At 41.1% G+C, this 129,676-nt stretch overlaps 4 protein-coding genes and 1 long non-coding RNA gene across 7 annotated transcripts; 2 read left to right on the plus strand and 3 right to left on the minus strand.

Moving 5' to 3' along the window:
- Positions 1-3,593: 3,593 nt before the first annotated feature.
- On the minus strand, positions 3,594-65,715 carry insrb (insulin receptor b). The gene is made up of 23 exons (XM_079349911.1): positions 65,456-65,715; positions 46,771-47,319; positions 21,301-21,509; positions 21,066-21,199; positions 15,038-15,177; positions 14,686-14,830; positions 14,361-14,575; positions 13,620-13,746; positions 12,548-12,798; positions 11,998-12,165; positions 11,695-11,893; positions 10,302-10,443; positions 9,898-10,051; positions 9,514-9,662; positions 8,483-8,639; positions 8,285-8,381; positions 8,032-8,099; positions 7,654-7,883; positions 6,379-6,489; positions 6,123-6,285; positions 5,907-6,036; positions 5,695-5,829; positions 3,594-5,075 (listed from the first exon to the last, which is right to left on the minus strand). The coding sequence occupies exons 1-23, from the start codon at positions 65,547-65,549 to the stop codon at positions 4,721-4,723; spliced, it is 4,122 nt and encodes a 1,373-aa protein (XP_079206037.1). The 5' UTR covers positions 65,550-65,715; the 3' UTR covers positions 3,594-4,720.
- On the plus strand, positions 40,161-41,931 carry LOC306827842. The gene is made up of 2 exons (XR_013779679.1): positions 40,161-41,712; positions 41,765-41,931. It is a non-coding gene; the product is annotated as an uncharacterized lncRNA (long non-coding RNA).
- A 19,102-nt stretch (positions 65,716-84,817) lies between the features above and the next one.
- On the minus strand, positions 84,818-90,507 carry use1 (unconventional SNARE in the ER 1 homolog). Its single transcript, XM_079350884.1, has 8 exons — positions 90,391-90,507; positions 89,038-89,087; positions 88,739-88,817; positions 87,618-87,770; positions 87,510-87,525; positions 87,360-87,390; positions 86,910-87,075; positions 84,818-86,675 (listed from the first exon to the last, which is right to left on the minus strand). The coding sequence occupies exons 1-8, from the start codon at positions 90,487-90,489 to the stop codon at positions 86,493-86,495; spliced, it is 777 nt and encodes a 258-aa protein (XP_079207010.1). The 5' UTR covers positions 90,490-90,507; the 3' UTR covers positions 84,818-86,492.
- Positions 90,508-91,302: 795 nt separating this feature from the next.
- Positions 91,303-98,672, minus strand: usf1 (upstream transcription factor 1). 3 transcript variants are annotated; one of them, XM_079349610.1, is made up of 11 exons: positions 98,613-98,672; positions 97,922-97,983; positions 97,710-97,759; positions 96,783-96,895; positions 96,556-96,669; positions 95,871-96,024; positions 94,521-94,608; positions 94,324-94,382; positions 94,142-94,236; positions 92,589-92,732; positions 91,303-92,112 (listed from the first exon to the last, which is right to left on the minus strand). In XM_079349610.1, the coding sequence occupies exons 2-11, from the start codon at positions 97,927-97,929 to the stop codon at positions 92,023-92,025; spliced, it is 915 nt and encodes a 304-aa protein (XP_079205736.1). In that variant the 5' UTR covers positions 97,930-97,983; positions 98,613-98,672; the 3' UTR covers positions 91,303-92,022. The 3 variants fall into 3 exon arrangements, with proteins under 3 accessions (XP_079205736.1, XP_079205737.1, XP_079205738.1); XM_079349611.1 differs by lacking the exon at positions 98,613-98,672 and adding an exon at positions 98,421-98,606; XM_079349612.1 differs by lacking the exon at positions 98,613-98,672 and having other exon boundaries at positions 92,589-92,717; positions 97,922-98,190.
- Positions 98,673-103,732: 5,060 nt separating this feature from the next.
- On the plus strand, positions 103,733-116,020 carry gna15.1 (guanine nucleotide binding protein (G protein), alpha 15 (Gq class), tandem duplicate 1). The gene is made up of 8 exons (XM_079350374.1): positions 103,733-104,057; positions 104,372-104,535; positions 106,109-106,293; positions 106,627-106,781; positions 107,991-108,119; positions 108,933-109,062; positions 111,108-111,261; positions 113,149-116,020. The coding sequence occupies exons 2-8, from the start codon at positions 104,385-104,387 to the stop codon at positions 113,352-113,354; spliced, it is 1,110 nt and encodes a 369-aa protein (XP_079206500.1). The 5' UTR covers positions 103,733-104,057; positions 104,372-104,384; the 3' UTR covers positions 113,355-116,020.
- The last annotated feature ends 13,656 nt before the right edge of the window (positions 116,021-129,676 follow it).

The following is a 129,676-nucleotide window of genomic DNA, read 5'->3' on the forward strand; positions in this document are numbered from 1 at the left end:
GAGAGAGAGAGAGAGGAGGGCTGTTAGTCTGAGCGAGCGAGAGATAGAGAAAGAGAGAGAGAGATAGATAGAGAGAGAGTCTGATCAGCCAAAACAGAACCAACCCATGGCATTGACAGAAAATAAAAGTCATCTCTTGATATTCACAGTAGAAGAAATACATTTTCAAAACAAAAATCAGAACAGAGAAACAGACAACTAAACCAACAAGGACTGGAGGAGAAGTGGGAATTGAATGCTAACTGTTTAGAAGAGGAGTCATGCTTTCTGCAAGACAACAGGTGTTAGTTCTGATGTGATTTAGAGGGTCCGGGGTTGAACTTGGTGATCACAGATATGAAATGAAGTTACACCGCTAGACTTTAAGCACAATTGTGTTTTTGGACAAAGGGGAATCCAAAGCATGAAGCTGCTTCCAGTGCCCAGGGGAAGCCTCCTGCGAGTCATTTCATAAACAATATAAATATACTTGGCAGAGGAAGTCTATTTACTACCTCATTTCTCTGCTTATGTATAATCATTATTATTATTATTGTTATTATAAGGGCAAGGGCTAAAAAGCTATAAGGTTAGAGGTTGTCTTTATTATCCCTGATAGAGGGCACTTTGTCTTGGAGTCAGCAGTAGAAACGTCCAACCAACCTACAATCAAAACAAACCAGATGAGAGGGATAATGATTGTCCTGAAAGCTTGCTCTGAATCCGGTCACAACTGACACGAAATGAGCTTTAAAAAAATCTGAACATTAAAAACAGAAGAGGACCGAATTTGAAGTTTTGCTCCAAATAATTGCCACTTCTTTCAGGACTCGTCGAAAGCTTCCCTCTGGGGCAAAAGAAGAAGAAGAAGAAGAAAAAGAAAAGAAAGAAATGAGCTAGAAGGAGAAGTTTAGATGATACCACAGGTGAAAGGAATTGATCAGCAGTGTTGGTAATGTTTGATAAACGTGATATTTGTCATGATGGGATATTAAGTGACTGCCTGGGGAATATTTAGGCTCCTTAGACTGATTCCTCCATATGCACTGAGGTAGACTCTGGCCAAACACAAAGACAACAACATAGAATAACTAAGAAATGAACAAACTAGCACTCCTGCTGCTCACCAAACCAGCTACTACACCTGTTCAAGAACAAACGTTTACATCGCTTCACTCTCAAAACACCTTAAAAATGTGTGACTAAAAAGCTAACTGTGTTCTTGTTATACAATGACAATGATCATAATAAAATAAATATCTGGTATTTCAAAGATATGGGCACCATCTTAATTAAAAATTGCATATGCGTGTGAAGACCACCACGAGATAAGCAACCAAGGTCAAGGTGGAGACGAGAGCTGTGTCCTATTTCCATACTAAATACTGAGTCTTAGTTGATACGTAGTGTGTTTTACTGGAAGATTAAAGACGTACTAAAACAGTGTACTTTTAAGATAAGAATTGAGACCAAGTATACCGTATGAAAGTTTGACACAGCTAAGTTAAACCATTTCTCTGTCATGTATGCAAACTGGCGGGCATCGCCTTTTTTTTTTTTCTTTTTCTTTTTTATAAATCTTTTATTTTCCAAACTTTGTCACAGATTATTTACAAAGTACAAAAGCCCAAGATTGTAACTCCTTGGAATAATTAGCTGAAATCTACATCATAAACCTCAGGCTGCCTCGAAGTGCCAACAGCTCAGACTCCGCCCTCTCCACAGCGTCACCGCAAGAGCACGAGGAGAACGTAAGCGTTCAAACCTTACACTGGCAACAAGCCCAGATTAAAAAAAATAAAAAAAAGTTGAAGAAGAAAAATAAACCAATACAGCCCTTGTGATGACTTTTCTTACAGCAAGGGACACAGGTGTAACCCCACAAACACAAATGCAGATGCAGCTTGGGTTTTTTTTTGTCTCATGCTTTGTGACAAAAAAAAAAAAAAAAAAAAAAATCAAATACAGAGAGAGCATAGAGGCCTGTCTATGTTCTGTGTGTGCGTGTGTTTTACTAGCTAATGCAGCTAGTCTGGACGTGGCTCTGGTTTTGAGAAGGCACTGTTAAAGAATGGAGGCAGCTTCTCTGCTTTCTCTGATTCTGTGGATTATCCTTGTTGACAGGAAGCTGCCGACACTTTGGCTAAACTATACATGCTGAGCGCTGCTCGGACAGATTGGGAACCACACGGGTCTGTTTGTCCAGAAATGACAACAAGAAAAAAGGCCCAGCTCTACACATCTGCAGTATTTCACTTCCCACGTCACTGAATGCTGTGGTTAGACAGGGAGAGGTGAATATCTGCTGTGTGACTCTGACAACCTTTCAGCTCTGAATGAAGGACCTTTATAATCTGAAAAATAAGATCGAGGACAACGAGTAAGGGTACTGATAACAGGAATGTTTCTCATTCCCAGAGGGAGGGACACTTAAGATTTAAGAAGGAAAAAAAAAAACAAAGCCTTTTGTGTGTTTATTCTGACTCTAATGGTGTGTGTTGATGGCATCAGCTTTACGAGCAGTCGGGCAAAAACTGAGGAAATGAAGGAACAAGGAGTTCCAACATTACCCTGTAATGTCAGACCTGAGTGAAATAGCTGCTGCACACTGTGTCCTGACTGCATGAGATGGCAGAGAAAATAATAGGATTAACGATCGCTCACCCTCTCTCTCAGATGTTCTGAAAGATAGACAAACACAGAGAGAGTATGTCCCCCTTTCTCTCTCGCTTCACTATTTTGCTGTGGACTGAACACAGTTGGAACTTTCCATATATTTCTCCAGCCCTTTCTACATTTCTCCACCCCTCGACCACAAAATGGGGAAATTTCCAGCAGCCTGATTTTGAGCAGTGAGCTCAGCAGCCAATGGGAAGAGTTGAGTAAGGAGAGTGTGTGTGTGGTGAGGAGGAAACCAAACAGGGAGCGGAGAGCATTATGTTTAAAATGAAAGAAAACCATCTTAAAGGCAGATTTCAGGTCAGATGGGAAGGGAATGCTACTGCTCTCTGATTTCAATTCCACTCCACTCCAATCCACTGCACCTGCACTTAAGCTTAGGGCTGGTGTTCATTTCCCCCACCCTGCTCTGACCCAAGCAGCCCCCCCCTCCCAAAAATCCCCCCCCCAAAAAACAAAACACAAATGATAAGCCATAACTGTTACACTAACACACTAAAGTACATTCACCAGGCCAGGACAAAGCTTTCCACACTCTCTCACCTCTCAGAGAGTTCACAACAATCACGTGAAAGACGCAATAAACCAGCAATAACAGACACATAACCTCAGCTCCCGCGTGACCCGACCAAAGTGAGCGAGCGAGGGGGTGGGGGGAGAGAGGGAGAGAGAGAGAGGGAGAGAGAGAGAGCAGACATGGAGACTAACACACATCAGGTGCACTTCTACCTAGAAAGACCTCATTCCCATTTTATATAAAGCTTTTTTTTTGGTTATTCCATTTTTATACTTCCCGTCAATGTTGTAGTTAAGGTGCCTCCAAATACTGAAAGCCCTCAGTGGGGCCGAGGTTTATAAAAAATGATGCAGTCAGTTGACAATATCTGAGGGCTTTGGAGGCCTAAGACACAGAGAGCACTGATGGTAGATTAGCGTGATTGTTGGGGCTATAAAATTACGAAAATTTAAAAAAAAACAGAAAAAAAAACTGGCAAAACAAAATACCTGCAAAGCTTCTGATGAAAAATATTACAAATATGGCCAACACGGAGGAAATATTTACAAAACATCAATATGTCATATATTATATATCAAATATTGGTACATTTATACCAATATTCCATATATACTATATATATTATATTTATTTATATATTCTATACCCACTAAAATATATCAAAGCAGCAGCTATTGGTCAGTCTGAGGAACTCCTTTGTCCAATTCTTAACTGTTTAAATATCCTTCAGCCATATAGTGAGGACACAGAAATAAAACTGAGAAAAAAGAGAATAAAAGAGAAAACAAGAATAAAAGCAAATAAATTAAAAACTATTCACCAAACACCCGATGAATCTGTGTATAGTTTGGAATTCTGCAGAACAAAAAAAAAAGGAAAAAAGAAAACATTCCTCAAGGAATAGATGTTTGTTCTAGGATCAAGTCTTTGCAAGTTATCCCACCGTTCCAAACTGATTAAGTCATTGTTCAGACAAAAAAAAAAAAGGAAATTAGTATAAGCGCAGTAGACACTTGTCTTTGTTTATAGGCCACGTACAAAAAGGCCACTGTCTGAGTAACAAAGTTTCACTTGGAGAAACAAACACAAAGCACAGAGATGTGGAAATGCAGATTGATGGGAGAGAGAGAGGGGACAAGTCTTGAGGTTGAGCGTAAGCAGCCATCTTGGTTGTCTAAGGTTTGTTGTGTTCACAGTTTTTTTTTTTCTTTTAATGTTTCCCTCACAAGGAGTCCTGGAAACGTGGCAATAGTGAAAAAAACAATAGATTGGTAATATTGTAATAGGAAATCCAATGTGTTGTGGAGGAAATAAAAAAAAAAAGTGTTACACCATGTTTGCATCCCTTGCTTGCCAGTGTTTCGGCAGCTTTGAGAACAAAAACAAAAAGTCCTGAGATCTGTGTCTATATTTTTGAAGGGTTCTCTAAGAATAATCGATCATTAGAAAATGAAGGATACAGAAAAAAAAGGAACTGGAAGAGAAAGAAGGATGGGAAGTGAAAGGGGATACGTTTAAACAAGTTCTTCTAGGAAACAGGAAATGTTAGGAAGGGCTGGATCTGGGCAACGATAAGATTCGTCCGTTTTTCTTGCCACCGTTCATGTGTGTGTAGGGGACATGTTCCTCATAGTTCCCCCTTAGGGCCACTGAGGGCCCGCTGTCCCTGCCTAAGCTCTCCTCTCTCTGCGAGTAAGACGACGGGTCCAGAGGGATGCTCTCCATGTTGTCCAGGTCTAGGTCAAACTCCTCTGTCTCTGGGACTTTGTTCTCCTCGCTGTAGAAGAAGGAGACCTCCTGGAAAGACGGGTGCAGGTCCTCCCGTAGCATCTCGATGATCTCATGGAACATCGGCCGCATCTTAGGGTTGTACTGCCAGCACATCTGCATCAGGCTGTGCCTGAGAGAGGGAAGAACAAACACAAGACCTCAACATGTGGAAAATTCCCAAGTCTCTAGAGTTCTATCTTCTTATCTCTTTTTTTTTCTCAGGAAAGTACTTGAATCCCTGCTTTTCCACGAATTTCAATGTAAGTCATCAAAAGGATTTTTCCACGTGACACATGTGACATGTGGGCGGCAAACAAACCTTTAAAAATACCCAAATGATCAGGTGTTTGTTAATATTATTTTAAGGGTAATCATAATTTAAGCTGTGAATATTCAAGTTAGTAACATTATAAAGACCGATGCTTTTATTTTGAAAGAGTAATGCTAATATTTCATCTTATTGAAGTACTTGGTACTTTCGCACCAATACAATAGACATTCCTCGTACATGTACAAATGTACTATAAAACTGGTTCTGATTCGAAGTGAAAAGATCATACTGTGCTTCTTGTTTTTGTTGTACCTGACTACTGAGGGCAAGAGGTTTGCAAATCCTTTGTTGTGGTAATTTAAAACCTAAAATCAATCAAGATTTTGTGAACCATCACACTCAGACCATCTGGGGACTCTTTGTGCTCCACGGTACTTAGAGTAAAATACTCCCGAACTTGGTTTCTGCATTGACTCACATCCTCTCGGGGCAGTTCTCCGGCCTGTCCAGGTATCCTCCATCCATCACGAACTTCAGAACCTGTTCGTTGGATAAACCCTGGTAAGGCTGCTCTGCTAGTGTACTGATCTCCCACAGCACAACGCCAAACGACCTGCACACACATGAGCAAGCCCACGTTATTAAATGCACTAGTGATGTAATGCAGCCTTGCAAGAAAGAGAGACTTACCAGCAGTCAGAGTGGGCAGTGAAGACTCCGTCCTTCAGAGACTCTGGAGCCATCCACCTGACTGGGAGCAGACCCTTCCCTCCTTTACGGTAGTAATCCGTCTCATAGATGTCTCGGGTCATACCAAAGTCTTTTTCAAAAAGAAAAAAGAGTCAATCTTAACTGCTAGGAAAGAGTCTAACTTAATAAAACTTAAAACAACATTCAGTACAGTACCTCCAATCTTGACGGTATAGTCTTCTCCCACCATGCAGTTCCTGGCTGCCAGGTCTCTGTGCACAAACTTCTTGGCATTGAGGTACGCCATGCCGTCTGCAATCTCTGCTGCCATCTGGATCATGTCCTTCAAAGTAGGAGGAGGACGGCCTGTGGGGTTGTTCTGCAACAAAAAGATTTAAAAAAAAATACAGAATTCAGATTGGTGGTAATGATGACGTCCACTCAGGTGGATTTTTAGCATGTAGAGACTTACCTCAGAGTCAGGTCTGAGACCACGCAGGTAGCTCTTTAGGTCACCGTGGGTCATCAGCTCCATCACTACCAGGGTGGGCTGACCTTTGGACACCACACCTAGCAGACGCACCTACAGGAAGAAAAGACAAGGATACATAATGCACTTTGTACTGGCTGGCAAGGGAAGACAGCAAACACATTCTAAATGATTCTAAATGAATGTTTGTTGAAATTGTCACATTAATATAGGTGGGACCAAAAGGAGGATAATCTCCAGGCTGTTAGTAACGAATAAATACAGGTGAAGGTTTCAAAATGTAGATCATTTCACGGTTTCACTTCGGTGTGGTTAAGTTCAGCATGGCTCAGGTAATCCCCATCCCTTTTAAAAGGTACAGTATGTAAAATTAAATGTTTACATGAAAATATCTAACTTAAATTAAAAATGGACTAAACCCATATACAGTATATATATTTATATATTTTTTAAATTGAGTACTTACGTCACCTCAAATATTTCTAAAAGCCAGAATAATCTGTAATTTTATATTGTAATGGGACATGTCTCGCAGGTGGCCGCCATGATAGACACAAAATGTTGATCGTTGTCATGGAAACAACGAATGTTACGTCAAAGACTGCTGAATAAGCTTGAGCTAGCTGCTAATGAGAGCTGCCTTTCTGTTGCTGTATGTGCTGCTGTGATAAAAAAAAAACATCCTTTATAATATACTTGGATAAATGGCCAGTACACATGTTGTCTTTCTCAGGTTGGTTTCGCCCGTTCACATTGATCAACAGAGTTTGTTCGTTTTTATTCACATGAACTGTTTTACCCCGCAAGCCTCGACTTTATCTGTTGTTATTGCTTTAATTGAGAGCCCCCTATTGGTGGATTTTAACTACTGTACTTATAAGAACACTCTTACTGTTAGCCATGCAGCCAAGACGACATATTTAGAAAAGTTCTCTCTCTCTTCTTTTTGTTGTTTAACTAATAAAGAGAGCCCACGCTGTGATTTCTAAACATGACAGCAAGACACATGGCAGATTAATTGGTGCTCAGTAGGATGTTGCATAAGATGTAATTGAGTTAAAAAAAAATGTTCCCCAAGTCAAACTGTGTCTCAATGTGGCAGCCCCAACACATTAATCGCGCTACTAATTCATGAGTCACATGTTCATGCTGGGTTCGACTACATGATGGGAAGCTGTGATGCACTGCCATTCACAAGCTGGTATTTGTGAGTCAGTAATGAAGCTGTTTAAAAAACTGTTTGGTGGTTTGTCGTACCACATGGTGACAGCTGAAAGCCTTCATCACAGAGGCTTCGTTGAGGAACTCGATCCTCTCACGCAGGCTGGCTGATTCATTGACCGTCTTAACGGCTACATATGTGTCCGGGTCTCCTTTGACGATGTCCTTGGCGATTCCCTCGTACACCATTCCAAAGGTGCCCTGGCCCAGCTCTCTGAGCACCGTGATCTTCTCTCGGGGGACCTCCCACTCGTCAGGAACGTACACTACACAAATGAAGTCACCGTTATCATCACGACTATTTTCACACATTTCTCTTTTCTTCTAAGTATCGTTCAAACATATACAGTAAAAGCACAACGTCTTGTTTTTCCTAAATGTGGCTAGTTTTTTTTTTCATGATACTCTTCTTACCATCATTCGCACTGAGGTACTCAGGGTTTGAGGAGGCGATGAGGGGTCCCGTCGGGCCTTCTGTTTGCCTTTAAACAACCAAAGATTTACATTACTGAACCGTCTCCTGTTAGTTTAAACCTCACTGTCAAAGTCTACAAAATAAACATCCTCTACTTCAAATCCAACTTCTACTTCCTAATCAAAGACACCTTTCCCTCACTGGTGTCATACATCATGACATGCAATGTTTTTAGCCTACTAAATATCTTACTTCTTCTTTAAGATCACAAAGACTCCTCCTCCCACGAACAGCAGCAGGATGAAGCAGATGACTGGGCCAATGACGATCCAAATCAAACCTGGGTCAGCTGAAATAAAACACAGAGGTCACAGGTCAGTACTCTTGAAAGAAGCAGAGTGTGGACGATACATCTGTCTTACAGAATCCTATGAGTAAAACAAGTCTCACGGTTAGGCATGAAGAAGTAAGTGGTTTCTGTAAAGGAGCCGTTTCCTGCCAAAGAGGTGGCGCGGACCCTCACGCTGTAGTTTCCAGGCTGCACGAGTGAAAGCTTGGTGCCACCTGACTTAAGGTAGGCTGGCCGGGACACACAAGCTGTGTGAACCTGTGAAGAAACAGAAAGAAATATGAAGTAGAAATTATTTTCCACCAATACATGATTCTACTATAAACCCTTCACACTTTGAGTGCAAACTTCACGCAGAGATTTGTTCCCCAAAGAACCTCAGGGAATAAGATGTACCACCAGGAAAAATAAAGACTCACAGATAAACCCAGACGGAGGTTTATGAATCTACTGCCCCAGTGAAGTATTAACCAGTATCAGAAGGTTGAGTCAGAAACAAAAGATTGATCATGCTCAGTTAGAATCTATACAAACTATGAACTTGACCTTCTTAAACACTGTAATCATCATCTTAAATAAAGCCTGACAGTGGTGTGTTGTGCTGTGTTAGTACACCGGAGATTCCAGTCCATTCCTGCCACTGCATTCTACTCTTCCTTCCTACCTCTGTCTCTATGGTAACAGAGCTGCTACTGGCTCCTGGGGTCAGGCAGTGCAGCAATGAATAACAATGAGAGATGAATTCTCATTTACAACAAGTAAACAACAACAACAACAACAACAACAACAACAACAACAACAACACACTTACATTCACATGAAAGCTATAACATGCAAACCCACGTGGCAGAAAACGTCAACATACAAGAGAGTGGGAGCACAAAGGGGCTTTGTAACTTTCTTCCCCTCTTTTTATAAAGAAGAGACTAGATTTAAGTGTGACACAGACCTTTTTGCTTTCTTTCCTTGCCTCAATTCGCCAGAGTTTCTCCACTTATCCCGTATCAAGATCTTTTCTGCTTGGTCTTTCCCTTCCTCAGCTCTCAGTGTAGGTAAACATGAAGCTTCATTCCCCTCCCCCTCCTTCCTCTAACTTTTGTTTTTCTAACACTCAGTGTTACTCCTCACTGACCTCTGAGTCCCCGACCCTCCTGTAGAACACCTCGTACAGGATGATAAGGCCGTTAGGTGAGCTCGGTGTGTTCCATTTAATCAACACGTAGGGAGGCTCCGCCGTCACTATCTCATGGGTTACAGGGCCTGGGATGTCATCTGCTTTCTCTGTGGGGAAAAAGACAGAAAGAAATCCACTTAGAACATCTGGATTATTTGGCCACCTTTGTCTGTGACTGCCTTCCATGAATGCCTGATGGGCCAATGCCTTACTTTGAGCTAAATATTCTTTATGTGAAGGCATGATTATATGAGTGCTTGACATAACTTTAAATTTGATTGCTGCATTTCAAACTGATAAAAAGAAACTCTTTGTTAATAAAAGCTTTGTTGTTTTTCTTACCCTCTGGCATCGTCCGAGCACTGACGTAAGTAGCCATGCTGCAGCGTTTGAAGTCCGTCGGGTGGTTACAGGCCATGATCTCTATCTTATAGCTGGTGAAGTGGTGCAGGTTGGAGATGACCGTCGTCTCCTTTGAGGACACTTTCAGCTCCACCTGAGCAGAGAAGGAAAGAGATTAAATGACTCGCACAGCAAGAGCCAGATAAAAGGTATATATACATATATAAATATATATATATAAGGGAAATGTTCTGTTTAATACAAAAGATAGGCTTTGTGCTACCTGTCAACATCTAACGGTATTCACATATTCTTCCTTTTGCTCCAAGTTTAAAATAACTAGTAGCAACTCAGAAGAAGAAGAACGGAATCCATGTTTGCAAATAAATGTAAACGTTTGAGACCTTTGATCCCTCCTCTTCTTGGTTGTCGTCTTCAGGACTGGCTGTGCTGGAGTCGAACGATGGCAGACTAGGGGCTGTGGTAAGGAAGAGAGAGTTTTGGGTGGCGTTCGCAACTCCAACCGAGCGTCTCCGACGAGATGGCCTGTAGAAACAAGGTTAAAAGCAACGCAGTTAGTCTGAAGTCAGACGGGTTTAGTGTGAACTACACACTGACACACGGCATATAAAGTGTATCCTAATACCTAACGTTAATAGAGTAAATCAAGTCTGACTGCAGGACATTTCTCTTCAATATCAGCTGCTGTCATACTGGCAGAGCTACCGGACCTCACCACTGGGTGGTGCCAACGAGCAAGTCCGCTTCAGTAGCAGTGATGAGAAGTGAGAGCGCACAACAAAGGATATGAGCTTTAACTAATGAAGACAAAGAAGATCTGCAGTGCACCTCTGTGTGAGGACAGAGAGAATCAAAGTCTATAAATAAGAAAACCCTTCCTTACAAGATGATCACATTAAGTGCCCTTGAGAAGTAATGCCCTTTACCCTGAGCTGCTGCAGTGAGGCCTCTTCTTGTCTGTCACTAAGCGGAGCACTGAGTGAACATTGAACCAGCGCTTGTTCAGGTAGGAGAAACACAACAACACTTCCTGCGTCCCTTCGCGTGACGGAAAAAGAGAGAGCGCGAGGAGTTCTCCCTGTACCTCAGTATGCACAGCTGACCTTGGTCCATGGGTTCAAAAATGCAGCTGGGGTTTGTGAGAGTTTGAGTGTTTGTGTGCGTCCAAATGGCAGTGTGCATGACTGCACCCCTGACTGGCATGAATGATAATGGGCACAGTAATCACTCCCCTAGGGAACCAGAGGGAGAGAGTGTTTGTGAGTGTGTACGTGGGTGCGTGCATGTCCTTGTGTACGGTAGAGTGTAGGGGGCACCAGGGTCTAGACAATCAGAACCTCCCACCTTAAGTCCCCCCCCCCCTTCCACAGTTGTGTTCTGGAGAAAAACAAGGGTTGGCATGAACACCACACACAGCGGTGGCCGACAGGGATGAACGAGAAAGAGTTGGCACAGGGCTGAGTTTAGACGCACATCTTATTGTGTGGAACAAAAGGTGAGGGATCTAGTCCGGTTGGACGGAGGGGCTCGAGGGTGACTGCTACACATGAAGCTCCCCTCAGGGTTTGCTTGGCTCCAGTTAACTCCTGAAGGTTATATGCTGGTTATTGTTGTGTGCAGTGTCTGACTACAACACAAACTTGTAGAATCACTAAGAAGTTCTAATGGGTGAGCGATCTCCAGAACATTTAAAAATTGACAGACGGCAAAACAGCGCGCATCTGTTGAGAACACAGAAACATTGCACTTCCTCTAAATTTGTGCTGGGATGTGTACCTGCTCTCAAAGACTTCATTGTGGAGGTAGTTCTCAAAGGTCTTCCGGTACTCTATCTCCTCCTGCTCTTTCTTTAGCTGAATTTCCGTCTTGGGGCAAGCGCAGCAGCCACCCCCTGAGGTGGGCTCATCTGTGTGGTTCCACTTCTGCTCATCCTCGCTGTCCAGGTGGGTCGGCGTGCGCGAAGGCAGCTTCATTCCTGAGCGATGGGAATAGGTGTGAGGCAAAGTCAGATAATCAAATGTGCAGAGAGGAGCAGCTGGTTTGGATGCATCAAACTGAAGCGATGCATCCTGTGGATACCTTGGAGACAGTAGTCGAACTTGTAGAGGTCGCTGTCCTCTGGCTGTTTACGGCAGATGACCCGGTAGTGGGTGATGTTGCCATTGGGGCTGGTAGGAGGCTTCCACTTCAGGATGATTTGAGAGGAGGAGTTTGAGGAGGAGCTGGGTTCCAGAGGCACAGAGGGCTCTGAGAAGGACAAAGAAAGAGAGCAAGACATTGGTAAGAGTTTTATTGGTCCTCTGACATTGGACCAAAGCTAAAGTCAAACTAAAGTACAACGTTGTAAAAATATGAATGAATGAGCCTTTGCATAAAAAGAGGGTTGAAACTAATGGAATTAAACAACTTTTGCCATTTTCTCAAATGTATTAGTGTATATTTCATCCAGCTAGAACTCTGTGCAGCCTACTGTATTTACACGCCAGTGTATACAGAACAGAACTCTGTCACCTGTTTGCACGGTCAATGTTGCAACAAACACGAAAATAATGATGGTTTTCTAGACATACGAGACACTCCCTAAGTATCTTAGATAAATCTGTGTTTTTCCTGAAGTGGCTGAACTCACTTGAGGCGTTGGTGCGGACATAGATGATCTCACTCTTGGCGCCGTGAACCTGGTGCTCGTCAGACGCAGACAGTTGGGTTTTCACCATGATGGCGTACTGAGTCCAGGGGTTCAAAGAGCGGATCAGATGCCCAGGCTCGTCCGCCTTTTTGCCGTCCGTGGGACGGGGTGGAGGGTCAACGTCAGCGATCGCCCAGCTGTTAGAGCCACAGGCGTCCTGTCCATCGAACTCTGTTACATTCCTGTACGGGCTGCAGCACGTGGACGGAAAGAGGTTTGGATCTATCAATCATCAGGTTCAATTGTTGAATTAACGTTGAGCAGCATCAATGGTGCTAATTTAATAAGGAAATGACTTGTGTAAAGGTATGCTCAAAATGCTAAACATTATAATGCTTAAAGAAACAAGTGACTTTTTTTCTGTCTTTTTAAAACCTTGGTGCAGATCTTTTGGGGGACAAACAAAAAAGTGACGTCAGATTCTATGAAAGAAAATACAACGTATTACTTCTAAGTAACTAAAGGCTGCGGGCAGCTTATTTTTAATGAGCAAGTTAGAAATATACAGGGGAGTCACTTAATTGATTGGCTTTCAAAGTGATACGTCTCTGAATCACACTGGGAGTCACTGAAGGGTTTGAGGAAGTGGAGTGTTGTTCTTTGTGTATGTGCGTGTGGCCCTATCGACGTCTCCTCTTCATTCAGCTGTAAAAGACTTCTTGCTGTAAGTAGTGGGTATTTAGAAGCTTGTTGAACCTACTTTAACTGTACCAAGATCATAAGAAGTGAGTGGGCTGTTGTCACCATGACTGAGGTGAGAAATAGTACAAAGTGAAAGGTCAAAGAATTGACCCTTGGAGAACCTCGAGAAGAAAAGACTGATTGAAGCAGGTTAGAACAGGACCCATGAAAACGACTACATCTGAATCTCTTGATTAAATGACACATTATTCTAGTAGTTAGCTAGAGCAAGGTACATTTTGGTTGGTGCATGCTGTGACTTGTTTCAAACAGTCTGTATGTCAATGAACTTAGATGTTTTCTTTTAAAAGTCAGATGAATAGACACTTACGCTTCTTTGTAGAGGACCATAAAGCCCAGCAGGTCTCTGAAGTCTAAGGGCCAGAAAGCCTCCCACCGCAACATGATCATATTCGACGAGGTTTTTATGACGGTGAAGTTCAGAAGCTTGGTCTCACCTGATGGATTAAACAGACAGAGGAAGCGGTGTCATACTCTGAGAGGGATGACATCACACACATCAGGAAAAAAGTAAAATGACTTATACATCACATTGACTGAGGAGGATGTCTTTATGTGTTTTTTTTATGGCCTTTTCCTACTCAATCTGATTTGAGTCTTCTGATGTTGAATCCTTGTGGTATCAGGCTTGTTGTGATATGTACTCGTTCATTTATCTTTAGTCAAAGCAGCTGCACTCCGTGTATTTGAATTCAAGAGGGAAGGAGGAACAGTAAAATGTAGGCGTGTGAAGCAGCTCGAAAGGTTTTGTACATTTATGCAGGACATCTCTTGGAAAGTTTTCTACCTGGGAACGCTTGCAAGTGTTGGTTGTCTATATAGAAACAGAATTATTTCCATCAACAACTGGCTGCAATCACTTTAAAGCTCCTCTGCGGAGTATTCACAAAACACACTTTACATTTTGTTCCAGTGTTAACATTCAGGATTTAGTGATGCTTGTGAGGCATTAACTATGAACCGAAGAAGTTACTATGTGAAATGTGTTAATGAACTAATGAGTTGGCAGAGGAATCTTTTTAAGTCACTTGAAGATTCAAAGTGAACTTACAGGAGGCTTGGTCCCCGTTGTTGCGCACGGCGATATCGTTCTTTTGGTTGCGGTCTTTAGTTCCCGTCACCTGCTCCATCTTCCGGATTTCAGACATGCAAAGTTTGGAGTTGTAGTGGAAGAACATTCGACCATGCTGGATGGTCAGATTGTGCTTGGACCAGTCCCAGAGCTCACGCAGGTTTTGGTTGTCCAGTGCGTAGAAGGCGTAGACACTGACAGAGACGATGGCAAGACGGAATCAAACACACACAGTAAAATACACTATTGATGCACGTTTATAAAGCAGGAGCGCAGCAGGAAATAAAAGAGAAAGAGGATTTACTCTGACTCTAGATGCTCCCCCCTGATGATGCGTAGCTTGCGGAGGAAGGAGAGGGAGACCAGAGCGTAGGCTCTTCGAACGGTGAGGAAGCCTGTAATCTCCTCAAGCTGGCCCAAGCTAGCCTCCAGCTCAGCTGCAATGTTATCTGCAAGGATACACACATTTAATCTGACAGCTACGTGGACATATAAACACCTACAGTGCAATGAATGTTTTCACCGGTCAGACACAGTGGTAATGAAGTGTAAAACATACATTGAAGAAGCTGAGAGACAGATAGAGAAGGACATAGTATGAGACACAGAGCCAGGACAGGAGGCCCAGCAGGTGGGTGTCGTGTTGTTGTACTCACTTCCTCCTCGAATCTTGATGATCATGTTGCCGTGGAGAACAGTGCAGCCTCTCAAAGCCTGCGCTGAAGTGACCGAGTCAATCGTCTTATTTCCAGCACACAGTTTGGGACACAGGCCTGCACACGGTGAACACGTCAAGCTGCACAGAGAGACATACACGCGCAGATCAGGGGCTGTCCGCGTCTTTATGAATGTGGTGAAGGTGTGCGTCAGTGATTTGTTTATAGAGCTGTTACAGGCCCAACCCGGAGGGCACAGAACCGTACTGATGCATATCAAGACAGACAAACAACATTCGATGCGTTTAATCAGAATGAGATTATCGTGTGTGACACACTCCAGAGTTGCCAAACAGCAGAGGCTGCGATGTGCACGAGCGCTATCGGTGGATATCGCCACATCTCTGACGCTGCGGGTGAAACTGACAGGATTCTGCGAGACGTCACGGTGAGACAACAGAGGGAGCCTTTAGGTGGAAGAGCAAACAAAGCTGTTTTGAACCGGAGAACAGAAAATACCTTGAATGTTTGTGTGCAGATATCAGAAAACTGGAATGACGCACGATTGAATGGTATGAGGCGGGAATGCTCAGTGACGTGCTGGAGTGCCGTGGGCAGGGGCCGGAGATGACATAGCAGATTATTAAACAAGGCTGTATCTGTCAAGAGGAAATCAACTGGCACACATTCCTGCTACTAACGGGAGTCCTTTCTGTTTATAACATACGAGAAGCTTCTGGCCTTACATCGACTCGAGGGATAATCTTATATCCTCTCACTCTGTTCTCTGCCTTCTATATGAAGAACAGGATTTTAATGTTCTTGTTTCTGAGGACATCCAATATTTTCTCTCTCCATTTTCCTAAAATGAATCCATAGGCTTTTAGGAGGAATTAGATTAGGTAACCTCTCATTCATATCTGAGCCCCTTTGTTTTATTAGCATTCTGGGATAGAGCCGAGAGAGCCGTCTTATCCTGCGCTTCAATTACTTCTGGCGTACATACAACACACACATGCATCAATGCACGCAGGGAGCACAATCATAGACAACAAAAACAACTCAACTAAAACACCAGCTGCAGTTCCCAACAGGCATTCCTCTGTTTCTTCCTCTCAGCGCAATGAGTGGCGTCCTCTCTCCCTGCAAACAAGTGCTTGGGCAAGTAATCACATACACACACACACACACACACACACTCACACTACTTGTACACACAGCGATGAGGCCTTTGATAGTGCAGCCTTTCAGGAAATTCATTCACAAAGGGCAGGCCTTGTCTAGTGAGCAGCCGTGTGCCCGCCACACAGAGACAAGAGACCTGAAGCTTCATTCACAAATGAGCACGTTTTTTCTCTCTCGTTTTTTTCCCCTAAAGCCTTCTCAAAGGAACATAATCCCTGTCTTTAATACCACCTCTAGTCCTAACATCCCTAACATTAAAGAGGTACCTTAGACTTAAACCTGAAGGCTGCTTTTAAACGGTGGTTTGCTCCGTCCACTGAATAAAAGTATTCCCCTTCCACCATTTCCTGTCTGAGAGAAGCAAAACATTTCGTTTATGATTTTTCACATGAGAATTAATTAAATGGATTTGGAAATGAAAAAAAATCAATGTGGGTTTGAAAGCTCAAAGTGGGGAAGACAATGATATATTTTTTTAAGGCAGCCCAGACTCACAGGGAGCAGTTAACAAAGGATGCTGTTGTTGACAGTGGCACTGGGGACCATGCAAGCTCTGCATGACCCGCTATTTGCAAGCTCACCCTTATTTAATTCTATGTTTATGCAGCTTTTATAATAATCCCCCTCACCAGGAAGCACAAAAACACACAGTCTTTCTCAAATCAGGCCCCTTCTTTCCCCTGAAGCAGCACAACGGTGCTATACCCACGATTCACCATAGTGACATGACACTGATTCTCAGGGCTGCCTCTTTTTGGTCCTTGTTGGTCTGTTCTTATCCACACTGAGAGTGCCAAACAACCCATCACACATCTGACGTCTTCTCGTTTGCATCTTATCAAGCTCTTAATAGAACAGAGGTCAAATTATTGTTGCCCCTCGATGTCTCTGAGTTAGTGGAAACACACTGTAATGATCTCTCTGTAGTTTATGTCTGTCTCCCACATGGAAAATCGTACATTCAGCCTCCAAAAGTAATGCTCTAGTTGCAGTTTAGAAAGGGAGAATGTTTTGGGACGTTGTACTGAAAAACACAGACACACAGGCAGACAGGCTGGGTCCAGCGGCAGCTCTTAAAGGGACAGTGTTTATCTGTCCGGCTGAACCCAGTGACTCCGGCTCCATGGTCTGCTAGAAGCATCTAGAAAAGAGGCCGCAGCTGACGCTCGGGTTTGGTGTTGGGCCTCGTCCTGGGCTGAACAAGACCCAGTGCACTCGCACACACACGCACGCTCACACCCTCTCACACTCAAACATGCTGTATTACTGGGCTGCCACAGAGTCCAGGAAAGATGAGCATACTGCTTAAAGTAGATTTAGGTGGCAAGAAAATATCAGGGAGCAAAGCTACCTGGAGGAAGGGACAGACAAATATTTTAGCTTCCATGTTGGGACTCAGGGATTTTTTTTAAATCCTTTCTTTGTTGATGGTGTGTTTCCAAAAAAGACACAATACCTGTTATTTTAACGATGGAAAATGCAACAATCTAATTCTTCAAAAAACTTCAGATCATCTCTCATATTTTCAACCAACACTGCTCTCTGTGAGAAAAAGAGACAAAGAGGAAAGAGGGGGGGGGCTCCTTCATAATAAAAGCATTAAAAAAAAAAAAATAGGAAGGGACTTTTATGGAGTGTATTTACAGTTGTATTCATTTAATTGCCTTTTTATGCCTTAAGTAGAGAGACAGGATAGTGGAGAAAACGGGATATGGAGAAAAGATAATGGGGAATGATGTGCAGGAAAAGGGCAGGATTCAAACCTGGGCCGCCTGCTCCAAGGACTATAGTCTTTGTACATGGGATGTTTGAACTATCCCACTAGGCCCCCAAAATGTGTTTTTAAACCAGTGATAAATAATACTGTGACAAAAAGTTCACGTCATGAAGGAGCGTAAAACTAATGCTGGTTTTAATATCGCTTTACCGGCCAGCTGTAGTTGTGATCTGCATCCTGATGAAGTTGAAGTTATTTTTGTATCCTCGATAATATTTAATATCAAGAATTGCATTTTACTACTCAAGGACACTACATGAAGGTCGGATTCAAACAGGTGGTAGTTTATATTGGCATCACAACATGTTTTGTAATGTCTGCCTGACTGTCTGGCTTCTGCAGACAAAGCTGCAGTGAAGAAGACAGGCATGATCTCCATAATAAATTCTGTTGCAGCAGAAGAAACACACAGCGTCCCTGATGTTGCAAAGTGTAATTTATCAAAATGTGTGCACAAATACACGATTAAGTAAACACACACACACACACACACACACACACACACACACACACACACACACACACACACACACACACACACACACACACACACACACACACACACACACACACACACACACACACACACACACACACACACAGAGAAAGGATGCATTTCTGTCGTATGCCTCAAGGTGTATAACTGAGATATAAAGCAATTTTTCGGTCTAAGTACCTGATAATCCCTGCAGGCTGGAAACATGCGAGAGAATGTGAAGCTCGCTACAACGCACACGCGCACGCACAAAACAGCATAAATCATCCAGCCACCTGCAGCTTCAGACCACATCTCGAGTACACAACCTGCTCTTATAGGAACAAGTCCAGAGAAGTACGCCTGTTCTGCTATTCATTTCCAAATTTGTTTCTTTTAGATTAGGCTCTAAAAGATTAGGTTTGTTTCTGCTGACATGTGGGCATTTAAATATTGGTGTAAATTGAACTTTCAGGATTTTCGCAGCAAGCCTCAAGTGGACACCTGCCGTAGGCTACAGTCCTTCTGCAATGGTTTCATTTTTCACACACCAGAAGTGGCTGCTTCTTTATACCCACACAAAACGGTCCCATACTTGGTTAAGACTACTGACATGGCACTACTGAACACTTTCTAGAATATAACCTGGCATATGACAATCACTTTTAATAACAGATGCTTGGGAATCAATTTTTAATTCTGGGATTCAGATATTTGTTTTTTCTTTTGAGGTACCTGATATTCCTATCCTCACAGCGGTCAGTGAACGCCACACTGCAGTTCACCACGGCCGTTAAAGGGAAGACAAAAATGCAGAGGACTTCAGCTGTGTGGGAACACTTCCAATTAAGTGAAGACAAGACAAAGATGACATTTGAAACTGGCCGAGCTCTGTGGCACAACAAGCAGGAAAAGTCACCTGAACGCTCTAAGTAGTAACGTTATAGAGACTTATGGACTGAAAAGACTCAACGTCACGCTGTCTGTGCTGTTCTCTGATGCACAGACGCAGACTTGACAGCGCGTCCCTTTATCAAATGTTTTTCATGAATCTGTGTTGTAAACTGACCATGCTTCATAATAACATAACTCATGCATTTGTTGTGTTACGATGTTACGTATCAGAGGGCACGGTTAGTCCTGGTGCAGCGGGACTACTCGCTGTTCATAAGTACCAAATATCCCAAGCCCAAAAAATGGTATTCGGGACAGCCGTAAAAGTTGCCAGCTTGTCACTTCTCACTGCAAAACGTTTGATCCTTATATTCCAAACGTGTTTATGTGTTTTGAAAGCATCCAAACAGGAGCAGTTTCAAAACGCATACTTGGCTTAAAAAGAGTGCAAAGATGCATTTGTTGCTAAATATTTTTCATTTAGCAACAGCTCCTGGCGCTAAATGAGGAAGCCAGCTGTGTTTCTCTACTCCCTTACAGTTCACGCTGTGTGTGGAGCAGGAGCAGGTGAAGGACAGGCAGTTTTTTTAAAAGCCTTTCATATTGTAGGCTCCAGGCTGACACGCTAAACGGGCTATTTTATAGACAGATAAAAGGCTGAGTGTATGTAGGGACAAATGTCTCTAAAAAAATATTGACCTTTAAATATTGTAAGTGACCTCTTCATATTACTGTTTAACACTTTCATTTCAAATAAAATAAGGTTATTGGACCAGTAAATAACAAGACATAATTCACTGGTCCTTCACGTGCAGCAGACTTATCACTCTTTGTAAAGTTCAAGATGATTGTCTATTAAGAACATGAATAAACAGGCCTGTTCTCAACTGCAGTGCACCATTGAACGCTGATGCAAAAAACAATCAGCACTTGAGAATAATTAGCGACTTGGCTGCATGATGACACGAGGTCTTTTTTTTTTTGTACGTAACAAAAAGTTGTGGGTTTGTTATGGCTTTGAAGAGATGCAGCTGGGTAATCACTGAGAACAGAATGGGTGTGAAAACAAGGCCGTGAAAACACCGGCGACCTATTTACAGCAAACGTTATGAGAGGACTTATTTGCATGTGAAGTAATGTAGTATCAAGTCGAACACGAAAACATTGTGTTTGAGGCTACTTCTCATTCAAATACCGACTTCCAAGTTATGATCATTAGCTTTTTCTATGGAATCATTCGATGAGTCAGAAAATAAACTGACGCATATTTTGTTCCAGGTCCTGGCCTTCTCTGCTCGTCATGTGTTATTTGTTAACCTGCATGATTTCACAGCTCACAGCAAACAGAGACTCAGGTGATGTTTTGCCCTTTTTCTTTGCTCCTCTACAACATCATGTTCTTTGGCTGCTTCTCCACAGAGGACAGGAGTCTTTCCATAGTGGCAAAAAGATTTCTGCCTCCCTTTGTTTGATCGTCTTCCAAACACCATCTTCCCCATGCGTGCAAATGTTATTCAATGTGTTGAGTGACTACTTCTTGTATTGCACTCACAACAGGGTGGTTTGTTATGTGTGACAGCAACGTCTCTGATAATGTGATGATGACCCTCATCAACCACAGGGCAGTGTTTATGGTGGCATGAAGTGTGTGTGTGCGTGGGTGTGTGTGTGTGTGCGTGGGTGTCTTCTGGACGTACGTAGTAGAGTTGATGGTGGTGTATCCAGAAGGACACTCTGGAATACAGGCTCCGTTGTGAATGACGTATTCATAGCAACCCGACTCCCGGTCCTGCATGAACTTCTTGGTCTTCTTACACTGGTTGTGGAGATCCTACGTTAAAAAAAAAACAAAAAAAAAACACAAGCCACATATTAAAACACATTTTAAAAGTCTATATTTCAGTTAGCCTTAAGATTTCAGTGGTGACCAACCTGGCAGAAGGAGAAGCTGACGCAGCGCCAGCCCTTGAAGACGTAGTATCCAGGGGGACACTTCTCTACGCAGGTGTTCATATGCTGGAGGTTCCTGCAGGCCACGCAGCTACTTGCGTTACCAGGCTCAGAACAGCCGCCCAGGCACTGGTCATGGCAGCACCTGCCCTTAAGGCTACAGGCTCCATGCTTGCAGTTGTCCAAGCACACTGAAGAAAGACAGAAGAGGGGAAGAAAAAAAAAAAGAGAGATGGTTAATATCAATTTGTGATCAATGTCCACGTGATCAAAAAATAAATGAGAATACACTGCCATCAGAGGGGGACACCAGCCTATCATTTGACCCCTCACTATTTTAGCACATACACACATGATCAGACAAACGCTAATGAACACACAATCACACCACCTCCAGCTCGACGGCTGTGACTCCCATGCTACGATGCATTTGGAAGACGACTAAATGCCTCACCTGGCATCCACCAGGGAGTCAGTGTCCACAATCTAAGCCTGACGGCCAACAGCAGCCGTCTGCAGCGCCATGGAAACAACCCTTAATTGCTAATAGGGTGGACATTATATGTCATTGGCTCATGTCAGGATTCATTTGACCCTTAATGGGAAACAACATTTGGTGAAAGCAGCCGAGTGTCAACTGTGATTGGATTAGCAGACAGGTTTGACCAGTGCCCTGTAATGATCTAATAAAGCAGCTGTTACTGCCTGGTCTGAGGCGAGTGGAGACTCATTAGATCTAGGCCCCTGTAAGGGGTTGGTGAGAGGTAACTGATGCTGGAGGTTCGTCTTTAGTCGAGCATCCAATGAGGAGGGTAAAACATCTGTCGCTGAAAAAACAGCAGGTAAAATGAGAAAAAGATTAGGACGCCATTTGTATCTTAACTAAACAACAAACGCTTCTTGTGCTGCAGAACTCATCAGTAAACCACAAAAAAAAGCTTTAAAAAAAAAAGAAAAATCAGTTCACAGAAAGTCTTTACTTTTTATTTCTTGAATTAATTAGAGAAACCAGGAACATATCTAGCCTTTGCACTAAACCGTGTGTTCATCACCGTCACACGATACTAAGCAGGTGTAGCTTCATTTCAAGCTCCAAATGTTGAAAGGAATATTTTGCGATGTTTATTTCTTCATCAGTCAACATTAACTTTAACAGTAAAAAGAAGGATTCCACATCGTGGTGTACTTGGATGTCCTCCCATGACAGTCAAGTCATTTAACTTTATTTATATAGTATATTTATGAAAGCCAAGGCGGAGCAAAGTGCTGCATGTTAAGTTCAGCAAAATAAATGTCATCCAAACATCATAAAGTCACGATGTTCAAGTTATCCTGAATATAGATAAACTTAAATAACAATGATGGATGTTGTCATCGTGGATCTTGAGCTGCAACAAAAAAAAAAAGAGGAAGAAAGGAGGTTTTACACTATTAGCTTAGAGGCACTGTATGACAGGCTTCTGTGGATGCCCCCTCTGTGAGGACATCACGTGAGCTCTCACTGCCATGAATACAGCTAGGACCCCTTTACAGGAGGGCTGTCCATTGTTTTGCCTGGGTAAAAAAGTAGAGGGGAGGAAAGATGGGGTTGTAGCAATGATGTGAGGGACAGGGGTTCAAAAGCACAGAGGAAGAGTAAGATGAGCAGCAGAGAAAAACATGATCTCACCCCTCCTGGGCTTGTTCATGTAGATCTCGTCCTGATATATCTTCTACACTAAATGCTTGTAAACCCAATGCTGCACACAGTCATCTCTGAGAGATGACTCCCAGAGAGAAAAATGCATAGCTCTTCTGCAGCCCTCCCCCTGTCATCTGTCTGCTCTGTGTGTGTACATGTTGTGACCAAGGCGTCACATAACAGTGCAGACACAGCTTCGCAGATCCAGCTCCGGGAAATCCATGCCGGATTGCAGCTCCAGCCCCCAGATCCACCCTCAGCTTCAGCCAATGTGTTAGCCGACTGAGGGAGGCAGCCATTCAATGGCCTCTTCCATGTCGGGGAGGAGAGACGCTCACGGTTAACCCTGGCCTTGCTGGGGCAGACAGGGGGCAGACGCAGCCAAGTAGCAAGCATGCCAGGGGACTTGAATCTGCTGCTGCTTTGGGCGAATTAGGCGAGCTTAAGACGAGAGCTCAGTGGAAGAAAAAGATAGATGAAGCCTTTAAAGCAGCTCACATAATGTAATACAAGAAATCAATGCACTACCCTTATGTTTTGTTCCGCGTTTCAGACATTTTCTTTATGAATGCAACGTTCGCTTCTCTCTCTCTCTGTCTATTGTTCGGATCAAAGTAGAGAGGAGCCCTACAGGAGGATAGCAACATTATTGCATCAGCATTATTCCCCATTCTTCACACAGACACACACACACACACACACACACAGACACACACACACACACACACCAGAGCTGTGCTACACGGACGAGCTGCTATGTCAAACATACTCCAGTCAGCTCCCTCATTCATTCATCTCCTCCTCTCTATCTGCCACAGCCTCACCCTACCCTGCACCACTATCTCTCCCTCTATCTGCCTGCCTGCCTGCCTTTCTAGGCCACGCGGCCCCTCCTACTTTCATTCATACAACGCCTTGTTTTGTTTTTATGCCGACTGGATTGGGGGGGGGGGGGGGGGGGGGAGTAGGAGGAGCAGGCAGTGCCATCCTGGAGAGCTTATCTCTCATTAAGCTAAACACACACACGTAAACCTCACTATGTCATTCAATAATTTGCTTGGCACTTCCCTCCACACACACACACACACACAAAAGACACACACAGAGTTCCAGTAAGGGTTTTTAAAACGCAGAGCCTGATCAAAGGTGTGCTGTGTTTACCTTTCATTTGGCCATGGCAGTAAAGAGCCCTGGCTGCTCCGTCCCCGGGGAAGGAACATGGGAGAAGCTGGGGCAGCCAATAGCGTGCAGCCACACACGGCAACACTTCCTGCTCTTAACACATAAAACCTTAAAAACCTCCCCTTTAATTGCCTATGTTGTCTACAGGCGAAGTGCTGGGAACAATAACAAACACGTTTTTACCCCAGAGCCATTTACTCAGGAGAACACACACACACACATACACACACACACACACACACACACAGCTTCTGGATTCACATTTACTATATTTGGCCACAGTGGGAGTCCTAAGCTTCAAAAGCTTTGCTATAAATGCTCAGAGTGATCTGATGTAAGACATTCGCCCTAAGAGAGTAGAGGAGAGAGACAGGGGGAGGGGAAGGAGTGTAAACAAAAACAAACCATCAGAAACATCAACATACATGCATAAACATGAGACAGAGCACGCACCAACACCAACACAAAAACAGTCAGAAAAAAGAAGGATGGGGGGGGGGGCTGAGCGAGGGTTGGGTAACACTTGAGAAGTGTTAGCCAAACCAAGTTCATGTATGTACAGCTCTAAATAGATCCATCCCATAATAATAATAATAATAATAATGATAACCCCTGACCCATTCTACACTACACTATGTATTGGCAAGAGGTAAATGTAGCACAAAGTTTAAATAAGCAAATAAAGAGGATTGAGGGTCACAATAAGAAGAAGAAGAAGAAGTTACACTTTATTAATCCCACGAGGGGAAATTCGGTTTTTTACACTCTGTCTAATGACACACACATAGGCCGAGATACACACTCATGCACAAACAGGGTTCCAGTGACATGCATTAATGGAGAGGTCTCAGAGTGAGGGGGCTGCCCACAGCGAGCGCTCCAGAGCAGTTTTGGGGTTCGGTGCCTTGCTCAGGGGCACCTCGGCAGTGCTCAGGAAATGGACTGGCACCTCTCCAGCTACCAGACCAATTTCCGGACTTGGTCCGTGCCGGGACTTGAACCGGCGACCCTCCGGTTCCCAACCCAAGTCCCTACAGACTGAGCTACTGCCGCCCCATGACAGAGTCCTTTTAAACCTCACTGTTTTTTTCCCATCATCTCTCCTTTCTGATCAAAAATGTTTTCGTTGACCTTTTGGCGGTGTAGCTCCCGTCTTCTACAGCCTCCACGCATTGTTGTTAAGGGTACAGTTTGGCCACAACGACGGGATGTTCCGTGTCACGACAGCAAAAACAAACAAAAACAAACAGGTTCTGGAGAAGTGGCGCTGACGAGTGCTCCCTCAGAAGTCGCCTCTCCGTCACTTCCAATGAATGAAGTGAATCCAGAAACAAGAGCCAGGAATCATATTCTGAAAGGAGTACCATCACATCTCCTCCCATTATATCATCTCTATTTATACAATCCTGTAAAGCTGTCACCAAGACAATGACAGCCATGACACTGTGTGGTGTCAATTTACGGCGCGTGTATGACTCACACGCTGTTGACTGAATCCGCGACGGTAAACGTTTAGGAGAAGACGCTGATGTGTCCGATGGAATCACGCTTTGTTTTTGTTTGTGTGGGGGGGGGGGGGGAACTGATCTTGACAAAACAAAAGGCTAATGATCTCTAAGCAAAGAGGTGAGCTCACTGACAAACGCACGGCGCTCTCGTTCACTTTACTGGGTCGCGGTAGATTTATGGACGGTAGAGTGGGAGCGCAGGTAGGAACACAAAGACGCAGGCAGGTGAACCACAGCGTCACGATCAGAGGCAGAGCACTCTGACCACACATTAGTGCTCCTTTTAAACCGTCCGTGCCTGTCTCCAGGTGACCTAAAATAACCTCGACTGAATTGCGTTACTGATGACCTGATTCGGCTAAAAACAGAACAGGTCTCGCCTCAGTCACACGTGAACAAACAGTTCATGTAAACAGTCTCTTTAAAGTGTTGCTCCTTTTAAGCTCGAGCTTGCAAACCCCCTTCTTTACCTGAACAATGGAGGACCTTCCCTTTTAAAGGCTGGTCATGGACAATGGCATATTTATGAACACATGGCAAATGATTGGGCCTGAGCTTGTTTTGTTTCAAGGTTTTATATGTCACCATTTATAGCATCAATTGATCAAGATATGGAGCACGACTTCTCTCTCTGTCACACATCTCACCTTCCACATATCTGCACACTTGCCTGGACGTGTCTACTTCTCCCTTACACAAACAGAGGCATTCTTTCATTCTCTTTGCATTGGTAATGAGAAAGCAAGGCTGTGCCGTTAGAGTCGCATGAAACCAGCAACATTTAGATCACAAAACATCCGTGAGTGTTTGCTGCAGCCGCGTCCGGTCATCTGTCCAAATAAATGCAGGGGGGGAAAAAAACAAATAAGAACATATATTCATGTAGCTTAGCTCTCTGTTGACAGCTGCTTCTCCCATGAATATTCGGAGTGGGGTCACACTGAGAGCAGCGACTTCTAAACGAATGGACACAGACATGCAGACTAACAAAATAAAAGCCCGAATCGGGCTTAATGAGCATGGTTTTCCTCCCTCCTTTTGTCTGGCCGTTCATTGATTTCCTTGTCTGTGTCTTCCTGTGTGCCGGCTGGCCCTGCTGGCCCATCTTGTTACCATGGAGATGATTCCAGACAGAGGCTGTCTGTAGTAATTAGCCGCATGCTCCCAAAAGGCATTTTCTTAGGTTCTCCTTTAGTCATCATTGTGTCTTGATAACATAAAGCAACACTCTCTCCATCTCGCCGTGCTTTGAAGACTTGCACTCTAACCACCCGCTCTCTGACTTATTCCCCTCTGTTGTCTCTGCCGCCTTTACTCGTTACCTCTGCCCCCCCCCCCCCCCTCTCTCTCTCTCCACCTGTCCCACCCAGTCAAGTTGTCTCACTCCAGGTGACAAATCTGCTTCTCAAGCCACTGTATCTCATTACAGATGCTGAAGTGGGAGCTACAATCAATAAGTCCCCACTGATGGTCCTTCTCGCCACTCCCTTATTCTTCTCTCCTCCGACAAATCTGTCCTCACCACCCTCTCATGCGTCCCCCCTCCTCGCTCGCTGCCACATTTCATCCCCTCCGCCGCCAAATCCTTCTTTTCTCCCCTCCTTTGCACCATCGCGTCTTTAATTCTGTCACACTGCCACCAGCCTCATAATCTGCTGATGGCTGCACTTTTCGTGACATCTAGTCGCAAAAATGAAACACACACACAAACACACACGACTGCAGTCAACAGACATTCTCTCTCCTTCTCTCTGTCACACACAAAAAAACAAAAGTAGATCAAAACAACCGTAGACATAACTGAGATCAACGCCTCGTCTCTCTCTCTCTCTCTCTCATTCACACAGAGAGTCCAGCATGTTGTGCTGACTAAGCGTTTCAGTGACAGAGGGAAGGTGATGGAGAGAGGCAGAGGGTGAGCATCCATCTAAAAGCGAGACACCTGCATCGTAAGCCTCATGACTTCCCTTCACATCACCACCAACAAAAAGCGCACGCACGCACGCACGCACGCACGCACGCACGCACGCACGCACGCACGCCCTACCTGAGAGAAAATAAATGAAAAGAAACAATTGGACATTTGGCCAATGAGAAGTATGATTTAGCTTAAACGTTTACAAAGGCAAAGAGGAAATGAAGTGGCTGAAGCATCATTGAACGCTGAACACTGTTTTCAGTGTCTGCAGCATGAACACAAACACTACTCACAATAAGTGAGGCATATTGTTATTTACGCGAGTGCTTTTCCTATTTGGTCTGAATTTTAATGAAATAAGCAATAGTTCCCTTTGATATTACTATCAATTAACAAGAAGAAGCACCATTTTCATTATTGCAGTATTGATTACCCCAACAATTTAGACAATAACAAAGACAGCCCGAAACAACCAACACAGAAAAAGTCAGTGGCTGCAATGACAGCGACGTCTCATGCTCCTAACTCGCCCCGTGATTTTACTCTGAGGCAATGCCTTCAACTCCTCCGCAAGTGCTACACACAGCTCTGCCGGGTCACGTGGGGGTGAGGTACGAGCATCCAGTCGCTGCTTCAGCTGGTCCCAGACGTGCTCCATGGGGTTCAGGTCAGAGGACATTGCTGGCTATACCATGTGAGGCACTCTGGCACGATGTGGTGGAGCATTATCATCCATGAACAGGATGCTGGGGGGTGTGCTGGTAGAATCGGTGATGATGGGTTCTATCTCTGAGGTAAGAACGTGCAGTGACTGAGACATCTACAATCATCAAATCTGTTTTTTTTTGTGCTGACTGCTCACGCCTGCTCAGACTGTTGCTCCTCCTCCACCAAAGTGAACCCTGGGGACCATGTTGACCTCGGTGTATCGCTCACCTTGCCTTCTCCAGCAACACTAATGACCATCATTTCTGGTCAAGGTGACCCGACACTCATCAGTGAACTGGACGGTAGACCACTGCTGTATTGTCTTGGTCACATGGTCTTGTGTCCACTGCAAAGGTGGCGGTGGAGTCGGTTGCGAATGGTTTGTCCATAGTACCCCTCACTTCTCTTGTCTTTTTGGTTTTTTTTGGTATTGGCTCCAACATGTACGGCTCACAGTACACAGTGAGAACATGACGTGGGAAACACAAAATGAGGTGCGTCTATCACCCTAATACCATTGCCTCCCTATCCCAAAAATCACTAAAAACTATGTATGAAACCCGGTGAGGACCTCACTATATGCCTAACTTATTGTGAGTAGTGTATATACAGCCACTAAGAGCTGCAGACAGTGATTTGACAACTTGAACTGTGGTCTCCTGAGTGCACTTTTATGGATTGTATTTGTGTGTTCATAAATACCCCTTCATCGCGCCGGTAATTTAATCAGCATGGTGAGTGGCGGTCCAGTCATGACTGGGGTGTTTTTAAACCCTCCCTTTCTGCCTCACTGGCCCATTATCTCCTCATATGAGCCACGGGAAGAGAGGTGGTGAGACAGGAAAGGAGGACAAATCTCTCTCTCCATCTATGCACTTGCTCCGTCTTCATTTGGCACAGAATGAACCATTTTTCTCTCTCTCTGGTTTTCTTACTTCATCTCCCCCCCCCCCTCCTCCTTCTGGTTCCCCTTCAGTCTTTCACGTTTCTCATGTTTCGGGGGCTTTGAGTTCAGGTCGCCACTGCACCTGAGACAAGGACTACTCAGTCAACACTTTAACCTGGGAGTGTCACTAAAGCATGCGTTCACTCGGATTAGTTTGTAAAAAGAAAAAAAAAACAAAGATAAAGGATATTCTTTGAAATGCTTTACTACTTGGGGATAGTTAATAGATGGTTAATCCATAAAAACAAGAAACATAATGAGAGGATTTGTTGTTTTGAATGCAATTCTAAAAAAAAGATTCTCCTACATGGAGTTTCTTTTCATTTTTATAGATTTGTATTTTTTGGCTGTTTTTTTCTTTTTGGGTTGAGACAGCTGTAGAAAGACAGGAAATGTCTAAAAAAGAGAGAGTGGAGGACGAACTGCAGCAAAGGAACAAGGTGAGATTTGAACTCGCGGCTGCTGCAACAAGGACGATAGCCTCTGCACACAGGGCTATCCTGCTGATCTTCTTTTCATTTTGACTAACTACAGTATAAACAAAACGAGCTCCACAGATGAAGCTGCAGCAACATGTCAGATTCTTCATTTTTGTCCAGGTAAATCCTGGAGAGAACAAACCTAATCCAAATTTAAGAAACTCAAGAAGAGAAAACCGGGCAAATATAAACTGAAAGTGTAAAGTGTTCCCCTCTTCGACACACAAGCTCTGTGCTCATGTGTTGGTGCAGGCCAGCTGCACTGAGCGTTGGGCACAGTGCGGAGGCCAGGGAGGGATGGCTGCAGTGCAGATGCCCTATTTCATATTCAAAGCATAGCACGAAGCAGAGCTCCGGTACACAGGAAGGCACACACAAACACTCACATGCGCGCACACACACGCTCATGTTCAAAGAGCGCAGGGGCGGCAAAAAATAAATAAATAAATAATAATAATAATCCTACAAATTATTGGATATTAAGCAAAAAATAAAAATAAAAAAAAATCAGATGGCAACAAAATATTTTCCTACAGAGAAAAAGAAGGAAAAAATATCACACGGCCAATTAAATTAGAGATATCTAATCAGAACCTGAATTCTGTTCCTGCTAACAAATATAGCTATTTGCCCAGATGTCATTTTCTGTGCCTCCACTGTCCTTCCAATCAGACCAGTACTAGCCCTCCCTCCCACCTCCTCCCTCCATTCTTATCCACCGAGGCCTCAGGAAGGCGTTGAACTCTGGAAGGAAGGAGGGAAACTCTCCATCATTACCCGGAGAAACAGGAATGTCACAAAAAGTCTCAACATTTTTCTTAATCGCGTGTCCAAAAGACTCTCGAAAACAAAACTACAGTAACCAGGTCACATGTCGAACACACGTGAAGCTCGAGTATCTTTCTTTTCTTCGAGGACAAGTGGCCCACCCTTCCTGCCCCTCGACCTCTGACCCTTAGACTTGATAACAACAAAAGAGGTGTTACTATGGCCTAGTTGAATTATATAACAGAGTATGAAGATATGTAAAGCTCATGACATCACTAAGTAGTCTATGACAAATTAGAATACTTTTCATCGGCATGAATCTTCTGAAAGATAAAAAACATCTAAAACATGGAGGATATTTTTCGTTTTACTGATTGAGCTCCGTTCATCTTGATCTCAAGTTGTCAAAGCCTTCGTTGGACCCTGCTGAAAGCCGTCTTTCCATCGGCAGAGTGAGCGGCCAAGAAAAACAGGCAAGAAAACCTGCCAGGGGTCTCCTGAGCCAGCGTGCAGGGACTGATTATGGGGAGTGTTAGTCATATGCAAAACAGTGTAAAGTCAGATTCAGGCTCAAATGGGTCAAAGGAATTTCTGGGGGAACATTTGGCGATCTCTTCGCTCCTGTTCGGTCCTCTTTTTAGATCATCCATCGATCTGAACCTGTTCCTTTAACATTTGTCCTGCGCTGGAACCCCAAACTGGGTTCGGCTGGTTCGATGGAGAACAGGTCTGAAACTCTATGAATCGAAGAGAGCCCCGTTCTTAATGTACACTCTTTTTTTTATAGGAACAAATAACACCATTTAAAAAGGAGCTGGTGTGAAACATTAGAACACTTCTCACCAACATGAGGTTTAAACGTAGCTGTGTGATCGGCTCCTTGGAAAGTGCTTTTTTCTTTTATGTTTCCTAAAAATTGAGGAAGAGAGACGGCAGAAAAAAAAAAAAGATTTTTGAAAAAAAAAAAAAAAGAAGGAGGAATTATCATCTTATCTTTAACCTAATTAAAATCTTACTTCCAATAACTACCAGATCAAATAGATTTTCCACGAGACACTATTAACTGCCGAGCATGCGTATGTGTACATGTGTCCTCTTTATGGGTCAGTGTAATAAATGGAGGCTTAGGCCGATGAATGGCCCAAATTATACATGCAGCAGAAGTTATGAGGAGCTGGACGAATCACAAACACCCTGGTCACAGCTTCCAACACCCTGGTCATATACTGTGTCCTTACATATCTACAGTGGAGATGGGAGGGAGGAAGTGCAGCGAGGACAGATGTTGAACGTGACAGCAGAGCACTACTAAACGTAACTCTACAGATGTGCAGTGAGCAGCGGAGGGAGGGAAGCTGGGGGCCGGGCATAATGGTGAACCTGGAAGCGAGGGACGAAGCTGAAAGTGGGAGAGCCAGAAGGAAAAAGGCTCAACACCAAGGATGACACAAGAGCAGAGAGAGAGAGAGAAAAAACAAAAACAATGTTAAGGTGCAGCCACATGGCCCAAAGGAGGGAAGAAATCGGCAAACAAAAACACAATTCAAACAGCATGTTCTTGACACGACTGTCCAGGGGAAAGAGCCAACCCCCCCCCCCCCCCCCCCCCCCCCCCCCCGCGGCTTGTTTTTCTCTCCTGGTAGAGGAATTCATGGAGCGTCTCCTCAAAAACAAGATGAAACAGTGGACACATCAGATACCTAAGCAGAGCCATGAAGAGAGGAGCTAAGACTCAGTATCACTCACACAGACAATTTTTAACGTATTCCTGGACAGTGAGTGGAAAGTAGCTACTTAGCAGCTTTTAAATAAAAAGTGGAATTCAATTCATGAAACTGTAATCCTTACTTGTGTTATTATAAGGATATTAAAGTGAAACGCTTTGCTAAGAAACGTCATTTTAGTGCCATGCATGTTTTGGAGGTTTCATTTTACAGCACACAGATGTGAAAGTCAAGCTTCGACACCTCACCTCTGTTGCAAGAACAACGGAGCTGTGACGCAAATAATCCGACCTCAGTTGGATCTGACGAGACTAAAACGTACAGCGGCGCAGTATCTGTGTGTGGATGACAGACCACCCTGCATGAATTGAATCATAAGCGCTCAAAGAGAATATGAGCTTTTTTTTTTTTTTTTTGGTCGGTTTAACTCTATATTAGCGCCAACCACCATTTCTCACTTCTCCGTCTCTCACTGCTTGTTTCTGTCTGCAGAGCTGTAAAGTGTGAGACTGTGAGTAAGAAGGAGGAGCTGCTTCTCCACCCTGGGGCCCCCCCGAGGATACGAAGAGAAGAGAGCCTCTGATAAGGCACCTTGTATTTTATTGTGTTAAAGATTTCACATTAAAGGCTTCTCGGTCCTGTTGAGAGACTCTGTCCTGACTCAATTCAGTTCTTCGAAAGTGGAGATGCATTTGGCTGAACACCATCCACAGGTAAATCTGTTTTAAAGAAGAAGAGGAAAGATACAGTTTTGCTTTAAAAATGGAGTAAGTGGGTTGGTACTTCCGAATTGAAATATCTGATGATCTAAATCAGTATGAGATTCCTGCTGCACCACACACGAGCACTCTTTAGATCTCGCGAGGATTCAAACCAAACTACTCCAACAATAAAAGATTTCTCTCTCAGCTTTACTTTTCTCCGGGGGCCACCGGGGCGAAACCAGCTATCACTGATACATGCTTAAGTGCTTAATCAAAATATAATACAAAAATGAAATGTCTTTATTTACAAACCGACCCCATCAGGCCTCTGGCGAGCTGGCAGGGGACAGCAGTGGATGAAGCACTGCTTTATTATTTAAAACAAAAAACAATAACTGTGTTGGTTTTCAGATTGGACCAAATGTGGACAGTGGAGGAAGCCTCAGGCACACGGCCTGCTCTCTAAAAGGAAAAACAACCCCCCCCCCCGCTCACACACACCCTCTGGCTGAGGGATTAAAACAGCGGGATGACTGCTGGAGGAAAAAGGACCAACCACAAGAGAGTACCTGTTTGTAGCATGTGGCCGTATGTATACATACATAATGCATGTAGTGGAGAGTAGGACAAAGACATAAGGAGAGCAACACAAACATGAGAGAGAAAAAGAAAGGGTGTCAGGGGACAAAAAAAAAAAACCCTGTCTATCCTTGGGGGTGCAGGTGTTGTCGACTAGCAGAGGGGCAGCCCGGGTGAACGGGTTGGGTGGTGCATGAAGAGAGAACAGTCTTTCCCTGAAACACAACAGCCAGAGGTGAAGAGAGGAACAAAGGCTACCTGTCCCGACCTAACTTAATGTCACACTTCCTGCGATATCTTAGTTAAAGTCAGAGAGCCCTCACGTCAGCTTCTGTTTCACCTTGTGATACTTACAGAAGCTATGTTTAATATCCTAGCTAGAAAACATCCAAGAAGAAAACTGTGTTTACTGTTTGAAAAGGGAGGGGGGGGGGGCAACCCAAAAATAAACCACAGATATACTGTACGTGGCCACAAAGCTTTTTGTCTGTCGGGAAGAGGTGGACATTAACCAATCATACACAAGTGACGTACGCAGCAAGCTAGCTTCTTTTTGCTTTCGTTAAAGTTTTGTCAAGATTATAAAACTTCGTTGTTGCGACTCTAGAAAATAACTTCCTACTTCAGGATGAGTCCTTCAATATCGTTCCTGATATTTCAGGGTACGGTTTTTTTTATGGAAACGTTGGCATTGTTAAAAGCAGCTGATCGGGGTTGTGATGTGGAACGCCTTCGAATCTTTTCTAGCTGTACTGTAAACCGAACCGACCGTGAACCAACACACCGGTGTGAACACTGTAACATCATTAAAAGACAACTCCAACTTAAGTGTGTTTACTTGCAGGTTTAGAAAAGGTTACACCCCGTGTGTGTAAAAATCACACACATTGAAGTTATTGACCTCGGGCAGACCAGCACAAAGCCGCCTGGAGCTGATTTACACACATCCAGCAAACAATAAAAGACAGAGCTGGAATTTCATCTGACGATGCTGCCAAAGCAAACACAGTAAAGCAGCTCAGAAAAGAAGATGCCGCCTGCAGCTCAGCTGGCTACTGGATGGCTGTTATTCTAAGAAATGTGTGTGAGGGAGGAGGGAGGAGGGAGGAGGGAGGAGGGAGGAGGGAGGAGGGGGGGAAGAGCCTCCACATGTGATGAGTCGGGAGCAGTAGCATTTACAGACATTCATAGACACACAGCAGCACTTTATCTTGCATGTATTTTTTTGTTGTTTGTTTTTAATAAGATTAAAGAGTGAAGTATGAATTTCAAACAAACATGTTGATACTTCTGTCGTTTTCACTTTCTGAAATCACTGAATAACTAAAACAGCATCGTGAGCTGGCGCTGTGCAGAAATACCAAGTGCTTGTGGTCAGCTTCTAAATATGATCCATGATTCAACAATCACAACACCCCGCGTGGAAACAGACACGAGTCTCTGCCGCAGAGTATGGGACAGGCAGACATAAAACAGCCGCGTGCACGTGTGGATCTTTGTAATAGGATTTTAAAAGAAGCAGAATGACGGCTAAATTACATCAGAGGAGAAAGAAGGGTCTGGGCGGTTAACAGGAGATAGTAAACAGGTACTGGTGAGTGATGCTATCAGCAGCCATAGCCAGCTCCGAGAACATGCACATGTTCACTGAAGGACCTGTTGACAGAGGAGTGTGTGGTGCAAACTTTAGAAATCAGAGTGGGAGAAATCAGTTCTGTCGTTTCTCCTCCAGGAAATCAGAGTCAAACATTTGATTTCCTGTATCCTGATGTGCTTTAATGCACCTTTATGTTGTGAAATTGTCTTCACTTTTTAAAAAGAAAACCCAAAGTAATGACTTACCATTTTTAAGTTACACCATTTTTTTTTTTTTTTTTTGCTATCGAGCTTCACTTTGATCTTTCTTACATTTTCAGACTGATCTTAATATCTGATCCTTTCTTCAACGTTTCAGATTACTGACTAAAAAGTACAGGGATATGGTGTCTGGGGTTGCTGAGCTACCTGTTTTGCATTTCTATTTCGATACCTTTCTATGTGAATAAATATGTAACCATTGGTGGATCATATCGCCCTCCCTCCTCGCCTGCCTCATCTCCACCATCAACTTTTTTTTCTAACAGAAAAGAAGAAATTTTTATTCATTTAGGGTTATTTCTATTTGAGCTACTCTCTCGTATTAAAAACGTTATTATTCACTTTGACCACAGCTTGAATCGAACCTCTGCCAACAATCAACAGACCTGGCCAATAAGACACGGGGTGCAATGCGGTCATCCAATCAGCCGGTACAGCCGAAGATTGTCATGCATCACCAACGGATAATTCTCTGCAGGCCAGAAAAGCTCTATTGGCACATTTATCTCTGTCAGTGGCACACATGAGCCGCAGAGACTGGAGCATCTGTCTCAATCTACACATGCACATACTGTCCGCAGTATGGAGTTATGGAGCGCCAGACAGTCCCTCCTACAGACATACGTCCCGTCAAACTCAACCGAGGGCCGAGTTTGTCATCCAAGCTGTTCAACGCTTCCGTCCCTCCATCACAGCGATCCAATTCTCAGAGGGGGTCGAACATACAAAAACAATCATGGACGCACACATACTGTACGTCCACAGCCAAATGCCGACTTTGAACAGCATGGAAAGAGGCATTACAGAATCAGCAAGGGGAGAGGGGGGGGGGGGGGGGTTCAGGGTTTCACGCTGCCATTTAAACATCCATTCCCAAAACTCAAGTACTGACCCTTCTCCCCACAGAGTACAAATAAACGATCAATGACAAGTCAACAAAAAATAAATGAATGAATTATTATGAATGTTAGCTGACCGGCGTTTTGGAGTTAGCTTCGTGTATCAATGCGGTGTGCTTGGCACATTTTCTCGCTGTCCGATTGTTAATGACCTGTTTTCAGTTGCATACTAAAATCTGTGCCTTGACTGGCAAACTTATCGAGAAGAACCAAGAACCAAACACTGACAGCAACGATCAAGTGTAAAAGTGAGGAGGAGTTCTCCTCTTGGTTTCTTATTTTAGAGCATTGAGAACCGGCCCTGGGTCTGCAGCTGGACTGGTGTTTCTGTCATGTGTCTGCTAATGTCCTCTGATCCTCCTCCATGATTGATATTCATTACACTGTGAATGTGCACCAGACATACTGCGAGTCTCCTTCACCTAAACTCGACGTCAGGTACAGTAGAAACTATAAGGGGGGGCGACTGACGGCACATGACGGCAAAATTCCAAAAGAGAAAAAAAAAAAAGGAAAAATCTCAACAATCCACTCTCTCTGTCAAAACACAAATCAAACAAGGAATAGTCAGACGATATACGAGGAGTCAAACACGTACATATGAACACAGGTGCACCACAGTTCATCCGAAACACCAGCAAAACATTGCAGCGCGACTCATTTCTCTCGTGTGAGTGAGACAGTGTGAGGAGCAGACAGCAGGGTGCAGTGTGAGCGGCTGACGGGCTGCGAGCCGAGCGCTGGAGCACAACCTTATTTAGCTGCAACAATGCCATCACACGGCCCCCCAGAGCAGGAGACACTGGAGAGAGGAGGCAGCAGCCAAGGCATGCTAAATATTAGCTGGGCTGGACGTCATTCTGCCTGGTTATACAAACACATGCCTCGTAAGTAAACTAGCTCATGTTCTATATTAAGGACGAGCGATGGGTGCTACTCGGTGACATCTTCGATGCACATCGGGCGGCGCACTCAGCAGGCCTAGAGGTTTGAAGGTTTGAGGTGCGAGTGCAGAGATTTGCTCCATTTCTTTGTCTTGTGCAATTGGATGCATCAATAGAGACGTGAATATGCAATGACTGTTCACGGAGGAAAACAGTCAACCTAATTATCAGGAAAAGGTTTTTCAAAATGACACTCTCGACATTCGCAATCCCCATTCACACATTGTGAGAGGACGTGGTAGCATGTAGCAACAAATGTCTCTGCAGCTGAGACCATGCGGGGCGGGGGGACATAAACGGTTAAAGTCACAAAGCAATCAGAAATTACACATGAAACTGTATCTGACACAAACAACAAGAATTTAAACCGTTGCCAGAAACAGAAAAGGCTGGAGACAAACATTTTGTGACCAATCACATGGTGAGTAACTCAGCTGCGCACCAATCGCAGGCGCACACACTGCCAGGGCAGCCATCTTTAGTAACAGGAGCCAGAGCTGACAAGTTTGGTCTAGGATTTTGAGGCCCAGAAATTCCTGCATGTCTGCATACCACAGTGTGTGAGGGGAGAGAGAGAGAGAGAGAGAGAGAGAGAGAGAGAGAGAGAGAGAGAGAGAGAGAGAGAGAGAGAGAGAGAGAGAGAGAGAGAGAGAGAGAGAGAGAGAACAAACCAAAGGAACAGAGGGAATGAAAGGGGAAAAAAGGAGAAGGAAGGGAGAGGGAGGATCCTACAAATAAGGTGGAGCGAAAAGAACAAGCAGGGAATAGAAATGGAGGGAGAGAAAAAAAGAGAGACAAGGAAAGACCACTCTATTTTTTTTTATTTGTATTGTTCTTGCAACGTCTGACACTTTTGGGACTTTTTTTTTTTTCACATCAAATTAAAGTTAAGCAGAAGCTTCAAAGTGTAGACAGAGGCGAGGAGGAGAGGCCGAGAGTGACGAATGGTCCTGTACAACAAACTTGAACTACATGTCAATTAAGTTTGTAGAAGAGAGACAGAGATGACAGTGAAGCAGCAGCAGCCATTTTCACTGCAGACTCAGAACTGTCAGCACTCTCATATCATCCAAGGATGCATTAAGTCAAACAGAGAAAGACTATCATAGCCTTTTTATATTCTTCTCGCAAATATACGACCACTCAAGCTATGAGGAGATGGCACTGGCAGCCAAGGTTTTTTTTACAACAGCGTTGTCATATGACCAGCCCACTGTGACCCGACCGGGACAGAAGTGTCTGAAGAGAGCAGCAGGACTGAGGCCAGACCGAGGTGACAACAAACGGACTTCCTCCTGGTTTTTTTTCCTCAAACAAAGATAATTTTATGAAACTCGATTTCAACATGCACCGAGCCTGTCGTCTAAGCGAGGGTTACTTCTGTAGATCGTATGTTAAAGCACATAAACACGTTTTTTTAAGGCAGAATCAGCAAACACACAGCATATTCTCGATATTTAAAAGAAGTCCTTTATCGTTATAAAAAGTGTTAAAATGTGTCTTTTAAGATTCGTAGTGTAAACTTTTCCATTTCAGATTTTTATAAATATTTGAATTTCACCACTTTTGCAACATTTGTGTTACAACACACACCTGTCTATGTTCCACTTGGGCACTTACTTTCTTTGGGAGCCTTCCTGGAATGTGTGCGTGTGTGTGCGTGTGTGTCCATGTCCTACCCTATAGTTATGGCCAGCAAATGGCCCACTGCTTTGTGACCCCCGTCCTCACCTTCAACCTTGATAGGTCAGCCCAGGGTCGCATTCTCCCGATAATACAAGTGTGCATCTGTCCCACCACCCATACCAAACCCCCTCCCCCGAGCCTGGTGTTGCTAAAATGGCCTTAAATAGACAGAGGTTCTCAGGACTTTACCACTTAAGCCTGAATAGGAGAGCTCGTGAACATCAAAGCTCCAGTTTACTGAGCATTATACTCTGTGTTCAGAGACAAACCACATTCTGGGTCGGGCTGCGTTCCCTACAGGGTTCTGTGTATTTTAGCACTGAGAGAACTCTATTAAGGGGTTCAAGGAAGAGGTCCGTTTCTTGAAAATCAAGGACACTGCATTCACTGAATTGAGTTTGTTCGGATTCGAACGAAATTCAAGGATGGGGAGGTCACGCGATGACGGAAGTTCAAGTCAGGAAAAAGAAAAAGAACTTCAAGAAAAACAAAGATGATTTGTATTGACGTCTTCCTGACTTCTCGTGTTTCTAGTGGACTTTTCTTTCTCGGCCGGATCAGGGTGTACACAAAACAGCGAGACATAACAATCAGAAAGCAGAATAATAATTGTTGAAGTGTTAGGTGTCAGATGAGAATGAACTCAACAACCCGCACACTGCCAAGAACACATTCCACCAACCTGTGGGAAATGCTGCTTTCCCAAGAAGGTGATGTAACGACAAACGTTCTTGCAGATTTCAAATATCTAAACGTCCCTCCCCAGACCCTTCAGGGGAGCCGTGATGCCACCTCAGAGCAGCAGTAAAATTCCAGGTATTTGACAGAGCATAAGCAACACATAATTCCAAATCGAGTACATACTAAAAGCAGTGGTTACAGACTAAGTTAAGCCCCAGACGCACGGTTCTGAGCTCCTGTGCCTTTGAGATGTAGAGCCTGCAGTGTTGTTTCATGAGGTTAGGATGTGCAGGTTCAGACTGAAGCTGCTGTTACTGGGCTTATATACATGTTGGGCTGGTGACTGTTGTCTCATAGTCTTGTATCTTAACTAACAAGTGTGAATCATTTAGACAGCTTAAGACTTTGGATTTCACCCAGCATACATCCGGATGATATCATCTGTGCAATGATAAAATTCTGTATGATCAAAGTGAGTTTGATCCTTTTTATTTCGGTGTTATACACCATGAATGGAAGAAAAACACTTTTGTAAGTTACAAATGTCCATTCAGATGTTTTTTTTCTTTGGTAGATGGTATAAGTGACGGTACGATCAGAGGGTTTGAGTGCCCTCTTTGAAGGAAGGAGCACCGTGGCCCTGAGGTGCAAAGCACGACGACGAATGACACGTCGCACGAATAATAAGAAAACACAAAGACGTGAACTTCTAACGGAAAAGGTCGACAAGGATCGTCACTGATTGAACCAACGCATGAAATGCTGCTTTCACACGCTGATTTCAAAACGAGAGCGCAACCAGAGATTTTTTTTTTCCTTCAGGTTTAAAAGACAGACGGTCCAGTGCGACGATCCTTGTCGACCGCAGGTACCTTTTCTGTTAGAAGTTCATGTTGTGTTTTTCTTGTGTTTTGTGATTTCTCGTTTGCCATCGTGTTTTGCACTTCAGGACCAGACCATAGCACAGCTGTTTTTGTCCTTAGTATTACACATATGTAGGAAGGGTTTGAGGAGGAGTGTGATCTGTGAGACTGATGAAGAAAGGCTCGAAGGTTAGCTCGTTGTTTCTGTCTACAACACACTGATCATTTCTTTCAAAGTACGTTCTGCTTGTAGGAACAACATTGAACACTGTGCACATTTCCTGTGCTGCGCAGGATTTGAGTGTTTTTTTTCAGGCAGTAATTATTTTCCTGTCCTTCGAGTACACAGCTGAATGTCAGCGATGCATCTCCTGTTAAGCTGCTTGTGTCACAAAAGAAGACATGGGGTCACTGATGATCAGTTTTAAAAATGGGTTTATCCCCATACGTTTTGTAAAATGTCATAATGAAATAAACATGTGTAGCCGTGTCACAGGGTGTTGTATACCCTTAATGCTGTGATCCATTCATCTAAATTCTTCCCCTAAGTTTCTTTTGCAGAAAAAAATAACATTCCCTCTGATCTACGTTCTTTAGTTGCCGCCAGCATTCCCCCAGGGAGAGGTGATACAGCTCAGCAGTAGGAAGTGCTGTGGACAAAGACGGGAAGTAATGAGGAAGTCCATTCACACAGCTCAGTCTCTAACAACCACTTGTCTGCCAACACGCTTTCCTCCACAGCGCATGCAAAGACTCTCAGGAAAAAAGACAAAATAAACTTGTGACCTTGTGTGTAAACATCTAACTTTATTTTGAAGGGTGCGTTAAAGTGTGATTAAGGTGAATATAAGCTTACAAGACTGAAGTCTAAATTCTTACAATAATGAATCAAAGAAGGGGAAGTGTTCAGGAAGGACTCTCTCCTCCTCCTCTCCTCGCACCTTTAGAAAAACAAACAGTGCAGCAACAGTAGCCATACATCTTGTTCCAGCATGTCTGTATCCTCAGAAGCCCCCATCCTCCCCACAATAAAGGCTACTCACATCTCCAACAGCCAATAGGCTGCTAGAATAGTGAGCAGCAGTGTCAGCAGCTTCTACTTCGCCTTGTGTGAACGCTCGTGCTCCACTTGGCTCTCTGTGTAAGTGTGTATTTGTTGTGCATTTCTGTATCTCATTGTCTGTACTGTTACACTTTCATATGTGCACTGTATTTGTGTGTGTGTGTGTGTGTGTGTGTGTGTGTGTGTGTGTGTGTGTGTGTGTGTGTGTGTGTGTGTTTGCGTGTGTGTGTGTGTGTGTGTGTGTGTGTGTGTATAGAACAGGATGTGGGAGTGCCCGTTCATTGATGAGTTGGAAGAGAGAGGAGAGAGAGAGTTTTCCAGATCCCCCAGGGTGCATGGCCTGCTCACACTGCTCTCAGTGCATGAACAGAGCTGGTAAAGGAAATTACACACGACAAAACACACACAGATAAAAAAAATAAAGCCAGCTTATCAAAGTTAATTTGGATTTGTGAACAAGGATGCAAGCTGCCAGGCAGGAAAACAAAAGCGCACGATTATTAACTCTCTCTCTCTCTCTCTCCATCTGTCTGTTTCGGTAGTTCCATCCATCTTCTCTTCCCCTCTCCTAACTTTGAGGCCTTTTCCTCTCAAGTCTTCTCCCTCGTAGGATATTCATTGTAATTCTAATTCTGGTTGTAGGTTCAGACCTACAGCACGCTCCTTTAAGCTCCACCATCCTTCATACTTTCATTTTCTTTCTCTCTTTAACCTCCTCTGGCTTGGCTGGTTGGACTGTGTGTGTGTCTGTGTGTGTGTGTGTGTGTGTGTGTGTGTGTGTGTGTGTGTGTGTGTGTGTGTGTGTGTGTGTGTGTGTGTGTGTGTGTGTGTGTGTGTGTGTGTGTGTGTGTGTGTGTTTTGAGTGTGAGTCCTTGTATGTATACCTGTGAGCAACACTTGAAACACCCTAAACAAAAATTGTGGTACATGACCCTTATAACACGAATACCATGAATCGAGTCAGTAACTCTGTGTTGGATGAAAGGTGTCGATAGGTGCAGACAGGTCGAGCCCTGTGTCTGGGAGCTGAAGCAGATTTTAAAGTGGCTCAGTGACGATTCAAAGAAACTAAACAACACCTTCCTTACAGTTGTCAGTTTGGATATCAACAATATATGAACATTTTTTACATGATTTATTTGGGTGAAGCATTCTACCCCCAGTGTTAAATACACATACAGCAAAACAATTGCTTGACTCCTCTCTCAAATTTCAAACATTGGAGCACTGTCTTTGTAGACAGAGGCAGTATATTTCACAATTTAGCTTTTCCAAAGATTTCTCCATGGTTTGTTTGTTTCTTGTATTAAATTAATAGATTATTTTGGGGCTTGTATTGGTGAGTGTATGAGAGGGGACATGCCCTGATGATTGTCCTTTTTTAAGATTAATCTGAAGATGTTTATGTACATTATTAATCAAAATGATATTCCCATCCAACCAGTGGAGAATCCTTCTTTTTTAAAGTCAGACAGTGTCTAACCTGTGTTGAGCTCCGGTCTGTAGGAGGGTCACAAAGCCAAATGTCAAATGACGCATATTGACCCATTTCGATAGACTTCAGGCATCGGTTTAACCTGTGTGATAGTGAAAAATTTAACAGACAGTGGGCAATTTCTCTCTCAGTGGATTTTGTCACAGGAGAGCTGGAGTTGTGACTCCAGTGTGTTTGTCTGAAAACAAACGAAGCAAACAACAAAGCATGTAGTCGCAGGCAAAATGAACTTTGACCTGAAAAGCTTTTTTTTTTTCTCTTTGAGTTTGAGTGTGTGTGTGTGTGTGTGTGTGTGTGTGTGTGTGTGTGTGTGTGTGTGTGTGTGTGTCTAGTATGAGTTGTGAGAGCACAGTGCACAGGGCTGGTGTCTGTGCTGCTGAACACCGTGTGCCAGGCCTCCGTAACAGATCAAGTCTTATCTAAACAAGAGATCCACTATTTGCTCTCTATTCCTGCTTTCTCTCATCTGAGAATGTTACTCTTATCATTTCTGCTTCATCTGTACTTTCCTCTCTCTTTACCTCCTATTTGTTAATACCAGAGTCAGACTTGTGTGCTCACATTCCAACAAGCAAGCTGCGTTCTTGTGTCATCCGTTAATAAAGCTCTGGCTTCTCTTTTAAATGTTGTAGTCAATCATCTTGTACTATTAATATAATTTCTATTATAATTCAGCAGTTCAGAGGACTGGTGAAATTCTTTACTTATATCAAAACCAAATGACAAAAAGCAAAAACATTACATTTGGTAAGGAGAAATGCGCTGTCCAGAAGAATAGCGAGCAATCGACAACGTCCAATCAGGCGAAGAAAGGCCACAGTGACGGGTGACAGCTTGTAAGAAGTGAGAAAATTGTAGCCTGCGTGCACTTGACTCGACCTACGACTGCAATAACCTCAACGACCCGGCACCAAATATGAAATACACATGGAGGACCATGCACACAAAACACGTATGTTCCTCAGACGCAAAACAGAGCCATAAATGTCACATCTCATTTACTGACCAGCTTGTTTAGATTGCCAACTTACAATTAAGGGGACACACGCACGCACACACACAGCATGTGTAAGATCAGAGGAATGCAGGCTCTCCCTGGGCTCTTACCTAAGGCAACTGGAACCCTGTAAAAGCACAACAAAAACAACCTAACAGTTTCCACTCACACATAAACTTTAATGCCCCATCTAATGTTCCTCTGCACCTTCTCCTATGCACACACACGCACGCACACACACAAACACACACACACACACACACACACTGAAATGTTGTTAACTGGGAGTTTTCATTCACAGAAGCATTAATCAAAGATCCTACAGCTGCGTCATGACACCACTCGCACCACCCAGCACGTGTTTTACTGCATGTGGCTGCGCAGACGAGCAATCAAAAGGAAAACAACACACTTCTCGAACCCGAGTTTCACATTTCACAACCTTTGATCCTGTCTGTGCTGACCTGTGGGCTAAAACATGCATAATTAAGAGCTCCATGATATAGACCCACTGCAACACAAACTACTTACATCACTTCCTTGCATTGCTTAAACGTACCATCATTTTCATTTTTGAGTATTATTCCGATCTTAACCTGGACTGGTTAGTCGTCAGCTTTAATCTGTTCCTTTGCTGTAGAATTAAAAACGTGTTTTTGAGAAAAAAAGACTCCTCCACTGAGTGAGGACAGACACTTATATGCATATATTTGAAACACAGTGTGTGCACCCTATCATCCCCATGTGCAGCCAACACACACACACCTCTTACATTCCCTCTCCTCCCCCTTCCCTGCTATAGGGGAAGACATGGATTGCATCATTTTCTAGAAATGGCTCCCACTTCTGACACACAGCTCTCGACTAAACTGGAGCCGGTCACTTGATGCAGCATCATAGCAGCTCCCCCTGGCCTGTAGGCAGCAGAGTAGACATGAAGGCACATGTACACACACACACACACACACAGGTTGTTTGACATACAGAACACACTCTTGTGCTCAACAGGTGACTTGTTTTTCTTTTGCAGCTGCCTCAGAAATAAAGTCCAGGAGCTATATTCAAGAAACTTCTCAAAAAGACTTTAAAGATGGCTCGATGTAGGAGTAAAGACTCATTGACATATTTGACGAGTACGGACAACTTGATGCAAAGAAAGTTGAAAAGCTTATTGAATGTTTGGATTCGAATTTAAAAAAACGAGGCACAAATATCTCCCACGTGTTCTTGTTGCCCCAGTTTAAGTTTAAAGCATCATGAACAACTACATGTTGTACATTCTCTCTGTACATCATGCAGAGCCACAACGTGACTTTTTAAGAGACTGTTGGATCGCCACAATTTATTTGATCTTTTTCAAAAGTGTTGGTATGGAGCATATACTTAACTAACTCACTGTGCGTCTGTTTGCATCTTTGCAGAGATGGAGAACATTTCCTGTCTAAATCTCCTCACAGTGACCGACGCCTGGCAGAGCATGGAGCAGCCAACATTACATGCAGGCTGCAAAAGTCAAAGTATAAACAAGGCTGAGGTCGTTCTGCTCTGAACACTGACCTTTATGTCAGACACAGGGATAGCAGGGGGGGGGGGGAAAAACTACATAAGGAGCGATTGCCTTGAAAAAATAATAAGCATTCTCTCAGCGTGTCTTACAATAGAAAGTTTTGTCTTTATGGAAGGAGAGGAGAGACTGACGGACTCGCTGGCAACAAGGACTCGTACCAACTCACTGAACTTTCTGACTGAAAGGGAAGAAAAATACACTCACAAATAACTTTACAATTTCGCAGTTCCCAGACTCAACAAAAGCTGCCAGGTCATTTCACACATCAAGACGTCTGCGAGTCCATAATAACAGATCGTTTGACGACGATGCTCCAGTCAACGAATGCCAATCGGTCCTCGGCTCCGAGCTGCTGAAATCAGGAGAAGCCCTCAGCGTCACAGAAATCACAACGTAAACCGTTTGGTCGTCTCAATGGATTTCTGGAAGGGAAAAATCTGGTACCTGTTCTCATCCTGTGTCTGAAAGGATGACTGTGTGCACACCACATGGAGACGTTTCCACTGCTCCGTTCATAGATATCAGTGTTTCATTTGAAAGAATATCAGATCAGAATAAACACCTGAGGGCTGTTCACTTTCTTTTAGGAGAAACATCGATGTTTTAAAGTCTTGACACTGTGGGCTCTGATATATTTCAGTCAGCTGTTGGTTGCGTTGTTATGTCATGAATTTAGTAAGTAAGCAGTGAGCTTTACAAAATGACAATGGATGGTAAATCGTCATCTAGTCTGCTGCTTTTTTGTCCTTTCACTTTTTACACTATATGTCACCTTCATCCACTCGCACCACATCGATGGCGGAGGCTGCTCCATAAAGTGTTCAACAGTACTACTCCATTCACACACAGTCTCAATCCACAGGCGTCGCGCAGCAGGCGCATCTCAGGGTTCAGAGTCTTGCTCAAGGACATTTCCACATGTGACTGCAGGAGCCCCCCCCCCCCCCCATAAGGCACTTTACAAGTGTGCAGAATTAGCTTTTAGACATATGACTTACAGAAACTCACTTCAAGCCATCTCTATGATTTCTAAGCACATTCACAGCTTTTCAGGTTCAAGTTCATATGTTTTAAGTCCCATGAATATAAAATGTCTGTGCTCGGATTTTTCACATCATCTGCCTCGAGTCTCTGCTTCAAGAAAAACCACAGAACATGTACCCGCTTTTAAATACTCAGTAACACTGATAAACCCACACTTACTTCTCTGGCAGTGGTTCTGGGACCAGCAGCGCCCCCTGAAGTGTCCATTGATGGTGTTCTGCGGGCAGATGGTCTGACCCTGGGCCGTGCCGGGACACACATCTCCACACTCTTGCTCGTTCTTATTGGCCACGATGTAGTTGTCGCCTACTGAGTCGAGGATTTTGGACCAGTCCAAAGTCGCCAGGTAGCAAAGGTCTGGGTTTTTCTCGATCCTAACAGCACCTCGGGTGATGTTCATCAGACTGTGTAGGCCCAACTCTTTAAGCTGCAGCATCTCAAAGATCACCAACGCATAGTTGAAGAAGAGGTTGTTTCCACGGATTACTGCCAGGTTGGGGAAGAGATCACTGAGGTTATCTAGGCCGTAGACCCTGAACAGCAGCACGTAGTCCGTCACCATTCGGAGTTTTGGGAAACTGAGACCACGGAAGTCATCGGTTTTTGTCTTAAACATGAGCAGGATCTTTAGGTGTCCCTCGATAATGGTGCAGTTCTCCAGCGACTCGAGGTTGGTCACATTGTTTCGGATGTCTTTGCTCTGACAGACTGAAAGGAAAGAAAAGCACAGAAGTGTTAGAATCAGTCATATGAGAGGTTATTCCCTCATTTCATGAAGACCTAATACAGTTCATGGGAACATATTTTAAAAAAACATTCACACCTGGGACCTGACCAGTAAAACAGCTGATCAGTCTGGACATTCTGGTTAAGAGTAAATGAAGGAAAGTGGCCATTTGTTTAGTTTAGATGATAGGACACGCTTGAATGACACTAAGCGTGCCTTATGAAGGCAATACGGTTCAAATGTGTATCTTTGCTACTTTCACAGAATGAAATGAAAACCACGTCTTTTTTAGCAATTAGCTCCACGATGGCTTTTTTTCAACAGACAATAGAGAGTACTTAAAAAACGGATATGAACATCAACTGATTTTTTTTTTTTTACACACACACATGCACACAAACACACGCACACACACTCGTCACTCACTCCAACAGTGTCTGTCCAGAATTGACTATTGTAAAGCACTGACTGTTCTGGCTTAAAGATGCACGAAGGGGTTAAAATAAATGAAGCCTGGAAGGTAAATGCTTATCCATGCTCATTCATACTCTTTGGCTGCTGCTGCTGCTACTGTACACACACACACACACACACACACACACCGGTAAATGAATACACACACTTGTTTACACACACACACACAATAGAGGAGTGGAGAATTCATTAGGAGACAGCTCCTGAGAGAGACGTGCAGAGAGAGAAGGTTAGCTGCTGGTGCTGGATGAACATTTCTGATGTCATCTTTATCAAAGGTAAAGATGATTGGATTAAAAAAAAAGGCTACTTTACAAAAAGTCACTAAAGCCGTGTTCCCACAAAACGGTTCAGTTCGTCTGTGTATGCCACACATTTTGTACCGTTTCCATAGACTAAAGCCGGGAAAGATTCCCAAATTACCGACCCGTACCGTCCTACTTTTTGGGACCCTTCTGTTGGGGGGCCAAGTGTATCGATTTGACCCTAAAAGGTGGAGCTAAACACGGCAGTCTGTTCGTCGGTTGAAAAAATTGTCACTTCCTGTGTGAAACAAACACACCCCGCCGTGTTTAAATACACAGTCGACTGTTTATTCATCTGTATTTCTCCTCGCCGCACTCAGCCTTTTGTAATAAAGAGCCACACGTCAGTGACAGAGTAGATGAAGTGCTGGATGTCTTCCAGCGTTGGTTTTCTTTGTGTCGCGTTTTTCTCCTTTGTTGAATTTATTCTTGTTATTTTGTTTTACTGAAGAGTCAAATAAATAAATGATTTTTCTTCCTTTGCGCTCCATAATACTTTATTAAAAAATTGCATACCGTTTATAGTTTGTATTCTCAAATTTATTAAAGGAAATTATGCTTCGACATTTTGTCTTTTTTTTTTCGCCCGCGGTATCAAAAATGGCATTGAGTTTTTTTTCTTCTAAATATCGGTATCGAATTTAAAATTCTAACCAATCACTACACATTGTTCACATTGGAGTGTCTATCAACAGTTTATTGTTAAATGAAAGGTCCACTATAACATGTTCAGCGATATAGAAATAGAGTAAACAAAAAGTCCAAACCCTGACTGTGGCTTACTTGGTTCCATTAAGTTGTTATTGGCCCACTTCATTTCCAAGGTGTAAGCTATCTATTAACCTCCCATTCTGTTAATGGTTAGTGAGACAAACATGTCAACAATCCAGGGACAAACTCCGAGCAGCAGCGCGTCAATAGAGCCGTTTAAGAGACTTCTGTAAATAGACGGGAGCCAATAAAGCCTTTGATCATCAGACTGACAAATAATACTGAGTCGTACTACGACAGCCATTTGGAAAAACGTTTTTAGGGTTAAGGTCAAAAGAATATTTGAATATTTGTTTAATGCAAAGTAACAACTAGTGGTCTGTTTTCATAACTTTAAAAAAGTGTCTGCATCAGATAGACCTCCATTGAATTTCAAAACTCTCTATAGCACGTGATCTGCCTCTGTGGGTCTCGTGATGACACTTGGGATGTGAACACTCGCCATCGCTCGGCAGCTCTCGGATTACTACTCAGTTAAAGAAATGATGACTGTTTTGGCCCACAGTGTCCGTCAAACTGCCAAGCAGCCAGCCGCCACTAGCTGGGGCTGTAGCCATTGATTAGCTTTAGCTCTTGTTAATTTACCTGCTCGTTCAACTTTCACAGCCGGATGTGAACAATGCTTAGCATCTCGTAGGAGCATCGCGTTCGGGCAGTATTTTGATCTCGACAAATCGAGACAAAGTTGAATGTAGGCTCTCAGATCGAACTGGCATATCGACCTGAACATATCGTAGCATATTCAGCCCGGCCACGTGGTGGATGTTAAGCTCCAGGGAGGACTGGTGGTTAGCGCTGCTTACATTAGAAAATCATTTTTTATTGTTTACATTCTGACAGTTTAAAAAAAAAAAAAAAGAGGAAGTTTGCTAAATTTTTACTTTTTTTTTTATAGAATCTTGTCTAAATTTCCATTTCAGCTACAAGGAAATGACGCGGTAAGGAAGGTTAATGAAACACAACAAAGTCTTTTGATAGCAGAAATCTAACATAAGACATCAAACTGTCCAGAGGATACGACAAACCGGAGAAATGTAATTTATCAAAGCAGACAAGTGCAGCCATCCCAGAATCTAGAGTCAGTGCCGCTAGATTGAGTGAAAACATTGTTTACCCCTGGCTTGTTTTCTGCACATGTAAAAATGACAAAGTGACCAAATGAACAGGTCAATTACAAATAACTATATAACTATATATGTGTGTGTGTGTGTGTGTGTGTGTGTGTGTGTGTGTGTGTGTGTGTGTGTGTGTGTGTGTGTGTGTGTGTGTTTTTATTGTCAAACAGGTCAGACAGCGACAAGTGGGTACAGGGTTAATTTTTCTATATTGAGTGTTTTTTAAATTTACTTCCACCGATCCAAAATCAAGAACTTTGTTCCTGCACAACAGTGTCAATTATCAGTGCTTTGATCAGAAAACAATTCAAATGAGTTGTCTTCTTTCGTGTTGACGTGGCCAAAGCCCACTCAACTTTGCACACTTCCGCCTCCTGCCACTTTCCCCAGCAGCCAAAAACAACTCATAAATTCAGACAATAAATCCATTAGAGCTGTTAAGCGTCTCATCTGATAAATCTGAGTTTGGAACAACAGCAGCTTACTCATTCACACAGGCAGGTCAATGCCTTTGCCACAGCCTCTCTCTAGTTTTTTTTTTCTTTCCTTTTTTGGACACATACGGTGTCGGGAACCAAATCAGAAAAAACCTGCTCCGTGTAGCAGTTGGTGTTATTCCCAGTAATAACAGCAACCTTACACCTATCTGTCCCTCCTGCCTTATCTCCTGGTTACATCAAACAGGCCACCCACTCGCTGACAGCCAGCAGCACTAACTGGATACCTATTGTGCAGCGCTACAACACAACAAACTGCTTTACAAAACAACACCAGGGCCAGGGTGCAACTCACCTCTGCCCACAGTGATCCTAAAGACATACAGAGAGGACACAACGTGACCTTTTCAAATTAAAGTGCGTTCTCTGTTACGCAAAATAAACGCAGCATGCTTACAGGCTAGCACATGTGTCATGTCTCCTGACAGAGGAGCTCTATTGACACAAAGAAATGTTAGTGGGCCATGAGGGGGAAGCAGCAGACGGTGCTGCTGGGAGCTAACTCCGCAAAATGGAGTCTTGTTTTTCGACTGACAGGACGAAGTGAGAAAAAAAAAGGGGGGGTGTCATCAAGGGGCAGAGGGGAGGAAAGAAGGGAGGAGGAGGAAGGAGAGTACAGGACTAACAGCCACTGTATCTTTAAAATAATGAGCCATCTCCTCCTTCTCTCCACACAGGTTTAGAAGAGGCGTAAAGGGGGCATAGAAGAAAAGTGTGCAAATAAGGAGACAGAGCAGAATTTAAGTCGGGGGGGGGGGGGGGGGGGGGGGGGGGGGAGTAGAAAGGGGGGAGGTATAAAAAAAAAATGATGTGAGGGGAGTAAAGGGAGCAGGGGTGAAAGTGTAACTGGAGCCCAAGCAGCAAGACAGAGTGACATAAGGGACGTAACAGGACGGTTGGAGATCACATGCATGAATGGAGAGTCACTATTGACCACTGTTACATGACAAGTAAAAGAGACACACACACACACACACACACACACACACACACACACACACACACACACACACACACACACACACACACACACACACACACACACACACACACACACACACACACACACACACACACACACACACACACACACACACACACACACACACACACACAGTCAGGGGGGATAGAAGGGTTGAGTGGCTACCTAAAGGCCTTCCTCAACAATAAGCCATGTTTAACTACAAAACAAACAAATGCAGCTTGTGAGTGAATATATGAGGGAAGAACAGGAACAAAAGGACAGACAGAAACACAGTACGGTAGACAAAAACACACCTGCTGCACAATTTTCCATCCTGTGCTCTCAAAGAAAGCGGATTTTTTTTTTTTTTTAATAGCAAAAATGACTTACATAAATAGACCCCACATTTAGAAAAAAAAAACTGGTAGACATTGTGTGAGGGTGGGGGGTGGGTTTCATTGGACAATGACCATGACCCCTCTCTAGCCCACCCTCCCATCAAGGACCACCCATTAGCAGACAGCTTGCTGCTCTCCCTGGCTGTACAGGAGCTCTTAATTACAGTAGCAACCCAATCAGCCACTAATGAGCCCGAGGGGTGGATGGGGAAGGGGGGGGGGGGGGTAAAAGGTTGCATCAGAGCAGAGAGAAAGGAATAACAGAGAGCACAGACTGTCTGGAACGTTCTGTACCATACTCTGTGGACCTCTATAGGAGAAATGTGGGCCATCCTGCCGCCTCCCCTGTCTGTTTGACACTTAATTTGGCAGCAGGAATGAGAAAAGGAGTAGGAGGGATGCATAGAGGAGTGTCAGACAAACAGAAAAAAAAAAAACTTGGAAAAGGAGCGAGGTGAACGAGTTTAAGTTTTTACAAGAAGACAAATCAACGTTTCACTTCATAAAAAAAAATAAATAAATTCTTTGAAATTTGGACGAACCGTCAGTTCTGCTGATGAAAAACAAATTGAAAAACTCTCGATATTTGTCACTATGGCTGTCTGAACATTTAAGAGGGTGTTTTTTTTCGCACAGACTCATGTGGACCATGATGTGTTCAACCGTGTTAACTTAAGGGCAGGGTAGCTAATTTTCTGGAAATACACTTTTTAATGTTGGTTTAAATTGTCTTTATGTCCTGACAGTAATTAATAATTCATGTGCTCTGAGAAAAAAAAAATCTGTCATCTGTAGCAGCTGTAAACACGTAAAAACTTCAACCAATGTCAACATTCAGTACACGTTTTATTAAACCAATCAAGTCTCTCTCCCCCATGCATGTATGAGCCCACACTTAAAGCATGAGCTGAAATCCATTTCTGGACCAATGGAGTTAGTGCATGTAAGTGAGGGGCGGGGCTTTTGAGGGGGGAGGGGGTGAATACTGAGAATGGAGAGGATGCTACTTTCAAAATCATGCTAATTTTTTTGAAAATTGCCTACTCTGCCTTTAGAGCTCGTTTTCATCTGCAGTCCCTTTGGGGGTCAATGGAAGACGTTTTTGACACATTATCTCCCTGTCAGCAAAGGATATCATCAGATCTTTACTTTACTTCCTCTCTCTCTCAACAGCAGAATAACCTGCTATTTCCTCATAAAACGTGCCCGCCGCCTTCTATCAGCAGTCTGCTCTAGTCTATGCTCCTGTTTCCACATCTCACGCCGCCGTCCACGTCCAACCTGGCTGTGCCGCTGTTCAGAGCAAAAACTGTGCCGCTGACTTAACGCAGCCTGCATAAACTACATCATGTGAGCTCCCCACATTTGCACTTCACATATGACTTCATTTGGCTGGTGCAACTGAGGTCATAGCAATGTAACAGCGCCCTCTGACAGAAAGTGTCTTCTCCACTATTCAGCAAGCACTCACAGCCGCAGCATCCGTTATAGTGAAGCTACAATTTCAGACTTTCAGAGTTTTATTTTTAGAGTTGTGCTCCCTGCAGAGAATTTAATATGCATCAACTAACTGTAGCTGGCTGGTAGTGAGAAAGTGGATCACGGTGGCAGCTTTAGAAGGTGAGAGTGGAGCCCTCTGCGGCCACGGGAAAAGCCTGCCTCTGCCTTTCAGTGCAGGAGAGGGCAGCCGCACGTTAGCTTAGTGTGAAACCAGACCTGTCCGGCATTAAACCGAGTGACGGCTAACTCTGGACTGTGAGAAGTTTCCTTCTCTCTGCCAGCTTAGGTGCACGTTGCTGCTGACAAGGTGATCTGCTGATTATAGATTTGTCAACAGCTTGGTTGCTGAACAAACCCCTGGAGAGAGAGTATGCTCGTCCATTGCCAAGTGGACTGCCAGTGGAAAAATGCATTTGTTTGTTAATATAGCTGTGGAAAGTCCTGAGAAGTAGAGCCAGCTCCCTGAGCGCCCCACTGCCAAGCTGTGGCCTCCACTGTGAAAAATGATCATGAGAAATTGCATGAGGCCTTCTGATTAACATGTATAAACTTGTACCTCAAAAACAAAGAGAGCCAAGGACCGAAATAACAGGCAGTGTGTGTGTGTGTGTGTGTGTGTGTGTGTGTGTGTGTGTGTGTGTGTGTGTGTGTGTGTTGTTTTTAATGAAAAAAATACAGGACACAAGTTTTTGGTTTTTTTATATATCATAGTGACAGAATGGAATGATGAGTGCATCATAACCTGTAGTCCACATTTGAGGACTTCAGGTTATGATGGGGTGCGGAGGTTTCAGAAAGGGGTACAGGACAGAGTAAAGGGGGAGTGTTGGTTCGGAGCACCTGTTCCTCCATTGCCTCAGCCTCCCATTGAGGAACATGGCAAGCGGAGCCAGCCTAGTCCTATTTATACATAACACTGGGTCCAGTTACAGCTGTGGCACCGGGCCAGAGTGTGGCAAATCGAAGCGGGTAAAAAAGAGCAACATGCAGGCCCCTGAGTTGTCAGATGGCTGGTAAAGAGAGGTGAGAGAGAGAGAGGTGAGAGAGAGAGAGAGAGAGAGAGGGCCCAAATCAGGCGATCCTCCTTTCCTCTCCCTCCTGGGAAATGGGGAAGGAAAAGAGACACAGATAGGTGCATGTAGGGAAAGACAAAGAGATATAGAAGACAAACAGAGAGAAAGAAGTGGGAAGAAAAAAGAAGCAAGGTGGGGGCAGACAAGGTGCCGCGTGACTGTCACTTGTTTTTTTTGTTTTTTTAAAACAATGACTCACTATTTTCAACTCCCACTGAGCTTTGTTCAACCTTGGACTCAAGGCTGCAGGAAGGGAGGAGAGGAAAACAGAGAGAGCAGCACACTGAGCATTGAGCGCTGTTGGACGTCTTCTTAAGAGTGGCAGGGTGCCTGATCGTACGCCCGACGTGTGGTCTGAGAGTGAAACATGAAGTAGGTCCATCTTTAATGTACATTTATCAGATACAATAGCTGGGAATCTAGAGTTCCTTTCAGCTGCCCCTTTACCTTTAAACAGAGACGTTTTCTTTTCAATCATTTCCCACGTCTTGTAACTTTGTAGACTGCCTACCGGTTTTATATCTCCACTGTTCCCATGTATACTCGGCCACGAGATACAAAAGCCAAAACGTGGATCGCTTCAGTTTATATATAAAGCAGACAGTGTTGTTATTGCCGTTCTACTTTTCCTCAGCTCTGTGAAGTTTTTTAACATTTATAGTTATAGTTTTCACACCTATCCCGTTTGCTTCTGTTCATATGAACTTGAGTCCATTCGTCAAGTTGGTGCAGTTCATTTGCACTGGTGTGAAAACTGTCAATCAAACCCAGGTTGCAGGCCAAATAACTGTTCTGAGTCCGTTTGAAAAGCTAGATTTTAATCCGCTTTTTTCCGCAGTTGGTTTGAAGTAAGAACATGAACCGCCCTCAATCTGACCAAACTGAGCCCTCTCGACTCATTATACCTGAACATGTGTTCGGGACCGCAGGCACACCTGAAGGATCTTCGGAAATTGTGAATTTTGGTGGAGTAACGGCACTGCTTTGAGAAGTGACATCCGGTACATCAACGTATTATTTTTTATTATTTTTGTCTGCAGTGAAAAACGATGACCAGAGCAAACGCCAATCAGTGTCTGTTTGTTTTAAAAATGGAAAGTGAGCTTTAGAGCAGCCACAGTGTCTCCATTTACAAGAATTTCCAACCAATCGGAGAGCATTTTGCTCACGCAGCGGCACACATTTTGGTCCATTTGTAAATATCTGTGATTGAATCCAGATCTAGTGAGGTAATTATACAACCATTTAATAAATGAGTCCTGATTCAGACCATAGCACAGCATGTGTGTTGATGTATGTTTGTGTGTTGCTGTATGTTTGTGTGTTGCTGTGTGTTTTTTTCAATGGACCTCGAGTCTTTCAATAAAAGAATTAACAGCAATCTAACTACAGGTGTAAAAACGCCCCAAAATGAAAACTGCACCTGCAGGTTAAAGACCCTGACACGTTAGCTTTGACTGACCTGCACTTTATATTCTTTTGCTGCATAAAAATAGAGTTTGAAAGAAATATAATTATTCAGGTCCATTTTATTTTTTCCCTTAACTCAATAACAATTTGAAACCAACATGTTACTAAATGATGAAAATAATTGGACAGCTGGTAATACACAGCCAAAAAAAAAAAAACCAAATAAAATCTGAACAATTTAGAGCCCGCCCTACAAACAGTCAAACCAGGTGGTGCGCTCCAAACAAATAAAAAGCATGCTGGGGGGGAGCAGCATTCCTGACATAGTCCAAGCATTCAGGAACAGACAGAGGACTATGAAACAGGAGCAGGTAATCAACTGAAGGCTGGTCTGTGTAAAAGATACAGTACAAGTCAAACTGACAGACAACACACACACATACACACACACACACACACACATACACACAGGATGCCACATTCACACACTGAATGACTAATCTGAAAAACATCTGATGTTCCTTTTCATCTTCCCACGTTAGCGGGCAGAGCGTGCAGCGTCTTGGTGTGGTGAGCCTTGGCCTGAGAGGGAGGCAGCCGGGGCTCGGTTCTCCTGCTTGAACTGCAGCCACACGGCAGCAGCTGCAGGGCCGGCCCCACCAACACACCGACCCACAAACCAGAGATCTACACATGAGGCTGGACCGGCTATGACTGCATGATGGCACTGGCTTTTCCCCCCCCCCCCCGTTCTGTAAGATTTTCTTCCTTCCTCGTCTTCTTTCTGAGGACCTTTGAGGCTTATGTTCCGATCCAAATCGGCTTCTTGCATTACTGAGGATTGTATTGTAGTCAATCAACATTGAGACTTAAGCAAAAGGAAATAAAGGCCAAGATGGATTCAGGCAACAGAAATTTCTAGCTCCAGCGGCCCAGGCTGTAGTTCATTAGCTGCAGCTACTGCAAACGAGTGTAGGGGCTAACTGGAGGTATTCTTGTATTGTGAATTAATAAGTGATCTTTAACCAAGCATAGACAATCCTATTTTTGTCACTTTATTGCAGAAAGACTGTCATCTGAAAGCTACTGATTATTTCACACAGACCTCTGACAGACAGGTCCCTGGAGTGGAGGCACTGTGGCTATAGAGTAAAATAACTTCAATTTATTAAGCTTTTATTTTTTTTATTTTTTTTTCAAGAACATGAACGCATTCACACGTAAAAACACACAAAGAGATGATAAACATCACACCACTGCTTCGGCCTTGCACTTCAAGAAATCCTCATAAACCAGTGATTCCAAAACCACATCACCACCTGCAACTGTGATCGCTTTTCCTCTGAGTTGCACCATCTCATGTTAAAATACAGGAAGGGCTTATTGACAGTGTCCTTTAGATTCTCCTTTTGTGTAATAATAACGGGCCACCTCATCAGTTAGTACAGGCTGTTCTGTGCCAAGTTGTCAGTGCTCAGTTTTAAACATAGTTCATTGTGTTCTATACTGTTCAGACATGCAACTCAATTTACATGAGCTTTAATCTGCTCTTGTGAATTAAGCAAAAAGAAGCCGCCTGGAGAGCAACTTCACTGAGGTGTTTATTTTAGGTGGCACACATATGAACAAAGCACAAGAAGCCATTCAACGGCAGCGGCGGCGTGGTGAAGGAAGTGATGCATGGTTCAGGCGGTGTAAACGTAAGACTGAATTGACATCTGCTATTGCTGACATACAGCTTGGTGCTAACGCAGCGATGTGGAGGGTGTCTGACCTTTCTGCAGACGCAATGGGGCAGCAGGAGAAGGACATGACAAGGTGAATGTGGCTTTCAATTCAATGTGGAGTCTGGACTCAAGTGAAGCCCGAGCTGGCTGTGTCTTTCCTGCTGCTGTTGGTCTTTCTGTACCTTTACGACATGAATCTGAACGTAAGTGGGTACACTCAGACATAAACCTCTATTCTGGACTTCATGCAGTACCAGTCGTCTCACAAACTTTAGGACATTTTTACATAGAAGCACAAAGGCATACTGACCTCCTCACGGCCCTGTTGCACATCCTAATGTCAAAAAAAAAAGTGATTTTGTTTTTCACCACACTTGCTTGCCTTTTTAGATTTTTGAAGAGTGAGAATGCAGTGCATTATTTTGTTTAACTCAATCAGTCTGATCAGGTCAGAGCAGGTAAAGCTCGGAGGCCAAAGAACTAGCATTCGGTTTATCTCTGCTTCTTCGAAGACAAGCCGACAAGCTTGTTAGGGGTTTACAGGACACAATAGGGAGTTCTCCACAGGCAAACTCACAATTACATTTAAGTGTCACACAGTCTATATAAAGACAACGATGGAAACATATCCTATTTTCTGCCATCAAGCATATATAAAAATGCAAATGGAATTACCTTAAGCTCAATGCAGCGTGGCTCAAGGTTTATTTAGACAGGAAAGATGAGGAAAGCACTCTACTCTACTGCCAGCACAGCTAGTGCCGTCACCATAGTAACCCACCTCAAGCTAGATCATCAGGACAAAAACAGACCCATCATCACAAAGAGACACACACACACACACACACACACACACACACACACACACACACACACACACACACACACACACACACACACACACACACACACACACACACACACACACACACACACACACACACACACACACACACACACACACACACACACACACCATTACATTACACATACGAGCATGAGTACTTATAAAAAAGGAAAAACAGACACAGCGTGGCAAACACGGAAAAGTCAGACACATCCATGTGACCGGCTGCTGTTGTTCACTTCCTGCAGGTGTACGTGTGTTAAGCATCACTTTGACCCAGCTGGAGCGAGCAGGTTTAATGAGAGAGGAGAAAAGAAAACACAAAAACAGGGGGAGAGAGAGAGAGAGAGAGAGAGAGAGAGAGAGAAAGAGTTTTCAAATGGGCGGTTTTCACACTTTTAAAAGGTTTGAAAGACGAGGCTTTCCAAATGCGTCGATAGTATTAGCAGGTGTGTGTGTGTGTGTGTGTGTGTGTGTGTGTGTGTGTGTGTGTGTGTGAGAGGCAGATCTGCAGACTGTTCGCATCTGCAGTGTGAAAGAAAAACAAATCTGTGGTTTAGTGCGAACCCTCTTACCCCTGAACATAAAAGGGGCGGGTGTGAATGAGGAATGGATATGGGAGAGGGAGCTCCAGCATAAAGAGAGAGAGAGAGAGAGACAACCATGGAGTAAAAAAGCCTGGACACCAGAGGGGGAGATAGAGTACGAGTAGTGCCCATTCACTCGACGTAGAATGCACAGGAGGAGAGTAAGGGAGAGGGAAACCATGAGTTACCATACAGTGACAGAAGACAGAAGGACTGCTGCATAGATTTCGTTGATGCTGATTAGTGTCTTTCGCTCATGATTTGAGAATATGAAGCTGGATACTACAGCTGAAGTCTGATTTTCGTCTTTTTTTCTCATTAAAGTAGGGAGATGTGATCGATTGTTTGACAAGAAAAAGTGGTTGGTTTTAACTTCAAGGTTGGTCAATGCAACAATGTGCAGTGATTGATCGAAAAGGTCAGCAGTAGTATTCTGCACATTCACAGCGGGCACATATTAAGTCAAACAATGTCAATTATGTATCTGTCAATTATGTGTCATATTCATAACCAGCTATTCCTTATATTGAAAGCTTCAATCTATTCCTGTCCTCAACATGTATCAATGCTCTGTGTGTGTGTGTGTGTGTGTGTGTGTGTGTGTGTGTGTGTGTGTGTGTCATTAACTGCTTGGAGAATGACCTGGCAGTGTGTCAAATGGTTACTTCTCAGTCATATGACTGAACTCAAAATAAATTTAACCCATCAGGTTCAGTTACACGGTCCCTCAAACCCGACATATACACTTCCACACGCACACACAAATATCCCATTACACTTACACATAAGGTAGAGGTACAAAGGGTCTTCCTTTGCAAAAAAAATAGAAAAGATAGAAAAAAAAGATAGCTAGGCAAATAACGGGACACCCTGAGACTTTCTGCTTAGAAGTTAAAAGAACTAAACCAAATGTTGATTGGTTGTTGTTGGTTTAGATTCAGTTTTTATGGAAAAGGAACATTTCTCAAAAGAAAAAAGTCTAATAGTGATGTTTCTTTAGAAGGTGGAATGAAACTCATTCAGTGATCAAGTCGCAGTTACTGAGTGATAAAAATAAAAAGACAAAAATTGTTATCATGAAAACATGAATTCTTCGAGGCACAGCAGGGAGACCTGAGCCTTTCTTCAGTTGTGCTTTTGATACTTCAGACAAAAGAATCTAATGACTCTCACACAAATGTTTCAGCTTTTCTCACTGTTTAAAAATTCAAGTGGAGCTTTTACAAGCACGAGTAAAAAGTTGGAAGACCAATCCCACACATTGTTGAACTGTTCAAAACTCTTGAATCTATTCCCCAGGCCCGTTAGGATGTACGCCGTTTCTACACGTGTCCATGTATAACACAAACGTACACGTTTATGTCAGCGGGGTTAACGCAGAAAAAAGGCCACTCTTAAAACAATGTGAGGATCGATGTCTGGCAGAGTTGGGCACGTTAAATGCTCAAAGTGTGACCTTCAAATTATGGCATGGTGTGTAACCACAAGAGCTCCGATACAGATTCCCATGATGTGACATAAACCACTTAGCTCCAGCTCTCCTCTCTCACACTTATGTAGAAACATCTGGAAACACTGTTAAAATGTTTTCTGCTTACATAAAAAGTCTGCAGTCTGCTGAAATGCCTAAACAACAGACAAACATTCAAATGCCTTGTGCTGGTCAAGAGCCAGCCAATTGAAGCAGTCCTTTTCACCAACTAATGGTTGTTTCCCAAACTGGGGAATAGAAATAATTTGTACTTTAGCCCTTTTCCAAAAGATTGTCCTTCTAGTCAGCGCGCTCAAGCTCACCAGGTTTGGAGAGCAACTTTGCCGGGGAAAGAACTCAGTTTGGATTAACAGGAATACCAAACTGCTGCAAATGAAAGGACAGAATAAAGACAAATAGCTGGACCGAAGCAAGACCTCGGCCTGCTGGTCCTGCTTGCAAAAGTCTCCAAAAAAATAAAAAAAATCCCTTTGCTGATCCGTGCATTGCAGTGTAGGCTTAACTTGGATTTTCCTTTGTGAAGTCACCAAATGTTTAAACAGGGCAAATCCAAACAGCAACAAGCACTATCAAATCAGATTGTTGCAGCATAGCAGAATGACTCTCTCTCTCTCTCTCTCTCTGTGTTTGTCTTTGAGTGTGCGTGTGCGTGATCCCTGCACCCCCCCACCCCATCTATCCCCTCCCAATTCAACTACGTTTGTGTGCTGTGAGCAGACGTTTACACAAACAGTTCTCTATCTAGGAATGGGAGTGAGAGCGGAGGGCATTGACTTAGCTCAACATTAAATACCTATCCCTGTTCCTCACAGAATTGTACAAACTGAAGCTGCCGATTATCGCTTCAAATCGAGTACATCAATTTCTAAAATGCATTAAGACAAATCAAATCTGGACTGTTGAGACATGGCTCTGTAGAAAGCCACCAACTGCTCTGTGATACGGCTTCTCGTCGTAAATATACCAGTGAGAAATGTGTCTTTTTGCGTTCACACACATGCCCAGCCCACGCCCAAAAAAACGTCCAAGTTTTCAGGAGTTTTTGTACAGGTGTGAAAGCATCATCGTATAGCGAATAAAACGATGTGGCTGTTTCAACCACTTTATTTCTGAAAACATGGATTGAATCACTTTAGATCTAAAGCTTGAAGGGATCCAGGGCTCACTGGTGACTCACAGTTCAAACTAAATATGTCCACTCAGTCTCTGAAAGCACAACAAACACCACATCAGCAATAATTCATTCTCAGAGTTTCAAAAACAGTCAGGGGTTTTTTTTGTATGTCCTCTTCGTTTTCCACATCAAACTCTTAGTTTTCTAGCTTTCTGGCTGATTTGACAAGTTGAAAATGTTTACCTTGATATCTTTTTTTTCCTTTTTTTGATGCCATTAAGATCAGAGGAAATCAAACTGTTCCAAGTGGCTCCAAATGAAGCCGACCCCGACACTCACAATGAAGCTGAAATGTGAAGAGTTGCTTGAATCCCTTCATTATCAGATTTGGAATTAATTCCATAAGAGCCGAAAGAGTCAAAGCCTGAAATAATTCTCCCGCTCAAAAATTTTAAAAAATATTCAAATTGTAATGAAGTTTCAGTCGCAAGCAGATTAAACAAGCATCTAAGGGACATGTATCTATTTAACTTGTCAGACAATCCAACTGAATTGTGTAGTCTGAAGATTTTTCATCTTTGGTTTGAATTGTAACCATACACACACAATTAAAAGCCAGGAGAAAGGGATGCATGGAGAGATCAGTGCAGAGGAGGAAGAGTTTAGGAAAGGCCCCCTAACAGTTCATTTCCTTTAGCAGTACATATTGCCTTCCTGGCTAGCACTGTGAAGTAGCACACAGCTGCTTGGAGCCTTAGTTCATGACCCCCTTTGTCTTCTGAGTATGTGAACATGGACGACCCTAACTTACTATGACAATCTGCAGTCAGCACTGTTGATGTATTGTGAAACGCAGCATTCAGCACTGACCTGAGTAAACATAGAGTAAAGGCTGCTTCAATAAAAATGGGCCCAAGAAATGGACAAAATAAATATCATGGAAGTATAAATGTACCAGTCAACGTCAGAACACACACAGGAAATTACTTTGACCCCCATTGTAATGAACACCATGTGTCTCAAACGGTGAGCACAATCTATGAAATCTTGATTTTGTCGACATAAGTTGTGGACATGATGTATTATGTAAAACGTCCAACCATTGCCCAGTGTTTTTTCTCTCAATGTCATTAAAATTGTCTTAAGCTCAACACGTGCTTAAACCTCGCCTTAAGCTCGTTTATATATTCTTTAAGACTCATGATCGTACTTTATCTTTTGCTGATTTCATTAAGACACTAAACATCAAGCAATTGGTACATTTTATACGGTTGGTGCAGTTGGTCAAGGAGGCCACTCAGGGCAAACAGTCTAGAGCTAAAAAGCAACTCTCTCTCTTATGGGCCTGCTGTCTTAGTACACACTGTTCTTGTGCATGACCACCTCCTCTGGACACAAACATGTACACACACACACACACAGGGAAAACATACATTGCCCGGAAGTGGGCAGGTCACGAGCTGAGAGATGAGATCCTGCAGACAGCACAGGGTGGCTGGGGTGCATACTGAAATACTTGTACACGTCCACACACACACACACACACACAGGCACCTACATGGTGGGCCACTTCAAACACATTCCACAGCATGCATAGCATTGTTGGGAAATGTCACTGTGCACTTCACTAAAGAGAGCCTGAGTATCTAAGAGGACTACAAACAAACTCACACACTTCTTTCTACCTCTGAGCTTTGACTGACCAGCATAGATCTCCATCAGAACACTTCCAAATGCAAGAGCTCAACTTTTATTCCTAAATATAGGACATAACCTCAGTCATGGTAGTGTGTATGTCAAAGTGGAAAGCATATATAACAACACATGCACACTACCCTTTCCAACAGATCTGTGCTTACAAGCCTGAGAGGAACTAGAAGGGGGCAAGGCTCCCAGTTGCACAACTTGTTTTGCGCGAGTTTAAACTGGGAGACTGCTCAGCAGTTACTTCAGAAAAATGTTTGCTGATAATTATGACAAACAGACCAACCAAACTCAACTAACAACAACCTGTAACACAGCTTTATCACATTCACGTTCTCTGTGCAGTCAGCAGAACACAGCGTCTACACATCAATCCTGCTTCGCCTTTTCCATGACTGAGGTGGGGATGTCAGGCAACGTGTGGATTCAGAATTAAATAGTCTAAGTATTTTGGTTGTTGTTGTCCCCCCCTTACTCTGAGGCCTACACATCGCAAGAGTGCCAAATATGGTCATTTCCCAGGGAATAGAGTAAATCAGGAACCAGTAACAGCCAATGACATGTACCCCACTCCCTAAGAGAGAGAGGGAGAGGAAGAGAAAGAAAAAAAAGGAGGAAGGAGGGGTACCAGCAGCCCTTTCTCATAATAAGACCCCCTTTCATGGGCCTCTGTTCTGTCTGCATACATGACCTGTGTAAAGAAGCGAGAACATTTCCTTTGAGCATGGCCACTTGGAACCATTAACATGCAACAATTCAAAGTTGACTTTCCTCAACTTTACAAATGCAGACGAGAAACTGTTAACACTATATATTAGAAATTAGACATTTTTAATCCTTCACCAATATTCTTCGATTAAAACACTTTGTGGACTTCAACATCGAATAAGCGCCTCATGAAAATTACAATAAAAAAGACTGATTGATTGACAATAGTAGAAAGACAGGTCAAATGTTAAACCCCTCATAAACAAGTCAGATCATTCAAGACTTTTCATTCAAGACTATAATGAATGGTTTCCATTGAGCCATTCATTCATTTAAACCAAAATAACACTTCTAGTAACTTATGATTGTCACATGGTCAAAGGGAGGCCTAAATGACCGCATCTGTAAAAAACAAACAAACAAAAACACTGCCTTATAATTGATCAATGCTGTAAAGACAGGACTGTTTTACAGCGGGATCACTATCTCCAATTCTCTTTATCTCCATAAACTGCTCAGACTATTTTGATTTTTAAAACAATATCTGACGCCCATGCGTTGCTCTGGAGCTAAATGCAATGTAGGCTAATCCAACACCTATAGAGAGCTCTTAGCGTCGGCGGCTAATTTGTTTACGTTCCTGCTGCAGCAGCGCCCTACGTGCGTGAGCGCGCGTGAGTATTGTGAGTGGTGTGTGTGGGTGTGTGTGTGCGTGTGTCGCCATGAGAGGCCTATAGCTGCGCACACACAGGGCCAATCCTGCTGCTCCCAGTTTAGACTCGCTGCAGCAGACCACACTCGTCCAGTTACAGAGACTAATCTGGCCGTGAGGCTGGTTCTTCCGACACAGGCCGCTAAAACATGTACCTTTAGTAGTCATCGCGAGGGGGCGTAAAAATAACACGACAACGTCACGAAGGAATATCAATTATGTGTGCGCGCAGCCACGTAAAGCAATCACAAGACCATTGAAATGAGTTTCTTCATTAGACCCTGTATTCACTACCATGCGCAGGAGCAAATGATAACATCCCGTGACTAAAATAATCATTTAAAATCAAATTTAAAAAGATATATATATATATATATATATATATATTGACAGCTCGATTACCCCCATAATATCGACCGGGGTAGAAAAATATTTAATAATGCATTTAATTGTTTCTATTTAATCATAATAAAACCAAAATAATATTTGAAGTGTTTTCATGATCGTTGTTGTTTTTTTTTTTTATAAAACTGTCAGTTCATTCAACTATAAGGCGACACTTAATGTCTGACGTGTTCTGGTAATGAGATGTAAACAAACAAATACGTTTAGTTTTAAAATAAAGTGTATTTGCCGGAGAAGCTATGTGAGGTTTCATGTGCCACGACAAATATACAGAAACAAGACAAAACAGCTTGAAAAAAAAGGGGAATACTTACTTTCTCCGTTTATTCGTCCACACTGGCACACGATGCAAGTGCAGATGATAAAAAATACAAGTTGTGCTCGCAGCTTTATCGTCCACCGTCTCATTTTGAGTTGAGGTTTAAAGTTGTGCTCTCCTCTTTACGGTTCCCAGTTCAATTCAAACGGGTTTTGCTTTGGGGTTTTTTTTCCGGAAAGGCGTTTGAATATCAAAGGTGTTAAAGAAAATGTTTTTTTTAAAATTGCCTCCAGTGATTCAGGAGGAGTTGGTGTAAAAAAATCCTCCCAGCCAAGTTTGTGATGTAGCCTATGTAAGTCCTGGAGAAAAATGCAGACCACTAAATAACGTGATCTTGGGTTGTGGCAACACATGTGCGAGTAAAGATCTTCATTTTCCATAAGTGAAGGCGACAGTCCACGTTCATCTGTTTAATGTTGGCTGAACCAAGAGGGGAAATAAACAGTATAATCATAAATATCCCACACTCACGCTGGTGTGGGGGTCTTTTGGCCCCGGGCTCATTTCTCTGTAATGTACTGCTTCAACGCGGGCCGCTTTAAAACTATTTGTAATAAGTAGTTTTTCTTGTAAACTCAGTTAAAAACACTTTCCTTTCGCAGACATAGGCCGAGGTTAGAACAGATATCGCTTTAGTATAGAGCCAATAAAGGGGTTGGCAGGATTTTCCGCTTTCCCCTTTGAAGTCCACAGGTCCTCATAAATCCCCCCGAGTTTGGTGGTGTCTCCTCAGAAGCTCGTCCTTTTTTAAGACAGACGAGGACACATCCCAGGAAACTCCTCCGAGCATCTACGTGCAGGAAAAACGTGCAGAAACACAGCAGCGGTCTCTGTCTCTCTCTCTTCTACTACGACCTTCCTCTGAACTCCTTCACCCCCGATGACCACCACGCCGCAAACGAATGAACACTCGTAAAACGACAACACGGGAGAAGCAAAACAAAGAAGGGAAACTTGGCAGGTGAACTCTGCTTCTTGCCCATCCGAGGTGTGAGGGGGGGGGGGGAGAAAAAAGGACAAAAAAATGACCCGCAGGTTGCTGTGAAGTGAGAAAACTCTCCTCCTCCACCACGCCGCCCCGTTTCTTCTTCCTCTCAGATTAACGTTAGCCCGACGGGGGGAAAAACAGCTAACGTTAGCTAGCTAATCCAAAACAAACGAGGTTTCAACGTCGGCGGTAGTGTCCAAAAAATAAAGGAAAAAAACACACACACGTATACAGAAAGTCAGTATTCCGTCTTCTATAGTCACACAATGAGGTGAACGAACAAAAGAGGCCTAAAAGAAAAAACGGGTCAAGTGTCTAAAAACTTGGATTCCCGTTCCGTTTAGCGGTTGCTCTCCCTCAGGTTCCCCCTCTTTCCGTCTCTCCTTTCTGCTCGTCTCTCCAGTAAACAAGTCCGCCAGTCACCTCAGCTGGAGCGACCCTGGTCTGCTAAAAAACCCGGAGCGGATCACGGTTTACCACATGAGCTCAACTGAGTCCGGATCCGGACTGTCTGAAGCCGTGTTGGGTGTTTGAACACCGGGGCTCTTTGTCGGGCATGATGAGCGAGTATAGGCTTTCACATCAACACTTTGTAAACGCTGCTTGATATAAACGCTGTGCTTTTAGATAGATGTGTCGAGCAGAAGATCCCCCTTGGTTTGTGCAGTTTGTCGTCAGCACGAAGTGTTGTGTATTAAAAATGAATATTCACCTGTTTATTTGGATCTGCATTTGCCCTGTAGGCTAATACATTTGTGCCACCAAATAAATAAACAAAGGCTTATTTCTAGTCATCGGTAACCACCAACCTGCCATATGGTAATCAGGCATATTTATGTTATAATATGTTATTTATTAATACGAACTGTCCATTTAAAAAAAAATCCTATTTGGTATAGTCTTCAAAAATGACTTTAAACAAACGTGCATCATTAGAAATACATCCCAACATATTCACTCAGCCCAATGATGTGAAAGAATAACATATTCTCTTCACATTTAAGAAACTGAAATCCTAATTATTATAGGTTATATTTGGTTTATTGTGACTCAGAGCATTCATTTCTTATCAAATAGTTTCAGGTTGTTGTTTTCTAGCTCACAACATATTTTCAAATATATTAAATTATTTCAAGACTCATTTTGCTTAAGAGGTTACATGTACTGATTGTGTTTGCAGATGGATAAAATATTATGACTTAGAGTGTAACCTATTACATTTCCATTGTTATAGAACAGAGAGATTTGTAGTCAAAACAAAGCCACTCTGTGTCATGTGGCTGTGCAGCCAGGAAGTGAGATAGCTGCAGTCAGTAAGAAAGGTATACATAGTTCCCTTAGATTTGCATAGCAAATATTCCTATGATGAAATCTGTCCTTGGATGGAACAAAGCGCCACAAAATACTGGAAGTACTTCCTACTAAAACCGAAGGATGTCTGAGTTTTGCAGAATTAATAATGGCTCTAGAACAGGTTATGATAGGGTCGAGCATAGCTTCTTGCTTTTCTTACAGAGGTACAGTTTGTTTGCTTGGATGGGTACACACTGGTTGACTCCAAGAGCTTGTGGAGCAGGCTTGTTGTTAAACTGAGGAATGTTGTTACCCAGTAAACAGAGTAAATGAGGTCTTAGTGAGCTTAAATGTCACAGGTCTGACAGTCTAAGACTAAGTTGTGTAATCTAGTCAAAACAGATCTCTTTATTGCAGAACACACACACACACACACACACACACACACACACACACACACACACACACACACACAAACACAAAGTCTTTCTTTAACTCTCCTCTTCTTCTCTACCACTTCCACTCGGCTAATAAAGACTTATTTCCCTTTTCAGTGGGAGTAGAGGAAGTCAAGTGAATGGTGTTTTATCCCACTAACCTACCTAGAGGGCTGTTATGAGTCTACACATACAGCACTTGTGAAGCACTACAGTTGGGCTCCCCGCTCTGTTGTACTACAAATTCATTTCAGTAGGTGGCACTAAAAATAACTCCAGCAAAATCACTTACTCCACATGTCAAGCGGGGACAAAGGCATGCAATGTGTTGAGAATAAATAGGATTATATCTGACCTGAAAGAAAGCATAAGGAGCTTTAGGGTGTCACATAAACATACTGTGAAGATGTCAGCAACAGTGATAAGGTTATGTGTTGTTGTTTTTTTTGTACAGTTATAACTAATCAATGACTCCACAGAAGAATGTATAATCAAGTCTGGCTCGTTAATGGTTCCTAAACCTTTTATTGTCCTTACAGTGTTTTCCCAAGTCACTCTAATGTGCAGAAAACACATGTGCACTTCTCTTCTGCTATAGTAAGCTCTGTTAGGCAGTTTATTCAGACATAGAGGTAAACAGGCAAGCAAATTGTAATAACCATTATAATACATTTTTTCTAATGGTGCACTTATACTCACTCAACAACAACAATAAAAAACAGCAACATATAAACTATACAATGTGTAACAAAAAGGCAACTCAAAAAATAGGAGAAAATGGCATGATTACAATGAATAAGACATTTCTTTTGTGTTTTTAGGAGGATTTGAAAGTAGGGAAAGAGTTGCAGAGACAGGGGGCTACACAGGTGACAGCTCAAGACCCAATAGGTTAAACAGGTTAAGCAGCGTGTGGATACTGTATGAAGGAGATCTGAGCGGTATGGTTAAGGAGAGCCTTGAAGGTAAAAGAGAGAATCCGAGATTTGAAAAGCTGAGGTCTGGACCAATTAGAGTGTATGAAGAGGCTTAAGATGAAGATCAGAGAGTAAAGAGTTAAGGAGGTATTACGGTTAGTGACAAGAATTGTGGTGATGTTTGTCACGAGAGACTGTTGCATATGTGGAAATATGTAAAGTTGTTAATGATGATTAATACACTGTGAACAAAGTGCGTTGTTGAGAATAACACTGAGACTCTTGATTTACGGAGGAGAGAGGAACGTTGTAGTTGTCAAGTGAGATACTGTCCAATATGGCCAGAGTTCATTTGTAACCAACAAATAGAATCTCCATTTTACTGCGATAAGGTTTGTGAAAGTTGTAAGTGAACTAGGATTTCACTTCAAGTTGGAGATGGAAGATGGTGTGAGGGTGATGTTCGAGAGGGGTTTAGCTTGACACTTTAGGGAAAAAAACTGCAGGGTTAACAATGACAGCATACATAGAAATACTCATATAAACAACCAAATGTTTGTGTTCAAATATTTTCCAAATGCAAAGCATTCGTCTGTTCAACAATTGTCAGCCGCAATCCCGTTAACAAGGGTCTCCTTTGTTCCCTCTTGTCTCGAAAGGGTCAAAAAGTGTAACCACGAACACTGCATAAGGTGGTATATATGTGAACTGGTATCAGCTTCATCGATAAAAGCAGGCTGGTAAAGTTTCTTGGAGAGAAGCTTCCCCAGTAAATTAACACAGAGATTTGCATCCCCCCTCTCATCTCACATCATAAACTTCTGCGACAGAACTCCAGCTACATATTATATCTGTTTTTCCGCCTTCACTCACAAACACACATATGCAGAAGGTGAAACCATCTCTTGATTGTCTTCTCTGCAGTGGTCTCCTCTGCAGCCTATAAATGGAGGGATTAATATGTTTGAATGGAGAGAGTCTCCTTCCTTTGTTGGTGTGGAAGGCTCAGTAATTAGCTGCCTTGGGAGCCAAGAGGCAGGAAACTTCCATTCAGCCTCTATGTGTGCATGTGTGTGTGTGTGTGCATGTGTGTGTGTGTTTAACCAAGTCCACCAAAGAAGAGGGTCATGAGCTTACACATACTCTATATAGAAAACACTGATTTACACAACTGCCTCTTTAATTGTCTGATTCACGTGTTGCCTCTCAATCACACAGGCCCTCATGCATTCACATAATACTTCATGTTGTCTTTTAAAAGGGTTCACACCTTTTACTACTCATGGAGAATCTCATAATCCATTTTATATGTAAAAAAAAAAAAATCCTCTGTAGACACAAAATCTGAAAAGGGAGTTTACAAAACATACATAACAGGAAACCTGGTTACACATGATCAGTTACAGAAAGGAAGTTATGCAATTGGTACACCAGAAAACAAACTTCAGAGAATAAATGCATTTTCACATGTTCATGAAGCTCAGATCAATTAATCTATATTTGTATAGTGCCAACTCAACAAATAATACCTCAATACACTTTACCACTGAGTAGGTTAAAGACCTTACTCTTTGTTATATTATCCACGAAGACCCAACAATAATCCATCAAAAGCAAAGTTACAGTGGCAAGAAAAAAACTGCCTTTAAAAAGGTAGAAACATCAAGAAGAACCAGACACATGATGAACATCAGCCAAAACCGTGTTGGGCTCAGAACGTTGGATAGAGGAAGAAGGATAGAGACAAACAGAGCAGCAACAACAGTAAATAAGTTTATTGGTACAGTGTCAGTAATAATAGTCAAAGTTTGTGTAGTAACAGCAAAGTGTGACAATAGACTGATCAGTGTAATATTTACATTAACAACTGTAATGATGATGATACAGGAAGGACTGATTATGTTGATTATAGAGGTTAAAGCTGAGCAGCTCAAACATTCACTTTAACATTTTATAAAACCATATAGATGTAAGGCTACTATGAATAGCTGCAGCTTGAAGATTCACTTTAATATTAAGAATGATGATAATAGAAGTAAGGCTGAAGCATGACAAACACTGTGTGTTGTTAAATTGTGTCAGGTCTTTGATGTAGAACAAGATCTGTTCTTCTTCCTGTACAGGTGCAGTATGGGTGTGGAGGGGCATTTGTACTTTTGGGTTCTTTCTGAAACCCAATGCAGTCTACATCATGCTGTCAACAGACAATTTAAAATTGTCTCGATGTTTATTTAGAAATTTTGAAAGTAATTTTTATAGAGTATAAAATACACGATTGAACAGTTTATTGCCTTCTGTATCTCACTGCACCTTGTAATTTGTTTCTCCTCAGTTTTTGTCTGCTTTATGTTTTTCCCTGTGTTCACCTTTTGCAATACTGTCTTAACAATGTAAGAAAAAGGCTACACATATATCTTGTTTATTTTTTAGCGGTATTTTTTGAAGATAACACATAAACACAACAGTGCAAAACCCAATGACCCAATCTGAAGATACACACACATGCACTTAAGGCACACTTGTACATTTACACCTCGGGAGGAGGGGTATCAAGAGGCCTAAATAAAAAATGTATCTGCTGTTGTGTCAAGTGGACAAAAGCATCCATATCATTACATTAAAATCCACATGTGATTGTTAAATGCAGGGCACCTATAAGAGGAATTTACATAAAACAAAACAGTAAAACGGAAGACTAAATGAGTCCAACTGTTGCAAAAAGGGGTTGCAAGAATCCTCCTATTTATGTTGACATTTTGCATTAATAAATACATGTGGACAACCAAAACCAGTTAACAAAATCAGCTTCTGGAGCACAGTGGAGTTGGTGTGTTCCAATATTAGAACATAAGTTGTTGTTTTTTTTGTTTGTTAAGATCAACCCATCAATAGGGCTATTTAAATGTGTGAAATGGCAACTGAGGAATCATGCAAGCTCCAGGACAATGCGGATACTATCTACCCTATGAACTAGGTTCTATAGACCCACAACCCAACCTTGAGACTAGATGGTTGGTGAGAGCCCACACATCATCACGGTTATCAAGTGGCACTAATGTTTTCTCAAGTTAGGCCCAAAACACCTCGGAAAGGCTCAGTAGTTAATTCAGACATAGCACCAGAGGCGCTGCTTGTCAACAGGCAAGACAGGCAACTGCTTGGGGCCCCTTTAAACCATTTTACATGCATTATTGTTAGTAAATTGTAATGGATGCTGGTTGGAGGGGCCCCGAACAAATGTTTTCCTAGATGCCCAACAGACCCGAGAAAGCGCCCCTGCATAGCACCCACCTGCAGAATTCGTTTGTGCTTTTACATTCTTGTGCAAAAAGAAAAAAACAACAGCAAACTAACACAAATATTCCTGGGGCCAAAATTACAGAAGAAAAAAAGAGACACAAAAGTCTGGGAAAGAAACCTGTTCATACTAGAACAGACTGTCCTTGCCAGATTAGGCCATATGACCTACTAGGGTTGGGCATTTAAAGGTCCCATATTATGCTTTTTTTCTGGTTTCATATGCTTGTTAGTGTGTTTTCCAGGTGTCTTGTGCATGTTTAGACACATCTTTTTGCAAAAATTCAAAGTCTACGGAAACGTGGCTTCTCCTGTGTCCTTCTGTTAGTAGCAATAGCTGCATGAAACGTTCGTCCCTAGACCCCCTCGTTGAAAATGTGTGGAGTGACATAACAAGACACAGACATCACTGATCCAAGCCCATTGGCTCGTTGTAGCAAGCACAAGCTCCCCTCGGACTGATGGTAAAAGGGGCGGTACATATCCAAGAACAAAGCTGAAAGACTGACAAATTACAAAAGAGCTGATCGGCTGAACAATTAGATCCGACTTGGCAGACGTGGAGACCCGTTTGTTCTTTTTTGCTTTAGAAATACAGGTAGATGAGAAAGCCTGCATGGAGCGGCAGTACATGAAAACAGGCACTTTTTTCAAACATAAGCTATTGTGAACGTACTTTAGTAGACATATGAACCCCAAAAGGACATAATATGGAAATTTTAAAGTTATCTTAATACTCAAGTACTGGCATTACTTTATGTACAAGCACTCAAGTACTCACTTTTTAAAGTATAGAAACATTGAACATGGACCTCCCCATGGTCCACTATGTTTACTACAGTGTTGCTCATAGGTGCTGTTGTTACCTATTACACATGTAGGGCGGCTGTGGCTCAGTTGGTAGAGTCGTCGTTCCTCAATCGGAAGGTTGAGGGTTCGATCCCCCCCAGCTCCTGCGAGCCACATGTCCGATGTGGCTCGCCCCAAATTGCTCCCCCTGCTGCGTCTGGGGCGTATGAATGTGTGTGAATGGATAGCTACTGGATGGGCCACATATCCAGCCCATCAGTGTGAATGGGTAGGTGTGATCTAAAAGCGCTTTGAGTAGTCGGAAGACTAGAAACACCATTTACCATTTACATGTAACACTAACTTCCTACTATAGGCTACTACTGTATACTGTACAGCTGCACACAGAATCCACACCCACAGAAAGCTTTAATCTGCCATCATCCTACTTTTCTAATGTATGTCAAAATGTTTCTTGCTACATACTTTATCTGTGACATTTTTTGTGTTATTACACTTTCTATTCACTATTTTTGTTGCTTGTATTTTTTACATAAAAAATCATAAAAACAATTGGATGGTTTTCTATACTTTATTTCTACATGACAACTTAATTTTTATCTAGTGTCGATGACAATATTAAATGATTAATACTAAAAAGAATTGGTCAATTTAAGTTAATTGGCCATTCAATCGGCCATTGATAAATAAGCATTTTGTCCAATGCTTATAAGCAAAGTTAGCCAGCCAAAACATCAATGCGAAACTAAACTATTTTTTGCAATCATAAGTCTAAATTTATATATGACATGGTAATACTTGGTATAAATATAAATATATTTGACAACACAGTTTCTGATAGAATCAAGTTCACTTTTATCTTTATTTTTTCAAATCTTTCCCTATAAGCTTTTCTCTGATCGATTTCACCAAAAACAATTAGAACTGATTGAACTGTCTTACATGTGACTGTTTTATGATTTAACGAGGCTCTTTGGGTATTGGACTTTATGTCATAACATTTTTTAAAAATAATGAAAAATACTCAAAAGAATGCAGCTTTCCTGAGTTTTCCTTTAGCACACAAAACTGTGCAACAGATTACAAAAGCTGTTAGACAAAATGAACTCTGTTTTGATGTGAAGGGACACGAGACTGAAGCCACGTTTTGAACACATAACCTTGTCCCTGATATCTAACTTCCGGTACTACTGAATGTCATGCTGACCAAGAGAATTCTCTGATCACTTTCAAGATAAAGTAAGACATATAGCAGGTTATTTTCCAGGGGAAACATTTGCCTTCCTCTTTCAGACAGCTCTATTTTTTTAACAATGTCCTGAACTGTAGGACCCTTTAGTAAACCCAGCATCCGCCCCTGTCACACTCCCCTCCATCATGTGTGTTTTGTGTCCTTGCGTGTTCATCCCTGGCCTGAGTGGAAGACACTTAACCTCCGTGGGTCACGCACATATCCCAGAGAGCTTTGTTTTCCTACACATTGAGCACAGCACACTATGAATCAATTAGACGACCAAGGTCACTTCTGCAACCCACGTTTTTCTTTCTGTGCCTTAGCTACTTTTTTCTTAAAAAATATGAATCTGAATTTTTTCCCAGTTTTTCTTTTTCTGACCTCATGTTTTCTTCTCATTTTCTCTCCTTTCTTCTCCCTCATATTAAAGTTTTCCCCTTTCTCTGCTCCCCCCCTCCCCTCTATCTGTCCTTTTTCTAACACTGCGATGCAGTTCAGGGGGCCAGGAGGCCATATCCTTGGCTAAAGGATTAGCTTTATCATTGATAAGGAGCCGGGGAGTAGGGTCACAGGACTGAACCTGAATGCACTTCCTGAGAGGATGTGTCGGTGACAGCCTTATCAACATTTTGCCAGAGTGACAGGGAGAGCAACACATCCAGAGACAAGGAACACAGTAAGTACATTAGGACAGTGAAGGTCAGGTCAATGTCGCAGCTCCCCTGAGCAGCAAGGGGCTCAGGGGGAAAAGGTGTGTTGACTTCAGGAAGACAGTGTGTGCTGCACAACATCAAAGTACGGCTCTCACACTTCCCGTCACACAGGGAATATGGGGACACTGTTGTTTTGTAGTTTCCTTTCCCACGTAAATGTGTACACATGGATGAACACATGCAGAACACAGGGGAAGACAGATAGCATTCTTGGAATCTTTATCAACTGAGAAATAGGGTAGACATTCTCCTCTATAATGTATTCATGAATTTTTAAAGTACAAAAGCTAATTAACATTCATAATACATAAACTTTAATTTATATGCTTTATATATTTATATGCTTTATATATATATATATATATATACATATACATACACACATATATATATATACATACATATGTGTGTGTGTATGTGTATATATATATATATATATATATATATATATATATATATATATATATATATATACATATATACATATATATATATACATACATATATATATACATACATATATATATATATACATATATATATATTAGTATTTTCTTATTATTGACTGTAGCCCAAGGATGGCTGGGGACTTATTAAAACTTAAAAAAATATTAATGATCATATTTTTGGGACTTAAATCCTTTTTGAGGCAGTTTTGAAAACCTCACCATCCCAATGAGGGTGGTGTTTTTGAAATAAAAGTAAAATTAATGTTTAGACCTGTTTCTTTTCTGTTTTTAATACCCAGTAATCCATCCATCAGTGTTTATGGTATTATCAGATTGTAAATAGATTGTAGTCATTTGCTGTAAATGGTATACAAATGTCACTTAATAAACGTTTTTAAAGTTTGGGATTATTAGACCTCTATTAGCTAAAACAAGCTACCCCCCCCTTTTAAAAAAAAATAGTGGTAAAGTACTGCTCCATCACATCCTGAGTGTCATGCCATAAATGATTGTTCAGTGCAGAGCGCACAACAAAGTCTGAAAGATGAAAAGTTTTCCTCAAAAATACAGCAACAAAAATAAATGAGAGGCTTACAGAGGTCAGAGTGCACAATGTATGTTCTCTAGCACACAAAGACTGAATAAGAGAAGAAGGAAACATTTCATTACACTCTTTGTTGTGTGATAAATACTGCAACATCACATCTCAGGTGGAAAATACTTCTACCAAAAGCATCAAAGGCCGATTACAGCATTCATGACACCAACATTCACAGGGGAATGACTGCTATTCTTGGTTGTGAAGCTATAGTGACCGTGTGAAGTGTCTCTTTCTCAAACTTAATAGTGACATGGCTGCCAAACAATTTGTCAAAATGTTTGATTAGTTTCCTCTTCAATATCTTTTATTATTTTTAATGACCCTGTAGAATGAAGTTGAATACTCACCTCAAGCTATTGTGAGTTGTTTGACAAGGAGGTTTGAGTGTGTGTGGCCTGTACTTATCCGCCTCAGAGGAGTAGCAGTGGGGAGGCCAGGCATCAAACTATTCTCTCTTCCCAAGTCCTATTTCAAGCTACAGCCCGAGGCGTGCGACTTCAACATCCTGTGACTCAGGCCTGACTGACCACACTGCTGCTCTCTGACCCCACAGGGGCCAGCGGTATGCAAGTTGAAAACTAGAGGAACCAGAGGGCCTCATTGCATCTTGTCTTCACAAGATGAAAATAATAACAAAAAGTGTTTATCTTCTCAAAAGGAGAGGGGAAGGGAAGTTAGGGATCAGGGAAGTTAAGTGAGTGTAAAAGTTCAGCTAGGGGTCTGGGATTCAACAAACAAACTGTGACTTTACTTACGCAAGCTGAAATAATTGTAATGTCATTTACTTGACAGAGTGCAAGTGTGTGATGATTGCATGCCTGAAAGAGGCCAGCTGTGTGAGGGTACAGTGTAGCCCCTATAAATAACCTCAGTTTGAAAACATGAGAGAAAAATAGCTTAAATTAGGACACAAATATTCAGTGTGTGCTAAAATAATCAATCCCATTAAGCTTGCAGGCTAAGATTAGACAGGTGATGATTGGGAACATGTTGTTGCTGTCTGTGCTGGACATGTCCCTGCATTTGCTCAAATGTTGATGTTTGGACTTTGTTAATTTTTTAGGCATGTACAAGCATTTGTCAGGGATTATTGTCACGAAAAGCTGAAGGACTTGTGTGAAATTAGACTGAGGAAACATCTGTAAGAGCAAACTTGATTTGCACAAAATAGGAAAGTTATTTGAGCTGTTTAAAAGCAAAATTCCGGTCTCAAGTGAATTCGTACAAACGATAACAAACAAGCCGATATCCCGCCGAAGTCGGGAAGAAAACCCAAACTATAACACTGAGATATAGTATGTTGGTCAGATGTGATTTCACAGAGTAGAGTCAATGAGGATGCAGAAGCTGCTGTGGTAATTTGTCCTCACTGATCTGCGTTATATGTCTATATGCTGTGAGGTTTGCACACAAAAGAGAAGGTTATACAAAATCTGCACATTTAAATGAATTCAACGACAGAACCTCATCTGCATGCTAACAGTGGCAATGCTTATGTGCTAAAGTGCAGCAGCAAACAAATAATGTATAGTAATCAGTTTAGCATCCGAGTTAAGCTTGTTAGCATGCTAACATCAGTAACTTAGCATCAAACACCAAATTCAGCAATTTTCTGCTTGCAATTTGGTTTGGACCAAAATGCCTATAAGCCATGAGATGAGGCTAATGAAGCTTCTCATGTAGCAGTGCGCAGCAGGGGTAGTAAGCCAATTATAATGTCCGATTCTTATGGCTCCGACTTCTAGAGTATTCACAGTTGCATTGCATGTCTGTATTTAGAAACCATTTCCTTCCATTTATTAACATGAATAAGTGTCGGTTTGAAACCAAATCTACAGTGGATTAAAAGTGGATTTTTTTTTTCTCATGTCAACAGCGTTCATTTTGGTTTGTTGAAGTCCCTCAATCATGGATTTTTGTACAGTCTCTTGCATGAAACAATAAAAATGTAGATGCAAAGTAGCACAAGTTTGATTTAATAACTGGATCTTTTAACTGGATTTTTGGGGCCCAGAGACCAAGTGTACAAATTGTGCTTCAATCTTGGAACTCATATACATTGATCAAACAATGATATTCCTTTAGGAGCAGTGGGAAACTTTAGAAGACTATAGGTGAATCCAGAGGTGAAAAATGCAGGCTTTTCAGCGAAAACTTCCTTTTCCCTGTGTTGCCCTTGTTTACAGTCTGACTAACAACTTGAGAATTAAGATATTGAGAGTAAGTCTTACATTTGATTTGTGCTTGCATTTTGTGTTATTTGCCTTACCGACAGGAGGTATGTTTTGAGGAGAAGAGATTCCATTGTAAGAACACAACCTCATCAATCAGGCACGCTGGCTGAAGTATCACACACTCCGGGGCTGTTAATTGCACAAAGTGGGCGGTGAAACAGAGCATTATTACTTCACAATGCTTCAGGATAAAGTCAAACCATGAACTAAAAGTCAAATCTAGGATGTAATTGGGTGGTTTTGGCTAAGTCAAGCTAAGATTAAGCTTTTGGAGTGGTCTTCCCAAAGAACTTACCTCAAACCCATTGAAAATATGTGGAATGCCTTGAAAAGATGCCAGTTAACCAACACATCTGGTCAATGTCTTCCCAATACACTATTAAGAGTGGTCAACCAAAGGTTTGCTCGACGCTTGTTGATGGCTAGCATAGTTGCTGATGGAAGCAATTGAGTAGCATCCAACCAAATACAAGCTGTGATTTTAGCTTTTGATTGCAACTCTTGTACTCTCTTCAGTCTTGTGTCCACTTTAATGTTGAGCAGTATGGATTTCCTGTGTTTGGGTTGTTCAGCAGGTAAGCAGTACTGGCGTATTCAAGCCCCACTGATCTATGATCAATAGCTCTGTCAGTGTTCTTCCGTGTTCCATCACCTGCCTGGCGCTGAGACAATAGGAAGACCGGAGTTTTAACCTGTCAGCATCAATCACAGATAAAGTAAACTTATCTGGAACATCAAAAGCCATAACGTTTATCAAAAAGATTTAAGAGCCCATTGTCTACATATTTGCAGTTAAAAAATGTTTTCCTTTAGCAACAGCACAAATAACGTTTGTGTCTGAAGTTCTCTCTGAGTTGCAGCAGTCATGGGGAGGGTTAAGCCAAAAGATCTCTGAGCTGCTAAATAATAAATGCTGCAACGTCGAGCTAAAGCATTACGCCTGCAGGTCAAGGCTTCTCACAACCTCCTCCCAAAGTCTTGTGATGTTTTATTCAGCTGAAACATTTCACTTCTTGTTGTGCTGCAGTGTGAAACTGATGGAGACACAGAAGGGGGAGGGAGGTATGTGTGGAGTTGAAATTGGGTAAGAAAGTACAGTAGGCGATGCAGGTAAATAACAGAACAGTTGTGGAGATGTGCTTGGATAGATGAGAGATAACACATTATCACTAAGCGTAACAGCAGCAGCGGACCAAGACCAATAGGACATTATCAACACACCTGTTTTTTTTATACTGCTAATACGACACATACTTTTACCAATATTATGGTCAAATTTGTAGGGTTAAATCTATCTCATTCATCTATCACATTTTGATTATTGATTGATGATTCAAAACAAAACTATTTTGCAGCCAAACATAAAACACTTGCTACAGGGTCTAGCATGCAGGTCATAAAGTGCACACCATAAAAGCAAACAGAGTGTAAAAGCTTAAAGTTGTTAATTGATTTATGAATTACTTTGAATTGCTCTAAAGCATTGCGCAAAGTACACAGATAACTTACACTCCATAATGGTCCCCTAGTTGAGTTATATTTTTGCTGGATATCCAACCAGCTCTGTTACGAGCAAAAGAAGACATATTCTTTCACAATGGTAAGTCCTTCCTGCCCCGTCTCCCCCTCTTAGACATGCAGTTATTTAACAAGGCAGCAAAACAGGGACGGAAAAGAATCAATAGTAGAGTACAATGAACTGCAGGCAGTCTGACAACCAAACAAGCAGCATCACTGTTGATCTGGATTGGATGGGAGATGATCGGCGAGGAGAGCACTATCCACGCCAATTGTAGTTGTGCAATTGGCCCATACAGACAAAAAACAGTGAGGAAAACGGATCCCAATTTGTTCAACTAACAAAATATATTTGAGGAACTGAGAAATGTTTCCATCAACCATTTCTTTTTCATCTCTGTTATTGAAATCATAATGTTCACTGTTTTGGCTGCATTTTCTCAGAGGACACGCAGAGAAAAAAACACAACACGCTGCCTATAAACCTTGTAAAGAATTTTGTTAACATGTTGCACCTTTGTATTTACAATTAATCAAAGACCATCTGGTTGGCCTTGACATACCGACTCAGCGGACAAAACATGCAACAAATGATGTGAGTACTACCCTTGAAAGAAACCTTGGTCGCAAATACCTTCACACAAGTAACAGCTTAGCCAAGGATTCATCGCTTTTATCAACACAGTTTTTTATACTCACACTCTCTCGCATGCGCTCACACGCACACAAACACGTACACATGCACGCACACAAACACACACAACAATAACGAGACATTGATATTTTAATTTGGAACACAAAGCTCTTTCGGTTGTTGTTTTGGGTAACTTTGGTTGCAGTGTTAATGTTTAGAGAATTTGCTTATCTAAAAGAAGATTTTCAGTTTCAGTCTGGGGAAAAAAAACTAGAGAGAAAGGTGGTTGACAGAAATATATTCCACACCTACACACACTCACAGCCCTAATCTGCTACCCTGTGGACCCTCCCTTGTTCCGGGAGGGGCCCTGCACCTGCTGTGGCAGCTTGAGGGCCTCCTCGGGGAAAGAGCATTGCAGAGGCCCAGGAGAGGTGTGCCTGGTTCCCACATATCACTCCCACATACCACTAGCACCCCCAGCCCCCCTGGACACATCCCAGTCTCTACTCCAGCCTCAGGCGTAGCCCTGCAAGGATCAACTGCCTGCCCTGCTTCTGCTTCGTGGAGTCTACAGCACCCTTTACGTCCTTGACAATTTTCACCCTTAAGCCCTCCTCTCTGTCTGAACAACAATTCCCAGCCAAAGGCTCGGTCTGCTTGGAGGGAAAAATGCACCAGGTTGAAGGAACAGCTTGACATTTGAGAAAATGTGCTTGTTGGTTTTCTTTACCAGAATTAGAGGGAGCTGCTGAACTGGCTCTTTCTAAAGTAGGGATGAAGCTCCCTATTATTTTATTACTGATAATAAATCAATTAATGGTTGAACTTTAAACAGGCCAGACATAATGATGGATACATAGAGAAGTTCCCAGAAACCACAGCAACATCTGGACTACTTGTAAGCTTTTTTCCAACAAACAGATGTAAAAAGCAAAACGTTAAGTCAAGTCTAATGAAAATACTATGAGAGAAGGTGTTAAACATTAAATACATTTTCAAAAAAGTTATGAACTTATGAATTATTGTCATACTTAACTTCATTGTTGGGCTCTGGTATGATGAAATGTCATGGAGCAGTAACTTCTCTGCTTTTTAGACTGCATGCTAAAAAAAGTAATACACATTTTCACGCAATGTTTTGTGTATGTGTAAAGCAGAGTGGCTCCAAGGAGGACTCGTTGCTGAGGCTGCAGGCAGCCTACTGTACATGTTATAACATAGATGGGAAAAAAAAGCATACCAAATATAAATCTCCCTCTCTAAATCTGTGGACTTATAGGCCAGATATAAGGTAGTTTATAGCCAAAAAAGCTTTCTGTAGTGCCGGCAATACTCATGATCCTAAGTCTTGCCCGCTGGGAGATCCAGACTCACTAAAAGGTGAAGGAGAAAGAAGTAAGAAATTAAGCCTCTCAGCAGCAGGACTACCTGGGCTTCATACATCAAAGGCAGAGCAGAAACCGGCAGGGAGGGTTTTTCTTTCACTGGGGACTCTTTCAGCACCGCGCTGCCTGACAAATAGGCTAGAAGGTTCAGTGCATTAACCCACATGTTGACAGTAGGCTACGAATACTCACTGATGGAGGGGAAATAGGGGGCTAGAGGGAATGATGAACAGCTCAGGTCTTTGGGGTGCTATAAACATGGGTGTATGCACAGGCGAAAACGCATGCATTTACAGACACACACACTAAACAAACAGATAATGATGCACTCTAAAAGCTGGTGGGTTTATCAACGATCGAAGAAAACTGAAATAAACCTGGATTTAAAAAAAACAAACAAACAGCTGTCATGGACGCTAACAGGGAGGTAATAGTGTTATTTCTCTGTGCTTCAGCAACTTCAACTCACTAATCTTGAAGGTTTTGGCTCATTTGGCTGTTAAGATTGAGGAAGAGCCACAGACACAACAAACCACAGAAAAAAAACAGAGATCGGCTACAGAAACAAAGCGTTGCACACAAGCAGGGAGGCAGAGCCCAATGAGGGAAACAGTAACGGCAAAATAAAAACAGAAACTCTCCCGGCACCTGCACAAATGAGACATGAAGAGATTAAGATCACCAGCACAGCAGTTCTCATCTGAAAGAATCGAGAAGAAAAGGCAAAACCAATACAGAAGACTGCAAAAAAGTTTTTAAAAAAGTTAAAAACAAAAAAAAAAGATAAAAACCTACATTTGATAACTTCTGATGGAGGCCCAGCACTTGTGTTCCACCCTGTAAGTGTTCACTGTATAACAGCTATTTTCTAATAAGTTCATAACATACACTACCTTTTTATTGTGGTCTATACCATAGTTTTAACCAAGCACTTATTTGAGAGATTTTCATGCCTTACATAAGAAACTCTGGAAAACTCAGAACCAAAATCTGGACAATTAAACTATAAAAAGCACAAGACAATAAAAGCAATATTACTTTGATTTATTTAGACTAAGCTGCTTAATAGTGTAACTTTTAAGCCATTGTAAACTATGCCAAAGCAACTAAAAAAAGAGGAGAAGGCCTGTTCTGTTCTCTATGAATGAGAACTGTGTGCAAAATACTCACACCATAAGATTAATAGATCCTATCCAGATTTTAACACAAAGCCCATGTCAAACTTTGGCAAAGGGACAAACAAGCACAACAACTTATTTTACCCTTTTGCTTCCTCATGAATTATGGAAAAAGTAAGAAACAAAAAAAGCTAATTCATCTCTGTAGGAAACCTAAATCCTACTGTAGCTGCAGCCAAAAATTAAATTAAAAAGAGGGGAGTGTTGTGGTGTTTTGCAGCCACAGAGCTGAATTAAGAGAGGATGGAAGTTCCCTCATGCTTAACAATTTGTTCCTCTGCTCTTTGATCAAGCCAATTAAAAACATACTACCATCCCACATGCACAAGCACACACACATTGTTATACACATCTAATTTACCAACTCATCTGCGAAATGATGATTTAGGAATTGTTGTATAATTCCATGATTATAAAATGCATCTTAAGGCTTTGATAGATTTGAAACCATCTTGCCATTTGCTTGAAAACCTCACACTTCCATGGTTGTTTTAACATCGGTCAAGTATGTGAGGCAGCCACGAAACATGAGGCAGAAGAAGACATTGATAGTTACATTGAAGTACTGGAAAAAGTTCAAATTGTTTTTTTGTAAAAGTTGAAACAAATCTTGAGATGTGTTCATTCGAACAGGATGTTTGTCCAGGTATATATTGGCTATTGTATTCTTTCTTGTCTTTAAGTCCTCTTCAAGAGTGTTGAAAACTATTTTCAGCTGTGGGAAAAGAGTGCAGGAAGAAGCCCATTCAGGTTTTCTGGGTCAGAGGTTAAAAGTGTTGTTAATGAGGAGCCTCTCAGATCTCGAGGCCTTTGCTGAATATAGGAACTCGTACTTACGACATCCCAGACTCTGGAGTCTGGTTAGGAAACTAAAGCGAAACAGTCTCTTACAGTTAATGGAATAATACAACCATAATGAACCTGAGAAACCACAGGAGTGATGAAGTCATGCAGTGTCGTTTTACTTCAAAAGCACAGCCTCAGAGAACAGATCACACACAGCCACAGCATTAGCTCAGGCCTGAGAATGGAGGCGCAAACAGCTGCGATTAAACTGAGGGATGACGATCCTCCACAGTGACACAACCTCATTTGGTCTCCTGGTGGCCTGCATACCTCGGCTTCCAGCAGGCAAAATACCCCCCAGGGATCCTAAAATACACGTCAGGCCAGGTCGAGGCCCAGTCAGCCAGCCAGGCGTGAGGTGTGGCAGCAGCCGGGGAAAGGGGAGAGAGGAAGGGCCAGGGGGGCAGAGCTGCAAGCCTGGACAAGCTAGTCAGCTCCACAGGACTTAGATGACAAGTAGACTGACAACGCTACAGGAATGTTAATCTGTTTGAAGAATTTGTGTGTTTGCGTGCAGAAGAAAAACACAATTTCTGCCCCAAATGTTTGTCAGATTTAAATGAAGTACGTTAGAAACAAAATCTGAGAATGCATAGATTTCAACGGTGCTCTCTGCTTTTAGTGAGGCCAACTCCCTTTGTAGACGTACATCAGTCCTTGAATCACTTCTAAATGAGTCCCAGGGTTAATTTGGGATTCACTGCTTGATCAAGTCATCAGGGTCATGGAGGTCATCTTTTGATTATATTCTAAAGATGTGACTGACACCTAGTGGCAACAAGAAGTCACTGCGGCAGTCAATTTAAAAACAACCAGGTGGTGTCATTTCGGTATTCTACTTTATGAGGAAAGACAGGTCATACACAGCTCAACCAACACACATACAGGTCTCACAATTATTACTTCTACACACTTAAAGGAGGTGGTTGAAGTTTAGCGACTTTATATTTTCCCAAGTTCCTTGTGATTCTATACACACAGCTCTCAACACATCAATATTAGATGGGGTTATAGTCATTTCATTTGATCAAATGTCAGAAGCCCCAGATGTGATCACAAAAAAATAAAATCTAAAATGTCATCACCTGAATCAACCACAAGAACACGCTCACGTACACAGAACTGCACTAAGAGGTTTATGGAAGGATGAACTAAAGGAGTCTAGCAGCACCCTAACAGCTCTGCACCGCCCTGATATATTTCTCCCGAAGAAAATTTTTGGAGAGAAGTTTTAAAGAAAATGTATCTGATGCTTAAAATAGATTTTCCTTCATTTGTATGATCTCTTTGCATTTCCTTTCCTGAAAACAATCTATAACACTTGACTTCCATCTCTTATTTATTGTCAAGAAGCCCTATATAAACCTGTTATAGATTATAATATCATTTAAAAAGTGTGTTGTTTAATGTAATAATGTAATTATCCAACTACAGCTCCTCCTAGGGCCAGTCATACATGGCGGTCACAGTATGAATAGGAGTGACAGTATAGGTCACAGGCAGGGGCGATTTCAGTCTGTTGGGGGCCCCTTTAAAAAAATCATTCATCGACAATATGCACAAAAAAAAAAAAAAACAAAAAAAAAAAACTTCGACACTAGCGGCAACTTTAAGTAACCAAATCAAGTTTTCATAGGAAAATTGGAACAACATAAAATACTGAATATTTTTAGATGGGGGCCCCACTAGGAAGTATCCTACCGTTGTTGTGTAGCAACTGTTTTGGTTCAAAAGTTTGTCCGCCCTCAGGGGGGCCCTTACTGGTCTGGGGCCCCAAGCAGTTGCCTGTCTTGCCTGTTGATAAGCAGCATCTCTGCTTATAGGAGAACTTGTAGTTGGAGACAAATACTCAACATTAAACACACGTATAAATGTCTATATGGCTTTATATAGCTACATTATAGTGTTGTAAATATCTCTATAATGCTTGTAGGTGCTAAACGACAGAGTAAACTGTTACCAAACAATTCAAACATTTAGCACATCCACAGAAATGATTTAGTTTGAATCTTTAGTTGTGGCCTTTAATCAGATAAAGTGTTGAACTGTGATTCATATAGTATGAAGCAGATGCCGGACGGTTTATGAACTGTTTCAGAAGCAAGGCTGAGAAAATGCTGAACTCAAGAGATGTTTGATCTACATAGAGCGAGGAGCTTGTGGCTTACCTGACGAGAGTGAAGAATACTTAAGGCTCAGTGTCTGCTGTCCATTTCTTAAGACTATTCTGTTTCTACCTAAGGCCTTAAAGAAAACAAGCTCCATTCATGTGCTGCTGTTTCAAAAAAAAGGTATACTGATGCTTCAAACCTCATTTTTTAAACCTCCCTGTCGAGAAGAACTTCGATTTCAAAAGTGCAAATGTTTCAGTTCATCAAACGGCGCCGGTTTTGGTTCTGACCACTACTGATCGGTAGATCTTAAGGCCTATGCAGTTACTGCTCTGTAACCACAAGAGGACAAGGAGACTAAGAGTTCAGTGTTACAGACGGTCATCATCGGAGTCTCGGGAAGATTCTGATGAAGAGGATCATGCTAATGAAGGTGAAGGAAACCAGGATGAGCATGATCCACAGCAGCCAGTTGACAGACTTCTTGGTGTGCTGCTCCAACCTCTCCGACTCTGTCTTCAGCTTCTCAAAGTTCAGGTCTGCCTGACGCATGGACTGGCTCAGGGTCTGGGAAGGAGAATGGATACAGGTGAAACACTGTGTACACCTAAAATGTAGATTTCTAAAAAATAATTCATAAAGACACGACGACAGGAAGAATTTATTAGATGCTTGTAAACATTTTCCTTTATTTTATATTGTAGAACGTGTTCACCTGCAGAACATGCATCAGAAGCTACAGGGGAACTTCTGACTCCAACTGGAGCGGTAGACTTAGAGGAGTTTAGGTACAGTAGTTACCTGGTTGTCCTGTTTGATGATGTTCTGTGCTGCCAGGCTGTTGTTCTTCAAATTTCTTGCCAAATTGAGCATGTCATCAGCAAGTTTCTCCTGCAGGTTGTGATGGTGCTGCAGGACGGCCTCCAGTTCTGCTGCAGACTGGCGCCCATCCAAGGGAAGACCTGCCCTGAAAGAGGCAGGACAGCAAATTCACTTTTTTATTCGTCCGCATGGCGAGCTACACAGGGCGCTCATCCAAAGTTAAAGCAAAAAAAAAAAAAAAAAAAGTCATAAAAGCTTTCTCTGGGTAATATCGTTGAAAAGCATTTAGCAGTGAACACTGAGACATCAATATTTAAAGTGACTTGAATGTTTCACAAGACTGGCAGTTGCAATCTTACAGTACAAAAATAAGGAAATACAGCATCATCAACATAATTGGAGACATAATAACTTCATGTGCAGCTTTACCTTCTGTTTCTCAGCTCTGTTTCAGATAAGCCTATGGAGAGGAAATAAACACTTCTTAATCAGCAGAATATCTTGTGTGAATATAAGGAATCACCTTTGAGTTAGGTTATGAAATTTAAGGCAACTTTTAAAAGCTAAAATATTTCTTACCTTTTCCAGTCAGCCCCTGCAAGGACACCAAGGAGAGACAAGTCAGAATGGGAGAGTGGGGGAGGGGTGTTCATGTTCATCTACTTTTTAGTAACAGTATCATCTTACTGTGCCAAGCAGCTCATCCCTCATCTCTCCCGTACACCGGGCCTTCGTCTGCATGTGGACAGTTTTAGTGGCAGGCATTCTCTCATTGGCTATAGTGGGTGTTCGCCCAGGGGCGAGGAACTGATTAGCTAAGGCCTTTTCTGTCGGTGACGACTGGGGACAAAAACAGCAGAGATAAAAGTCAGGGAAAACTGTGTGATCAGACGAAAAACTCTACGGACAAGACTGACGACCTGATTCAAAGAAAACAAGTAGCACTGCTTTTGCACACGCTGAACCTGTCCGAAAAGCACCCCTAATTGTGCTGCAGAGCAAACAGCGTCTGTGAACCGGTGCTGGTTCCGTGTCTTCAGGAAACTGTCCACCATTTCTAAGGAAAATTATCTAGTAAAAAGACTCTGGAAAACCAAACTATTAAAATGCAAAGAAATGTCTACTGAGAGCTCGGGGTAACTGTGGTGCATATTCATAAAAGATGTCACAGACAGCAGGAAAACTTTGCTGCATCAGTGTGACTTTAAAAAGAAAAACAAATCTGTAAATATGACTTTGACATTATGACTGTTATTAATATAACCAGGGGTTTAGATCAGTCTGGGGCTTCTGTTTTTTTCCCCTCAAGCTGGCCTCACTCACTCCATTCAGATAGTGAAACTTGTTTTATACTTTTCAAGTCCCGAATCAAAATATAGCCTGAAAGGTTTTCCTCTCCCCTCCTAGCTCATCCTAGCTTTATGTGGAAAAAAGACAAACAGCTCTGTCAGCATGAGAGTTCATCTCGCCACAGAGTAGAGGTGCAGACAGCTGTTCTCCAGATTCAGATGCAAAGCAAGAGCGAACTGCACGGAGCACGACAACTTTTTGAGCAAGTTTGAGCCAAATATCCTAAATTAGACCTTGACACGGAGCAGATAGTGGGAGCTGGTGGTGTGCAATTTTTGGCTCTACTGGCATCCACAATTCATTCTCTGTGAATCAGGCACTGTTTGTTTTTCTGTAATTTGAGATTAGCAGTCTAAATAACAAAGAAGAAAATTGATTTGTTTTAATCTCTGCCATAAATGCAACATCATGAAAACACATCAAGTTCATAAGACTGTGAAAAAAATTCTGCCTCTGACCAGTTTGTCAGCCTCCAGAAGTCCTTTCAGAAAATCTACTTTTCTTGTGTATTCAGTCAGCACTTCTGGTGTGGGTTTGCTGTAATAGACAAGTCATCAACAATATGAATACATATACCTATTTTATGTTTTAAGTAAATCAGGAAATACAAAAACCAGGCTTCATTAAGTCTCTATGCATCAGTATGTTAAGAGTTTTTTGATGAGGCAAACTTAAGTGTTAAACTTTAACGGCTACGCACAGTATGTGTTAAAAATGAGTCATAATAAAAACATTAAGAATTGACAAAATAACTTACCTTAGACTTTTCCTCAGGGCAACCAACATCTCCTCCAGGGCGCCAACATACTAGAAGCAAGCACAACATAAACACTGATGATATACAGTGTCTTTCATTCTTCAAGTAAATATGATTTTTTTTTTTTTTGCAAATACGCTGAGTTTATTCTGTTAAGTTCCTCGTAGTTGTAATGAAGAGTTGGCAATGAAAACCTGAACCAACTTCTCGTCTTGATTAAAAAAATAATCACATATTTTGCTATTATTCTTCAGAAGTTGAACTCGCCAAACTAACTAATGTTTTGTGTATATTTATATAACAGCAGACAAACAGAGGATATTTCCTTTTTACTACTGCAGACCAACTAAAAGAAGTCAAATCACTACAAACTCACTCACTACATGTTTATGCCAATGCTGCCAGCACAACAGTGCATATTATTTCTACCTTTTCAAGCTTATAAAGTTCAGTTTCTCCTGATAGTTTCTCTCCGTTTAAAAGATGATCCAGTTAAAGCTACTGTAGTATTTGTGATATCTGATTAGATATTTGCATTAAGCAGAAGCTGAACACCTGTACCTAATAAAGTAGAGCACCTGGTGTGATTCCACACAGAACACATTTTTAAAAAGATGCTGAGGCTGAATAAACACCCTCTACAGTTTGACCTCAAACTGAACATTACAGGCTACAGGTAGGATACAGGCAACTGTCACCAGGTAACGCTCCGTTGGTTTCCATGGTTACCACTTCACTCTGTAGTATGAACATTAAGATTGTACAGTATCATGGACTAGTTACAGCAGAGTATTCTGATGGCTCAGATGGTTTAATAATGTAATATAACAGTCTTCATAAGTCTTTTCTGAGGCGGGGACTGGGTTTTGTATTTATATTAACAGTCTGACTAATTATTAAACTAATTCAACACTCTAGAAATGCCTCTGATCGAAAATAAATGTATGTATAATTGATGTGCATACTACACTTGGACTTGCATTAAGACACGTCAGTGGCACAGTTATTGTACATTTGGGGTAAATGTTTTGTCAAATGTGTATTGCTTAAAAATCTGAATGGCAGTAGCTGTTCTTGTGCTTTTATTTATGGAAATAGGGCTGTTTGAGGAAGTTTAAACTTAAATATTCACGCAGTGAACTAACCTATCAGGGTTATGAAAACATTATCTGGTCCACTTTATGATAACTAAAGGTTTCATCATGTGTGGAGAGAAGTATACAGTATATCACACACTGGAGAGATGTGTATGTGGCTGGTTTCAGTGACGACGTGGCTAACAGACTGAGCTAACTGCTAATGACACTCAGACAGCTCCGAAGCTGAACATTTACTCAATAATTGTAGACTCACCTTTTCTAGTCTCCATTCTGTTTCTCCTCGCTTCTCCGACGCTATCGATTCACAGCGAGACAATAACCTGACAAAATTAATTTCTAACCTAGAAGCCATGTTTGACAGTCTATGTGTTTGACACACCGTCGCAGTGATATGACGTCAAAATGTGAAACTTGGGAGGAGCCTAATTACAGCGTTTGAATCAGACTGTAAATAATAATTTATTATTCAAAACATAGCATTTATAATATAACATTTTCATTTATTTGCTTACCTTATTTTTTATTGTTTTCTTTTTCTCTTTTACTTGTAAAATAATGTCTTTACATTTGTGTGTAAAGTACAACATAAATAGTTGATCACAAAAAAAGACGCAACTGCGTTATTCCTCTGAGGAAGTGTGCTTTTAGTCATTCAGCCTTTTCAGTTACAGCCTCTTCTGAATGAAACAACCTCCAAACATTTATCAGAAAGCGCCACACTTACCGCTCATCTTAAACACTGATTAATAACCACATCCGTCAGCACTTTGGCTGCCCCCCTGTGTCTGCTTGTATGTGAATTTGTCCTGTTTTTAATTATGAGGCCTGCATGCTGCGAGCTTCATACCAATTTAACTTTGTACATTGTCTACTCAATGCCGTCTGTCCTGCATGTTATATATTTGTAATATTGACCACACGCTGCTTTTGGATTGTCCTGTTTGTTTGTTTGACATGGCTCATGTATTTTCAGCTGTGACTACAATTTGTCCACTTAATTACTGCTTTAACTTTTTACAATGTTTATATTTGTTTTGATTTTCCAGGGAGCCTTTCCTACAATCTGGCAAACGAAAATTAGGCTAGCTCTGGCATATTTACAGAGATGTTTATTATGGTTTCATTCATTGATCGTCATGCAAGAAAATAGAAAGTAAAAACATGCTTTCATTTATTGTAGGCAACTTTAATAAACAACTGTAGGTGCTTTTGTATATGAAGTACATTTTTTAATTATAAAGACATACATAGCCTACCTAAGATGCAATGTTTACCAACGCCTGTCAATTAGTTAGTTACATTGTTGCAATGCAATTACTGTCCCAAGTCAGGTTCATGAAACGTACAAAATACAAAGCAAAAGAGCGCAAATATGAACTGGATGAAAAACTTGTTATCAACCATTGACTACATATAAATATACGTTTTCATGCAGTCTATGGTATCATATTATCAAAATGATACTGGCAATAGATGAAAACAGGTCAAAGCATTAATACAATATTTCTGAGAAATCCACTCAAGTGCATCTGATACAGAGAAGCACAGCACTGAAGAGGTTAAGAATAATAAATGTATGTGAGAAGTTGGTCATGTTCAACAGCTTACTGTACTGGAGGTTAACAAACAATCTTAAAATAGGTAGGAATGCTTGACCACAGAAATTTGAAGTTTATGAAGTTCCTCTGTAATAATTCTGATATTATAAATGGTGTTTTATTCCACAGGCAAACAATTTAGAAGTAAAAAGCTGGATTTGATTATTCAATCATGGACACAATTGTCCCCAGTTGGATGCACACTTGATCAAAAAGTCTCAAAAAGTTTCAAGTACTCTTTTGGCCCATTCGTGGTTTTCTTCAAATACATGTAAGTGACAGGCTTCTCACTGGGGGTCTGTGCTGGATGATCCCACAATGCCATGCTGTCGCAGCAGGTTCCTTAGGATCTGATTCTTGGACTTCCAGTCTTCCACCTAGCAAGAGCAACATAGATAGTACAGTAATAATATAAGATGAAACATGGTTTAACTAAGAGTCATAATGTGGCTGATTATCAAATAAAGAAGTACAATCCTGACTTTAAAAATCCTACAACTGTTCAGAAAAAACACAATGTCGAACAAAATCACTTTTTTGTTCTTTAAAATCAGTCTGTTGTAACTGACATTGGACTCTTTTTATCGATGATAAAGTGAACCATTGAGTAAAGGGCAAAGGACCAACTGGACTGCTTTCTGTGAATAGACATGATAAAAGATAGTCCTTCACACTCTGAGTGACTGGAGATGGTCAGTCCTTTGTTGCAGCAGTCTTTAGAATGCCATTGGTGACCAATCAGAATTGAGTGTTCAAAACAGACTGTGCTGTGTTACATGGCATTACACATCTGAATCATTTTACCCTCACCTCTAGAAACTATAGTTTTAGGGACAAAAAAGAAACAGAATACCTCTTGTCTGAGAAGCTGGTTGTCAATCCTGAGACGATCCAGAGTGCTGATATCTTCCCCCAACTTCAGGTTGCTCTGTCGGAGTTCCTTGATGTACTCGCACGCTTTTGACAAGATCCCTCCTTTACTCTGAGACAAAAGAACCTAAAAATTCAGAAACTTGCTAACTCGTTTTGTGTCCACAAGATTTTTTCTTTTTTTTTCTTCAGAATGCTGCTTTTTTCATTTGTTCTCAAAAGGTAGACCATAACTATGAACGCAAACATTTTTTTTCAGAGCCCTCTACCCTCTCTTATTGACCTGTCATTGGACAGTACGTCCACTGATCTTTGAAACCAGGAAAATGGGTGTGAATGTGAAGGCTTTGCCTCAGTCACAAAGTGTGCAATATATCAGTCAAAACTAATCATGAAGGGTGGCGCCAATAGCGCAGCGGCAGCGCGCGTGCACCATGTTGCGAGGCTTTGCTCCTCGCGCGGGCGGCCCGGGTTCGTGTCCGGCCTGTGGCCACTTTCCCGCATGTCTCTCCCCACTCTCTCCCTGTTTCCGACTCTATCCACTGTCCTATCAATAAAGGCCAAAAATAAACCTTTAAAAAAAAAAAAAAAACTAATCATGAAGAAGCAAACGCATATTCTCTGGAAACTGATCCATTCCACAAAGGTTCTTGTTGTCTTGGATAGCTCATGTCATGCATCCACATGTTCCACAGCTGTCAGACAGAGCAGTGACAGCAAGCACATCATTAATACGGAATCATCCACACAGAGTACAAAGAGCTGCTTCCTCTGGATGGTGCTTATATTATTATATTATTATATATTATATATTATATATATATATATATATATTATATTATGCTATATTAGTTTTAAGTCTAACTGCTAATGCTAACTGCACAGGTTTAACATATAATTATGTTTATTCTTAGTCACATAGGGGCTGCTATATCTTGTTTGGGGGATTTTGTATACAGGGGGGGGGGGGGGGACAGCGGGTGTGTATTGTAACTAATGTCTTGTGTCCTGCCTGTCTGTATACTGCTACTGGATGCCTTGAATTTCCCTCGGGATCAATAAAGTATCTATCTATCTATCTATCTATCTATCTATCTATCTATCTATCTATCTATCTATCTATCTATCTTATAGTAAAGAAATCACTGTGGCTGCCGATTCCTAGTGGTTGTGTCTTTCACCCCATGTGCAGAGATTGTAGTCCGCCCTGTGTTTACGTCTGACCTTCGCTGAATGTCCCAACTCTCTCCTTCCAACATTATCTGCCTCCCTTCAGCTGTCCTATCTAATAAAGGCAAAAATGCCCCCAAAAATATCTCAAATGATAAGATAAAACAATTAGGGATTTCATCAATACCACAAATCATATGACAGAGGGGGGTTATCTAAATAATGTTGTGAAACCTCACAACAAGCATTTTTTACTCTCACTGCACACATCACAACCCAAACAGACTTTAGACCAGACTTCAGTGGACACAGGCCCTAAAAAGCCTTTTGACATCCAAAGTAGGTCTCAGTCTGAGCTCCACTTACCTGGCCTGTTTTGGTGTAGTCAATGTTACAGTCTGGAATGGCTTTCGACAGCTGCACAATCCAGTTGTTGATCTTGTCCCTGCGCCTGCGCTCCACTGTTGGACACATACAGGATGTGAATTTTAGACTTGAGGAAAAAAATGCTTTAAGCATTTACAAAACTGAAAGTGAGCACTACTAACCTTCATTGTGCTGGGCTCGTCGTTTCTCATCTCTGGAACCCCGAGGAGCCTCTTGCTTTCTGGAAAACAATCGACAATAATGACTTTCAATTTTCTGAAATCTTTCGATGTAGCAGATTATCTCCGACATGTTGAAAATGATCACTTCTCATTTGATTCTTTTGTGCTGCATATCTGTCAAGTAATGATGTAGTTACGCAATGTATGGCTGAGTGCGAGGTGCGATTGTCCTTTGATTGGAACCCGTCAAAACTTCCTGTGGTGACATCATCACATACAGCTGCCCTGTTAAACCAAAAGTTACAGTTAGAACCATTCGTTTTGAACAGTAGCATTATAACAGCATTAAAGTGCTCAAGCGCTCACACACTCTAAGCCTTTATGCTAGCAGAGATATAAAATGCTTTGGTTTAATAGTTTCAATGCTTTCATGTAATTGTTGTATTTTATTATTAGCAATATCTTTTAAAGGGGAATTCTAGTATTTTCAAATCTAGGGGGCTATTTTCAAAGCCTATTTTTGTCTCTAAATGACTGGCTGTAAAGTTTTGGAATCGATCTTGTAGATCCCTATTGACTGTTAGCTACATGCAGGCGATCAACACATCAAGTAACCTCTGCAGGAAATGTACCTGACCAAAGTTCTTCCATTAAATGTACTTATTTTGCCAATGACATGCTCAGATTGTTCTTCAAAAAGGAGTGACACACGTTTTTATCGACCAAAAACAGCAATAACGTCATTTTCTTAAAAGCCCTTAAACTGTAATGAGTATTGTAAAGAGTATTTGTACCTTGTATAACACTTGAATACCCCCCTCCACTGAAAAAAGTGGATTCCTGTCAAAATGAGCCATCCCTGTTGAGTGTTTTCATTGAGAAAGGTCACTTTTCTGGTAAAAGCGTTACATTTCTCTTTTAAAATCCTATAGGCCGTCATGCATGGTCTTTCAAGTAAAGACCTTTGTCTAAACTATCCAGTAAATGTACAATCACAATGTTTGTTAAAATATGAAACTCTAACTTCGACAAGGTCAAAGCAGCCAAAGCCTCACTCCCCCCCTGAGATCTTTGGAGCCGCCCCTTGGGGGGCCTGGACCCTCATGTTGACCACTAATGATTTAAGACCCTAAAATAAGACTCAAGTCAAACCATGGCACCTCATGCACATTACCCACTGTAGAATAGTGTCTGTTAACGCTCACACACAATGCATGCTGAAACTTTTAGATTTTTAAAAGTAAGTTGTTGGTTTTTTTCTTTTAAGTTTCACGATATGGATGTGTCTTTTAGAGAAATGCTCGAGTGTTTTATTACATGGCCTTGCAGAAAAGTCAGTGCACTTCACTGCCCACCTGTACAAACAACATGTGACAAATAAAGACCTTGAATCTTTCATGTTGAAAGATGTATTAATAACAACACTCTTCTTTCACTCCACTGTCAGATCTGTAACTTGAATTGTACAGTGCCAGTATGAACTCAAGGAGCTTTAGCAATTACACTCTTTGTTATAGCTATATGCCAGGCTTTCTAGCAGTGAATACCTGTGGGTGTGGTCTGGCCAAGCAACGTGTCAGAGGCCTGCACTGTGGTCACCATGGTGCCAGTGGTGGCGTCTGCAATGGTGGCAGGATAGTAGGTGTACTGCGTCTCTGCACTGCTGTCTCCCTCCAAGCCATCAGACTGGGAAAACACGGCCTGACACACAAACACATATTCACTCCCGTTGAGTCTTGTTTTGTAATATTCAACAGGCACAAACGGAAAGTTAGACATTCAATGAATCAAGAAGACTGAAATCCACCAGCTTCTGCAAAGACTGTTGATGCTGCAGTAATGAACAGAAAGTTAAAAAGATATACTCGACAAAGGTCTGCTACAAAAGGTCTACTTTAAAGCCTCTGAGCAGGGAAGTGTAACTTAACCCGTAACACATCTGACATAGTACTTCAAAGTAAAAGTCTTAGACCAATGAGCGGCAACATATTTTTTTCACATTTAAAAAAATATCAACAAAGTCAACCTTGTTAATCAGATGAGCCAGCTATAAAATGTTGATCCTTATGTGGTCTACAGTAACAATGAAAGAAAAGCTTTAATGTCTGCTGAGTCATCTGGTATTTTGAACCTAAAAGAATACAAAATAAAAGGTAGTTAACTCTGGTAGAAAGTTGCGTACCTCTTCTTTTCTAAACTCCAGTGATACAGTAGGGTCAGTGTTGTTCTCACCTGTGTGACCGTCTGTGTATTTGAAGGGAAACCAGTAACCAGGCTGACTGCTGCCGCTCCCTCTGTCTGACCCTCCAGCTGGCCGTCGGACACCTGGATCACTCTGTAGGTCACCTTGGACAAAACATTAAAAAGAGAGGTCAAAACTTCTTGATTGAGGAGACATGACCCTCCAGGTTTGAAGCAACATATCCGGTCAATCGGTTTTGTTTTTAAATCATTCTTACCTGGCCGCCTGCTCCTTCTGTCTTGAACAGATATTTGATGGGTTGGTCAGAAAAGGTAGCAGCAGACTGTATGGTGGCAATAGCTGCTGGGTCCTCTGCTGTGGCCACGGACCCTAAAGGAGTCACATGTTGTTATTGTGATCATGTCTTTTACTTGCTATAGAGCCGTCCCTTACAGTAAAAACACTTAAAAATTACTGTAAAAAGTTTTAACAATCAAATATTGTGTCCAGACAACTAGAGAAAAGTTAACTAAAAATCATGCAGATATGTATGAGACGGTTGTGCATATATACAAACAGCAATAACTTAATCTGGCGTACATATTTCTTCCATTTATAGATCTTGCAATCGGTAGTCATATGTAGTAGTCAATCAATCAATAAAAACATTACTCCAGACTCAGTGTCCAGATAAGACAATGCAAAAGACATTAAATAAAAAGCATAGTATAAAACACACCGAATAGAATTGCAATGCATTGAATGGAATACAATCACTGAAATTCATAAAAACAATACCCTCAGATGACCCAACTTTAGCCATGTTCTCAGTAGTGCATGTATACCTGTATACTTGCATGTATATTTCTTTACACGAGTATACAAGGATTTATTTTTTAAAAACAAACAGTGAAATGATGGTATTCTGGAAAAGTAAGGGTTCTTGTGTACTGTATTAATTGTACAAGACATATTTGGTCACATATTAACATCATAGGTCAAATTTGACTATAATGATCAAATACAGATGTTATAGTGAACAGCGAATATCAAACTACACTAATGCCAACTACAATAACACACACTCAGAAATAATTTATTCCCTCCTTAATGGCTAATATTTTCAGAGACAATGACATTCCTCAACACAACTATTACATTGAAGAGGAGCATTTTAAATAGTTATAGCTGTTTGAGACTTTACCTTCCTCGTTGACTGTTACACTCCCATCTGGTTCAGGGCTTTTCTGTTGGCTGCAAACATTAAAAAAAAGAAAAAGACTAGTAATCTTGAGGTTTAATTGGCTATTTATTATTGAAAAACTAACTAATCGGCAGGCTTAGAGTCTAGTCTGTCATGGTATTTTAGCTCTGAGTTGACAATGGCGCATTTTACAGTCAATGAGTCCCACTCACCTCTTCATTTCTCTCGACAGTCTTGGGCGAGGAGACCGCCTTCAATCTCTCCAAACGCCACACTGTGAAACAAGTTCATTAAGTTGGACAGAAATAGACGAGAGACCTTTTTCTTAACATCAATTGTCTGACCTAAAATGACAATAAGCCCAGAGTAGAGTTTAAGGCTGAAACTCGGACAGAAAACGGTGGTTTGCAGCTAGCTATGAGGTTGCTCGATCAGAGTCAAACTGAACATTAATGCGGGAGATAACGGAAGCTGGACGTTTTTGCCTTCACAATAAAAGTATCAAGAAAAACTAGAATAAATCTCAAACGCGTGATGTAAAAACGACGTGGCTCGACCGAACCACACTTGACTCAAAAATGATAGTACGCCCGGTCTGTATTTAATTTTCTTACACTCAGGTAAACTTCAAAAAGGTATTAAAACACGTTGATTGTTGTGAAGATTCGCACCGGAAACGACATTTTCCATTATAGCTAACTTTACACAGACCTTTTCCTTTCTGCTACATCACTTTATCGGCCCCAGCGGTTGTTACAGCTGTTAAACAATACACTTTCCACGAGCTAGCAATGGCTGTGTCTGTGAAAGCAAAATGACAGAGTCTTTAAGTCACAACGACTGAGCTATCTGCTAAGAGTCAGATTTAGTTGAATATATTCGTCTGGACAAAGATCTACTTACGCCGCAGTGGTCCCTCCCCCGATATTTGTCAACACATCAGCCTTAGCGTCTGCTTTGCGCATGCGCGACCTAAAATTATTGTAGTTCAGGCTTTCTAATAACAAAGGTTGGTTTCGTAGACCACTTTAAGTTATATATATATATACATACATATATTTTTTTATTAGTATATCTTTTTAACTTTCTCTTTATTTATTTATTTTTTTGCTGGGAAAAAAACAACTTCTTCCCTGATTTCTAAAATTCTAACTAAAATTGGCATTGCTTGCATTTTTTGCAGAGCGAAGAAAAGAGAGCGGGAAGGACGACATGTGTTCAGAATTTGATCTCTCACACAAAAAGATTTTTGATAAGTTGTGTAAAGATGACCAGATGTTGTGGAGTGCAGTTATCTGATCATGTGCTCAATGTTTTTTTTTTAAAGTGATTACCACTTAATGAACCTGAATATATGATAAATCTTTAAAACTTCAAATTTAATTGAAAATAGCTAAAAGACAACATAGCCTATCAAATGTTGAAAAAGAGAATTTTAATTATTTTTGGTAAATTAATATCCATTTCAAATGTGATGCCAGCAACAGATTTCAATAACTTTGGACGGGTCCATGTTTACCACTCTGTAACATTACATCTTTTGCGATTTTTATGATGTTTGAATGTATTTTACTGAACTTAATGTACAGCACTTTGGTCCCGTAACATTACATCTTATTTTAACGGTACTCAGAACATTTCAATGAATAGCCTATTTAAAACTACTACTCATGGTTAGTTGGGTGGGAAATGTGTTGGGATCTTAGAAGACAAATATCACTCATAATGCCTAAGATTATAAAAAGAAGATGATTTTAAAATCAGCTGTCTACTTTATGAAACTACAACAGAAGAAAAAAATTATATTGTATAGTTTTGGAATATAGAGAACCTGACAAAGAGCTGCATCAATTCTGCGCTATGACGGGGAACAGTCGGGCCCGGTGCCAGAGGTAGACAGGCATGACAGTTCCTCCGACTCCTATATATCAGACCCGATAGACAGATTGAGGCATATTATTAGGTTCTTGTGATGGAGTGAGTGACAAAGTAGGCCTATATTTGAGAGCTGCATCCAAAAAGAGACTGGCATGAAAAGGTGTTTCATGAGCTCCCAGATACAACACAGGCACACCTAGTAAACAAACATGGAAAAGAAGATACACACAGCCAGGATCCACTATGCCTGGCTTATGCTTTACTGCAAGACAGTTTGACTGTTAATTGTTTATTCCTCAATCAGGTCAATTTTAGTTTTTATAAAACTTAACAGATCCTTTCAATTGACAGTGATTTAAAAGACCCATTATCAACTCAGTTTAGTTTGTTTGATCAAGTTTGTATGTGTGTACATGAGAAAAGCTCATTTGCATTTTGTAGACCACAAAAAATAATAATTTGGAATCTGTGGATAAAGCTGGGAAAGTGCTGCATTTTCCCGGCTTTATCCCTTGATTCCAAATTATTATATTTACTAGCATTGATGCACAGATGATGAGAATTTAACAGGATGGAACAATGCATAGAACAATTACTGTTGTGGTTTAATTTAAAAAGGTGTGCTATGTTTTAAGTCCCTTCATAACTCAGTGGCATATGTCAAAACTAATGGATTCATTTAACCCCCATTCAACCCCCATAGATCTCCAGGTTTGCCTTATGTTACCTTACGTTAGCAATTAATCTTCTTGCCTGTGCTATTATGGATAACTTTTTTGCAAATTATTTCAAAGTCAACCTTCAAAGTAGTTTCCTTGGAGGTGTTTGCCTCTGGTGCCTTATTTATATACTAAACTAAAAGTAAACTTGATATAATGACTTTTTCACTTTCTGTAACTACAGATTTAACATTTTCACAAACTTGATTCCATGTAAAGTAAATTAATCTAACAACTGTGTACTGTAACTGTTAAGTGGACGAAGTACAGAGACTTGAGTATGGGAATATTAAAAAGCTGTGATTGCTGCTTAAAATTTTTAAGGATATCTGTCGAGCAAGACAAAACATAGGCCCCGTCAGAATTTCTTGGTAATTTCCCGAAAACAATGATGCTTCAAAATCTTGTCTAGAGACTGCTGTTTTAATATGTAGGCCTACTAAGAATTCATTCACAATTAAAGTGAATTTTGTAAACCCCATGTATATGATGGCTTTACAGTCAGATTAATCATTGATCTAGATCTGTTTTCTACAGCAGAAGATTCATTATACATACCTTTCAACTGGAAATGGTTGTTTTATAATGGTTGGAGTTCCAAGTTCAATTAAAAACACATTTTTTGTCCCCGGGGGCCAATTCAAAGGCACATAGATCACTAAATGAACGACAGTGCAGCTATACTAAACATTTAACCAAAGATAAAGTGTCAACAAAAGAATAAAGTGTCTAGATGTAAGTACAAAGTTAAAAAACAGTGAACAGCAATTGGACTAAATGACATACTGTGTATGCAGTTTGTGAACAGATGTAAACAAAACTATAGCGCAGTACATAAGATATCTATCTATCTATCTATCTATCTATCTATCTATCTATCTATCTATCTATCTATCTATCTATCTATATCTATATCTATATCTATATATATATATATATACACACACAAATAAATTCACTTGTGCTTAAAGGTGAACACTGCTGACATCCAACTATTGATTTTATAAAGATTAGGCAGGCATAATTCTGTTACCGTAAACCCGAGCCAACTTGTTCTTCAAGACTTCTCACCTCTCTAACTTCCTTTTCTCTCCTTCTTCTCTTACTTCAGTTTCACCTCAATATAGGCCTATATATCGTCATTAATCACTTTACTGTGTTGGTGGGTAAAATTACTAAAACAATGGAACATATTCACATTATATTTTATCAATTTACCATTTAGTCTTTTAAAACTTCTGTGTAACCTTTTTCACAACAAGAAAAATGCCCAAGAAACGTAAGACTAAAACTCATTTTAAGGAATGTGCTGGTAATGACCTGTTTGTTCACTTGTAGGATTCCCCTGTAAACAAAAAGCATAATGTGCATGAAGCCTACATTCCACATTATAAACATGAAATAAGTTAGTAAATCTTCCTTCATTTACAACACCAACAAGACCCCCGACACACACCTCTCGCTTTTACTACTTACCATGTTTCCATGGTAACACAAAGCACCAATGATCTCAATATGTGAGACAGAAGACCCAGGCCAACCGGTTCTGCAAGCTGAGACAAAAGATTGATATCCATTAGCACAGACAAGGAGGAGTGACAAAATACTTGTTGTTCAGTTCATCTTTACTTTGACAACACTCACAAAGTGATTCATAGATTGCAGCAATATGACACATCACTTTGACAGTACCAAATAATTCCTATGGAACTGTTTTAGATCTGTCATAGCCCTCTGAGAATTGGGTCTTTTGTAAATTATTGTAGTATTGGTATTATCTTGTGTGTGCGTTTTTTAAAATGTGATGGAAATGGCCATAACAATGTGAAATGGATGGATCAACTATGTAATGCCTATTTTGCAGATGTTATACAAAGTTATCAAAAGAACAGAAATGTTGTTTGAAACCGTAATTGAGTATCGTGAACATGGTGAACTCCAGCTCAGCTGAAACATGAAGCAGTGGAGCCTGCGCAACAGCCGAAACAAGCAGCCGAAACTTAATCTGAACTCATTCATACACCTGTCATTGTCAAACCACACAGATTAAGAGAGCATTCACTTCCAGTTTTAGCATTTCAAAATAATGCTTTGACCCATGCTCATGCATAGTTTGTAGCCTACTCTTCCTATGGATCCTACAACTCCATTGGAAGAGCACAAACTATTCTTTGACAACTTGACTTGGCAATCATCAGCTAGCTTATTCAGTTTAACTATTATCTTCATTCATTAAAAAAAACAAGATCAATGTGAAATTCAGAGTTCTGTAAAAGTGAAAAATGCAGAGCCAGTCTCGTGTCAAACACTGCAGTTTTAATGTCAAACATCAAAGATAACAAGGCCAGACATTACATTGTATTTTACATTACATTACATTATTGTCCTTAAATAGTCTTAGACATTGGCTCAATGCTGTCAACACAGCCAGTCGTTTTGGTGGACTTTGCATTGTGTATTCATTCTGTCATGACAGTCAAAAATCCAGATGCAAGACTTGTGCAAAGTTTATTTACTTTGGATTAATCATGTGACCAAAGAGTATTTATTACCAATATTGATGAATCATATGTTTTAGGGTGGGAAACTGTTTCTAAACTAAGTCACTAGACTAGACACTATATGGATTTTGTGTCTTTGCACACTGCACCTTTGGTCACAATAGAATAAGAATGCCTTAGTTGGTGCGTTCTCTTAAAGCTGATGGACAATATATAGCCTATAACGTTTTTGTCGTGAAGGAGCATGTGGAAGAGTTTATGTTTATAGTTGCCAATGCTAATGTCATTTAAGCAAATTTAAATAACAACAACAACAAATTTGTTCAATATGTAGAGCTGTGGATATCTGAAAAGTGTGCTATTATTTTGGGCATGAAGATGCTTTCTTTAATTTCTGTAGTAAGAGTACAATTTAAAAATTCTCTGTAACGTTAAAGTCAATAATAACATATCAGGCTACATACATTTTTACAGACAGTGAGTTAAATTATATTTCAGAATGAATTAAAACAATGCATTAATGTGTGAAAGTATTTCGTAAATAGCCTTAAATAGTCAATTCAAGTGCAACGTTGAAAATGATGTTTAAAAATGTGCATTATATGTTTGAAATAGAATGCAACACAATTGCCCTTCATAAATACAAATATGTTTCAATAAAACATCTTAATATTGTGCTTTATAGGTTTGTATTTGTATGTTACGTGTTTGGGTATCATTAACAATACTGAGGTAAATACACCTCCTACAAAACGTTAGGCTTTTAATATTACACTTTTTAATACGTTTCTAAAGAAATTGTTTACAAATAGTAAAACCGAGCAACTTCAGTAAAAAAAAAAGGCAATAGGCCTACATGTTAAATTGCAGAAGCATGCTCTTATTTTCTACTTACATCGTCTCTCTTCCGGCACATCGTGCGCTCGTGAGCCGCTCTCTCCCCTGGAGCGCGTTCCTGTTTCAGAGTGTTTTCAGCGGACATCACAGAGGCTGCACATTCCTCTGTAGGCGCGGCGGACTTTCCCGAGCGGCAGGTTGTTTCGTGTTAGCTTTGGAAAAAAAAAAAAGATAAAAGAAATGTAAAGTGTGTCGACTCAGTGTCAGTGGGCTAATGAAGCTGTTAGAGAGCGTTATTGACAGGAGCTACAATCTGGTGGCCGCAGGTGCAGTGGTAAAGGGGCACCAGTGAGAAATGGACCTTGAGACGCAATCAGTGCTCGTTTTCAGGGAGAGTGACGGACTGGTCTGAGGTTAGGAGCTGTATTGTTTCTGTTTGTTACTTTTGAATTCATGTTATACCTACGTGATTTAATTGTTACCGCAGCCCTGGCTATTTAAACGATTACTGGTTAAAATAAGTAACTTTAACAGGCAGAACTCCTGCTACACCTTTGTATTGTAATATACCATTTAAAGGTCTGACCTTTTACCATTTGGAAATAATCCGGAAACCAGGATTGTGGCAGGTTTAATCTGCTGGAGTGACACCAGACAATTTAGCATTTTAATTGTCAGTGTTTATCACGTTATAACAACAGATTATTCATTATCAGTATCTTTTCAGCGGGTTTGCGGCCATGGCAGGCTGCTGGAAGGTGTGTCAACGCACCTGTCTCTGCTGTTTGTCAGAGGAGGAGAAGAGGACCATCGCTGTGGACAAAGAAATTAAGAGGATCCTCAAGCAGCAGAAGAAGAAGGAGAGAAAGGAAATTAAAATCCTCCTATTAGGTCAGTAACTGCATACACACCACCTCACACAGCTGAATGCCTCGTGGTTACATTTAGGATGGCACTATAATGCTAAATACATCTATCAAGCAAACTGAATAAATTACACTTTGGCTTTGGTTTAAAATGGAATCAAAGAAGAAACACCCTGCACACTGATCAAAACTGCTCGGCCTGTTTAGTAGCCTGCAGTCAAGAAAGAGAACTATGTAAAGCATGTGTCACTGTGTGGGTATGTAAAGAATGGGCCACTTTGGGATTGGTTATACCTGAAAACCTGACTGGCACCAGACACACTTTACAGCTGGTTTGATCACTTTGGTTTAATGGAGTTGTAAGCAGGAGGAAACAATATAGAACATTTATTGGACAATTTAATTCACATAAAGTTATCAATGAGTAATTTAATCCCCCTTTCCCCTGAATAAACACTTCAACTGGCTTTTATTTGCCATGTGGTAAAGTAAATGTCTCGCTTGACCTCTATTACATATACTTATAAGATGTCTTATTATTTATGTATTTTATTTTGGTGTACCAATAAACCTTACTGTTATCTAACATTTGACTAGTCATTTTCCCTCTGTAATTATTTAATACATTTTTTTTAAAGTGGGAAACTCAGTCTCAAACAAAACCCCTGTTAAAAAACTTTCAGGCAATACAATATTGAATGAATGATTATTTACCATTTATTTAACAAGTTTTTCTTTTATAATGCTCATTTTCAGAAAACCAATCAAAATGCTTAATCTGTGAAAGTGTTAGAACTTCAGCTAAACAGTTTACAGCAGGCAACCCTGCAATAATATGGAGAGACAGCAAACAATAATGTGAAATATTGCCCCATCGCACTTCCTCTTTCTCTGTTTAAAATGACAAAAAAACAAATGCTCATATACAGGAACAGGTCTGTCAATAAACCAAGACTCTTAAGCAACCAGCTGACAATTTGAGAAGGTTAAAGAAAGCTTGAAAGTGTCAAGTTTAATATTAATTAAATGAGGCCATCAAAGGATATAAATCCCATTTATTTGTCAAGCTCCAACCTCAGGCACAAAGTTGGATGATACCATGTCTTTGCTACTGTCAGAGATTTTTGAAAAAGGTGTCCGGTGCTGGTGGTAACAATGCTGATGCTGAGAGCACTGAGACTGAACAAAACCCATAAAGAATTGGACCTTTTTACAAGGCAATAAGCAGTGAGGAAGCTAAAATAATTAGCCCAAAACCAACTGGAATTTAAATGTATTTTTTCTGCTATTGCTTTTTTTCTCATTCCAAACAGATGTTTTTCACCAGAGTCGTTTGGGGGTTTGATTACTGTGTTTCTATGAATTGCTAAATACTTATTTACACAAGAACATTCATACTTGCAAGTACATTAGAGTTTTTGGTTCAGCTGACCTTCATGAGTTGGAAAAAACTCTAGAGGTAACCTAAAAAGACAGTCTCAAATCAACAAACAGGTAGGATAAAAAAAAGGACCTTCATGCAGTAGATGTTGTCCCTTTTGTACAGTCTTACTTGATATGATGATTTTCGGTGACTGTTATTTCCCTTTTGAACTCAGGCACTGGGGAGAGCGGCAAAACAACCTTCATCCGTCAGATGAGGATTATCCACGGACGAGGCTTCTCAGACGAAGAGAGGAGGACCTTCACCAAATGCATCTTCCAGAACATTTTCACTGCCATGAAGGCCATGACAGGAGCCATGAGCACACTTAAAATCCCCTACTCAAACCCAGAGAATGAGGTAGATCTATATTTGCTGTGACCTCAACTAAAATAAAACAAAACAGTGCACCCCCATAGAATAGGCAAGTAAATGCAGGCGTGTGTTTAGTTTTGGGATTATGCCCACATTAAACAATAGACATCAAAAGGACATAAACACATGGGCAGCATGTTGTTGTCTATAAATAGAAGCTGTCCCTATCATAGTGAACTGAGTAAGGCAGATGTTGAAGGATCACAGAGACTAGCCCTGACAATGTCTTCACTTTGTTGTAACAGGCAGTTTTTTTATTAGGATGACAACAAGATCTCGACATCACAGAGTCCTTAACAGTCTCTCTCTTTCTTTCAGATCTACGCCAAGTGGCTGCAGGATGTAAACACAGTGCAGGTTACCCAGCTGGACCGGGGTTACGTGGACGCAATCCGCCGCCTCTGGGCAGACTCAGGCATCCGTATCTGTTATAGCCGCCGCTGCGAGTACCAGCTCCTAGACTCCACAGAGTAGTGAGTATCTGTGTTACAGCTACACCCTGTGTCAGGGTGGAGAATCAGAGCTTACCGACAACGAGCTGCCAGAGATGATATCACAATGCATGAATGTGAGGAATAAGATACTTTGCAAGACAGGGCATTACATCTTTTTATTTTTAGTTTTAGGGATTCAAAGGTTGTTTTTACTGTGTAGTTATCAAACTAAATTTGCAGCGACCTTTCATTTTTATCATATACTTGTCTTCTCGGATTGATCTTTCAATCTGTGAAATAAACAAGGAGTCAATAAATGCTAATGAAAATTTATAAGCCATAGCCCGGCTAATGAATAACAGGAGAACATGTAGTTAACTTATTGTAGTAATGTTTGTTTATATCATACCTGACCTTTGTACCAAAATTAAGTGGAGCACACAATAGGAGTAGGGCTGTCACACGCTGCTTCATGCTTGTCTCAAAAGAAAATCTTATTGAAAGACAGAAATAAGGGGGGCCGGACTAGCTGTGTTTCTCTTTATACAATAACTTATTATGATTCATTTTCTTTTAAAAAGAAAGACACTCGAGGAATATCTCAGTCTTAAACTATCTTCTATTTGATTATTTTCTAAACATTTTTTTCACCTGGTTAAATATTTTCTGAAGGTAATGGTAGTTTTTGTTCCCGCTCCTCCATGTGTATTTAGAACTGCAGTGATTAGAATTTAGATTTATACTTTGTACTTCATACAGAGACCACTGGAGGGGGCTGCTGCTGTACAGACTGGTCTGCTCCCAGCAGTTTGTTGATAACACCAGTTGATCAAAGAGTATGCCGAATGTCTCTTGAGACAACAATTATCTTTATTAAACTGAAACCATCATGAAATTACAACAGGTGTGAGCTTCAACCTCCAACATGTCTAAGAACAAAGACTGGCCTCAGCCTGTCGCTGTTTTCTTTCTTTTCCATTAATTCTCTGCTCTGTGTTTGCTCAGCAGCTCTATCATCTCTGTGTGTGTATGATAAGAGACAGGCAGTCAACATTAGCAAATGACAGCTTATATCTACACAAGCTGTAAAGCTTGAGTCAGTGGTTGATATGGACTCCTTTCTTGTATTTTTAAACAGTGTTTCTTCATGTGTCTTGTTTGATTTTTATCAATGAGGCTGGATGAGATGATAAGATCTTTCTTTCAGCACTTTTGTAAAACTTTCTTTAACTTTTTTTTGTCTTTCAGCTACATGAATAATCTGGACCGCATCTCTGCCCCAGAGTACATCCCTACAGAGCAGGACGTGCTGCGAGTCCGATTCCCCACAACAGGCATCCATGACTATTCCTTCAATATAAAAAACATCACACTAAGGTGACCGCTCTTTAATCCGTCGGAGGCATGAATATAATACGGACACTATTCATTGCACACAGTGAAAAAAATACCAATCTCTAACTCTCATAGAGGCTTTGTCTGCTCACAGCTATTGGGACTCCTTCGGATCAGATTTCTCATGTCATCTGTACAAAGCCCCGAGCCGGATGGGGCTACCAACATCTGTTGCTATTTTTTCTTTAGCAGGCAAAATCCATGTTTACTTAAAGAGAACATTGTGTGCCTTCAGGAAATGACACCTTAATTTCAAGGTTTGGCTCCTCATCAAAACAACCTTTCATGAAGAAGTGATTTATCTCATTTCTGTCAAAATATATAAAAATCGGGTTTTTTACTTGGTAACCAGTACACCCTCCCTAGGTAGTATTTTTTTCAGAAAGGAGCTTTGATAAAGGAAAACAAAATGTAGTTTAATTTTTCAATCAGCTCTTTCCTGAACATGCTGTCGGTGTTGGTACAGTCTACTTCCTGAACAAGCAGCCTCGACTCATTACCATCTGTGGGAGGGCCACATGTGATTGTAAAAACAGTGTGTACGCATTATGACAGTTGCAATGTTGGTTTTTGTCTCTATTCCAGCACAGTTAATCTGAAGTTATTATTATTGTGTCGTTCAGGCAACCATTTCCCTTCTGTATAAACTTTAATAGAATCAATTACTGTGAACTGTCAGGGCTTTGATAGGAAAATAACTTTTATGGTCAATGCTGAAAATATTAAAAAAACAAAAAAACATATGCAATGTTTTTTTCTTACCCCTTTTTAACTCTTTTCTCCTTCCTTTGATAGGATTGTGGACGTAGGTGGTCAGAAGTCAGAGCGACGGAAATGGATTCACTGCTTTGAAAATGTCACCTCCCTCATATTTCTGGCATCCCTCAGCGAGTACGACCAGGTTCTGGAGGAGCGAGAAACCATAGTAAGTCACCATGTGGGTGTGTGTGTGTGTGTGTGTGTGTGTGTACTTGGCCTTTCAGAACTTTGTGTGTTTGTCTGGTAGACAAATATCTATCCGAAAAGCAGCCTGGTCGGTGAGTTGTGTCAAATACAATAAAGGAGGTTACAATATCAATTAGTAAAGGTGGGGCAAATCATAACTATTCAACCATAGTGTTGTTAATCTGTTCATCTCTTATATGTTTGCTTTATATATATAAAAACAAAACATCTCAGATCTGAGTGTCTTGGATGTAAAGCTGTCCTCCTTTACATGTTTTCTTTGATAATAAAGTTTAATCGATGATCAGAAAGAGAAACACTTTTTATTAAAGCACCCTGGACTCTGGGAAACTGGAATGAACATTATTAACAGTCATAAACACAAAGCATACAAGGATCAATTAAAACCCAAAACATTATACTGTTAACATGAGAACTGGATTTTCCCACCTATCAAGATTGAGCAAATAATATGCTTTATATTTAAATGGATTAATCTTGTAGAATTATATTTTTTAATTCAATTTAAAGAAATTGACATATACACTGTAGCTTGTTTAGCAATATTTAAATACAGTACTACGGTATCTATCGATATCTATCTATCCTTGCATACATTCATCTTCCACTGTTCTTCTCGGCCTAACCTTTTCACTGTCATTATCACAGCAGTCTTTTTTTTCACCAGCAGGTTTCACTCTAGCACAAGAATCCTCCCTCCCTTTCCTCCTCCCTCTCATCCTGTCACTAAGCCCTTTATCTCTCCCAGCCACTTTTCTGTCTGCCAACACATTCATTAACCTCCACAGTGGCCCATGTGCTCCAGACCCCCCATAAACTCCCCCCTCCTCTCTTAAATGGACCACTTCATCCCCAGCCACAAAAATCCTTCTTGCCATATCTTAAGATCTCAGGTTCTATTTTGACGGCATAAAGCTCGATGTCTCACCATGGCGTAAGGCAATTTGGGGTGTGTCTGACTGCATTTTGGTTTACATTTGCACACAATCTGGGAGCAGAGTGCAAAGACGATGGATTATGTGGCTTGATTATACATAAGTGTGTTTTAGGTGTAACATAAGTCAAATTAATCGGAGTGTCAGATCCAATGCCCTTTAAGAGTCAGATGCGCCTGCAAGAGGGCCGTTGCTTTTTACACAACAGATTTCAAATTTTTTTCTGAGATAGATCGAACTCTGGCTGGCTCATTTCATTTCTCTCTGCCCTCTTGCGGACATGAACACACAGAACACATACACAATATCGTATGAAATATGAATATGTATGTTCCCTGAATTGTTTCCACAATATGAGAAACAATGAGAAAAGACCTCAAGACTCGCCGACAAGATCAACAGGATCTATAACTAATGCTTTGTGAGCTCAACATCTAATACAGACAAGCTGTAAACATTTACTTTTCTATTCTATAATGGGCGTGTAATGGACAGTGGACAAACCTGTACTAATTTATTTGAACTATATTTTTGGTGGCACACAGTTATATATAAGTTTAAAATCATAAATTCAACTCTCAAGAGCATGCAAATGTGGGCTTCTGCATGGGTTTTTGTGTGTATTAGACATCTATCATGTTGGAGTGAGCCTGCATGGAGGAGAGCTTAGATAAAAACAGAAGCGACTTTCTTTCTCTCAGCCCTCCATCCCATTAAAACCAATTTAAATGTATCAGCAAATGCACTGATATTAATCTGTGGGGTAGATGCGCTTTTGCTCTCAAGCATCTTCTTAATATCAGGAACACACTGTGCCACAGACTTTAGATTTTAAATCAGGTTAAAGTGGTCTAAGGCATCATTTTTTGCACCCCCCAGATAGGAGCACAGCAGCTGTTCACCTAACCACAACCAATGTTTAAATACACCTTAAATGGAGTGCAAGTATTTTTTCTCTTCAAGTGAAAATCACACGTCATCTCTGAAATCCCATTAGCACAATTGTATCCAACTCGTATTGAGCTAAAGCGCTTCAGCTTCACATATCTGATTTTGTGTCCTTCTTCAGAACCGGATGCGTGAGAGTCTGGCACTGTTCTACACCACCATCCATTCTCCATGGTTCCTCCAAACCTCCATCATCCTCTTCCTCAACAAGACTGACATCCTAGCTGACAAAGTCCAGACCTCTGACCTGCAGAAATACTTCCCCAGCTTCCATGGTAAGATGTGGAACCCTGTGTGTGCCTGTTTAATTGTTAGTGAGGTCTTATAAAACTAGTTTTTTTTTATACAAATTTAGTTGTCATTTTTTGTCAAGTTACATTTTTCACTTTGTGAAATGAGGAGATTTGCTTTCATCATTGGTTAAGAGTGATACAAAACAAACCCCAACACTATTAGAAAAAACTCTGTTCAGAGCTGCTTTAGCATACAGGTGTTAGCATGCCAACATGGTTAAGAAAGATGATGAACGAAGTAAATGTTATAGATAATAAACATTTTCTTTTAAGCATCGTCAGGTTCACATTTTTATCATGCTAAGGCCAAAGGCTTTTTCAAGTCTCTTGTGAGACTTTACACTCCTGCTTGACATTTTATTGGCTCAAGATTTAGTAGACCTCAACTTCTAGTCTATGACGTTGTAATGTACTGGGATGTTAACATTAATGTGTCTTTGGCTATTTAGAAAAGTACTATATAAAACTCATGTATTATTATTATTATTATCATCATCAATGTAAACATTGTCATATTAAACCAATTCTGAAATTGCACAACCAAATCTCTTCCCCAGAGTACCAGGTGATACTTAAAGTGAGGTTTCAGCTACTAGAGATAAGATATTTGAAAGGTACTGACAGGAAAAAATAGGACAGAGCATATTCAGTTGTCTATTTTAACTACTTCAATTTCCGCCTGTTGCTCATGGATGGGTTTTCCTGTCACAATGTAGACTCAATTATGTCAGACATTAAAGACGTAATGATGTTGTTTTCCTCCAGAAAGTTATTTTTTGTGCCCAGCTTTCTCAGCACAACCATTTGGCCAGATTAAAATTAATTTATATTTCCAAGATTATGTTTGAAAAGTGATTCATCCCTCAGTCTGAAGTGGAAAGACTCTCCCTCCATTTCTTCCCTGGCCCCCACAAAGCCTTGTGTGTGTTATATAAACACACACGCGTGCACACGCACACAAACATACATGTGCAAATGAGTCACTTCCAGGTGCTTGGTGTGCTTAATGATGCGGCTGCTGCTCTGCTGGTGTGAAAGGCTGCCAAGCTTTGCCCTCACAGTCCCCACCTCCTGCAACAACCCCCCATCACCACCCTCTCTTCTTCTGTTACCCTTGGCAACCACAGAGAGATACTTTGCTTCCCGTAAGCACTATACCCCACAAATCTCTGGGATAAATTTGTAAAATATGTGTGTGTGTGCGTGTGTGTGTGTGTGTGTGTGTGTGCATTGTGGGAGTTTGTGACTGCAAGCAATTACCTGTTGTGTGTCTGTGTTTCTACAGTGCAGACACTGTGTTTTAACAGCAGCATTAGCAGGGTAAAATAATGACTCACATAGGGTCAAGCTGTTTAATGTCAATTTAAGAGTTCCTACCCTGGCTGCTCTTTGCTGCCAACGTTGCTTTCGCTGCTTTGTCGCTCCTATTTCTGCTACTGGAGCTACTTTCAAAGGCTGCTGTTGTTATTTGTCCTGCAAACTGAAACACATTGCATAGTGAGATATTTCATTTGTTTGAAAAAAAAAAACTGATCACATTGTATACACTTTTGTGGCAAGAAAAATGATTAATTCTGAAATGTGCGATGCTAGAATAATGTCAATTACTGTGTGTAAAAGTGTTCAAGAAATGGACCTCTTATTCTTGTTCATGTTGCCCTTGTTGGTAAGTCAAGTACAAATCATTTGTTTGTGGTCTCACAATGCATAGATTTGGGCTGCTGTGGAGGTTATCTTTAAATAGTTTATATCACACAAATGAGCTTTCTATCAATGTATGGCATGATAAATATTTATAAGCAGCATTTAGATAAATAATTTTGATACTGATCTATCTATCGCTCATGTTTCTGTTCACCTCTATCTCAGGTAAGAGGAGAGACCCAGAGGATGCAAAGAACTACATATGCGAACTGTATAAGCAGCAGGCCGTCAACCGGGACAGGAGGGAGGAGTGGAAGACTGTGTACCCACACTTCACCTGCGCCACAGACACACAAAACATCGAAAAGGTGTTCAATGACGTCAAGGATATGGTGCTGCTCAAATCTCTCAAGGACTACGGAGTCATTTGAACTCAGTGGTGACAAAACAGGATGAAAGCGTTGGATTTTTTTGAAGAAGGCCAATATGATTACTCCTTTCTCTCGTAAGAAATGCAGGATGGTGATCGGAGCATTGCCTGTTCCTCATGCTTCTCCACCTCCTCCTCTTCATCTTGTCTCTCGTACTGTCGAACTGAAGAAGCAGAGGAAGAAAAAGGTTTGCACTCACTTTAATCACCATCACTACCACACTTAGTCCTCTTCTTACCCTTAAGTAGAAACATCAAGATGTTAGGGAGATTGGGAGTAACAACAAGACTGAGTGACTGAAGTACTGTGATGCAATTAACGGAGTAATGACTTCTACAAGTGGACAGGGGGTCATGCTTGAGTACACCATCCAGTCGCACACACACATAATTATCGTTTATTTAAACCCTCCAGATGTATTCAGGCATAACAGATTCTCCTCCACAGTAAACACAAATAGGTTGTATTATGTTGCGAAGAATGGCAATAGATGGGTTACATTATACTGCAACTTGTTTATATTAAACGTCATGGATCAGAGGAATATCTGTTGTTGATACGTCTCATTAAAGAAAGTTCATTTTAAAAAACACTGCCCTCCTGTTAAAATCTGTATTGATTACTGTTATCTAACACTGCCAATATTTCTTATTATCTGTTTTAACATTTGACCTAATCAATAAGGTGCAGGGAGATTGGGTAACAGCTTACATCCGTCCTTACAGTTAATTTTGTTTAAGAAAATGAAGAAACCAGATTCCTTAAACTAATGGATATTTAAATATTTGAACACGAGTGCATATGTCTTGCAGGAGACATCAAGAGGTCTCCAAAGGTTATAGCACAATTTCCTCCATTTGTTACCCATTTATTTCTCTCTCCTACTCAGGGAAACATAGTTTTTCTATGAAAAAACATTTAAATGTGATAATCAGGTAGCTGCACACTGAATAGGGAGGAATGTTTTAGGTGGGTTTGTAATTTGTTTTGCTCAAGTGCCCTTATTAAGTAACACGCTCAATCCTTATCTGCCCCAGTGGCCCCACTTTCATGTCCTATCCAAAGTTAAACAAAAATGAACTGATGGATGCAAAAAAAAAAGTGTAAAGTCCTGATGATCAGTCATATCAACAACCTGAAATATGTTCACTACTGATGTACTGCCCAGAAAGACGAATTACATACATGACAGAGGATACAAGGAGATGGATATAATGAATGTTTAACATCGGCCACTCGATCACTATACTACTTGCTATGCTAGATTTGCAAAAACGTAAAAACTAGCTGGTGAACTACTACACTTCAGTTCCTGTCAACTCTATGAAGTGTATCCGTCAGCTCATTGTGAAGAACTATTATTATTTTATGTCCTGAATTTGTTTTCTTATTTATCCTCTGTGCTATAGACAACCAGTTGTTGGTTGAGCAGCCTAAAAGCCAGATGGGATGGATCATTATGAAGGTTTTTCTTTAACTGATAGAAAAGTAAATATAAACCTGTATGCAGTTTGCCACATGAAACTGAAACCTGATAACATGTCATTACATGTTATGAGGTTTCAGTTTCTTTCCAAAAGTCTGCTGCCTTCAAGTGTCCAAAAGAAATCTGTTTAAAGTGCTCGAATCTCTGTTTTACATGATGTCAAAAATTCTACCTGCCTAGTTTCTAAAATGTCCGTTTTCTAATTTTTAATGTCCCTCTGACTTCAGTTTACAAACAGCTTACAGCCAACAGAAGATTCCTGATAGGTTTAAGTGTTCAGGAGCTCATTTTATCAGTCTCCATTCAACGTCTGAGCTGAGTCGACTAATTTATTGCTGAGAGATTCTGTTACGTTTTATTTTTTTCTTTCAGCTTAATTCAATAAATACACTCCTTTATAACCAATGTCATTACATTTGAAAGAAAAAAACCCACTTAAGAACCAACAAGTTTGAAAGGTCACCAGTGAAGGAGCTGAGACTTGTTTGTCCTACACCCGATTGGGTACTGAGTGCTAGCTAAAGGGTAATGCATATTAATACAAGGTGGCAGTGTGAACTCTCTGTGGGGTCCTATTTATATTACTTAAAGAGGGGAAGTTTATGATTTTGATTGGAAGTTAAAGTTGGCCCCTATGTGCGTCATTCAACGTTGAGGGTGTGTTGAGTGGAAAATTATGATTTTTTTTTATTTAACTGACCTTAATGGGAAGCTTTTTATAGCTCACACTGTGTTTATTGTACATGGTGTGTATAAAATGTTTGTGATCTCTTCCTTTCTACACAGATGTGCTACTTGTTTTATGGACTCTTTTGATACCTTCAAACAAAATCATTATTTTTTATGTATATTTACTTATGTCCTTTTGATTGATTTTTTAACTGCTGTTTTTTAACATTGGTACACAGATGTGAGTAGAGAGAGAGCGTATGCTGACTAAATCTTCTGCTTTGAAAAACCTCTCATACGTAGACAATAACTTATGTCATTTAGACTCAGGTGAAGGAAGTGGGCAATTATAGTTTATTTTTATTTAAAATAAAAAAATGTTGACTCAGATTGTTTTGTGTGTCTTCCCTTGCTTATATGTATGCCTAAATAATATTTGTGTCACTGAGATTTGTTTTTATTTCACCACACTGTCAGACTGTCACTAAGACAAATTGGTCTTACGTTGGAATCACACTACTGAGACTTGCTGTTTGTAAATAAAGCAGAGCAGGATGTGCATTGTATGGACACGTTAATTTTTTCAAAGCGGACACATTTCCATGAACTGGTTTATGTGCGTGACTGTTAAAGATTTCCTCTTACACAACTATAAAGGGAAACATTTCAAACTTAAAGACAGGTAAGGCTTTGTACAGTTAGATAACAGTCAATTATCTGATTAAATGCCATCCAACTGGAGGATGTCATCATGTTCCTCATAGATGAGGGACACATTTGTTCTTCAAACAAATTCAGTCACAGTTTTCTTGGAACTTCATTACTGTGATGATTTACTGATGTACACTCTGTACACATAACATGACATATTTCCATAACGCATTAAAGAGGGGTGTGTCAGTGTGTTTAAAGTGTGCTGTCTGTAAAACAATGATGGTACTTCTTGTCTGTCTCAGCCTGACACTGTCTGCAATGTAGTACTTTGTTATGTCATCCCTGAAGATCAACTGTAAAAACATTCAACAGAATGCAAAAAAAGTTCCACTTTACGAAACCACGGTACTACATGTTAGTCTCCCAAAAAATGGCTGTGATGATAAAGATGAAAGGTTTTGACAGTAGGTTGGCAGCGTGACATAATGGCTATCGCTGAAAATAACAAATTTATTTTTGTAAATCTCAAACGACAACCCACACGTCATCTCCCTCAGATTCCACCACTGCTGCAGTTCTTGAACGTGTTCTTACCTGAGTGCAGACTAAAGGTGAAGGAGTCCAGCAGCTTGTACTGTATGATCTCCTGTGCAGAAACAGAGCTGAGATGTCTAGTGGAGGCTCGACAGTAGGCTTACATTTTGTTGCCTGGTTTGTTGGTTTGGACTGTCTGTTGCTGATAAGAGCTGATCAAAGCTTTTTTTCCATTCCCACTAATCTTCTTCAAGCAGAAACACACACCTCTGCTTTGTACACATCAAACTCCTCATAGAGATACTACCGCTGTTGCCATTCCAACAAAAACCCGTCAAGGCTCGTGTGTAAAATAGCTGCAATTAAATAAACACCTGTGGAACACAAACACAACCCAATACAAAACCCTGCAACAACAAAAAAAACGTTTAGAAAAGTGCACATTTAACTGCATGGTGATTGTTGAAGCTGTTGTTTGTGTGAATAGGATTGTATAAGAAAGATGTTACTGTTATTGTGTACCTGACCTGGCTTAGAAGGCTTGTCTTTTTTTTTTAGAAGTCTTTTCAAAGCCATCACAGCATATGGCCACAAAGAGAAAAAAGTGCTATCAGCCCAAGAAATGAATCAATTTGCCAGCATGAATCACCTCTCTGGTTTCCAAAAACAGCTCCAGCATTTGCAGAGGCAGCTGGCCCTTTTTAGCGTGAGTCTCCCGTCGCTGTATCCTTTCTCCCACACCTTTCTCAAGTCTGAGGGGGCAAATGTGTGTCTGAATAAGGATACATCAATAAATCCTACAAGAGCTCGACCTCAGTTTGCAACTTAAGATGTAACAATGCAATGCAATGCAATGCAATTAATACTGATACTGATACAAATAAGGTACTATTATTGATTAAATAAAAGATAAATTGATTTAACAACAATATATGGATCATATTGTGATCCTCTTTGTTACCCACTCTTTTTGTGCCAGCAAAATGGTGCTATGCTTTTGGCTTGTTTTGTTTGACATCATTAGGCTGTCTATGTTTCTTCAATAGACTCGTTCTTACATAGACATGATGGAAAAAAAGTGAAGATTATGTGGTTAAGCATGCACCTTCCTCTTAAAACAGACTATATAAAACATAGATGTAGCCTCATGTTACCCATTCAATCCTGTTGACGTGTTAAACAGCTTAATGATGGCAGTCGCTATACAAGCAACAGGCAAAGACGTGAAGTAGAGGCAGGTCTTTTGCCCTCTTGTAAACAACTATGAAATGGCAACCTGTCAGTCAACTCAGCCACATTATGCATAATCATGGCCGTCAGAAGCAGTGGCTTAGGTAGAAATTTGATTTTGAGTGGGCCATTACAAACATGGGTGGTGCAACATTCTCCATAACAACGGTAATAACAGCTATAATATTTTCACAACAAGCTCAACAAAGATGATTCTATAAAAACTGTATACCAGAGTACGTAACAATGTGCCAACTCTTGAAAACTGTCATGTTTTAGAGAGTAAATCCATTAAGTTAGCCAAACAATAACAAAAAAGCTTTGTGTAATAGGCCCCTGATATGAAGTTTTATCTTGCTTTTTATTTGCTTACATTTCAAATGTAGCATAAATCTTCAAATCTAACACATAGAACCTCAAAATCTCATAAAGTAACATAAATGTCACAGAATGTATGGTATCACAGAGAGTTCATTTTTAGTGTTTAATGAAAAACAAAAACTAGAGAGAGAGTTCGTCAAACTAGAGTGGTCAACTAAAAGTCTTTCAGCCTCCTTCCACATCTCCTTACTGTTCTACGGACGATAGCTAGCATTAGCATTTTGCTGAGATAACAGTGAAGCTGTGATCAGTCAGAGACTCTGAAATTGAACAAAAACATTAAAACAGCAATAGGTAACCTAATTTCCCAACATTTAGATAAGTGCAAAGCTTGTGGTGACAGTACAGTATGTAAAGCACCATAATCTGACCAGTGGCACTGGTGTTCAACCTAACAATGTTAAATATCGGAACACCTGCCAATACATTGACACTTGGTTTCATGGATCAAGTGTATACGAGCAATGTGAGCAGATAAACGACAAAAATATTGTGCAAATATTGCAAGAGACAAACATACTACGAACAAGGCACAACCAACATGATGCAGCAAAAAAGTAAAATAAAATAAATTATAATTTATAATATATATAATTAAATTATATGTATATATATTTTAATTTCTTTCCAAAACAATTATATTCATAATTTGACTTCAATGTCATTTCTACACAAACTTTTGAACATTGCATCATAAGAAAATCATGTCCTGAATCAAGCATTGTGATTCGTTCTGAGTTGTTTGTTTGTCGAGTTTATTTTTAGAAGTACCGTAAATCACTGAAAACCATTTAGAGTTTATATTCAGTAATAAAATCCCAAGTGATGTTCTTCTTTGTTATCTATCCATTTGTTAAAAACATTTCTATCCATTTTTTTTGTTACTGGAGATAAAACAGCTAATAACCATAATGCTGGAAATTATATGAACTACAATAAAATCAAAAGTTGATCATAGGACACAGTATTTTTGAGTATCTTTTGTGTGCTGTACTCAGCAGCACCTGGCACAGGCTGCATCTGGTGCACTAATGAGTTTTTGAGAAACTGCTGCAGGGCTTTGGTTTATTAATGTGGAATAAAAAGCATCACAAAATGTTCCCAATTTAAATGAAGGTGAATTGTGGCAGCGGGATCCCTGTTGCGGCTTTACTTTAGTCTCAAAATCTTTACCTCACAGACAGGTTATTAAGCTCTAAAGGCAGCTCTGGTCCTGCAGCGCCACAGCCCAAATACATCACATCGCCCTCCAGCTGTACAACAGGAGTACAAAGCTTTGCAGGGCCAAGGAAAAGAAGGCTCAGGTACATACAACAGTTCTCACCTGTGCTTTATATGATTCAATTATAACCAAAAAATGTCAACTTGACCACACGTTTTAGATAAAATTGAAGTATCCATCCATTTTCTACCGCTTATCCAGGGCAGAGTCACATGGCAGCAGTCCAAGCAGAGAGACCCAGACTTTCCTCGACCCAGACACTTCCTCCAGCTCTTCTGGTGGGCCCCCGAGGCGTTCCCAGGCCAGCCGAGAGACATAGTCTCTCCAGCGTGTCCAAGGTCTACCCCAAGGCATCCTCCCGGAGAGATATGCCCGCACACATCCCAAGGGAGGCGTCCAGGGGGCATCTGAAAACAGATACCTGTGTCACCTCAGCTGACTCCTCTTGATGTGGAGTAGTAGCTGCTCAACTCCGAGCTCCTCCCTGGTGACTGGGCTCCTTCCCGTATCTCTAAGGGAGCGCGCAGCCACCCAACGGAGGAATCTCATTTCAGCCGCTCGTATCCGGGATCTTGTTCATGAACCAAAGCTCATGGCCATAGGTAAGGGTCGGAGCGAAGAGTGACCAGTAAATCAAGAGCTTTGCCTTTCAGTTTAGCTCCTTCTTCACCACGACGGACCAGTACAGCGACCGCATGACTGCGGACGACGCACCTGTAAATCTCCTGCTCCATCCTCCCTCCACTCATGAACAAGAGCTCGATGTACTTAAACTTCACACAGGGAACTAGGACTCCCCACACAACCGGAGAGGGCAAGCCACTTTTTTCTGGTCGAGAACCATGGCCTAAGATTTAGAGGTGCTGGTCCTCATCCCAGCCGCCTCACACTGAGCTGAGAATCGCCCCAGTGCGAATTGGAGATCAATGGTCGATAGAGCCAGCAGGACCACATCATCTGCAAAAAGAAGAGATGAGATCCCATGGTCCCCAAACCAGACCCCCAGACCCCCTCCGGCCCCTAGCTGCAACTACAAATATTGAGCAAGCCCACACCACACCACACCACCACAAGCTCAGCCCCACGGGCAAAGGCCCGGCCGCCAGGCAGGTCACCTGATCATGCAAAATTGTAAGACGTAAATATCTAGAATGAATAAAAACTGCAGGTTTAAACAAATTAAGAAGACCTGATTTTTTTCTTAGTTTTCATATGGACATACTTAAAGCTCAGTGACTAGATTTTGTATATAAAACTCCATGAAAGCATGATTCAGTGATTCTTATTCTTGTGAGTTTAAGAAGCAAACTGGAAAAACCTTTTTCAGAGTTTTTTGGAAAAGACTCAAAGTTAGAAATATGTTTTACTCTCTCAAAAATTATAATCTGAATTTATGCCAGAGACTCACAAACAGGACAAGATTAGCAAAGTATTGCTAATTTGACTTGACCTGTCAGTTGACTTGACATGTACAGTTTTTGTTTCATGTTTATGGCAGTCTCAACTGTAGTAATAAATTTAAAGACTGCATGCAGACATAAAATACACAAAAAATACAGAAAAAAAAGTTTACATTGAATCAGTGCATCCTACACCTACATCCTTTCCTTTTCTTTTTAATCCCCCCCGCCAGAGATGCATAGTGAAATTACGGAGTCCTGATAAGGAAATACATTTTAGAGACAAACAGTACTACCTCCTTTTCTCACATAAAGCGACAGCAGTGTAGAATGAGAGTGTCAGCTGATCATCGTCAGCTGTTTGTTTCTGTATGGGCACAAATAATTCTCATAAAATAAACACAGTAACAGTGTTATGTCTCTGTGTGTAAATGAAAAACCTAAAGGTCTGCTATTGTGTTTCCTACTTAAAATCTTTTTTGAACATTTCTATCCGCACAATGTTGTTGTATTGTTGAATGACTTATTAATAGTTTGCAATTGTATAATAATTATGATATTATATATTATTGATTTGCGAAAAGTTATGCTTGATATTTTGTTCTTAATACTCATGTTTAACTGTTTCACTTCTTAAGTGTCTGTTTTAAATGTATAATTTGCAACATATATTATACAAATATTTCCTAACTAAACATATTAACAGTAACTAACTCTGGGTGTGTTGTTCTCATCTCTGTGGCTGAATGTAGATTAGTTGCAGAAACAACTGCAATCAGTTGAAACACTAAGGGTGGGTGGGTGAGGAGGGGAAGCGGTGAGCTGAAACAGCTTTGTTTTGGTTTGAGAGTCTGGCGCTAGCGATATCCAGTAGGGGGGCATGTCTGTCAGTATAGATATATATGGAAAGTCTGCTCTTTTGTATCTTCCCTTATAGCTACTCAGATATCCCACCTCTCTATGCTCTCTTCTTTTCAGTAATAAGAGCTTTGGAACGATCCTTAAAAGGGCAGGCCTGGAACAACTTCCGGTTCAACTGAGAAGCGGAGAAAACATCATTAAGGGGAACTGAGATAAATCTGAGCTGACCTCCTTGGAACATGATCAGGGTTTATGATGAGTTGATGAATGACTAAAAGATGCAATAACTAAAGTGATGCTTGGATAAATGGGCATAGTAACACAGCAGTGTGTTGATTTTTCAGTCAAATAAGAATAAAATAAGAATATTCAGTGAACTTGTCTGTGTGCAACTTAGCAGAAAAGCTGTGACAAGCGACACAAGTCGTCCCCACGTGTAAGTGCTGCAAAGATTCCTGAAATGTACAAGTAATTATGGTTTTTAGCAGTGCATGTAGAAAATGCAGATAACACCAGCTCTCTTCAGCACAAAAGCGCTACATCCTTTATTGTAGTCAAAGTGGCTTTGCCTGTCTGTCCTGCACAATTACAGGCTGTTGAGAATGAAACACTTTTCCATGGATCACTTCAATTTAGGCAACTACTTAAAGAAAGTTTTTTGAAGTGGAGCTCTATAAAAGGTTCTTAAATATGAGGTAGAAAGTATGTAAGCCACACAATATTTTTTAAGCTTGATGTTATGAAGGAACCCAGAAGCGGACACAGATGCAGTTAGACAGTTTGAAGGAAATTAATCTTAGTGCAGAAGGTTGGTAGAAGGCTGAATGGGTTTGGGTGGAGTAAAGGAATCTGAAAAATCTTTCAGTAGGCTGACTTCTGAGTAAGATTGATCGGAAGTGAAGCAGAATCTGGACACGAGGGAACATGCATTATAAATCACTGGAAAAACACAATGGATAATCTCTGATTTATTTTAATGGAGTGGCCAATATGGACAAGACGAATAATCTGGCTTTCAAGGGGAAATCAGGTTCTCATACTGAAGCAGATGAGTTGATGAGTAGTGTGTGATTCAGCCGGGTGCTTGAGAGAGCCATGCCCTCCAGAGAGACAGCATAGCCAGAAAAGAGATGCTTGGTGTGCATCAGAAAATTGAATGTGCCACATTTATTTTCTCTACAACATAAGAGTAAATCACATCGACATTCACACTGTTGGCATTTCTTTGCAGCCATCAAGATCAATATCCATCATGACACATATATTGCAAAACAAATGGAACAATGAAGAACACATGAGAGAGAAGTTGATCTATGGATGTTTATGTTTTATTTCTATTGTTGGGCAATTTTTACTTATATTGAATAAAACAGCTGAAAAGAGACAGAAATATGGGTAGGTGTGGGGGATGATATGCAGTAAAAGGTTGACACTATATCTGAACCCACAGCCACTATGATGAGGACTATAGCCTTTGTAACACAGAGGCTATAGTCCTCATCGGAGAGGCAAAAAAGCCTTGGTTTATAACAAAATGTTAAAAACGACTATCACAAATAATTAGGATTCTGACACCCAGTGCTCACTGCTTTGTACCTGCCAGTGTGAGTGTGAGCGTTCATTTACTGTATCCAGTAAATCTGCTCAAATGTCATTCATGAGTACTAAATTGAATGTTTAGTTCACCGTCAACCAAAAATAAGAGTAAGTTCAACACTTATGTCAGTGACCATAATGAAAATGCAAGTTCACCAACCTTTTTTTTTTCTGACCTTGGGGAAAGCTGCCCCATGCAGGCACCTATGGGTTCACTAGTTCAGAGGTTCTTTTTCAATGCTTTAATTTGGCAGAAGCCCCTTAGAGTGTTCTCTAAACTGATAAGCGAGCCAATAAAGAGTGGCCAGTACTGGAGAAATATGCTCATGTTTAAATTCTCCGGTCAGAACCCACGCTGCTGCACTCTGAACCTTCAATGCAACTATTGTCCACAAGACATAAGAATCCACAAGAAAGTGAAGATCTCTGTATGACCATAAAAATATAGCATTAGTGATTTTCAAAGGCTGTGTCAGCCGGTCTATCTGGCCTCGAGGGTCAGTGCCTGATCTTAGTCGCACGTCATCATTTAGAATAATAAATTGCACCCACGCACAGCCCTTTGTTCATGGCCTTTGTCTTGGTGCACAGCTCAGGAAGAAGTGGTAGACTGGTGTGTCTTCAGCAGTGAAAGCAGGAGAGCAGCGCACCAAATGATACGTCATAAAAGACATCCCATAATGGCATTCTAATTGGACCTGGGCGGTAGGGCTGAAACATTTTATGTCAATCATCTGTTCGCTTTGATTGCTTTCCTTCCTGCTCTCCCTCAACTCGCTTTCCTCTTTTATTTTCAGTGTTTCTGTATATGTCCCTCCCCCTCATAGCTTTCCTTTTATTTTTTACTTTATATACATCTCTTCTTTCATATCTTCCTTTCTGTCTTCTCTGCTTTTACACATTTTTAATCTTTCTGCTTTCATGAACAAGAGCGATATGGAAAAACATCTATTACATTTCTCAGTGCACGAGACTCCATTATAAAGTTGTTTCATCCACCCTTGACAATGAATGGGAGATTAGTCAAAAGGCGTCATATGTGCACAATGACAATTACAAAGGGTTATTCATGCATCCTCCTACACACACTCACAGGTGAGTCAAAGTTAAAATTGTTTCCTCTTTGAGTCAGAGAGGAGGATCTCTGATATAACTTTTTAAAAACCAAACACTCATGGAAGTGAGTTTAAAAAAATCAATTGTGTACAGTCTCACTTTTTTGTGAAATAAAATTAAATGTATTCATTTATTTAAAAATATTTATTGTGGGGCTTGTTGTGTTTTTATTAGAGAGATAGGACAGTGGACAGAGCCCGAAATTGGGGAGAGACGGAGATCCGTTACTTTGCTCCTCTGTATTTCTCTGAACTCCTGGGAATCAACACACCCACCTGCAATCCGCGGTCTTTTTCCTCCATTTAACTCGCTTGCGAGACCAGCATGGGGTCCAGAGTTCCTTTTCTACATGTTTTTTTCGTTCGTTGCTGCTCTAAAAATCATGAAACACAATTTAGTTAGAGTCTTTGAGAAATTGTTTGATGCATGGACAAAATAACAGCAAAGTAACATTTAGGATAAGATCTCATTTTTGTCTCCTAGACAAAAAAAGCACTAGTCAAGACCAAATGATGATTTTGTCCATTATCTAATGTCTCAAAGACACTCTGCCTGAGGAAGACATTTTATAAAATTTTGAAACTTTCTTTGATACACCACTGAAATCTGTAATCTGAAAAAACCTGCTTAAATTTATTTTGAAGCCTATAGAGTAGATTATAGATTAGCAAATATACAACTCCTAACAACTCTTTTGAATGAATCTAATGATAAAGGTTTGGCATAAACAAGTTAATGCGTATGTATGTGTTATACGATGAAACACTAGTGTAGTTCTGGCTTTTCTAGCTCCACGGTAAAAAAGGAGAAATTCACGGCCCTGCTTCCCAAACATTTGATTGACTGATTCAGTGTCTCTGTGTTCAGCAGTGTGTTGCTGTGTGTCTGCTCAGGGTATAATTACAGAAATAGATGAATACAAGGGTGTAATTGCCCTTAGTCCTCTTCAATGATGCTGCTGATAGCAATGTCTACAGTCTGTGTGGCTGAATCAAGGGGTTGAGAGAGGGACTGTAACCTGTTCACATCAGTGTAGGTACAGGGCTGCGGAGTATTTAAATATTGTGGAGTAATGGATGGAGGAGGTGGATGAGCTTGACCTTTCATTTTGGATTCACAGTCCTGATGAGGACGCTGCTTCTTATTAGCGAGGCCACAACACATAAATCCACACAGATGTTTCACAATGTAACATTTTCGTGTCAGTAGGTTTAATGTGAAGGTACAACTAGTCTCTGGTTGCTCGATGTCTGTATGTTACATTCTTAAACATTTTCAAGGTTTTGCACAGGTCAAATAAAATAAAATGTAAAAGTTAATGAGCTCAGAGGTGGGTTCAGACATAAGGCAAAAAAACAACATTTGCCTCAAGTAAATTGTGTTATGGGATCATTTTTCCCACCTGCCCCCTGGACACTACTCTAGTCCATCCCGTTTAGTTGAGTGCTTATTTGCACCGATAAAGGACTCTACCATATCCAACTTGCTCCCAAAATGTTGTTTAATAAGCTGTATACTATTTTCTGTAAGATGGATGATTTTTTACCTTTTTTAAGGGGGTAAGAAGTTAAAAGTGATATTTCCCAGCTGAGTACATGTTGCCAGTTATCGGATGGAAACCACAAGTGAAATGTCCACCATCTGTTTCCATTGAGTGAAGCTGGGAAGAGTTGTTCAGGCGACACTGGCTCAGTGGTAAGAACCTGCAAAAAAAAAAAAAAAACATTTTCAGCCATGTCCATTCGAGGACTGATCATTTCTGATGCAGGAGAGCAAATCTTTAGATTGGCATTTGCCAATTTGCCCATTTGTATCAAGCAAAATTACCAGGTTAGCTGAATTTTTAACCTCCCTGTTGCATTTCTCCTGTCTGCTTACAAAGTTTTCTTCTCACCATTGTATTTATATCATTTCAATATATAAATCTTAAAGGCTATTGGTCTGAAACACCTTTGGAGGTGTTACTGAGACATCTTTGCTGCACACGGAGCAAGACTAGTTGGTTTCCCATTTGAGATTGCTAAACAAGCGATTATCTTCTCATCGAACAAATCAACAAGAAAACAATTTCAATATCTTCCAAAATGTTAAATTATTTATGGAAGGAGAGCTACTGCACTTATCAGCTTAGTTAATCTTTGCCTTATTAAATTTCTAATTGAGGTTTAACTATCACACACACACTTAAAACATTGGAAACTATGCTTGATTTGATAGTAATCTATAGCCACTGTATTTAAGGATCAAAAGAGGAGAGAATTTCCTCATGTTAGAACGAGCATCAGAATAGCAGACACATCGAGCATCAAGACAAACAGAAGGGTAAGGGGGTGGGGTACATTTAAATGCACTCTCGATCGCTCAAAGAAATACATTATGGAGCACTTATACTGCGACAAACAACACTGTAATACGATTTCCAGATGGCTCTGGATAACCTACAGGGATAAGCTCATTGCATGGGTTTGCGTGGATTGATTTGCGTAAACTTGTATTTCCCATGAAGCAAGTGATTAAAGGATGGTTTTATTTTTCATGTAAAAGAAATGTTCCTTTATTATTGGAGCTGGAAAGAAACTACTCATTATTACTTTTTTTTTTATTATCTAGCTTATAAAACAAGTCAATATCATTACCACTTTCTCACCGTGCTCTTATGGCTCCTCTGGTCTGCAAGCCCAAACTAGCAATGGCACATTTTAATTAAGGACAGAGGGTTACCCAGTCCATGTTTGCTGAAATATGACACAGTGGTTGCTCTTCATTTTACAAATGTTTAATAATGATCTTCAGGTTATATTTTTGCTGTCTCTCGGCATCGTGTTTTTAAGAAGGGATTAGAGCTGTCATCTGAATTTCCCTGCAGCAATGAAACTCCCACATATAGCACTGTGCAAATAAGCTCAGGTATACAGACACACATTAGCGACAGAGAATAGACTCAAAACTCAAGTTCAGAGACACTGCAGGGTAAAACATTATCCATGAGGGACCACAAAGGCACCTCATCAATCCTGATATCATCCTCCCTCTATGCCGGAGGCAGAGGTCTTAACTGTGTTTAGCTGGCTGAAAAACATCAGATAGGCTCCTCTTTCCTGTCCTTCTACTTATCTGCACTATAACTAACCTATGTGAACAAATTAAAGCAACTATCAAGAGTCATTGAGTTTTGCTATGTCAAAAAAAAGCACTACAATTTAAGACAGTTAAATATGATGTAGAATAACTCTCCGCTTTCCACTGTTTAATATTTGTAATTCTTGTATAGCTATATGTTTTGCAAGTTTTAAAATAATGACCTCCCTGTTCAGGAAAGGGGTGGGTATTAAAGGACAATGCGCATTCATGCCTGTGTCTTCAGGAGTCAGCTTAAATTAGCATGCAGCTTGAAGTGTAATGAAATACCATTCAATCTGGTTACTAGAATATGCTTTCCCTTTTATTAAAGTATGTACAGAAGATTATGTGGTGATAGGTGGTCTAAATCAAGCTTTTAATGAATGCAAATCAATAAGAAGTTGAAAATTTGGGTCCTGTTCAAACCATTAATATCAAGGTAAGGCAAGTCAAGTTTATTTACATGGCACATTTCAACAACAAGGCAATTCAAAGTGTTTTAGACATCAAAAGCATCATGACAGGAAAGAAAGACAGGAAAGAAAAAAAAAACTTTTAAATTTTATCCCAACCTGTTACTGTTTTTTTCTTAATACATTTTTCTTGCAGTAATCTCACTTCAAATTGTCACTTTCCTTGTGTAACCCTCAAAGTGTGCTGCTGCCACTCCACAACAGAATGACATATGGCCTTTAGAGATAACACGATTTCCACTGCTCTCCTTTATCACCAGAGCTTTAATTAGACAGATAATGGAGAGGAGTGCAGCCCGGGGCCCATCCTCCCTATCCTGACCCTACGCTGGCTCAGACACCTATGAGAGAGATATTAACTTTTAAAGCAGAAGAGACACGAGAGCCCAGCAGAGGTGTCTAATAATGAGACACAATTCTTACTTTACAGACTTGTGAAAGTTATGAGTCGCACAGTAGGAATAAAATGGGCAATAAAACTGGGATGAGAGAGTGTAGAGACTTTCAGCTGCCCACGACCTTAAAAATATGTCCACCCACTCCTGCACCCTCAAGAAATGGCATCATCCTTCCTCTCCCTAGTCCAATGCCTCTTCCTTTTTTTTGTCTTGCTGTGTTATTTTCCACCTTCATCTCTGTCTACCTCTTGGCTCCTCCCCCCTCCAGCTGAGTCAATCAGCCTCACTCTTACTCCTTCTGATCACACATGCAGTGAAGCATGGGGAGCTATTTGCAATGAACACATCATCACGGGAGTGCAGGGCTGAAAATGCCAGAATCTGAGACTTAAGAAGACGACAGAGCTAAGGCTGAGTAACCGAATCAAGGACTTTAGACTGTAATGAAAGAGATCATACAAACATGAGGTCTAAGGCCAGATGTTATACAGATTAGCTCAAGGTGTTACAGCAGAAACTGTAACGTTCCTTAGCTCCATATCATATCACTGAGTTGAAGCTGGATTTAAAAATCTGTTTCTTAAAAGGAAAACAAGATACGGGAAAGCTGATATGAACAAATATGTTGGCGAGTGTCATGCTCAACGAGAGGAGATCCAAGGCATAGCAGTCACATTATGTCTCTGTTTGTGGATAAATCTACATTTATCTACATGTTATATAATTTTCATGAGTAAGAATGTGTTTTATAAAACATTAAACGACTTTTGCACAAAGTCGCACTTTGAGGCTCTGTATTATAAAGAGACAGAGAGAGCAAGACGATTGAGAGGATCTGCTTTATAGACTTTATAGAGGCCAACCCTGGTCACGGGTACTATTGTCAAAATGAGTGGCAGCCCCATTTCCAACAGACCCCGGCTTTTCTGCAACTTAACTGAGATCATTTCTGGGTTCACTCTCTGTTAATGTCGACATGCACTCTCACCAAATTCTCACAAATAAACTGAGTAAGACTTTCATCCTCTTGCAGGTATCACAGTGCATCGCATACTATCAACAAATTGATATATTTAATTACATTGCCTCGTTCCAGCATTCCTATTACAGAAAGTACATTTTGTTGTGTACGACCTCATCATTACATTTTCGACCATTGGCCTTTTGCCAGCTCCCTTTTGG

This window comes from Symphodus melops (assembly GCF_947650265.1).
Source record: "Symphodus melops genome assembly, chromosome: 8".
NCBI classification, from domain to species: Eukaryota; Metazoa; Chordata; class Actinopteri; order Labriformes; family Labridae; genus Symphodus; species Symphodus melops.

Bases quoted from the DNA above. Each gene is read 5' to 3' on its own strand.
- use1 (XM_079350884.1), bottom strand. From the start codon at position 90,489: ATGGCTTCTAGGTTAGAAATTAATTTTGTCAGGTTATTGTCTCGCTGT. The intron at 89,088-90,390 runs GTGAGTCTACAA...GCTTGCTTCTAG, and splicing joins CAGAATGGAGACTAGAAAAG to TATGTTGGCGCCCTGGAGGA. The intron at 87,076-87,359 runs GTAAAGCTGCAC...TGCCTCTTTCAG, and splicing joins ACAGAGCTGAGAAACAGAAG to GGCAGGTCTTCCCTTGGATG.
- insrb (XM_079349911.1), bottom strand. From the start codon at position 65,549: ATGAGACGGTGGACGATAAAGCTGCGAGCACAACTTGTATTTTTTATC. The intron at 14,576-14,685 runs GTAAATCCTCTT...CGTCTCTGTCAG, and splicing joins GGGGAGCATCTAGAGTCAGA to TGTCTACGCCTTCTACGCAC. The intron at 13,747-14,360 runs GTAAGTTCACTT...TTAATCCATCAG, and splicing joins CAACGGGGACCAAGCCTCCT to GTGAGACCAAGCTTCTGAAC.
- usf1 (XM_079349610.1), bottom strand. The intron at 94,237-94,323 runs GTTAGTAGTGCT...TGTGTCCAACAG, and splicing joins ACGAGCCCAGCACAATGAAG to TGGAGCGCAGGCGCAGGGAC. The intron at 92,113-92,588 runs GTATTCTGTTTC...TGCTCTTGCTAG, and splicing joins ACCAGCTTCTCAGACAAGAG to GTGGAAGACTGGAAGTCCAA.
- gna15.1 (XM_079350374.1), top strand. From the start codon at position 104,385: ATGGCAGGCTGCTGGAAGGTGTGTCAACGCACCTGTCTCTGCTGTTTG. The intron at 109,063-111,107 runs GTAAGTCACCAT...GTCCTTCTTCAG, and splicing joins TGGAGGAGCGAGAAACCATA to AACCGGATGCGTGAGAGTCT. The intron at 111,262-113,148 runs GTAAGATGTGGA...CCTCTATCTCAG, and splicing joins ATACTTCCCCAGCTTCCATG to GTAAGAGGAGAGACCCAGAG.